Source organism: Dasypus novemcinctus, chromosome X, assembly GCF_030445035.2.
Source record: "Dasypus novemcinctus isolate mDasNov1 chromosome X, mDasNov1.1.hap2, whole genome shotgun sequence".
NCBI lineage: Eukaryota > Metazoa > Chordata > Mammalia > Cingulata > Dasypodidae > Dasypus > Dasypus novemcinctus.
The window spans coordinates 186,520,049-186,652,976 of NC_080704.1; the positions used below are offsets into that span (position 1 = coordinate 186,520,049).

A 132,928-nucleotide genomic window follows, 5' to 3' on the forward strand; every position below is an offset into this window, starting at 1 on the left:
ACATAAAGCAAACTAGGCTAAAACTAATAAAGTCAAAAAAAGGCTAAATTTAATAAAAATAAAGGTTTAACCATGAAACAAAGACAAAAACAACAATGAATGGAAGCAAAATGGACACAATAAAGCAGAGGGAACAAATAAAATGTATTTTTCTATCTTTCCCATTTAGATACACCTGGAATTGATGTTTGTACATGTCAGGAGGGAAAGGTCAAAGTTTATTTTTGCTCATGTGGCTAACCAGTAACCTGGCACCCTTTATGGAAAAGGCCCCTGGATTAGTCAGCCAAAAGGGTGCTGATGCCAAATACCAAAAGCCTACTGGTTTTTAATAAAGGGTATTTATCTGTGGTGGGAGCTTACAGATACCAGGCCATAAAGCTTAAGTTACTTCCCTCACCAAAGTCTATTTTCACATGTTGGAGCAAGATGGCTGCCAACATCTGCCAGGGTTCAGGTTTCCTGGGTTCCTCTCTCCCCAGGTCTCACTTCTCTCTGGGCTCAGCTCCTGTTTTCTCCACAAGGTCAGCTGTATAGTATCAGGTGAACGGCTCTGTCTCTCTCCCTGGGGTTTCTGCCATGTCTAAGGAACCACCTCTCTTCCTCTGTGTTCTTCTCCTGTCTCAGGTCCTCTCTTCCCGGGGCTGGCTTCTCTTTCCTGTGTGCTGACTTCCTGGGGCTCCAGCTCAAGACTCCAGCATCAAATTCCAAATCACAACTCCAACATCAAAATCCCTCCAACTCTGTCCCTTGCCATGCCTTTTATCTCTGAGTCCCCACCCCTTGCCCTGTTGATGTGGCCCAATCAAAGCCCTAATCATAACTTAACCACACCCAAGTACAGACCAGTTTACAAACATAATCCAGTATCTATTTTTGGAATTTATAAACCATATCAAATTGCTATAGCCCTCATGACCCTACCCATGGCTCTCCAATGCCACCTCTGTCAAAAACTAAGTGCCTGTGTATGGGACGGTCTGCATCTGAGCTCTGCTTTCTATATCACTGGGTCACTCGTCCAGCTTGCACTATAATGAAAAAAAAAACATATAAAAACAAATGGAGCTATTAAAACAAGGAAATGAAAAAATAAATACAATTTAATGATCAAGGAAAACAAAATAGCAGCAGGAAGCTCAACACTTAGGAAGGTATTTGGTAAGATAAAGGGACCAGAGAGAAAGTGGTCTGGAGTTAGAGGACCCTGCAGTTTACTATGTTTCTTGGTCCCCGGTTCTCAGGTCAGCCCTGTAGATAAATCCTGGTGCTCTCTGGGTGGGTGGCTTGATGTGGGGTGTATGTATCAGAAAAAAAGAGAGCTCATAGTTGGCCTCATACTTCCCCAGGGGTAAGGAATTGAATGTGGCTTCTCCTTTCTCTCAGCCCCAGCACCCTCTTTGGCCCATTCCCCCCAAACCCAAGCCCTCACTACTTTGGTTGTCCACACCTTGCGCATGGCCTGGAGACGCCACTGCCCCAGCATCCAGGCAGCTGGGAGCCTCAGTCATGGAGAAAAAGGGAGGTGGCAGCTGAAGAAACCCCTGCTGGGGAAGAGGCAGGCCCAGGGCTTGTGACGTTTAATGCAAGTCATGAGGAAGGCCACATTGGTGTCGGGGAGAGAGTTTTTTACTGCCAGTTACACAGGCCAGAGCCTAATGAAGAGAAGAGGAGCATGTCAAAATGTGGGATGGCTGAGCAAAAGCTCCATCACAACCACCTGCTCAAGAGTGTGCAGCACAATAACTCACATGTAGGTCATTCCGCAGGAGCAAGGTTAAGTTCGTTGTGTGTTGTGTTGGGTAACAGCGGTGAACTCTATTTTCATATACTCAGCTTTCAAAATCTGTTCCTTATTTCTATTGGCTATCATAGCTTAGAACCAATAAAAGGGAACATAAGTCATTATTCCTCTTTATAAAACTTTTATTAATGCCAAAATGCAAACAGTCTATACAAAATGGATTTTTCAAATCAGGGTGATTGTGGGTGCAGAGATGATATAAATTTCGGCCTGGGAGGTCTTTAAGAGGAGAAAGCCAAGCCTAAGGAGAGCCCCTGGTTTCCCCGTCGTTGTGAAAGACCATGGTTTCACGGACCTTTGCTTCACTGTGCAGGGGCTCCCATTGGATCACTTGGTGCTGCTGTCGCTCCTGCGAGGCTGTGAGCTGGACCTTGGGGCTCCTCCCTCCCCAAGGAACACTGAACTCCCAACATAACTCCCAAAAGGCCTTCCCGTCCTACAAGCTTGAGAACCTTCACTCCCTCCTCCTGCACTGCACAATCCCTGATCTGGGAGAATTCCTAGCAAAACGAAACGAAATGAAACCAAGTGAAAGAAAAATGAACTACAGAAAACAATATGCCAATCATTACTACATGGTCCTGTTAGGCTGATTTCCACATTTTTAAGGAAAGTGTAGACCATACAGTGTAAAGACTTCTTCTTTGTGCTTGACTTGAAACGGTATCGGAAGTTATTTCTCTAGAAACATTAGGCTTTCGGTTGGAGACATAGCCCCTATTACATAACAACTGTTCCTGCCAGAAGACGAGAGTTGCCTTGTGGTGCTTTTCCCAGGAACACAGGCTGTTTTAAGCTCAAAAACTACCTACTTGTTATTTCCCTGAAGTGTTGCCCTTTTGCATAGCTATCCATTAGTAGTTTTATCAAAGCAGGACATAATTACATACACCCTAGAAATGACAGGGAAGCCACCTTTGTTTTTAATCCTTACACCTGTAAGCCTAGACTGTCCCTGTTCACAGCAGTCCTGTTCTTAATTAGTTACTTCTAAACAGGTCACACTATTCAAGGGTATTGTTTCACGCAGTAAAAACGTCCCTGGGAGGGGGGAGGATCAGTCAAATGCCATTTCACTACTGACATTATTTCCGTTGTTTTTCTGAGCTAGCTTCACTCCAGTGTGGTTCTTGATACTTGGGCACACAATTTTTCTGCACCAGCCTTTGTCGGGTAATTAATGATCTATAAACAAGTGCCCACACATGGGGGAGCTAGGATTTATGGGAACTCGCAGTCTGGAGCCCTGGATTACTTTCCTGAGACCCTGTGACTCTTTGCCAGTCACTTGCAGAAAGATGCAGCCTGTGTGTCCCGACGTGCAGCTGACTATGGGTGTCTGGGTTCACCAAGGCTTCTAAACTCGTCTAACGCACTTAGCAAGTTTTCTGTCCTCTGCTCGAGGAAGACAATGGTGTCACCAGCACCTGCTACTTTGAAAATCAAAATTCCTTTTTTTCTGGCCTGATAAAACAAACCTTTGGCATCAAGTTCCCTTTGTGGCAGCTGGAAACCGTGGCGCCTTGCAGCTCAGCCGACAACTCTACCAGCTGCCCTGACAGCCAAGGGCCCGCCTGCCTATTCAATCCATCCTCGTGTGTGAGACTCAGGCACACCAGCATCTGCTTAACTCCTGGCTGTTCAGATAAGTCTTCTGCTTGCAGGTGCTAAAAAAGACCTGTCGGGCATTAAATAAAACCCCATGTCCAACTGAGACCACAAGGGTATAAAGGAAGGAGCAACGTGATGCCATCGTCCAAAGCCGGCGGACTCGTATTCTTAGGACTTGGTGAGCAGTGGAGCAGTGACCTATGCACAGAAGAGAGGACAGAATTTTAGCTTGCGGAGTAAAATGGCCTTCTGTTCAAACTGGTAGTGGTGTGACTCTCATCTCTGAATGCCCCATTCGAGAGCTTTTTTTAAAACCAAACTCCAGGAAAACCAGTTCTCTCAGATCTTGTTTCTGTTGTTTCTCCCCTGCCTGAATGAATGGAGTTTTCTACATCCTAGTCCCTGGCTGTGGAATCCTCAATCTCTCCCTCTTTCCTGTGACTGTGGAGTTAACTCCAAGCATCCTTGAGGCTCTGCGCATGGGCAGTGGGGCTGGAGAAGGAAACAGCAGCCACAGGCTCAGGCCAGGGAGCGGGACCCTCACAGACTATTGTCTGCCAGGAGGCTTGATAGAAACAGTTACTCTTTCCTAAAGGTTCTCTTCTGGTTTTGACCCGCATTGACCATCAGTGTAGTTCTAGTGCAAATGCTCAAACTAAGCCCCCAATTTCCCCATCTCACATATGCCCCAAGTCCACATCTCTCATACTTTTGATAGCCTCTCATCAGTCCACTCCTGCTTCGTGCTCTGGAGAGCTTGTGTCTTCTGTTCATCCACTTGGACATAGTCTACTCTCTGATCTTCTGAAAGAAAAAGTTTCTGCAGGGGGAGAACAAGAAGGTTTTCATTATATTAATAAAAAGTTCAAGAAAAGGTCTGCCTTTCTGTAGTAGATTACATTCTTGTTAAATGTTTTCTGCCCCTTCCTAGTGGGTCTACCCATATGGAAGAATTCTACTTTGTGTGTTTGTGTATAAATATCTATCCTACTCTACTCCTGTCAACTTTGCGATAGGCATTTGACTGGCTCTAGCCAATACAATGTGAGTGGAAATGACACGTGCCAATCCTAAAGAGGAAAAAGGCATCATGCAGTTCTGCAATCCCTCTTTTCCCTCTGCCATGAGACCCGATGTGCCTTGGATGGGGACTGCTACTTCTTCCTGGGTCCTGGACAAAAAAAAGACATGTAGCAGAACTGTCCCAGCCTGCAGTGGAGTGTAACATGAGCAAAAACTGAAAACACTTTAGTTGTAAGCCACTGAGATTTGGGGTTTTTTTTGACTGCATGGTCTAGCAAAACTGACTAACGCACCATTTATACTCGCTCATCTCACCCTCCTGACCAGGTTTTCTGGAGTTGCATTACAGATTTTTGGAATGAAATGAAAGCTGAAAATAGCAGGAGTTAATTCAGCAAAAGGGGAAGATTTTTTTTTTAATGTAACCATACTGTCCATTCTGTGATTTTTTTTACCAAACAATTTTGATTATGACCATCCCCAGCTCCAAAATATTTATTTATTGCACACTGCTTTACCATTCATCCACCCAATGGCTTACACTGTGCAATGGACGACACCAGATAACAGTTATAATTGGTGTCATGTATTAACTCATTTAATCCCCATGGCAACCATCTGGAGGAGAAACTGCCCAGCCTGGCATTGGAGGCCCTTTACTAAGTGGTCCTAACTCCAAGCATAGAGTGCCTTTCACCATTCCCTTAACTCTAACCAAACTAGGCTAAGGTCCCTCGTTCCCTCAACAGGCTCTTCCTCCAACAGAGGGCCCTTTAGCCCATCCTATCTGGGCCTGAGAAATTTTCCCATTAATGTTATGGTCCAAATCTTGAAGTAAATAGATATAACATATATTTATAGGCACACAAAGAAAATACCCTAGGAAGAAATACACCAGAATTTCATTCTCTCTGGGTGGCAAGATGATGGCTGGTTTCAATGTTCTTCATCATTTGTGTCTGTAATTTAAGGACTTTCTAAAGCAAACACGTGTGACTTTAATAATCAGAAGAACCTAAACAGAAATATAATCGCCCGGGAATTCTCAGACACAAAAGTCATACCTTCTGTACTGGGGCTGGCGATGGTAAGTTATTAAAGTCCAGGGCTAAATAATCCAGGCTGAACTTCTTTGTCCAAGGAAAAGCACCACTGCTCAAGGAGCTGGCTTGTCTGCGCTCCTGCTAGGAACCAACAGCACAAGAGAAGGAGAATTAAGTGACTGTCTCCATTTGCGCAGCTGCCCTCAGATCCCAACTGAGGGTCTGATGCTAGCTGAGTAGGTCAGACTGCATATCTGAGTGAGAGCAGAATTTATAATACAATATCGCCAGTTTGGCCTTCGTTGTGAAATTAGACCATTAGTCACCATGGAAACAGTTTGCCAAAATTGCCTCAAAAGAGTATTACATTGTCAGATCAGACAGACCCAGTAATATTTTTGAGATTAAATCTAGAAAATATCAACTATACTTATTAAAATTCTAGTAAAGGCATCCCAAATGCATCTGAAGATATTTCAAACACACAAAGACTTACAAGTGCAGCACACACCCATGTATGTACCATCCCACCCAGCTATATGTATGTACTTACACAGGTGCAGATATTGACCTTGGAATTGAATTGCTGGCTTATATGATGTGTGCAACTTCAATTTACTAAATAATACCGATCTATTTTCCAAAGCAGTCGTACTGATTTAGACACATATCAAGAGTGTATAAGACCTCTTATTGCCCCACACCCTGGCCAACACTTGATATTGTCAGACATTTTAATGCAAACCTGATAGGCTTAATTTTTAAAAATATTTTAGATTTTTATTAAAAATCTGATGTCAAACATTTTATAATTCAAATGTTGAGGAGTGATAGAGCAGTGCTTGGGAAACGGTTCATAAGGTAAATTCAGAGTCAGCTGGAATTTCAGAAATGAACTTATAAAGTTTTGTTCACTTGATCACTAGTTGAACATATCAGATAATTGTGAAGTAACTTAATGTTTTCAATCTTTAGTTGCCACAAATAAGCATACAAATTACTCTTGAAAGCTTGATTTGATTTTTGTTTTAAATGTGTGCTGTAAGCTTTGTACAAAATAATAGATTAATGGAATATATGAAATGTTTTTTTCTTTTCTTTTTTAAAAGATGGATTACACAAATATTATCACACAAAAAATAAAGGGAATTCCCTTATGCCCTGCTCCCCACACCTCCCACTTTTCTCCACATTAACAACATCCTTCATTAGTGAGGTACATTCATTGCAATTGATGAATACATTTTGGAGCATTGCCACTAAGCACGGATTATAGTTTACAATGTAGTTTACACTCTCCCACCCAATTCTGTAGGTTATGGCAGGATATATAATGGCCTGTCTGTCACTGTAATGTCATTCGGGACAATTCCAAAGTCCTGAAAATGCCCCTGTATTGCACCTGTTTTTCCCTCTCCCTGCCCTCAGAACCTCCAGTGGCCACTGCCTCCACATCAATGACATAATTTCTTCCAATGCTAGAATCACAATAAGTCTATAGTAGAATACCAGGAAGTCCACTCTAGTCCATAGTTCATTCCCCAGTCCTGAGGATTCTGGGACGGTGATGCCCACTCCACCTCTAATTGAGAGGGGGCTTAGATCCCACAGGGCAGATGGATGGGACTCTCTTGCCTGCAGTTGTAGACTCTCTCGGTTCCTTGGGATGGTGGTTGTCAATCTTCACCTCCTTGTTAGTTGTCCTGGGTGAGACCACTGATAGGTTTAAAATTATATCTTGTTGTACTTTTATTTTCCATTTTCCTGATTATTAATTAGCATCACTTCATTGATTAAAGGGCCATTTACTTTTTCTCTACTATATTTGTTCATTATTTTTGGCAACTTTTTTTTAATCACATCATTTGTATGTTTCTTATTTATGCTTAGCAGTTCTTCACATATGTTGGATCATTTCTTGGTTATGTGCATTGCAAATAGCCCATCCCAGTCTGTGGCTTGTCCTTTCATTCCCTGAACAGTATTTCTCTCAAGGAAGAGAAGTTCTTTATTTTTTCTTTATTAGAGAAGTTGTGGGTTTACAGATCAATCATGCATAAAATACAGGATTCGGATACACCACCCCACCACCAACACTTTGCATTGGTGTGTGGAACATTTGTTACAATTGATGACAGCACATTTAAAAATATATACTATTAATTAAAGTCTGTGGTTTAACTTAGGGTTCACTGTGTAGTGTATTTCCAGGGATTTTTAAAAAATTATTCTGTTATCATATATACAATCTAACATTTTCCCTTTTAATAACATTTGGACATATATTCTAGTGCTGTTAATCACATTCACAATGTTATGCTACCAGCACCACTATCCCTTGTCAAAACATTTTCATCATTCCAAATAGGAACCCTGTACATCTGAAGCCTTAACTTCCCATTCCTTATCTCCATCCTATCCCCTCATAACCTATATTCTAGATTTTAACTCTGTGAGTTTACGTGTTCTAATTGATTCAAAGCAGTGAGATCATATAATATTTGGCCTTTAGTGTCTGGTTTATTTCACTCAATGTGTCTTCAAAGTTCATCCATGTTGTTGCATGTATCAGGACTTCATTCCTTTCTATGGCTGAATAACATTCCATTGTGTGTATCTACCACATTTTATTTATCCCTTCATCAATTGATGGACACTTGGTCGCTTCCATCTTTTTGCAATTGTGAATAATTCCACTATGGACTTCAGTATGAAAATATCTTTTCATGTCCCTGCTTTCAGTTTTTCTTGGTATATACCTAGAAGTGGGATTGCCAGGTCATACGGCAATTCTATACTTCACTTTCTGAAGAACAGCCATACAGTCTTCCACAGCAGCTGCACCATTTTACAGTGCCGCCAGCAATGAAGCAGTGTTCCTATTTCTCTGCATCCTGTCCAACACTTGTAATTTTCCATTTTTTAAAATAGCAGCCATTCTAATGGGCATGAAACGGCATCTTATTGTGGTTTTGACTTGTGTTGCCCTGAGGCTAATGGTGTTGAGCTTCTTTTCATGTGCTTCCTGGCCGTTTGTATATCTTCTTTGAGAGATGTCTGTTCAGATCTTTTGCCCATTTATAAACTGAGTTGTCTTTTTGTTGTTAGGTTGAAGGATTTCTTTATATATACTGGGTATTTTTTATGGGATATGTGATTTCCAAGTATTTTCTCCCATTGTATAGGTTGTCTTTTTACTTTCATGATAAAGATTTGAAGGCTTTCTTCTTTTTTTTTAATATAATAAACTTCATTTTAAAAGAGGTTTTAAATTACAGAAAAGTTACATCGAAACTATGAGGGATTCCTGTGTACCCCCCTCCCTCTCCCATATCATCCCGTACTTTTTAAAAATGTAGTAGTACACTTTATCATGATGTATCTATAAAATCTGCTCATTAAAACAATGCACGTTTAAAAAAATTACTCACTTGTGGTAAGGACTATTCTACCTACAGTGATAATCTAAAAAATAAAACCATCATTATGACATTTATCAGTACTTCACATATCTAATAAATACTGAAGGAGGCGACTGCCATTGTTATAACTTCTTTAAAGCCAAAAACTTAAGCACAAATCAGAATTAAGAGACACTTCAGAATGTTCACATTTGCATGCATTTTTGGCTGAAGTTTCAAAGATTCCACATATAACAAAACCACAATTTTGAATCAAAACGAATATTAAAACTTTTAAGCCTTGTGCAAACTTACTGTACAGAAGCAAGGAAAACAGAGTGAATTGTAACAGCAGTATATTTTCTAGGAGAGAAAGCAATCACTTATTTTCTTTATCATAAAACAAAAGCCAATGAGTCAACATTTTAATAACACTGACCAAGTTATTTTCTATTCAAGAATTTGCTTTTCAAGTTGTATCTTTAAAATGTATCCATCTATTTGGATTAAACTTACGCATCAAAAACATGCTCAGAATTCTAATCTTAAGTATAAACCATAACTTATCAAAGCATATTCCAAATACTATACAATAATGCTATCACTTAGATTTATAAGCTTTATCTGAAAGACTTACCTTACAAACAGGAGTTATGTACTGTTTCTCTAGAATAAATGTCCTTGTGTCTAAAATTTAAATAATAAAAAAAGACAGATGCAAATAACTCATGGTATGCATTTTCCTTCATCAGGCTTTGATAAACTCTTCTCCAAATCTCTCACCCTTGTTTTTCCTTTCAGGCTGCAGCACCCCCTTAGTATCTCTTGCAAAGCTGGTGTTTTGGTAACATATTCTATCAGTTTTTGTTTGTCTGTGAAGACTTTGAACTCACCCTCATTTTTGGAGGACAACTTTGTAGATACAGAATTCTTAGCTGGCAGTTTTTCTTCCAGAATCTTAAATACATCATACCACTTTCTTCTCTCCTCCATGGTTTCTGATGAGAACTTGGCACTTAATCTTATCGTGTTTCCCTTGTATGTGATGCTTTCTTTTCTCTTGCTGCTTTCAGAACCCTCTCTTTATCTCTGATATTTGTCATTCTGAATACTAGGTGTCTCAGGGTAGGTCTATTCAGATTTATTCTGTTTGGGATGCACTGTGCTGCTTGGATATTGATATTTATGTCCTTCATAAGGGTTGGGAAGTTTTCAGTCATTATTTCCTCAAATATTCTTTCTGTCCCTTTTCCATTCTCTTCTCTTTCTGGAACACCAATAAAGCAAATGTTCGTGCGTTTTGCATTGTCATGCAATTCCCTGAAACTCTGTTCCATTTTTTCCATTCTCTTGTCTTTTCCAGTTCAGATGTTCTATCTTCAAAATCACTAATTCTGTCTTCAAGCAATTCAAATCTGCTCTTATGTGCCTCTCATCTATCGTGTCTTTCCTTCCCGTAAGTTCTGTTACTTTCTTTGCAAGCTTTCAAATAGTTCTTTATGCTCTCCCAGGGTCTTCTTAATATCTTTAGTTCTTTAGTCATATTTTCTTTAAATTCTTTGAAGTGATTTAGGGGAGTTGTGTGATTACCACTGATTCATTTTATTAAATCCTGCATCTCTTTAGGATATTTGGTTTGTTCTTCTGGCTGGGCCATCTCTCTCTATCTCCTAGTATGACTTGTAATTTTCTGCTGATGTCTAGGCATCTGAATATGTCAGTGAATTTACTCTGATGGCTAATTACTCTTTCTTGCCTATTGTTCCTTTTTTCCCATAGCTGTTCTTTGATATTTGGTTCAACTTATTCTGCCTTCAAAATTGCCCAGCTTAAATTTTCAAAATCAGGTCAGGGACTCACTATGGGGTGCAGGTTTTCTCCCAGGGGTTGGATACTGATAGTGTGAGCAGTTTTGTCCATGCAGTTTCCAGACCAGCCAGCAGATGGGGCCAGTCAACTCACCTTTCCCGTGTTCCTGTGTTGAATCTCCAGAGCAGAGATTCCAAGTGAGCTCTGCTGGCTGAATTCATTGAAAAAAAGCACCCTGACCTCCCCTCCCTTTTCCCTTGAAACAGCTGACAGGGAAGAAGTCTGTTCCCCTCTCAGTTGGCTGCAGTGAGCCAGGGCGTTTACCCCTGTTTCTTGAGGGTGGGGGAGGGCAGCCCTTTCCAGCCACCAGGGGGCTTGGGAACTCAAGTTTGTCTTTTTGGCTTCTTTCTCTCTCTGTCCCTTGTCTTCTGGGGAGTTGTGTAGCACTGTCCTAATCTGCTGACCCCCAAAGCAGGTTCCCTTGGACAGCTTTGGTTCTTCGTTGTTTTTGTGAGAGCATTCCACTGAGTGTGTTAGTCTGTCGCCATCTTCCCACAATCTTCCTTTCTCGTCCCTCCTTTTTTTTTTAAAGATTTATTTTTATTTATTTCTCTCCCCTTACCCCCACCCCAGTTGTCTGCTCTGTGTCCATTTCGCTGTGTGTTCTTCTGTGACTGCTTCTATCCTTACTGTGGCACTGGGAATCTGTGTTTCTTTTTGTTGCGTCATCTTGCTGTGTCAGCTCTCCGTGTGTGCGGCGCCATTCCTGGGCAGGCTGCACTTTCTTTTGCACTGGGCGGCTCTCCTTAAGGGGCGCACTCCCTATGCGGGGGACACCCCAGCATGGCATGGCACTCCTTGTGCGCATCAGCACTGCGCATGGGCCAGCTCCATACGGGTCAAGGAGGTCCAGGGTTTGAACCACGGACTTTTCATGTGGTAGGCAGATGCCCTATCCATTGGGCCAAGTATGCTTCCCTCCCTCCTTTTTTAATGTAAGCATTTAGAGCTATAAATTTCCCTCTCAGCACTGCCTCTGCTGCATCCCGTAAGTGTCGGTATGTTGTATTTTCATTTTCATTCATCTGAATATATTTCCTAATTTCACTTCTGATTTCCTCTTTAAACCATCAGTTAAGAGTATGTTGTTTGCTAGCAATGCAACTGGGGAAAAAAAAACCTTGACCAAAAGGGGTAAATGGTAAAGACAAATGAGTTTATATGGCTAAGAGACTTCAAAGTGAGTTGGGAGGTCATTCTAGAGGTTCTGCTTATGCACATCTCAGCAGGATCTCATTAACTGCCAAAGTAAATATTGCCTCAAATCGTGGGGGTCCTAGGTCTCTGGAGACATCCAGACACTAAAGGTAGGGCTGACAGTTTGGGAGTTTGGCGTCCTGACAGTGGGCCCTACTTTGGAATTTATGCTCCCCAGTGTGACATAGTTGGACTCAGGTGTGATTTCCCTACACATGGCCCTTCTGCTCTTCTATTTTAAACTATAGTTAGTACTATACTAGATAAGTGTATGTCCAAGAGACTTAAATCTTTGAGCTTTCCATGAGCCAGTTGGACTCTGAATCTCAACAGAGTTGCAACACTTACTCTCCAGTTCATTGGACTCATCCAGGACAACCAACATAAAGATGATGATGGACAATGATCATCCCAAGGAACAGGGAGAGTCTGCATCTGCAAGCAAGATAGTCCCACCCATCTGCCCCATGGGATCTAAGCCCCCTCTCAATTAGAGGCAGAGTGGGCATCACCATCCCAGAATCCTCAGGATTGGGGATTAAACGCTGAACTAGAGCAGACTTATTGGTATTCTTGTTTAGAATTATTGTGATTCTAGCAATGGAAGAATTTATATCACTGATGTGGAGGCAGTGGCCACTGGAGATGCTGAGGTCAGAGAGAGGGAAAAAGAGGTGCACTATGGAGGCATTTTCAGGACTTGGAATTGTCCGGAATGACACTGCAATGACAGATACAGGACATTATATCTCTTGCCATAACTTACAAAAGTGTGCGGGAGGGAGTGTAAACTATAATCTACGCTTAGTGGCAATGTTCCAAAATGTGTTTAACAATTGTAATACATGTACCATACACTACTGAAGGATGTTGTTAATGTGGGAAAATGTAGGAGTGGTAGGGAGGAGGGCATATGGGAATCCCCTACATTTTTATGTTAACATTTATGTAATCTAAGGATCTTCTTTAAAAAATTAAAAAGTATATTAAAAAAAGTATGTTGTTTAATTTCTACATATTTGTGAATTTTCCTTTCTCCTTCTGTTTCGATTTCTAGTTTCATTCTGTTGTGATTGGAAAATAAACATGGTATGACGTCAATAATTTATTTGGCTATTATGAAAAATGCTGCTATGAATACTCTCATGGAAGTATTTGGTGGACATATTCTTCTTTAGGAATTTTTATTCTGAATTCATGAGTGAGACTGACCTACACTTTTCTTACTTATACTATCACTATTTGTTTTGGTATCAAGCTATGTTAGCCTCATGATATAAACTGAGGAAGAATCACTCTTCATTCCCTGGAGGCATTTATATAAGATTGTAATCATCTGTTCCTGTCTAAAGTTTTCTAGGTGAGTGATTCTTTATAGTAAAATTTTCTGTACTGGTTTAATTTCTTTAATTTGGTTAAATAATCACTCATGTTTTCTATCTCTTCGTATCAGTTTTTGAAAATATTTTTCTGAGAATTTATTCATTCTCACCAAAGTTTTCAAATTCATTGGTATGAAGTTATTCATAATATTCTATGTAATTAATCTCTGATGTATCTGCAATCCTTTTCAATGACCTTCTTTTCATTCTTAATATTGTTTATTTATACTTTGTTACTTTTTCTTGACTGGTTTTGTTCAATTGTATTTTTTAAAGAGCCAGTTATGGCTATATTGATCACTCTAATTTTATCATCTTGTTAATTTCTGTTCTTGCTTTTTTTTTTCATTTTATTTTCTAGGGTTTTTTTCCCAACTTATTATTATGAAAATTTTCAAACAGCCAAATTGAAGAAAACATACGGCAAACACCCATATTCCCACCTCATCTATAGTCTACCAGTGACATTTTACTCTACTTGCATTATCACATATCTATCCATCGCTCCACAGGTACTTTAATCTAATTTTTTGATGCACTTTAAATTATTTATACACTTGCACTTAACTATTTCAGCATGCATACTCTTAACTAAAGGTCACTATATTTTATGTTTTATGTAAAATTTACTTACAATTAAAGGTACAAATCATATGCGTACCCTCACAAAGTTTTGACAAGTACATATAACTATATAATCCACACCTTTATCGAGATTTAAAACATTAACATTACTTTAGGAAATTCTTTTCAGAATGACTCATATTTTCCTGGTCCTTTGTATGTTAAGAAATTTTGGATTTTATTCTAGATATATTGTAAATGTTATGCTGTCGAGACTCTGGATTCTATCATGTTCTTTTGAAGAATTTTTCATTTGTTTAATTTTAGCAGGCAATTAACTTGGTTGTAATCAAACTACAAACTGTCTCTTACATTGCAGATCAAATTTCAGCTGAACTCTTTATTCTTAACTGGATTCTGTCCTGTACCTGCATGGTTCAGAGGTCAGAGATTTGGGCAGAATTTATACACAAAATTTGTTCCCTTTCTCTGGCTTATCTTTCCAGAATTATCCCCTCAGTTTCCAGCAACTGTGATTGCCCAAACTTTCTCTGCTGGTTGTTTAGGCCAGAAAGAGAATGGATTTTCAATCAGAGTTTTAGCCACCCCATGCTCTGGCCTGCTCTCAGGTTCAAAACTGAAAGGAAAAAAGAAAGCACACACATAGAGAGGACAATTTATGCTAGGCCATTCCTTTCTTCTAAGTATCAACAGTCCTCTATAATCCCCCTGCTTTTTGTTCACTCTCCAACGCCTTATGGCCTCTTTATTAATTTTTGTATTTATTTAGTCCAGATTTATAGCTGTTATCTGTGGGAGGGTCATATCCAGTAGGAGCTTACTCAGCCATGTTGGAAGCAGAATTCCTTGGACAGTCTCTTGGGGCTTCTTTTTTTGTTCTTTTTATAACATAAGCTGAATATTTAGATCATAATTTTAAGCTTTTCTTGTGTTCTAATATAAGCATTTAAGCATATAATGTTCTCTGAGCACCACTTTAGCTGAAGCCTCCATGCATCAATAAAAACTATTTTTTATTATCATGAACTTCTAAGTATTTTCTAATTTTCAGAATTTCTTTTTTGACTGATAAGTTAAAAAAGAATTCCCCAATATACAGGAGATTAGGAGTTCATCCTTTTGTTATTTATTTCTAATTTAATTATACTATTGTTAGTGAATGTTATCTACATGATACTAACAATTTAAAATTTAAGACTTAGTTTATGACCCAATACATGGTTAATTTTTACACATTTGGTATGCCCTTAGAAAGAATGCAAATTTTCCAATTGTTGGATGCAACGTTCTATACAGATCAATTAGACCAAGCTTGCTATTTTTTTGTACAAACTATTCTATTACTGATTTTTTGTCTACTTGATGAATCACTTACTGAGCAAGGTGCATTAAAATCTCCTACTATAATAGTTGATTGGTCAGTTTCTCTTGGTTTCATGTCAATTTTTTGTCTCATGCAATTTGAAGCTATGTTATTACGGTTTGTTTTTTTAAAATATCTCCCAGGTGAATGAAAAATTTTATCAATAAGAAGAACTATCTTATCTCTAAGAATGCTTTTTTTCCCACATAAAGATCAACAATTGGTGAATTTTGGCCCCTAGGGGGATATTTGGTGAAGTTTAAAGACATTTTTGACTGGTACAACTTAGGGAGGGGTGCTACTGGCATTTAGCTATATGGTGCCAAACATCCTACAGTGGAAAGGACAGCCTCCACACAGTGAAAGAATTACGTGTCCTCAAATGTCAATCCTGTTGAGGTGGAGAAACTGTCTTAAAGTCTATTATATCTAAAACCAATAAAGCTAATAAACCAACTTTCTTTTATGAGTATTTGCCTGATATATATTTTCTGTTTAGTTTCAAATTTCTGTGCCCTTATGTTTTGCGCATGTCTCCTGTAAAAATCATAGAGGTGGATTGTTTCAAAAATCATTTTACAGATCTTTCTCTTTTTTTTTTTTTTTAAAGATTTATTTATTTATTTAATTTCCCCCCCTCCCCTGGTTGTCTGTTCTTGGTGTCTATTTGCTGCGTCTTGTTTCTTTGTCCGCTTCTGTTGTCATCAGCGGCACGGGAAGTGTGGGCGGCGCCATTCCTGGGCAGGCTGCACTTTCTTTTCACGCTGGGCGGCTTTCCTCACGGGCGCACTCCTTGCGCGTGGGGCTCCCCCACGCGGGGGACACCCCTGCGTGGCACGGCACTCCTTGCGCGCATCAGCACTGCGCATGGCCAGCTCCACACGGGTCAAGGAGGCCCGGGGTTTGAACTGCGGACCTCCCATATGGTAGACGGACGCCCTAACCACTGGGCCAAAGTCCGTTTCCCTAGATCTTTCTCTTTTAACTGGAGAGTTTAGCCCTCTGACTTTACTAATTATTACTGATAATAATTTGGCCCCAGAGATTTCTCTTCTTTTCTTGTCAGCTAAGCTTTGAATTTTAAAAATATACTTTAGAAATATTTTCCTCACAATTTTAAGATGTTTTACATGAGGAGTATTTCTTTAGGCTGTTTTGACTACTAATGCATGTGCCCTCATCAATTTTTTAAAAAAATAAATACATATGACTCCACTTTGAATAATGGCAGATTAAGTAATTTTTACCAACCTTCCTGCTAAGTAAAATAGCTCTTTCCCCCTTTCTTTGGTAGAAATTAACAAGTTGTTTCTAAAATTTTTATGGAAATTAGAAAGGACTAAGAATGGCCAAAGAAACCTTGAGAAAGATAAACAAAGTAGAAGGGCTTACTTTTCTAGATACTGAGATGTAGAAAGCTATAGTAACTAAGGTAGACAACTAAAAGTCGTGTTGTCCAAGGATAGACATGTAAAGCAATGGAACAGAACTGAGAGTCCATAAAAGACCCATGCACATGTGGATACTTCATTTATGGCAAAGATGACATTGCACAATAGTTGATAAATTATATTCTTTCTAAAATTTTTTCTTTTCTATTTATTTTATTTTTAAAAAATAAATGGTGTCAGATCAATTAGATAAACATATGGGAAAAATGAAACTTGAGCCCTACCTCACATCATACCCCAAAATCAATTCCAGGTGTCATGTAGATCTGATTGTGAAAGGCAAAACTATAAAGCTTTTAGAAAATAGGGAAACGGACTTTGGCCCAGTGGTTAAGGGCGTCCGTCTACCACACGGGAGGTCCGCGGTTCAAACCCCGGGCCTCCTTGACCCGTGTGGAGCTGGCCCATGTGAAGTGCTGATGCGCGCAAGGAGTGCCACCCCACTGCAGGGGTGTCCCCCGCGTAGGGGAGCCCCACACGCAAGGAGTGCGCCCTGTAAGGAGAGCCGCCCAGCGCGAAAGAAAGTGCAGCCTGCCCAGGAATGGCGCCACCCACACTTCCCACGCCGCTGACAACAACAGAAGCGGACAAAGAAACAAGACGCAGCAAATAGACACAGAGAACAGACAACTGGGGGGGGGGGATTTAAATAAATAAATCTTTAAAAAAAATAATAATAATATGACAATATCTTTGACTTTGGGTAGGCAAAGATTTCTTAAATAGTAATAATGATAAAGAAAAAAGGATAAATTAGACTACATTAAATTAACAACTTCTGTTCATCAAAAACACCACAAAGAGGGTGAATAGACAAACCAGAGAAGATATTTTCAGTGCATGTAGCTAACAAAGGACTCATATTCAGAATACATAATGGAAACATATAAATCAAGAACAAAAAATTGACAAGAGAAAAATGGACAAGAGAAATAGACACTTCAAAAAACAGGACATCCAAATAGCCAATAAACGTTACATATATACATTCAACAGCTTAGATGAAATGGAATAAAAAATCAAAACAAGATGAAATAGTCTTCAAAAATCACATCAAACCAAAATTAATCCAAAATGAAATGGATGTGATTTTTCCTAAAACTATTAAAGAAATTGAATTCACCCAAGATGGTTTCACTGATGAATTACACCAAACAATTTTAAAAAATAGCACTAATTCTATATAATCTGTTCCAGAAAATAGAAGAGGAGAGACCAGCATCACTTTGTATTGTAGTTTGAAGCTATATGTGCCCCCAGAAAAACATGTTCTTAAATTTAATACATTCCTGCAGGTATGAACCATTTTAAGTAGGATTTTTTATGGGGTTATTTCAGTTAGGATGTGTATGGCCCAGCTCAATAATAATGGGCCTTAATCCTATTAGGGGAGTCCTTTATAAGTGGAATGAATTCAAATACGAGACAGAGAGAGAGAGAGAGAGAGGAAACAAGAGGCTGGATATCAACAGAGGCTGGAAGAGAAAGGAGAGACCAGGCGATGCCACCATGTACCTTGTCATGTGACATATGACAGAGAAGCCAAGGATCGTTGGCTGCCAGCCCTAGTTATTGGGGAGAAAGCATTGCCTTGATGATGCTTTGATTTGGACTTTCTTTAAGCCTCAAAACCATAAGCTAATAAATTCCCATTGTTTAAGTCAACCTATTTCTTAGTATTTGCTTGAGCATTCTGGAAAGCTAAAACAGCTTGATAAGAAAACCAGACAAAAAAACTACCAAAAAAGAAAATTACAGATCAACATCCCATCATGAGCACAGATATAAGTCCTCAACAGAATATTAGCCAATCATATCTAGCAATATATTAAAAAATACACAAAGACCAAATGTGGTTTATTCAGTGAATGAAAGAATGATATAATATTCAAAAATAAATCAATGTAATTCACCAAATTAACAGTCTAAAGAAGTAAACTAAATGATCATATTAATGCAGAAAAAACATTTGACAAAATTCAACATCTATTCATGATTAAAAAAAAACTCTCAGCAAAGTAGGAATAGAAGGAAACTTCCTCAACCTGAAAAAGAACATCTATAAAATACTGACAGCTAACATCAAACTCGACAGTGAAAGACTGAATGCTTTCCCCCTAAGATGGGAACAGGTCAGGGATATTCACTCTCAACACATTTATTGAACATTGTATTGTAAGTCTTACCTGTGTAATAAAGAAGAAAAATAAAGAAAAAGAAATGGCATATAGATTCGAAAGGAAGAAATAAATCACTATATTCACAGATGACATGATTATGTAAACAGAAAATCACAAGGAATCTAAAGGAAAAAGGAACCCTATAATTAATAATTTAATTTAAGTAAGGTTGTAGGATATAAGGTCAACACACAAAAATCAATCATATTTTTCTATGCTACCATGGCCAACTGGAAACCAAGCTTACAAAAACAATACCATTTATAAATAGCTCTAACAAATGAGATACTTAGATATAAATATAATAAAACATGCCTAAGATCTGTATGTTTAAACTCCCAAATTCTAAGAAAAGAAATCAAAGAAGATCTGAATGAATAGAGAGATACACTGTGTTCATGAATTGGAAGACTCGACATAGTGAACATGTCAATTCTCCCCCAAATTTATAGACTTAATGCAATTTTAAACAAAATCTCAACAGGATATTTTTGTAGATAAAGAAAAGCTTGGTGGCAAACTTGGCCCAGTGGATAGGGTGTCCATCTACCACACGTGAGGTCCCCGGTTCAAACCCTGGGCCTCCTTGACCCGTGTGGCCCATGTGCAGTGCTGATGCACGCAAGGAATGCCATGCCATGCAGGGGTGTCCCTGCATAGGGGAGCCCCATGTGCAAGGAGTGCACCCCATAAGGAGAGCTGCCCAGCACGAAAGAAAATGCAGCCTCCCTAAGAATGGCGCCACACACACGGAGAGCTGACACAACAAGATGACTCAACAAAAAGAAACACAGATTCCCGTGCCACTGATAACAACAGAAGCGGACAAAGAAGACACAGCAAATAGACACAGAGAACAGACAACCGGGGTGGGGGGGGGAGGAGAGAGAAATAAATAAACAAATAAATAAATATGTAAATAAGTAAATAAATATTAAAAACAAAAGAAAAGCTGATTCTGAAATTTACATATAGCAAAAATGATATTGAAAAAGTAGAATGAAGTTGAAGAAAATACACTATCTGAATTTAAGACTTACTGTAAAGATATAACAATCAAGATTGTATGGTAGAGAAAAAGGGATAGACAGAGAAATTAATGGAACAGAACAGTCTGCACAAAAAATGCCCAACTGATTTTTTACAAAGGTACAAAGGTCATTTGATGGAGAAAGGATTGTCTTTTCAGAATATTTGGACATCCATATGGAAAATTCAATGTCAACTATACTTTATAACTTTTAGAAAAATTAATTCAAAATGGATCACTGACCTAAATGTAAAACATAAAACCATAATACTCTTAGAAGAAAATACAGGAGAAAATCCTCATGATCTGGGGTTAGGTGAAGATTTCTTAGACATGATAATAATCCATGTAAGAAAAAAATTAGTTAACTGACCTTTAGTAAAATTAAATTTTGCACTTCTAAAGAAAGAAGAGAATGAAAATACAAGCTGCAGATGCAAAGAAAATATTTGCAAATGACACAGCTATCAAAGAACTTGTATATAGTATATAGAAAGGACTGTCAGGCAAGTGGATGTGGCTCAACGGATAGAGCGTCCACCTACCGCATGGGAGGTCCAGGATTCAAACCCAGGGCTTCCTGACCTGTGTGGTAGCTGGCCCACGCACAGTGCTGACATATGCAAGGAGTGCTGTGCCATGCTGGGATGTCCCCTGCATAGGGGAACCCCACGCACAAGGAGTGTGCCCCGCAAGGAGAGCTGCCCAGCGCAAAAAAAGTGCAGCCTGCCCAGGAGTGGTGCTGCACACATGGAGAGCTGACACAGCAAGATCACACAACGAAAAGAGACACAGATTCCCAGTGCCACTGACAAGAATGCAAGTGGACACAGAAGAACATACAGTGAATGGATACAGAGAGCAGACAACTGAGGGGGGGGAAGGGGAGAGAAATAAATAAAATAAATCTTGAAAAAAAAAAGGACTCTCAAATCTCAACAGGAAGAAAACAACTTGATCAAAAATTGGGCAAAAGACTTGAACAGATACTCCACTAAAGAGGATATAAGGATGGTAAATAAGCATGTGAAAATATATTTAACATCATTAATCATTAGGGAAACACAAAGCAAAACCTCAAAGAGATGTTACTATACCCTTATTAGAATGTCTACAATTTTTTAAAACTGACGATGCCAAGCCTTTTGGTAAGGACGTGGAGCAACTAGAACTCTCATACATTGCTGTTCAAAATGGTACTGCCACTGTGAAAACGGTTTGTCAGTTACTTGCAAAGTTAAACTATACTTATCGTATGTACCAGCAACCTTGCTTCCAGGTTACTCTACAGCAGGGTTTTTTAACAGCAGGACTATTTACATTTGGGTCCAGATAATTGTCCTGAGTATTGGAGAACGTTTAGCAGTAATCCTGGCCTCTGCCCACCAGATACCCCAGGTTGTAATGACAAAAAATGTCTCTGGACATTGCCAAATGTCTCTTGGAAGGCTAAATCACCCTCACCGGGAACTACTGCCCTAGCAAAATGAAAACGTATGTCCAGAGAAACCTGTAAAGGAATGTTTATGAGAGTTCTAGTCATAATTTCCAAACACTTGAGACAAATTTCCTTCAGTGGGTGAGTGGATAAACCAACTGTGGTACATCCACATACCTGAATATTACTTAGCAATAAAACAGAACTGGCTACAGATACATGTAAGAACTAGGATGGATCTGAAAGATATTATGTTGAGCAAAAGGAGCAGTTCAAAAAGTTATATACCTTATGATTCTATTTACAAGAAATTCTTGAAAAGTCAAAACTATAGTGCTGAAGAAGAGATCAGTGGTTACCACTGAAATTAAAGGTTTTGCAAAACACAGAGAAGAAATCAACATAAATTAATGTGATATCCATTTGTTAAAATTTACTATAATTTCACAAATATTTTAAGTAACTAAAGAAGGATACATAAATTAAACAAAACTTGTATTGCAGCTCCTGGTCTAAATTTTTTGTTAGTTCATTATCAGAACTTGTCTTCAAAGAGAAAAAAATTAACACATATGATTATGTACAAAATCAAAAAGTATATTTTTTCTGTCTATGTATAGGTTGTTGTGTGGAACAAGTAAAATAGTGTAATTCAAAATAAGTTGAAAAGATAATATTGGCAAATTTTTTTTTTAAATGAATAAAATACGGAAGCAGCTGTGGCTCAATCAGTTGGGCTCCTGTCTACTATATGGGAGGCCCTGGGTTCATGTCCTGGGGCCTCCTTGTGAAGGCAGGCTCACCTGCATGCTGCAGAGAGCCGCCTGGCCCGCAAGCACCACAGAGAGCTGACTTAGCAAGGTGCCACAACAAAAAAGGGAGACAAGCAAAAACACAGGAGAGCGCACAGCAAATGGACACAGAGAGCAGACAGCAAGCAAGTCACAAGGGGGAGAGGGGAAATAAAAAATAAATAAATACAGGGAAGCGGACGTGACTCAACTGACAGAGCGTCCATCTACCATATGAAGGGTCCAGGGTTTGATTCCCCAGGGCCTCCTGACCTGTGTGATAAGCTGGCCCATGTGCAGTGCTGCTGTGCACAAGGAGTGCCGTGCCACACTGGGGCGCCCCTTGTAGGGGTGCCCCATGCGCAAGGAGTGCGCCCCACAAGGAGAGCCGCCCTGCGTGAGAAAAGTGCAGCCTGTCCAGGAGTGGTGCGACACACACAGAGAGCTGATGCAACAAGACTGACACAACAAAAAAGAGATGCAGTTTCCCAGTGCCACCGGGTAATGCAAGCGGACGCAGAAGAACACACAGTGAATGGACTCAGAGAGCAGATGGGGATGGGGGGAAGGGGAGAGAAATAAATTTAAAAAAATAAATCTTAAAATAAATAAATACAGACAGACAGACAGACACAGAAGAATGCATAGCGAATGGATGCAGAGAGCAGACAGCATGCAAAAACCACGGGGGGAAGGGGGATTAAAAAATGAATAAAATACGAGGGCTTTTAAACAGACAGATATGATAGTTCCCCTACAGGTTCCTTCCTTCAGCCAGCACTCTGGGCTCTTGATCTACTGTGTCATATTGCCTAGTAATGCACAGAGATGGTCATTGGCCAATGATTATAAATTTGGGCAAGTAATCAATCTTTAACCATGTAGTTGTTAACAAAAGATCAGAAATGAATTCCCAGTGCCTGGAAGGACTCTGTACTCACTTCCATTAGGCTTTAGATTCACTTCCCATTTCTTTTCTCTGGAGACAGAGCACAGCTGTTCAGCAACCCTTAGAAGAGTGTTCTCTTCTAGAAGCTTCCCAAGGGTCATGACTAAGTGTGAGAAACATTGAGAAGGCCACAGAAGATTTGTATATGAGTCACTTCCCATCTGCATATGGTTAAATGCACTTACAGAATAATTTTTAGCGAATAAAAGGCAAATGATAAGTAAAGGGCAAAATGAAGCATTTAATTATTGCTTTGCTGGAGAGTACTGTCTTGGGATGAATTTTCAATTGCCTAGTATCTGTTTGTGTGAGAGGGTTGATTTCTCTTCTCAACAGTCTATAGTCACAGTGCCTTGAATGCTGGCTTTCTAAAATCTCTTCAAAATTTCATAATTCCGGTGCAAGCTCTCTAGAGTTCCCTACATTTCTAAATGGGCAAAATTCTAACTAAAGTGCCTGATAATTGACAAAGGTGGATAAAATCCTCTCTCCCTCCTCAAAATCCCATGCTGTCAATATAATCCAAGGTGAAGAGAATAGAAGGGACAACAGAAGGCAGAAAGGAAAAATTAGGGTTCTTGCACTGTACATGGCTAATGAAAGGAGAGAGATATTAGGTCACTATCCATTCAGGTTTACAGAAGAGCCTATAACAGGAGTCTCCAGGGCCGAAGACACATCCACACACCTGCAGCCTGGGAAGATTCAGAGGCAGGGCCACTAGGAGTAAGTGTGGAAGTGAGGCATTTAGTGTGTGAGTTCTCACAGAGTAGATGTCCAAGAAACTGCAAACCTTTTGGGGTCAAACAGGATATCACAGCCCCTGATGAAAAAAAATTACTGGCATTTCCATTTTCCCATTATACATGTCTCCACTCTAGGTTCTCTTGAAATACTGTGGCCTCAAAATTGTATAAGCTACTGAACTGCAGGAAAGGAAACTAGCTTCAAATCAAATTTGTTCCCAGACTAGAAAAAACTTGTGGCCTGGTTTTAGTCAAGTAATTGTTTTAAAATTGCACAGGTCTTCTGAAGGATAGGTTTCCCCCAAAACGAAGTCATAAGGGTATAGACTGGTATGAAGAATAAAAACAGTATGCAAAATATAGGGTTACCATTTGGGTGTAGCTTTCTTCCTCTTCTCTGGAAACAGGACTGGCAAAAATTCTTGCAGAATTAATAATACCATTTCTTTCTGGAGAGAGAAAGCTGGTTCGATTGCTAAGAACAAAAATATAGATGAGGTCAAAGCAATGTCTTACAGCTGCTCTGAAAGCCAGCCAGGAACTGACATGGCTCCCATGGGGTTTCAGCCCTCCTCTTTCAGACACAGCTTCCTTCCGGTTAAAGCAATTCCTGAAGCAACAGAGACTGCCCAGAAGCATCTGTCCCATGCTAGGGCAAATGGCTGCCACTCCTCAAAGGTTGCTCTTGTCCAGGAAATATGAACTGGGACCGAAAAAGCCCGTCTCTGTTAGTGCTGGAATCGTAGCATGTAAATAAGCTCAGGAGCTAGGATATGGCTATCTTTGGCCATGAGGATTGTGGAACAGAGAAAAGAGTTCTGCAAACAGAGAAATGAGCAGATGTGAAGAGAGAAGCAGACAAGAGAGAGAGGAGGAGGGAGAAGTGTGTGTGAAGAGAGAAGCAGATGTGAGAGAGAGTGAGGTGGGGGGGGTAGGCAGAGAGGATTCCTTGAGCTCCCAGTAACACTCTAGTTCCACGTTCCAGTATCCCAGGAGACCCAGCTACATTTCTCCCGTTGTGATCTATAAAATACCTCTGGCTCTTGATAATAAATCCCGCCCCTCCTTTGACTTACGGTAGATCAAGTGGGCTTTAACTACACTTAAGCAAAGAAGCCTAAGACTGGGGTGTCCATGCTGGATGAGTGAACAAAGACTTACCAAGGCACAGTGTGGGTCCTGGTTAGAGAGGTATGCTCCCGAATAGTGGAAAGGTTTCTCAGGTCCAGGGGGGGTGGCCGTGCTGCAAGATAACACATCATATCCAGTGTTGTGCATCTAAGGAACGCAAGGCCAGAATCTAAAGACAGGAAAACTCTGACATTCCACTCTCCGAGCACACCAACTCCACATTTAATATCAAGTAGCTCCGATTACGAGGGTGAATTGCACTATCCTACTCTTCCCTTCCTTACTGCGAGCAGAGCAGACAACTACCCAACAGACACATTATGTGCTGGAAGTACAAGTGAGGAGATAAATTCATTCAACACATACTTACTGAGAACTCACTGTACATCAGGAACTGTTCCAGGTCTTGGAGGCACAGTATGAACAAACAGACCAAAACCCCCATACTTTGGAGGCGAGTCCTAATGCCTCGCTTACACTCAACATGTCCAAAATTTTACCCTTCTTATCATAGGCAGAGGTATCACCTGGGTTCTAGCCCATTCTCCACCTGCCACTCGTTCTGCCCCAAACAGTCTTCCCTTTCTCTTTGCCCACTTGCTCATTCGATCTCAGCTCAAAGTCCTCAGCTTAGGCAGGCCTTCTTGGATCTCCAGATGAGGTCAGGCCTACATCAGGGGCTCTCGTGAGTTCCTGTACTGACCCTTCACCACACTGCTCCCAGTCTAGGATGGCACATTCATCTGTACTTACTTGACTCAGCTCTATGAGGACAGGGGTTTTCTGGTTTGTTCACTGCAGTAGCCTCAGCAGGTAGGGAAGAACCTGGCACACAGTAGGTGCTCTCACCTTTATTCCACCTCAGCAGTCCACCCTGCTGGGGTCATCAAAGATGTACTCCTCGATCACTGCCTTCACCAAGCTGTATCTCTCCCCTCCACTACACTATGTAGTACAGACTGTCTACTTTCCCGCCATATCACTGGAGCCTAGTAGAGTGACTGGCCTACAGCAGGTTTGTTGAACCAAACTACAGTCATGGACAGCTGCTCAGACCTTCTTGGAGGAGGCTATCCTAGTCAAAACACAGCATGAACTGTATTTAAATCCAATGGATTGAGGTTGTTTTAACGTACTACTAAGACTCAGTTCAAGCCCCCTTGACTAAGAAAATGCATTACAATGGCTTACAATGACCATTTTCTCTGTTCTTCAGAAATCTGGGTAGATGGATATGTATTGATTACAGTAAGATAAATGCAATAAGTATGTGGGGATCTACTCAGATATCCTGCAGAACTGGTCTGTGAATGAATGGCTGAAACGGCTTGGAAAGACTCATGTGCCTTGACAGGGTACTGGGATTTTAGGACTGACTGAAGCCCTAGTCAGCACAATGGCACCCACCCATACAGGAAGAGCGCGATCTGCATCTAGGTGAGAGGGGGCGTCCAAGGAGTGAGCAGCGTCCAAGGAGAGAGAGAGAGACAGAGAGAGACAGAGAGAGAGACAGAGAGAGACAGAGAGACAGAGAGAGAGAGAGACAGAGAGAGAGAGAGAGAGAGACAGAGAGAGAAGTGGAGGATCAGTCCAGGGCACCCTAGAGTCCCCATCGCCACGGAACAGGGCTATGGCACAGGGTCACACCAGTGGCGTTCAGAAGGCCCGTTGAGGTGAATGGAATGAACCTGGACTCAACCCCACCTCCCTTACCTCTGAGACCAAGCACCGTTCCTACTGCCCAATTGGCTTCCCAGGTGACCTCTCCCTGGGGTGAGATCTCTCCTGGAGATGTGATTCCCTGGCATCTGGTTCATCCACTGGGCCCATCCTGGCTTCACCACCTGCCTGGACCCCAAGGTCCATCCCTGCAGCCACATTTACAGAACCTGCACCTACTGTCCCCAGCAGACGTATCCCAACACTGAGTCCCTCCAACCACTGTCCTTTCTCCTCTATCCCCAGGTTGTATAGTAGCCACGTGGCTACACAAAAATATAATCAAAATGAAATAAAATTTAAAAGTCACTACTTCAGACTCACTAGCCACATTTCAGGTGCTGAAAAGCCACATTTCCATGACTGCAGAAAGATCTGTTGGACTGAGCAAAATAGTATCCTCCTTAAAGCTACAGGCCACTGCGAAATTGTTTCTGCCCAGGATGAATAGTTATTTCCTCTGAACCTCATAAGAAAGACAGGGTCTATTGATTTGCTATTTATTTACTACTGACTTCAGTAATCCTTCTTCTGGGTGGTGTTTACATATCTCCTTCCCCCTCAGACTGAAGAACCCTCCTTGCTTCCTCTCTTTACATCCCACCCAGGGCCTACCACAGAGCTACATGCATAGCACCTCTGCTTTGACTCAACCTGAAGGGGGTGTGACTGGGAATGGACCAGGCATGAGTAGGGGGCTTAGTTGTCCACTTTGGGTGCAGCCAGATGAGTGCCAGAGATCACAACCATGGCACCAGTTGTTTTTTTTTGAAATCACACAACCCAAGTGGGCAGGTGCCAATGGTCAAGAATGAAGTCAGCAATTTGCTTTCACTTGCTTTTCCCCTTTTCTTCTTCTCATATCTCCCTGTCTGTCCATGCTGCTGAGCAGACCACAGACAGCGACTGGGGAGTAATGCAGAAGCTGCAAGGAGCTCTGTGCACGTAGGAGCCAGACTGCTCATTGTCAAAGTCCCCTCCCATCCCCAAATACCTCTGCTGACAGGCACAAACAGAGCAGTGGTGCTAAATTGCACGTGACCAGGTCAGCACATTCAGGAGTAAATGTCAAAGGTTGCCTTATGGAAGGCCAGCACTGGCACCATATTCAAGTGCTTGATTCCTTCTGCTCCATTATCACCTTTTCCTCAGCCTGTATTAGGAAGCAGTCAAAGATGGGCCCTCCAGAATGAACTTGGCTTTGTAGGCTATATTTCAGGGCCATAGTGCCTGTAAGTCCCCAGGTCCTGGGACAGAAGAGAAGACCCTGCCTCCTGACTCATGACAATCTAGGGCAGCAAGTTTCCATCCAGTCCTTCCAATTCTACCCCAGTCACTTCTCTCTCACCCTTATACTTTCCAGCCCTCTGACCTTGTTTCTCTAGTGCTTCCTTCCCAGGGAAGGCCACAAAGGAGGCCTTGTCTATGCAGCTGCCAGGGATTCTCCCCACAGAGCAGGCCTGCCCAAGTGGCTTACATTTCCTCTGAGGCTTGAGATCTCTATTCACTGGAGGAGGCGCCAGGTCCACAGGTAGCTCGGACAGTGGCCTCGAGATGCTCCCTGAGCTCATTGGGATGTACTCATCAGTGCTATGGTGGGGCCCAAGGCCAGAGGCAATGGCATGGGGGCCCATGGGCACGTAGCTGTCTTCGGAACTGGCTGAAGCAGTAGAGCACATCGGGGAGAACCTGGATGGCTACAAGAGAACAAGCACAGGTTGGGGACCACAGACTAGTCAAGGAAACTGCTACTAGTGGACAGCCAAGGTTATACATATGGTTCCAGCTCCAGATTATCCAAGAAAAACTCTCAATTTCCTTAGGAAAGGTAGGCAAGTGAACTTCAGTTCTGACTATGGACTTATTATGTGAGCATTGCTGAAGACAGAGGGGTATACATTTAAGCAAATATTTTAAGTATAATATGATGCCTAAAGTAGCTATCCCAAATTGGGCAAGTGTCTGAACCATTAGAATTGGCAGGGCTCTTATAGAACACCAAGTGCAGTGATTCCTGTCTCAGTTTGCCAGGGCTGCTATAATAAATACCACAGGCTGCTTGGCTTAAACAACAGGAATTTACTGTCTCATAGTTTTGGAGGCTAGAAGTCCAAAATCAAGGTGTCGCCAGGACCATGCTTTCTCTGAAGTCTGTAGCATCCCTGAGGTAGCTTGCTGGCAATCCATAACTCAGTCTCTATCTCCATCACATGCTACCTGTTTCCTTCTGCCTCTTCCTCCTGATGTCCAAATTTCCTCTGCTTAAAAAGACTTCAGTCACATTGGATTAAGGGCCCACCCTGATTCAGTTTGGCTCAATCTTTGTGGGGAACATGATTCAATCCATAACAGTTCCCAAATATCTTCTAAGCAAGTTTGAATTTTAAGGGGAGACTGGAAGAGTCCTTATAGATTCAAAGTGCTGAGTCTCAAAAGACTTCAAGAGAACATGTATAAATTAGGCTATTTTGGGTAAAATTAAGAATTAAAGGAATCCGAGCACCAAACTTACCAAATTTAAACTAAGCCGCTTGTCTCGGTGTCTTAAGGATTGACCTTCTACATCAGCTGCAAGAAACAAGCCAGGGTCGTGAGAAATGCAGGACAACATTAATCAAAAAGTAGGGCCCAAGTCCCTCTGCAGACCAGGGCCCTGTGATCAGCTCTGGAGAGGCAAAGAAGCAGAACACACAGTTTTCTAAAAGGCTTGCTCTTAAGTATAGCTGGGTAGTCAGAACACGTTCTCCAACAGACGGAAAATCGAAACAGATTTTGAAGATGTTTCTGTCTGACGGTTTCACTCCTCTCTGTGAAGCAGGAGGGCATATCAACAAAGGCTTGTTGATTTATTAAATTAATCTTCTGAAATTAGAGATGGTAGAGGCAAAGGTTTGAGGAGAGGGGGGAAGTTGGAAACAGCCCTGGTGATGAGTGGGAGAATGGGGTGAAGAGAAAAACAATCATATTGCTGGCATCATTGAAGGCCCGCTGAGATCTCTGACTATGAATTGGTGAGTGTGATTTTTTGCAGCAATAGTTGGCTATTCTGGAATACTCACAGAGAGAATACAGTTGTATTAATCTGGGATTGGAAACTTGTCAAATGAGTGTTATAAATAAACAGAGTGGCTATAAATTTTAGAATAATTGTTGAACTTAAAGAGGAGATGTTCAGAAGGCAGCAGAATACATGGGTTGGGACTAGGGAGATATGGTTTAGGGAATTGGCATCCTAGAGATAACAGCAAAAACTACAAGAGTAGATGAGATTACCTAGGTTGAAAGGGTTGAGAGTTCAAGTCCAAAACCCTACAAAATACCAAGATACAAAGAGCAGGAAGATGATCTAGTGAAGGATCTTGAAAACGAGCAACCATTGGGTTCTGAGGAAAGTCAGGAGGGCATGGTGCCATGAAAGCCTAATGAAGGCGAGAATGGCCAATGGCATTGAGTGCTGCTGAGAAGTTCAAGTTCTCTCAGAATGTGGGGCGAGAGCAAAGCATTCCCCAAGAACCTGGAAATGTGGAAGTGATATTGCCTCAAAAATAAGCTGGAGTCAGCATAATCTTAAAATAAGAGAATAATTCCTAGCTTGAAAGATGTAACAGAGATGAACAGAATTAAGAGTATGTATTGTATATACATATACATGTATTTTTATATGTATACATCTGTATTTATATATTTTGAAAACAGCATAGGTAAAGGTTTAAAGCTGCTCTGCAGTCACAATATCTAGGTTTTTTTTTGTTTTTCTGTCGTTATTTTTTTAATATTACATTAAAAAAATATGAGGTCCCCATATACCCCCCATCCCCCTCACCCTACTCCTCCCCCCATAGCAACAATCACCTCCATCATCACAAGACATTCATTGCATTTGGTGAATACATCTCTGAGCACCGCTGCACCTCATGGTCAATGGTCCACATCATAGCCCACACTCTCCCACATTCCACCCAGTGGGCCATGGGAGGACATACAATGTCCAGTAACTGTCCCTGCAGCACCACCCAGGACAACTACAACCCCTGAAAATGCCCCCACATCTCATCTCTTCCTCCCACTCCCTACCCCCAGCAGCCACCATGGCCACTTTCTCCACACCAATGCCACATTTTCTTCAATTACTAACCACAATAGTTCATAAATAGAATATCAGTAAGTCCACTCTAATCCATATTCTATTCCTCCATCCTGTGGACCTTGGAATGGTTGTGTCCACTCCACATCTATATCAAGAGGGGGCTTAGATTCCACATGGATGCTGGATGTAATCCTCCTGGCTTTCAGTTGTAGGCACTCTTGGCTCCCTGGTGTGGTGGTTGACCTTCTTCAACTCCATGTTAGCTGAGTGGGGTAAGTCCAATAAACCAGAGTGTAGGGGCTGAAGTCTGTTGAGGCTCAGGGCCTGGCTATCACATGGTCAGTCCAGAGATTCAGGTCCCCTGGGTATATATTAAACCCCAGCACCAACTACAGTTCTGGTAAAAGTAACAGGAGAGGCTTGTGAAAAAGGATCACATCTGAGTCGTCCAGCTCCACCACACAGAAACACAAACTCCAAAGAAAGGCCAACTGACATGGTACTGAACTCCATCTGCCATGACCATAGAACCTCTGGGTCTCTGTAGCCCTCAGAAGAACCAATACCCGGGGTTGTATCCACAATATCTAGTTTTAAACCACTACTCTAGTACTTATTAGCCATGCTACACTGGACAAGTTGCTCATCCCCTCTGTGCCCCAGTTTCCTTGCCTATAAAATGAGAACAACAATAGGTCCTCTGTCATAGGATCCCTGGGAAGGTTAAACGTGTCAATGCATGTACAGCACTTAGAACAGTGCCTGGAACACAGAAAGTACTTAAATCCTAGCAATGATCATGGATGTTGTTACTAAAGAACGTGTGACTTGCTTATGTGAACACAGGTCCCTAATTCCCTCTCCACTACCAGATCCCTACTGAAATCACCAAAGAACATAAATATAGATAAAACCCTGAGTCAGAGATGAGTGTTATTCACATGCTGGATAGTTTAAGGAATTTCTGATAGAGTGTAGATGGGATTAGATTAAAGGACGGTACCAAAACTGGATTCACATCCCCAATCCTGCAAAACAAACACCTGGAAAATGACTGTTTCTGCCAGAATCTCACTCTGCTGGATTTCCTCCGACCTCACTGCTCACTTTTTTCCCAATGTTTTTCACTGGCTCTTCCTTTTCTCCATAATCCAGGCTCAGTCCTTAGTCTTTTCCTCTTCTCTATATTCACTCTCCTGGTGATCTCATCTAGCCCCTTGGATTTACAGGCACGTGCTCACACCCCAGGAGCCTCACCAGGGAGAGGTCTATCACTTCTTGACCTCCCCCCATCTTTCAACTTGTTCCCCTTGTTTCTTTCCCATCTCAGTTTCTCAGGGCAAAAACCATGAAGTCATCCTTGACTCCATTCTTTTTCTTACACCCTACATCCAATCTGCGAGGTTCTACATCAAGATCTATCAAGAATACAACTATTTTTCACAATTTCCAAAGCTACCACGCTGGTCTCAGCCCCCATAAGCTTGCCTGGATTATTCTACTTGTCATCTAACTGGCCTTCCTATCTCCATTTTTGCCTACATTCAGTCTAGTCTCAACATAGCAGTCAAACTGATCCTATGAAAACGTAACTCATATAATGTCTCACCCTTGCACAATACCCTCCAATGACTCCATCACATTCAGAGTCAAAGCCCAAGCCTTGACAGTGGTCGACAAAGATCATGTGACCTACCCTTGCCTTGCCTTGCCTTGCCTCTTCGATCTCATCTCCTACTACTTATTCTCCCCGATCCTAACACATTGGCCTCAATTTGCTGTTCTTAGAACACACCAAGCATCTCCCACTTAAAGGCTTTTGCTCTAGTTTTATCCTCTTTACCCCAAATATCATCATGGTTTGCTCTCTCACTTTATTCAATTACTTCCTCAAATCTCCCCTCTCAATGAAAACTACCCTAACAACCCTTTTTATATTATAACCCTGCCATTTTCTAGCTCTCCTGATCTCCTTTACCTTACTTTTCTTTTTCCAAAGTGCCTATCACCTTTTAACATACTATATACTTATTTTTATTTATTTCATATAGAAAACTACCCTTAATGGTCCAAATTTCAAAAGCAGCTAAAGGGCATATAGTGAAGAGTCTTTTCCTGACCTCATTCACACATGGATCCACTCTCATCTTGGGAGGCAAAAAAAAAATGTTACCAGTTGCTTATGCATTTTTTCAAAAAGTTAATTATATGGCTACATAGGTATATCTATATTTACTCATTTTCAAGACAAATGGTAGCATATCATACTCACTTTTATGCAACTTGCTTTCTCCACTTAACCATATCTGGGAGATCAGTCCAGAGAAACACACACACAAAAAAGAGTTTCTTGGCGGTGGACTTGGCCCAGTGGTTAGGGTATCCGTCTACCACATGGGAGGTCCGCGGTTCAAACCCCGGGCCTCCTTGACCCGTGTGGAGCTGGCCCATGCGCAGTGCTGATGTGCTCAAGGAGTGCTGCCCCACACAGGGTGTCCCCCACGTAGGGGAGCCCCACGCGCAAGGAGTCCACCCTGTAAGGAGAGCCACCCAGCATGAAAGAAAGTGCAGCCTGCCCAGGAATGGTGCCGCACACACGGAGAGCTGACAGAACAAGATGATGCAACAAAAAGAAACACAGATTCCCATGCCGCTGACAACAACAGAAGCGGACAAAGAAGAAGACAGCAGCAAATAGACACAGAGAACAGACAACTGGGGTGGGGGGAAAGGGGAGAGAAATAAATAAATCTTAAAAAAAAAGTTTCTTAATTCTTTTATTTACTGGTATTGTATTCTATTGTACAAATGAACCATAACTTACTGGATTATTCCACTAATATTATATATCATATTTAGTTCCAATCTTTTGTTATTGAAATAAAGGTCAGAAATGGACAAAAAAACAACAACAACAACAGGAAGAAATGAAATAAGAGTTGATTGGTTGCACTCAGGAAAGAAACTGAAGAAAAAGGCAAAACGATCTCAGAAATAAAGGCTAAATTACAAGATGCCAAGGGAATATTAGATCTGACTGAAAATGTAATAAGTGGCAATGAAGAAAGGCCAAAAAACAAGTAAGAGAATAAAAGAGATGTGAAGAAATAAAAAGTATCACAGGAAAAGTGGATGAAAGAGAGGACAGGCAAAGGAGATTCAACACACATATAATTAGATTCCTCTATTCCTCTAAGAAGAAAAAGAAAAAAATGGTAAAAGTACTAATATTCAAAATTAGAAACCAAGAAAGGTCCACAAATAAAATAATATTTGAATCTACATATTGAAAGGTCTCATAAATTACCTGGAAAAATTGGCCCAGAATGATTAATTTTACCCCAGAAAGGTAAATATTATTAAAATGTCTATATAAATAAATATGACAGAATGAAAATAAATTAATTAAATATCCAATTAAAAGCCAGAAAAGGGAAAGTACAAAACGGAATGATAAAAATGAAAACAGCTTTCTGAATAGCTGGCAAGATGGTGGAAGGGGAGCCAAAAAAGCAGGGCACCTTCCGCAAGTTCACCTACCGTGGTGTGGACCTCGCCCAGCTGCTGGACACGTCCTATGAGCAGCTGATGCAGCTGTACAGCTGCCAGGAGAGTACTAGTAGACCAAGATGACACAGTAAAACACTCCAGGAGTCTACTCCCCCACAAAATCTTTGAACAACTAGCAAAAGCAGACAGAGCGATCTTCCTCAAAGCTCCATAAACCAGTTAAAGGGTAGCAGTGAGTGGACAAGGGCCAAACAAAGAAAACACAAATTAAACCTGGTAGAAGCTTGTGGCACCCTTGCTGACCCCTCTCCCAACCCTTTCCTGATGAAGTGTGGAGCCAGCCTGCACTCCCATTGTAGGTCTCTGGCCCTGGTCCAGAGGGAACAGAGTGACCCCTATAAACACACTGGGGTGCCTGTATGTCACTGCTAGCCACAGGTGGCAGGTTCAAAGAATGAGCCAGGACAACAGCTTCTGGATTGCCCTCCAGAACTTTCTCTATAGGCAGAAGCAGCTTGCAGACAGTTAAAGCAGTGTAAGAAACAATTAAAACAGGTGGCAGGGGTGTGGGTGTGGGTGGGTCAATCTACTTCATAGGGAGGTGAAAGGTATTTGGATTCCTATAAATAAAAGTATTCCTAAGGCCAGGAGAAAAGCCCAGGACAAAAGGCAGGCTCAGAAAAGATAGAGAAAGCCCTGCACTTTTGGCTCATGCTAATTGTCTTGATAGAAAGGCTCAACTCTAAAGGAGAGCACCAGCCAAGGCAAAGCCGATTTTTTAAATCTGTCTTTTGTTTTTTCTTTTTCATATATTTTTTAAAGGTTAATTTTTGTTCTTTCAAGGACTGTTGATTTCATCTAGTTTTCTATTTTACTGAACTTTATTGTGGAAAATTTCAGATTCGTACAAGGGAGAATCATCTTATTATTTCTCTATAGACATTTTCCTAAGGGGAGAGAACAGCTCTCATTATTCACTTTCTCCAGGCTCTGCCAGGACCTAAGCAAATTCAAGGAATATGTTTCCAAAGAATTAACTAATGGCATGAGGCATTCTCTGATGCCGCCAGAGAGTCAAGCAGAAACCAGAAAACAATAAGTGCTGGAGAGGATGTGGAGAAATGGGAACACTCCTTCACTGATGATGGGATTGTAAAATGGTGAAGTCTCTCTGGAAGAAAGTTTGGTGGATCCTCAAGAAGCTAAATATAGAGCTGCCATATGATCCAGCAATCCCTCTATAGGAATATATCCAGAAGAACTGAAAACAGTGACAGGAATAGATATCTGCACACAAATGTTCATAGAGGAGTTATTCACAATTGCCAAAAGATGGAAACGACCCAAGTATCCATCAATCAATGAATGGATAAACGAAATGTGGTATATACATATGGTGAAATAATATGCTGCAGTAAGAATAAATGAAATTGGGACACCTATAATAATATGGATGAATCTTGAAGACATTATGCTAAATGAAGTAAGACAGACACAAAAGAACGAATATTGCATGGTCTCATTACTATGAACTAAATATGAAGAATAAATATAAAGAGATAAAACCTAGAGGCTAGGTTATTAGGATATAAAAGGAGGGTTGAGAAGAACTACTGATGCTTAATGTATGCAGAAGTTTTAATCAACTTTACTGTAAAAGTGTGGAAATGGACAGAGTTGATGGATAGAGTAACAGCTCATTTATAAAGGCATATGTAGCATTTAAAAAAAAATAAAGAAGGAAAAGGAAAAAAAAAGTCAGTTGAAAGAAAGCTAGAGAATAATCTAGGGTCTGAATAACACAGTGAACCCAGAGGTGGATGAGAGTTGTGGTTGATGGTAAAGATGCAAGAGTGTCCTTCTGTGAGCTAGAGTGGATGTACATCACTATTGCAGGGTGGTGGGACTGTGGAGAAGCATGGGAAAAACAAAATTGGTTTGACCTATGGACTGTGGTTTACAGCAATACTATAATATTCTTGCACCAATGCCAAAGATGTACTATGTTGGTAATGGGGGGGGGGGTATGGAAAAGTATGCCAAATATAAGCTATGGACCATGGTTGGTGATAATTGTCTGATATTACCTCATAATCTGTAACAAATATTCCACCATGGTATGGTGTGTTGAAGGGGTGTCATAAGGGAATTCTACACATGGGCATGGTTGTTTGTAATTTCACAACCTCTGTAAATAATATATATATATTAAAAAACAGGATGGGTTAGGGGAAAAATACACCAAATGTAAGATAAGGACTATAGTTAGTAGTAATATTTTGACAATGCTTTTGCATAGTTTGGAGCAAATGTTTCAAAACAATGCAAGGTATTGGTGGAAGGGTGATATATTGGACCCCTGTATGATGTTATGCATGTTTATTTTGTAAGTTCACAACTTTTACTATACATTTATTGTTTATGTATGTTAATCTATGAATGGTATACTTCAATAAAAATATATTTTAAAATATTGAAATCATAAAATGCATCTTCTAAAGACACAACGGAATGAAGCTAGAAATCAATAACAGAGAGAGATCTAGAAAATTCACAAATACACTGAAATTAACACACACATAAAACAACCTTTGGATCAGAGAAGCAATCGCAAGGGAAATTAGGATATCTTCAGGTAAATGAAAACAAAAACAAAACACACCAAAAGTAATGGGATGTTTGCAAGGGCAGCACTGACAGCGAAATTTATACCTCTAAATGTTTGTGTTTAAAAAGAAGACCTTAACTCAGAGACGTGAACTCAAAGCTGGAACATCAAGAAAAGGAATTGCAAGCTAATTCTAAAAGGAGGAGAAGGAAATAACAAGACTAATTTGGAGACAAATGATACAGAGAAATTAAAAAAAAAATAGAGAGGGAGCAGTTGTGGCTCGAGTGGTTGAGCACCTGCTTCCCACATGGGAAGTCCCAGGTTTGGTCCCCAGTGCCTCCTAAAAATAAGACAAATGCCAACAAACAAACAAATGATAAAACCAACTCAGGGGAACTGATGTGGCTTAAAGGTTGATCACTGCCTTCCCAAATAGGAGGTCCTGGGGTTCAATCTCAAGCTCTGTTACTCAAAAAGAAAAATAATAGAATCAATGAAATCAAAAGTTTTTTTGGACCTTGAATAAAAGGGGGAAATGGTAAAGACATATGAGTTTATATGGCTAAGAGATTCAAAATGAGTAGGGAGGTCATCAGAGGGGTAGCGCTTATGCACATCTCAGCAGGATCTCAGAGACAGCCAAGGCAGATACAACCCCAGGTAGTGGTGCTCCTGAGGGCTATGGAGACACCCAGGTCCAATGGTCATGGCAGATGGCTCTGGAGTTCACTGCCATGTCAGTGGGCCCTACCTGGGAATTTGTTTCCCTGTGATGGAGTTGTACTCAGATGTGACTTCTCACACATGCCTCTTCTATCACTTCTACTGAACCTGTGGTTGGTGATGGGATTGGTGTGTGCTCAGGAGACTTGAATCTCTGGACTGGCCATTTGCCAGCTGGGCCCTGAGCCTCAGCAGAGCTGCAACTCCTACTCTCCGGTTTGTTGGATGTACCCAGGTCAGCTGACAGGGAGGTGAGAATGGTCAACCACCACACCAGGGAACCAAGAGTGTCTACAACTGCAGCAGGAGAATCACATCCATCAGGCATGTGGGATCTAAGCCCCCTCTCGATTAGAGGTGGAGTGGGCATTGCCATCCCAGGGTCCTCAGGATGGAGGAATAAAATGTGGATTAGAGTGGATTTACTGGTATTCTACTATAAAACAGTTGTGACTGTAGCAACGGAAGAAACTGTATCATTGATGTAGAGACAGTGGCCATGGGAGTTGCGGATGGCAGGAAGAGGGAGGAAGAGGTGTGATATGGGGCATTTGTGGGACTTGGAGTTGTCCTGAATGATATTGCAGGGACAGATGTAGGTATTGTTTATCTTGCTATAACCCACTGGATGGACTGGGGGAAGAGTGTGAAGTACCATGTAAACTATGGCCCATGCGGTGTGGCAGGGCTCCAGGGTGTATTCACCAAACGCAATGAATGTGTCTCACTGATGAAAGGGGATGTTGATGTGGGGGGAGTGGGGGGGGGGAAGGGAAGAGAGGTGGGAAGTGGGGTATATGGGTGCCTCATGTTTTTTAATGTAACTTTTTGTGTGTTCTATTTATCTTTTTTAAAAAGACAATTAAATTCTTTTAAAATTTTAAAAAATCAAATTAGTACAGCTAGGCTGAATACCACACAACTGTTTTTTTTTTGGAAAAGATCAACAGAATTGATCTTTAGCTGGACTAAAGGAGGAAAAAAGCAGATGGATATATATATTAAAAAATAGAAATGAAAGGGGGAGCATTATTACCAACCCAACAGAAAAGAATAACTTTAATAGGTGTGGTACTCTGAATGTACATGTACCCCAGAAAAACATGCTCTTAAATCTAATCCATTCCTATGGGTACGAACCCACTGTAAATAAGACTTTTGATGAGGTTACTTCAGTTAAGGCGTGACTCAACCTAATCAGGATGGTCTTAATCCTATTGCCAGAGTCCTTTATAAGTGGAATGAAATCCGGACATAGGGAGAGAAAGGCACAAGAAGCAAGAAACTGAACATCAGTGGAAACCAGCAGAGAAGGAAGAAATTAGGTGATGCTGCCATGTGCCTTGCCATGTGTCAACCTAACCAGAGATTCCCAGCAGCAAGCCCCGGAACACCAGAGCCTTTGGGAAGAAAGCATCACATTGATGACACTTTTATTGGGACTTTTTCCCAGACTCAAACCATGAGCAAATAAATCTCCTTTGTATAATCTGAACCGTTTCATGTTTTTTTCTTGAGCAACCTACAAAACTAAAACAGATTTTGGTACCAGGAAAGTGGGCTGCTGCTATTGCAAATACCAAAAATGTGGAAATGGCTTTGGAATTGAGTAATGGGTACAGGCTGGAAGAATTGTGAGGTACTTGATAGAAAACTCCTTGATTGCTTTGAAGAGACTGGGTAGAAATATGGATGCTAAAGGTATTTCCTATGAGGCCTTGGAAGAGAATGACGAAGGTATTCTTAGAAACTGGAAAAAACGTGATCCTTTTTCAACATAAGAAAATCAAGTAATATAATACACCACACTAACAGAAGGAAGGAAAAAAAAGACATTATATCTAATTGATAGAGAAAAGGCATTTGACAAAAGCCAGCACCTCTTCTTGATAAAAGCATTCAGATAAATAGGAATAGAGGGAAACTTCCTCAACATGTTAAAGAGCATGTAAGAAAAACTGAGCAATAACATCATAATCAATGGTGAAGCCTTCCCTCTAAGATATGGGACAAGATAAGGAGGCACTGTAATTCAACATGGTAAGGGAAGGTCTAGCCAGAGTAATAATTAGGAAAGAAAAAGAAATAAAAGGCATTCAAGTTGGGAAGGAAGAAGTAAAACTTTTCATAATTGCAGATGACAAGACCCTACGCATAGAAAATCGAGAAAAATCTATGATAGACTCTTAGCCATAAAAACTCATTTGTCTTTACCATTTCCCCCTTTTATTCAAGGTCTTTTTCTACTTGCATCACCAGCTGGTACTCAGCAGTAACCCCTTGGTGCCAGGGAGTCTCATCCCCGGTAAACATGTCCCACACTGGGGGGAAGGTAATGCATATGCACACTGAGTTTGGCTTAAAAAGTGTCCACATTTGAGCAACATGGAGGTTCTCAGGAGGTAACTCTTGGGTACCCTGCAGCTCTAGGCCTAGTTGAAATTTCAAGCACACAGGCTCATAAGCATAGTCATCAGTAGCAAGGGCCCATCATTGGACCATCCTTCTTCACTAGTCTTTGTCCTTGCACTTGGGGGATTGTTGCTGCTCCACTGGGGGGTGTGACAGAGCTCCCAGAATGGGAACTCAGCACTCCCTCAGTTGTCGTGTGAAACTCTACCCACTAGGTCAATAACCAATGAACATGTGAACATATCTATATCCCCTATATGCATGCCCTGGAGAACTCCCTCCCACCCATGCATCCCCCATCAATAACAATGCACATTAGTCCACCTCCCCTGTCATAGTTGAACGCCTCTGTGATCCAAAACTTCTTCAAAAATGAAGTCTAAGATATAGCCGAATTCAATTAATAGGAAAATGAAAGAGTAATGACAGTTTAAAAGATTAGAAATAGAATACATGATAATTTAGAAAGACTAAAATAAAGTGAAAAATAAATTGGGGGTATTGAAAAGATAAAAAACATCATAAAATTTGTTTTGACGTTTTGCCTTTCAGCAACGTAATGGATGTTGCCCTGTATGTACAGTGGCATGGCAATCTCTTCCATTTCTTTCTCAGTGTCTACTTCCTTTTTTTTTTTCAATTGTGTCTTCAAAAAAGTTTCAGGACACAGTAAAATTACATGGAGAACATACGGGGGACGCGGCTGTGACTCCACTGATTGGGCTCCCGTCTACCATATGGGAGGCCCTGGGTTCGTGTCCCAGAGTCTCCTTGTGAAGGCAAGCTGGCCCATGCCCACGGAGAGCTGAGAGCCCACACCCACGGACAGCTGGCGCAGCAAGATGATGCAACAAAGGGAAACAAGCAGAAGAACGCAGAGCAAACAGACAGAGAGAGAGCCGACAGCAAACAAGCCACGAGGAGGAGGGATAAATTTTTTTTAAAAAGGGCCCAGCTTGTCTAAAAAAAAAAGAATAGAGGGAGACACGCAGTTGTGGCTCAACTGCGAGAGCATCTGCCTACCATATAGGAGGCCCAGGGTTCAAATCTAGGGCCTCCTGACCTGTGTGGTAAGCTGGCCCACACACAGCGCTGCTGCATGCAAGGAGTACCATGCCACACAGGGATGTCCCCCACATAGGAGTGCCCCATGTTCAAGGAGTGCGCCCCGCAAGGAGAGCCACCCTGTGCAAAAAATATGCAGCCCACCCAGGAGGGGCACCGCACGCACAAGAGAGCTGACACAGCAAGATGATGCAACAAAAAAAGCGACAGTTTCCCAGTGCTGCATGACAAGAATGCAAGCGGACACAGAGGAACACACAGCAAATGGACACAGAGCACAAACAACGGGGGGGGGGGGGAGGGGAGGGAAGGGAAGGGGAGAGAAATAAATAAAATAAATCTTTAAAAAAAAAAGAATATAGGGGACTCCCATACACCCAACATCAAACCCTTTACCCCTTCCCCAGCAATGATCTTTTTACATGTGGATACATTTTTTGCAACTGATGTAAAGATATTGAAACATAGCTAATAACCATGGTTCCATTATGGTTTACATTATGGTTTACATTTTAGACTGTACACTTTTATAATTTTTGGTTCCATTATGGCTTACATTATGGTTTACATTTTAGACTATACACTTTTATACATTTTTGGCTAAGAGACTTCAAAATGAGTCAGGAGGCCATTACATGGGTCATGCTTATGCACGTCTCAGCAGGATCTCAGAGACAGCGAAAGTAGGTACAACCCAAGGTACTGGTGCTCCTGAGGGCTATGGAGACACCCAGGTCCTATGGTCATGACAGATGGCTCTGGAGTTCAGTGCCATGTTCAGTGGGCCCTACTTTGGAATTTGTGCTCCTGAGTGTGATGGAGTTGGATTCAGGTATGACCTTTCTACACATGCCTCTCACTTTTATCGAACCTGTGGATGGCACTGGGGTTGGTATATGTTCAGGAGACTTGAATCTCTGGACTGTCCATGTGCCAGCTGGGCCCTGAGCCTCAGCAGACTTGCAACACCTACTCTCTGGTTCGTTGAACTTACCCAGGTCAGCTCACAGGGAGGTGAGGATGGTCAACCATACCAGGGAACTGAGAGTGCCTACGACTGCAAGCAAGAGAATCTCATCCATAAGCCATGTGGGATCTAAATCTCCTTTCGATTTAGAGGTGGAGGGGACATCGCCATCCCAGGGTCCTCAGGATGGAGGAATATAATATGGATTAGAGTGAACTTACTGGTATTCTACTATAGAATTATTGTGACTCTAGCAATGGAAGAAACTATATCATTGATATGGAGACAGTGGCCATGGGAGTTGCTGAGGGCAGGGAGAGGAAAAGAGAGGTATGATATGGGGATATTTTCAGGACTTGGAGTTGTCCTGAATGATACTACAGGGACAGAGGCAGGACATTATATATCCTGCCATAACACAATGAATGGACTGGGGAAGAGTGTACACCACAATGTAAACTATAATCCATGCAGTGCAGCAGTGCTCCAAAATGTATTCACCAAATGCAATGACTATGCCACAATGATGAAAGAGGTTGTTGATGTGGAAGGACTGGGGGTGGGGTGGGGAGTAGGGATATATGGGGACCTCTTCTATTTTTTAATGTAACATTTTGTGAGATCTATGTATCTTTAAAAAAAGATAAAAGTATATATATAATTATGTGCAAAAAATTTATGATAAACTTACTAGAGCCAACAAATTCAGCAAAGTGGCAGGGTGCAAGATCACCATGCAGAAATAAGTAGAATGTTTATACACTAGTAATTAACAATATGAAGAGGAAATCAACAAAAAATCCATTTACAATGGCAATGAAAAGAATTCGATATCTGGTGGCGGACTTGGCCCAGTGGTTAGGGCGTCCATCTACCACATGGGAGGTCAGCAGTTCAAACCCCGGGCCTCCTTGACCCGTGTGGAGCTGGCCCATGCACAGTGCTGATGCAAGCAAGGAGTGCCATGCCATGCAGGGGTGCCCCCCCCCCCCGCGTAGGGGAGTCCCACGCGCAAGGAGTGCGCCCCGGAAGGAGAGCCGCCCAGCACGAAAGAAAGTGCAGCCTGCCCAGGAATGGCGCCGCACACAGGGAGAGCTGATGCAACAAGATGACACAACAAAAAGAGACACAGATTCCCATGATGCTGACAACAACAGAATCAGACAAAGAAGACACAGCAAATAGACACAGAGAACAGACAATCGGGGTGGGGGGGAAGGGAGAGAAATAAATAAACAAATCTTTAAAAAAAATAATTTGATATCTGGGAATAAATCTAACCAAGCGTCTTAGTTTGCCACAGGGCTGCTGATGTAAAGTACCAGAAATGGGTTGGCTTTTGTAATGGGAATTGTATTATGGGAAAATCTTACAGTTCTGAAGCCAAGAAATGTCCAAATCAAAGCACCATTAGAGATGTTTTCTCACCAAAGTCAGCTATTGGTGATCCTGCTGTCCTGCCCGGGTTCCTGTCTTCCCCTCCAGAATCTATAGTCTCCCAGAGCTCAGGCATATGGCTTGTCTCTTCAGCCTTGAGCTGCTTCGTGGGCCCAGCCTCTTCCGGGCCTCTTTCTGTGCCTCTGTGCTCTACTGATTCAAGACTCAAGGTCCTCTCTCAGTCTCCCAGGGTTTCTTTACCTTTTTGTAGCTGTAGGTGACCTGGAATCCTCTCTCGACCTTCTCCTGTTTCTCACATGGCAACTTCCTCTCTGTCTCTCTTTCTCCGTTTATATCAGATCCAGCAAGAGGGCGGAGACCTAACCTGGTTCATGGCTCACTGATGTAGTCCAATCAAAAGCCCTAAAGCAATCTTATCAAGTAATCAAAGTCCTCGAAATGAATTTAATGCAATCAAAAGGCGCCACACCCACAGGAATGGATTAGTTTAAGAACATAATCTTTTTCTGGGATTCACAAATTCAAATTGTCACACCAAGAATGTAAAACACATTTAAATGGAAAACCACAAAACGGTGCTAAAAGAAATCAAAGAAGACCTAAATAAATGGAAGGCTATTCCATGTTCATGACTTAGAAGATGAAATCTTGTTAGGATATCAATTCTACCAAAAGCAACTTACAGATTAAGGCATTCCCAAATTAAATTCCAACTGCTTTCTTAAAAGAAATTGAAAACTCAATCATCAAATTTATATGTAAGGGTAAAGGGCCCCAAACAGTCAAATCCATCTTGGAAAAGAGGAACAAAATTGGAGGACTCACTTTCTGATTTTAACTTATTACAATGCCGCAGTAATCAAACCAGGATGGTACTGCACAAGGACAGATATATAGACCAATGGAATTGAATTGAGAGTTCAGAAATAAATCCTCATATCTATGGCCAACTGATTTTTTGACAAGGGTGCCAAGTGCAGTCAATTAGGAAAGAATATATCTCTTAACAAATGGTGCTGGAAAAAATGAGATATCCCTCTACAAAAGAATGACAGGACCCCTTCTTCACACCATATACAAAAATTAACACAAAACTGACCGAAGACCTAAATATGATAACCAAAACTATAAAACTCCTAGAACAAAACATAGGTAAACATCTTTAGGACCTTGTGTTCAGCAATGGTTTCTAAGACTTAACACACAAAGTACAAGCAACAACAAAAAGATAAATGGGACCTCATCAAAATTAAAAACTGTTGTGCATTAAAGGGCTTTGACATGAAAGGAAAAAGACAACCTACAAAATGGGATAAAATTATTTGGAAACCACATATCCAATAAGGGTTTAATATCCAGATTACATGAAGAAATTCTACCACTCAATAAGAAAATGACAAACAACCCAATTAGAAAGCGGGCAGTAAGTCAATATGTCTCAATAAAATTGCTTTGAAAAAAGAAACTGTCCAAAAAAGTGGGCAAAAGTTTTAACTTTTATTCTAACAACATAACACAACCTAAAATTTCCCCCTTTTAACCATATTCAAATGCATAATACAGTGCTGTACATTTCACAGTGGTAAAAGGGGAAATTTTTACCAGAATAATTTTTTTTAAATCACAGAAATGTACACTACAAATAGTGAACCCTAATGTAAACTATTTACTACAATTAATTGCATAATTGTAATAATATTGTTTCAATTTTAATGAAAGTACCACACATTAATGTAAACTGTTAATAACAGGGAAAACCGTGTGTACGTGTAAGGGAGGATATATGCGAACTCTTCTTCCGGCTTGATTTTTCCATAAACTTACAACTTCTCTAATAAAAACACTGACTCAAGTAGAAACATAAATTTTACACATATTGATTTCCACAGGGGAAAGAAAGAAAAAAAAGTTACTATGACAATTTGAAATTCTTGTATGAATCCCAAAAAGAGAAAGAGTATGTTTTTGAACCAATCCATTCCTGTGGGTATGAGACCTTTTTGATTGGACTACATCAGGAGTGAAGTGTGACTCAGGTTCAGTCTACACCCTCTTTCTGGGTCTGATATAAACAGAGACACAAAGAGGAAAAGGAAGCTCCCATATTGATTCTGCCATGTGCAAGAGAGGACTGCAGACAGTTACCAAGGATCTATCCCTTAAAACTATCAAGACCAGATGACTTCAAAGGAGAATTCCACCATACCATCAAATGCCAGACCATCCCAATGCCATATAAATTATTCCTGAGCAAAGAAAATCAAGGAACACTTCCAATTATTTTTATGAAGCAAGTATCATGCTGTTAGCTAAACCTGAAAAAGATACAATAAATTAGAAAATTACAGACCAATATCATTTAGGATTATTAATCCAAATATCCTAAATAAAATAGCAGAGAGGGGTAGGAGTACTGGAATGGCTCAATGAGGAGCTCAGCAATAGCATTCCCTGAAAAGCAATGGTAATATTGGACAAAATTTTCAAAAATAGTCATTTCAGAAGTCTGGAAATTTACTAAAAGTATACAGCTGGAGAAATACTTATTCAAGAAGAACTGTTGGGGCGGCAGACTTGGCTCAATGGATAGGGCGTCTATCTACCACATGGGAGGTCTGCAGTTCAAACCCCGGGCCTCCTTGACCCATGTGGAGCTGGCCCATGCGCAGTGCTGATGCGCGCAAGGAGTGCCCTGCCACGCAGGGGTGTCCCCGCGTAGGGGAGCCCCACGCGCAAGGAGTGCGTCCTGTAAGGGAAGCCGCCCAGTGCGAAAGAAAGTGCAGCCTGCCCAGGAATGGCGCTGCCTATACGGAGAACTGACACAACAAGATGACGCAACAACAACAAAAAAAGAAACACAGATTCCCGTGCCGCTAACAGAAGTGGACAAAGAAGATGCATCAAATAGACACAGAGAACAGACAACCGGGGTGGGGGGGGGGGGCGGGGAGAGAAATAAATAAATAAATAAATCTTTTCTTTTTTTTTTAAAGAAGAACTATTGAACATTAGGTGGGAACAGTAGTCCATTGTATTTTATCATGGGCACTCCCACACCCTCCATTAGGTCAATTAGCAGTAGTTCTACCAGGGCTGGACAAGCCATGAAGACCAGAAGATCTGCTGCTGAAGGGGACTAGCTTGATTTTAAGTAGAGCACATAAAAATAGTCATCTCAATGGCAAACAATTAGGGTATCCTAATATCACAGCTAGCCTGATATCTTGTTACTGGTTATGGCAAACAGCAGACCAGTAGATCAGCCAGAAATCTAACAGGGAGAGTTCCGAAAGAGCCAGTGTGCCTTAGTACACTCTGACATATCCTGGAGGTCTGGAAGACAGTGTGCACAAGGCATGCTCACCTAAAAGAGGTCACAGAGGGCCCCAGTTCTATCCGTGTCTTAAAGAACATGAAGCTGTAACCATATAGATGCATCTGGAAAAAGACCTTCACCAAAAGGAGTAAATGGTAAATACAAATGAGTTTTTATGGCTAAGAGATTTCAAAGTGAGTCGGGAAATCATCCAGAGATTACACTTACGCAGATCTCAGCAGGATCTCATTGACTGCCCTAGTAAACAGTGCCTCAAATAGTGGGACTCCTGAGGATCTAGAGACATCTGGACATACAGGCAGGGCAGACTATCTCAGGAATTTGGCACCCTGTCAGTGGGCCTTACTTTGGAATTTATGCCCCCCAGTGTAACAGTTAGACTCATTTATAATTTTCCTACACATGGCTCTTCTACCCCTTTTAATCTGAACATATAATTAGCCCTATACTTGTTAAATATATGTCCCAGAGACTTAAATCTTTGGTCTGTTCATATGTCAGTTGAGCCCTGAATCTCAGCAGAGTTCTAACACCTGCTCTCTGGTTCATTGGACTTGCCCAGTACAACTAACAAAATGATGATGATGGACAATGCCCATCCCAAAAAACCGAGAGCATCTATAACCGCAAGTAAGACAGTTCCATCCATCTGCCCCATAGGATCTAAGCCCCCTCTCAATCAGAAACAGAATGGGCATTACCATTTCAAAATCCTCAAGACTGAGGAAGGAACAAACATAAGGGGGGAATGCAACTATGGAAGAACTTGTGTCATTAATATAAAGGCAGTGGCCACCAGAGGTTCTGAGAGGAGGGAGAGGGAAGAATAAGTATAACAAAGGGCATTTTGGAGACATTGGAATTGTCCTGCATGACACTGCAATGATGGATACAGGCCATTATACATTTTGTCAAAACCTATTAAAATTATGCAGGACAAAGTATAAACCATAATGAAAACTATAGAGCATGGTTAGTAGTAATGATTCAGTATGTGCTCATCAGTTGTTAATGGAGGAAAGTATGGGAAGGGGAGGGGACTGGGTATATCAGATTAAGAAAAGCCATCGGAGAATTAAAAAAGAGGAAAAAAATTCGAGGTGTGTGTGTGTGTGTATGAGAGAGAGAGAGGGGGGTCAGCATAACCTTGATACTAAAATCTGACAAAGATATTATCAGAAAATAAAATTAACAGAGCAATCTCTCTCATGAACATAGATTAAAAAATTCAAAACAAAAATAGGAGCAAAATCAGTCTAGAAAGTTATAAAAAGGATACCCTTCATGATGAAGTTGGATTTATTCCAGGAATGCAAGGTTGGTTTAGCATTTGAAAATCAACCAATAAACTTCACATTAAAAGGATAAAGGAGAAAAATGATAAGATCATAAAATGTTTTATAAACTCAATGTCCATTCATGATTTTTTAAAAATTACACTTATCTACAAATATCTATGGCAAACCACATGTAATGGTGAAACAATGGAAGCTTTCTATCTGAAATCAAGAATGAGCAAGGATTCTTGTTATCACCACTACTATTCACAATGTCCTGGATGTTCTAGCTCGTTCAATGACATAAGTAAAAGTAAATAGAAGATATAAAAGTTAGAAAAGAAGAATTAAAGCTATTGTTATTTGCATGTGATATGACTGTATACAAAGGAAATGTGAAGAATCTATAGTTAAGAAAAGTTGAACGCAAAATTTAAAACTCAATTTAACTTTCATATACCAGCAAAATAGTTATTAAAATAAAATACCATTAACATAAACAATAAAAACACATGGGAATATATCCAATGAGAGATATGCAAGATTTCTACTCTAAAAACTATAAATTGTATTATATTCCCTGTTCATGGACTGCAGAACTCAGCATTGTAAAGATGTCAAATCTTCACAAACTGATATATAGATACAATGCAGTCCTTCCCAAATCCCAAATTTAAGTGTGTATGTGTGCCAGGAACATGACTGCTGACTCTAAAATTGGCCTAGAAGAGCCATGGCACTCTTAAAGAAGAACAAAATGGTGGCGGTAGGGGGGACTTCCTCCATTGGATATCAAGATATAAAGGTACAGTAATTAAGAGAATGCAGTACTGGGCAAGCTGGACTAGTAACCCAATGGAAAGGAAAGCAGAGCTCAGATATAGACCCTCACATACAAGGACACTTAGTTTTTGACAGAGGTGGCACTGGAGAGCCATGGGAAGTCATGATGGCCTTTTCCATAAAGGGTGCCAGGTCGCTGGCTAGCCACATGGGCAAAAATGAACCTCAACTTTTCCCTCCCGCCTTGTACAAACATTGATTCCAGGTGGATCTAAACGGGAAATGCAGAACAATACATTTTATTTGTTCCCTCTGCTTTATCGTGTTCGTTTTGCTTCCATTCCTTGTTGTTTTTGCCTTTGTTTCATGGTTAAAACCTTTATTTTTATTAATTTTAGGCTTTGTTTGACATTATTAAAAGGTACACACACAACCTAAATGTTTTGTGTTAAAATTTTATATTATTTCAGTTCTGCTTTATGATTTTTAAAAGTAATTTTCTATTGTCATTCTGGTTTTACTCATTTTGTTTTCTAAAATCTGTTTACTTACTCTTGTAGTTTTCCGTTTTTGTCTGCTGCCACATATACTAGCACATTAGGCCCTTTGTGTAATAGTGCATACCAAATTTATTGGGTTTTTTTCCAGAAGGAATCACCGTGTATAACGGTCACATCACTAGGGACATTGAGGAAGGGCTTTGCCAGTGTCTTAGTTCTTCAGTCAGAATGAGAGATTTATACAATTTAACAATGGGTTCACATTCTTTAAACTTCCATAATTTCTTTAAAACATGGCCTTGTATAGTCTGGGAAAGTAAATGTCAATAGAAAGAAAGCTAAAGAATAATCTAGGGACTGAATAACACAGTGAACCCAGAGGCGGTTGAGCATTGTGGTTAAGGGTACAAATACAAGAGAGTCCTTCTGTGAGCTAGAGCAGATGAACGTCACTATTGCAGGGTGGTGGGAATATGGAGGAGCACGGAAAACTAAAATTTGTGTGACCTATAAACTGTGGTTAAGAGCAATACTATAATAGTCTTGCATCAATGCCAAAGCTGTACTGTGTTGAAAATGGAGGTATATTGAAAAAGTGTGCCAAATGTATGCTATGGACCATGATTGCTGGTAATAGTCTGATGATATTGTCTCATAATCTGTAACAAATGTTCCACCAGGGTGTGGAGTTGTATGGGAAATCTACACATCTGCATGATTGATTTGCAAGTTCACAATATCTGTAATAAAAATATATTTTTAAAAAATAGTATGGGTTGGGGGAAAAATACACTGAATGTAAGATAAGGAATATAGTTGGTAGTAATATTTTGATGATGCTTTTATATAGTTTGTAACAAATGTTTCACACCAATGCAAAGAGCTGGTGGAGAAGTGATGTATGAGACCCCTGTGTGATGTTATGTATGTTTATTTTGTAAGTTCACAATCTTTACTATACACTTATGGTTTATGTGTGTTCATGTATGAATGATATACTTCAATAAAAAAATAAAAAAACTTAAAAACAAAAAAACATGGCCTTGTAGGTAGCAGTGTGTGGAAAGAGGTGGGGGGGAGAGAGAGAATGACATAAGAGAGAAGGAAAATGCTTGGGTTGGCTGGCTCATGGCAGAAAGTTGAGGAGGTCTAGGTAAGCAGTAAAGAAGACTGAGGGCAATTGGGCGGACCTGCACCAGTCAGCCTCTGAAGGCCAGAGAGACCCAAGTGGGATGAAAAGGGTGACAGAAGACGGGGCTGCAAAATTAGAAGTCAACAAATGAGGATAAACGGCTTCAAAGAAAAGGACAGAGGTTCTCTAGGAGGGCAAGTCAATTGACTGAGTTGAAGGAGCTGGGTTAGCCTTACTTTGATGGAGATAGCTTGGTAAAAAGCCACATCACTAGTGTGCAGCCACTTAGAATTTGGAAAGAAGATGCCACTTTAGATGAAAAAATGAGGCTTATGGGATTGTTGAAAAATAGAAGGAGCCATGAACTAGAGTCTCAGGGTTGACAATGCATGTGAGAGGGAAAGAATGCAATGAGGGGAAGTGGATTTGGCCCAACTGATAGAGTACCTGCCTACCACATGGGAGGTCCTGGGTTTAAACCCAGGGCCTCCTGACCCGTGTGGTGAGCTGGCCCATGCTCAGGGCCGATGCACACAAGGAGTGCCGTGCCACGTAGGGATGTCCTCCACGTAGGGGAGCCCCACATGCAAGGAGTACACCCCGTAAGGAGAGCCATCCCATGTGAAAAAAGTGCAGCCTGCCCAGGAGTGGCACCACACACACAGAGAGCTGACATCACAAGATGATGCAACAAAAAGAGACACAGATTCCCATGCTGCTGACAAGAATGCAAGTGGACACCGAAGAACATGCAGTGAATGGACAACGGGGGGAGGGGAGAAGTGGAGAGAAATAAATAATAAAAAAATAATAATTAAATTAAAATTAAAAAAAAGAATGCAATGGGGCCATGCTGAAGCCAATGATACCACCTTTTGGATCAAGGGGGTCTCAGAGTAACTCCCAACAAACACTAGGAGCTCAGTCTTGGGGTAAGCTCATCCCACAGACAGGGGCTAAGGGACCAGAGGTCCAACTTCTTTCAGCATCACAGGGAAGCAAGTGTCTCTCCTGATGGCCAGACTCATGGAGGGACATGAAGATTCCAATCATTCAGGCTATGTGCTCCCACCCAGGGCCTGGCACCTAGGCCCACTTGAGCAAGGGTCACCGGGTAAAGTCCTTGTGTGGAAAAAGGAGAAAAAAGAAACCAGGCCAGGCAGTCCTTGCCTAGGTTTCTGAATCTTAGCATCTAACACTTACCTTTCCAGGGTCTCATGTTATCTAAACCAGAGAGAGAGATTCTTCTTGGAACCATTGTGCATTCTGGGTTCTTGATGCTGCTGGGCCCACTCCACAGGAGCTGGTGCTGCTCTGGGCGTCGTTCAGAGAGATGGCTTGGCTTAGGGGGACGAGGAGGTGGAGTGTTGGACATAAGGTCTGCCTCTTTTACCGCAGACAGCAAGGAACCTTGGTTTTTATCTACCTGAATGGTGGAATTTAAGTAAGTTTCCAGCAATGGTGAAGATGACAAGTGGTCCCTAGATGGCCCGTTGATTTCTCTACTCCTCATCAGGGTGGCCTGAAGCCTTGTGGAAGGTGCCTCCTGAGATCCATCCCCATGGCGTGAGGGGTACACCAAGTTACTGGAGGGGAGCGATGGCAGGCAGTCAACAAACACATCATCGAATGAAGTCTGTTCCAATGAGCGGTCTGAGTTTGACCAGCTATCACATCTGCTGGGGAGACTGAGAGAAGAAAAGCAAGTACGTTTTACTGAAATTTAGCAAATCCTTGCCAGCTGCAGTTGGTACCACAGCTGATACTACTGACATGGACCCCCCTTTTCAGAAGTCTGATGGCCTCATCCGTATTCCTCCAATGCCACCCTTGGTTCTACTTGTACGGCTACAACCCTCAGTTAGGTAAGCCCTCTGGGGCAGGAAAAAAAGGCTTGGTTGATTTCTTTTCATCCTCTAAGCATCAAATACATATGAAAATGCAGGGTTAGAAATGAAAGCCACAAAGCTATAATGCATGACTCATCTTGTTTAGTATAGCGCATGGGGCATCGTTCACAGCTGCTGATAGGAATCTGTCTCTCCGTGGCAGGAAGAGAGGTGAGAACAGACCCACCCACTAGAAGGTGCACTAGCGAAACAGGCAAATTAGATCAGGCTGGCACACTGAGCACATCCCAGCAACAGACTCCACAAGAAGAGACTCTGGGAAGAAAAGAGAGTGAGGTAGGAGGCCCGGCTCAGAGAGAATCCTGGGCATAAGCATACCTGGCATGATGCAGTCTTCCAGTCTCACAGTTGGACAAAATCAGATAATCAGGAAGGAAGAGAAGCTCTGACTCACTTCTGGTTTCCTCTGTGGCTAAGGTATTAGCACTTGGGTCATCTCTGGGCAAGGAGGACCCAGCGGCTTGGACTGTGGGAAAGGAGCTGGCAGGGGAAGGCTGGAAGGAGGAAGGCGTGCAAGAGAAGCTCTCCACAGAGTCTGCTGGAGAAAGAAGGTCCCAGGTTCACATGTTAAGAATGACTATAACACTCACTCACAAGCTTTCAAACAGCATCTAAGAAGCCAAATAGAAGATGCAAATCACAGCTGGTGTTTGTACTGATGGAGAAGACTATTTCCCCAAGCTATAAACAATGTCTGGAAAAGAAGGCCAATGTTCCAAGAGTGAAGTGTTGAATCAATTAAAATAAAAAACAAGCACTCTTGGCCTAAAAGTCTGTAGATCAACAGTCTACACACAGCTCCTTTATGGCCCTCACCAGTAGCCCCACCCCATTGTCTTATTTACTGAACAAATGTATAGGTGTATATGTATAGTATATATATGTGTGTGTGCACATGCAAACACACGAGACAAACCTATTTTATGTACATATGTATCTTTACACACACATATGTGTATGTATACATATGTATATATAGACAAATATGGCTCTATATGTCTATATGGAATACCTACTACTGCACCTACTACGTGCCTGGAACTGTTCTAGTGCTGACAATACAGCTGAGACAAGGACCCTGCCCTTATTGGTGTTTACATTCTCATAGCAGAGACAGACGAATAACATAAATAAACAATACTGTTGTTGTCATATGTAAAATAAAGGAAGGAAACAGGATGTAATAATAGTTAGAAAACCGGGCATTTCTCAAGGAGCATAACATTCTCCCCGTTGCCTCAGAAAATGGTCCTCAAGATGAATCTGGATCAAGAAGCAATGAGAAGTCCAGTTCAGAAACTCCAAATGAAAAGCCTGCTTTTAGTCCCCCCTTGAACCGAGATGGCAGGAGTTCAGGATTCCTGAGTCACAGTGGCCTAGAGCTGCCCAGTCACGTCCAGTGTGTACTCCTTAACCATTGTGACCTTGGCAAGTTACCCACCTTCTCCAAGTTTCCTTCTCTATAAAAATGGAGATGATAATAGTTCATGTCATAGAATCAGTATGGGGATGAGTTAATGTGTGTAATGAATTTAACACTTAACGGTGTTAAACTCATTATGTTAGGTGAGTGCATAATGTTGTGCAAATACATAAATGTAGTGCATTTAACAGAGCTCCTGGCACCACGTGTGAACTACTTTATGGTTGCTGGCGACAGAACCAAACACTGTATGAGAAAAGCCACAGGAAGCCCTTTGGGGGTGGCTCTCAGATGAAGAAGACTTTGCCCTCACATCTACCTAAAAGCTAAGGGGGGGCTTCAGGGAACAAACGGGTCATCTAGAGGTCTTTTGGCTTCCTCCAACCTCATACCAGGGTATGTGTTTTCTGCCTGCCTCCTCACTTATTTCTTTTCTTCCTGGGTTGTTAAGAAATATATCCTGTGCATTTGTACTGCAATGAGTTCTAGGCGAGGAAATAAAGAGAGGATATACAAATATGTATTTAGTTTGGGTGGAAGATAAGGAATAGGGTGGGACAAGCCAGTGGCAAGGCTGGAGAAGTTGGTGAAGGAGTCCCTGTCTGACCTGCATAATGTCAGACTCTATCCAGGATAGACTTACTGCAACTTTGTGAGTAAGCATCGTCTGTTGAACCAAGAATAAAGAACTTGCCATTGCCTCCTTTCCTTTTATTTGAGTTCTCTCAAAGATCAGCAATGGCACTCAATAGCCTCACTTGATAACTTCCATGAGTCATGAAAAGAAAAGGACTACCCTCAGGAAGCATTCTATCCTGTGCAGGTCCTAGAGGGAAACGCAACTTTAACCCTCCATTGCCATCTAGTGTTGTAATGCAGATAATGCAGGAGCAGATAATGAAAAGAATACATTTACTGTTGAAAAGTTGAAGTTCGTAAAGTACTGGATTTAGGTGAAGGTTTTTCTACTAAACTAAGAGGCTGAAAGAAACCAGATCCAAATCCCATAGTCTGATGATCAGGGAATGGTACACTGATGTCAGGGACTCAAAAGCAAAATCTATGAAGGGGACTGAATTGTAACCCTGGTATATGACATAGGAAGGGGTGTGTGTGTGTGTGTGTGTGTGTGTGTGTGTGTGTGTGTGTGTGTGTGTGTGTGTGTGTGTGTGTGTGTGTGTGTGTGTGTGGTGTGTGTGGTGTGTGTGCATGTGAGAGAGAGAGAGAGAGAGGAGGGAGGAAGGGAGGAAATGGGTATACATTTACATACTGTCCTTACACATATACTTAGAATTTGAGCAAGCATTAGAAATCATGAGCCATCATCTGAACAATCTTTTTGCCTGTTGCTTTCCAAACAAACCATCTCACACTCCCCACCTGAACACCACTGGTTCTAAAAGCATCTTATATAAACCTCTCCCCTCATGGGTAAACTGCTCTCACTGCCCAAAAATGGCCCAGAGCAAATTATAGCTAATTTCTACTGCAGTTGAGAAAATATGAGATAAGAAGAATTCTTTCTATAGAGAGATTAAGAGGGGAAGAATTTTCTTGTTTGTCTGGTTTTTATTACTAAAATAATGAAAATGCTATAATAACGACTAAAGTGATAAATGCACAACTATGTGATTATACCAAATATCACTGATTGTACACTCTGGATGAATTGTATGCTTTATTAATATGTATCAATAAAATCAATTTGTTTAAAAAAAAAAGAGCAATCCTTTCTTGCCTATGATAAATAGTAAAGTTCCGTCTTTCTACCAACTACTGCTGAATAACCTGGCAGGAACTCCACATACATTTTTGAAAGATTTTGATATTTGATAAATTTTTAAAAAGCATCAGCATTGTCATCATGGCCACATCAGAGCCCTGTAGGATGTCCTCATCCACATTTTGTTCTACTGCAGGTCTTACCCTGTGGCTAAATAAGAAGTCACCGTGGGGTCACCTGCAATGCTCGTTTGTGGATGGATCCTTCCCTCCCCCATTTGAACCTGAATCTTAGAACCAGATAAAAGAGTGCAATTTCCAGGAATTGTAAAGGGCTATACTTCGTGGGAAACATGGTAATGGCTATGATATAAATTTGCCTGCCAGAAAATTCTCGAAAAGGCAGTTTTCCTGCAGTAGCTACCCAGTTTGGGGGCAGCATTCCAAACCACCTCTTAGCACACACAGCCCTGGCTCTGCCCTCACCTGTGCTGTCCTCCAAATGCCCAAAGTTGCAGATCTGACTGATGCTGTGCACCCAGACCTGCATTTCTTCCTCAGTCTTGGCCACCAGATAGAACGTACGGGAAGTGGTCTTGACAATGAACACGAAATTATTCTGAAATTCTTTCCGAACGAAGCCTGGGCCCGCATGCTTCCACACTGCACACTCACTGAGGTCTATCACGCGAATGGGCTTGCTGGAGTGCTTGTTCCTGTAGTATTCCAAGACGTCGGGGTTGCCACTCATGCGGCCCCGCCGAAGGACAAACCAGCGCTTGCGCCAGGCCTGCAAAGGGATTAATCAACAAGGCATTATTGAACCAATTGCCAAGAACCTTTTTCATAACAAGGACAGCAGAAAAGAGGCAAATCAGTCATTCTCATGATGAAATCCAAAGCCCACTGTAGCAGTTTGATACGGTTATGAATTCCAAAAATATATACTAGATTATGTTTGTAAACTGGTCTGTAACTGGGCATGATTAAATTATGATCAGGGCTTTGATTGGGCCACGTCAGTAGGGCATTGAGTCCCCGCCCCTTGGTGGGTGGAGAATCACAGATAAAAGACTTGGCCAAGGACAGAGTTGGAGGATTTTGATGCTGGACTCTTAAGCTGCAGCCCAGGGAAGTAAGCACACAGAGGAGCTCGGTGATACGGAAAGAGAGAAGGCCCTGGGAAGAGAAGCAAGCCATTCACCTAATAGTCTACAGCTAGCCTTGTGGAAGAGGCAAAGCCTAGAGAGCCTCATTATCTACAGTTGACCTTGTGGAGAAACAGAGGAGCTGAGCCTGGAGATAAATGAACCCCAGGAAGAGAGGAACCCAGGAAGCCTGAACCCTCACAGACGTCAGCAGCCATCTTGCCCCAACACATGAAAACAGACTTTGGTGAGGGAAGTAACTTATGCTTATGGCCCTGGTAACTGTAAACTTCTACCCCAAATAAATATCCTTTATATAAAACAACTGATTTCTGGTATTTTGCATCAGCACCCCTTTGGCTGACTAATACATCCACCCAACTTTGTATCAAAAGCCTACTGCTTGGAATCACATGGAGTCAAGCAAGATGGCAGTTGCAAAGATTGCTCTGAGAGATGCCTTGATGATGGCACAGATCCTGAACGATATGGACATCACAGAGTACAAATCAACGGTTATATATTAAACATTGGAATTTGCTTTCCAATATGTGACTATGATTCTGGATGATGCAAACATTTATTCAAGCCATGCTAAGAAACCTAATATTGATGCAATGATGCGAGACTGGCAATCCAGTGTCATGCCAACCAATATTTTACCTCTCCTCCTCCAAGAGAATTGCAAGGCAGAAAAATCAACCCCTTTACCACTGAGTAAGCCACAGCTAAACTGCCACCGGACAGATAATGCTCAATAGCTCCAAACAATAGACTGAGTCCTTGATTCAGAAGAGACCTGACCATGGAAGACTAGTTCCACAGTTAAGTGCTGGTGCTGTCAGCAGCAGACCTACCACTCCTACTATAGCAGCCCACAACCAGTATCTGGCCCAATAAAATTCCAACTCCAATGTCAGTGACAAGCCAACGATTCACAGTGCAGGTTCCACTTTCTCTGTCCACACCTACCAAACCAGTTCCTGCAACAGCTGTAGTTCAAAATGTTCTAAGTAATCCATGAATGATTGGGCCCCAAAATATTATTAACACCAACACGGTTTCATACAGAATGCGGCCAATGAATCAAATCCATTGAAGAGAAAACATGAAGATGATGATGCTCTATAAGGAATGTAGTTTAGCCTAGAGGCATTTCAAAAGTGTAGTTGGTTTTGAGCCCAGTATAATAAACTGGAGCATTCTAGGTCTTCTCAAATTGTATCTTGGAAAATTTAGATGTAGCTGCAATATTTTTCACCCTAGTTAAAACTGTTAGATTTCACTTAGTAAGAGTAGCACTGTTTTTTAAATTAGGCTTTAAAGTACAAAAGGTTACGTAATTGCTTCTTAAGGGTTTCATTAATGTCAAGTCTTACTAGAGCAAATTCTATTTTTGGAAGCCATTTTCGGCCATGTATCACTGACAGCAGCACTTAAGTTTCCATTTCTACAGTAGGTCAGTGACTAATCTTTAACAGCATATTTTCTAATCTACATTAAAATACTACTTTCTTTGTAACCTTTATTGTCACTACATCCTTTGACCAAATCTCTCAATTTAGGAAACATTTCTGAGAGAGATGCATTTAGAGGAATTGTAAATCCATTTTGAATATATTTGTTTTTTTATCCTTCCTTACTTCCCACCTCCTGTCAACACCCTTTTCAGATCCCATTTGTTTTCTGCACCCCCTATAGGCTTTCCTATTGTAATTCTCCCCATTCTTCTTAAATTAAAAAAGTCAAAACGAATTTTTTAAGTATAATTCCTAATAATACAGTCGAATATCATTTTCGTAGCTTTAATGCATGCTCTAATTTGCACACTGATGTTCACAGCAGCATTATTCACAATTGCTAAAAGATGGAAACAACCTAAGTGTCCATCAACTGATGAATGGATAAACAAAATGTGATATATACATACGATGGAATACTATTTAGCTATAAGAAGAAATGAAGTTGTGATGCATATGACAGCATGCATGAACCTGGAAGATACTATGTTGAGTGAAATAAGCTAGACACAAAAGGACAAATATTGTATGATCTCACAAATAATATGTACTATAAATAGGATGAGAAAACTCACGGACTTCAAATCTAGTGTATAGGCTACTAGGAGACAGAATGTGGGTTGAAAAGGGGAATCTGATGCTAAATGTATGTAGAATGTTTAATAAGGTTGATTGCAAAGGTGTGGAAATGAGTAGAATTGATGGTAACACATTATATTGACTATAACTAACATTGCTGATGTATACATGTGATTGTGGCAGAAAAGTGTAGTCTAAGGATGTAAATGTCAACTGAAAGAAAGTTAGAGGATAAACTAGGGACTGTGTAACATAGTGAACCTGGTGGAGGATGAGGATTGTGGTTAATAGTACATATATAAGAATGTTCTTCTATGAACTAGAACAAGTGTGCATCACTATTACAACGTGGTAAGAATATAGTGATACATGGGAAAAATATAACTAATGTAACTTATGGACTAGAGTAAACAATAATAGTGCAATATTCTGGCATCAATGGCAAAAAAGGTACTGTAGCAATGTTAAGGGTCAACAATAGGTGGGTATGGGGGTTACTGGATTTTTCCTTTTGGAATAATGAAAACTTTCTAAAACCAACTAAGGTGATGAAAGAACTGTATGATGAAACTGAGAACCACTGAGTGTACGCTTTAGATGGATTATACAAGGCTTGAAACTGTATAACACAGTGAACCCCATGGTGAATGAGGGGCTGTGGTTAAGAGCACAAATATGAGAGCATTCTCTCAGGAACTATAACAAATGGACAATACTAATATATGGTGTTAATAATAGGATGTTTATGGGAAAAATACACCAAATGAAGCTCTGGAGTATAGTTAGCCGTAATATTTTTTTCTTTTTCTTTTCTTTTCTTTCTTTCTTTCTTTTTTTTTAGGAGGTACCAGGGATTGAACCTGGGACCTGGTACATGCAAAGCAGGTGCTCAACCACTTGAGCTATACCTGCTCTGCAGCAGTACTATTTTTTTTCTTCTTTATTTTCTTTTAAATGTTACATTAAAAAAATATGAGGTCCCCATATACCCCCCACCCCCCCACCCCACTCCTCCCACATCAACAACCTCTGCCATCATCACAGCACATTCACTGCACCTGGTGAATACATTTTGGAGCACTGCTGCACCACATGGACAGTGGTCTACATTGTAGTCTACACTCTCCCCCAGTCCACCCAGTGGGCCATGGCAGGACACACAAAGTCCAGCATCTGTCCCTGCAGTACCACCCAGGACAACTCCAAATCCTGAAAATGCCCCCACACCGTATCTCTTCTTCCATCTCCCTACCATTAGCAGCTACTATGGCTACTTTCTCCACATCAATGCTACAATTTCTTCCCCTACTAATCACAATAGTTCCCCAGCAGAATACCAGTAAGTCCACTCTAATCCATACTCTATTCCTCCAGCCTGTGAACCTGGGATGGTTATATCCAGTCCCCCACCACATCAAGAGGGGGCTTAGATTCCACATGGATGATGGATGCAATTCTGCTTACAGCTGTAGGTACTCTTGGAGCAGTACTATTTTGATGCTGTTATTTCACAATTTGTGACAAATGTATCACAACAATGCAAGGTGCTTGTGGTGGGGTGAGGTATGGAAGTCCTGCATGTTATACATGATTGCTTTGTAAGCGCACAACTTTTCTAATAAATAAATTAATTTAAAAAACATGCTCTACATGCCTGATATTGTTTCACTTTAAACTGAAGGTTATATTTGCTGTTTTTCTCTAGATAACAAGAGCGGTTTGGTTTTTTCCTTGCCTTTTATGCCTGTTGATCTTTACTCTGTTTTTGACAAGTAGTCAGTTACATTCAGTTCCAAATTGACAACTCCACCCAATTTCAGAGTTCTAAATTTAACAGAGACGATGCAACAGCTCATGAAAATCAGCCTTGATAGGGGAGCAGATGTGGCTCAAGCAGTTGAGGCTTGCTTACCATATGGGAGGTCCAGGGATCGGTTCCCAGTGCCTCCTAAAACAAACAAACAAAAAATAAACAGCAAACAAAGGAAAAAACCAGCTCAGGGATGCCAATGTGGCTCAATGGTTGAACACCGGCTTCCCACATATGAGGTCCAGGGTTCAAATCCCCAACCCTAGTACCTCAAAAAAAATCTGCCTTGATAAGTATATTTACTCTGAACCGAGGCAAATATAACTAGACCTGTTCTGTATTTCTTGAGTTTAAGTAAGTTTGACTTAGGAATACTTTTGCAGAATTTTCTAAATAAATTGTTCATATCGTCATCTAGAATTTATAACCAAGGATCCTCAAAGCTTTAAACAAATTTTATCTTAGGGTGGTGCTTGATAAGTCTGCGAGAAATCATTCCCTAACAGGGTAGAAATATCCATTACACTTTGAGTGTTTTTGGCTATTAGGGAAAGGTGGCATATTAAAAAAAAATCTTTGTGTTCTGTAGATGTTAATGTAATACCCTGATGCATTTCAAAGTGTTTTAAGCATAAAATTTGAAAAGTATTATAAAAAAGACAGATCTCATCATAGGGGAGAAATGTTGATGATAATAAAGCTTAAGACAGCATACCTTCAATGTTCTCAGGGAGGCAGTCTGTCAGAGGGCCTAGGCTCTAGCCCTGGCTCCATCATTTACCAGCTCTGTGACCTAACTTCACCTCTGAGCCTTGTTTTCCTCTCTGGTAATAGGAAAATAACATCTACTCTGCCTACCTCACAGGGATGTTGCAAGGGTTTAACTGGTATATATGAACATTGGTTCAAAATTGTAAAATGCTATTCAACTAGAAGGATTTATGATTAATGTATTTGTTCCAAGGATATTAATAAAAACCTGAGCATTAAAAAAGCCTAGGGCTTTATTCAATGACTTTAAAGATGGGTAAATATTGGGAAATCTAGTAGTACAATTCACGCCTGCAGGTCAAAGGACCAAAATTATATAATCATCCCAACCACTGCAGAAAAGGTATGTAATAATGTATACTTATGATAAAACAGGCCTTAGTAATGAAGAACAAGCAGGAAAATTTCTTACCACCATCTCTCTCAATTCAAAAGCCAATATTATATATTAAAATCAGATGCAAATAATGAGTGTCACCACTGCCAGTATCATCTAAGAGAATTAAGTAGAATAGCTGGTTACAGTTCCTATGTGTCAGACCATGTTTTAAGTGCTTTACTGGGAAGCGGACTTGGCCCAGTGGATAGGGCCGTTCATACCCCAGGCCTCCTTGACCCGTGTGCAGCTGGCGCATGCGCAGTGCTGATGCGTGCAAGGAGTGCCGTGCCACGCAGGGGTGTCCCCCGCGTAGGGGAGCCCCACACGCAAGGAGTGCACCCCGTAAGGAGAGCAGCCCAGCACGAAAGAAAGTGCAGCCTGCCCAGGAATGGTGCCGCACATACGGAGAGCTGACACAGCAAGATAACACAACAAAAAGAAACACAGATGCCCATGCCGCTGACAACAACAGAAGCGAACAAAGAAAAACACGCAGCAAATAGACACAGAGAACAGACAATTGGGGCGGGGGCCGGGGGAAGGGGAGAGAAATTAAAAATAATAATAATAATAATAAATAAGTGCTTTACTATATAACCCATTTCATCACTAAAACTATCCTATGGGAAAGGTAACTTATTGTCTCCATTTTACATGTGATAAACAGGTTCAGAGAGGTTAAGTAATGTGTCCACAGTCACACAACTAAGCAGCTGTAGAAATGGATTTAGAGCCAGGTGGGAGGAGAAGACTCAGTAATGAACATGACGTTAAAAAGTAGATGAGTTTATATGGCTAAGAGCCTTCCAAAAAGAGTCGGGAGGTCATCAGGGGGGTCACACTTACACACACCTCAGCAGGACCTCAGAGAGAGCCAAAGTAGATACAACCCTAAGTGCTGGTTCTCCTGAAGGCTACAGAGATCCACAGGGTATTGGTCATGGCAGATGAATTTGGAGTTCTGTGCCACGTCAGAGGGCCCTACTTTAGAATTTATGCTCCTGAGTGTGATGGAGCTGGACTCAGATGTGACCTGTCTACACATGCCTCTTCCATCGCTTCTGCTGAACCTGTGGTTGGCACGGGAATGGTGCCTACTCAGGGGACTTGAATCTCTGGACTGCCCATGTGCCAGCTGGGCCCTGAGCCTCAGCAGAGTTGAAACACCTACGCTCTGGTTTATTGGACTTACCCAGGTCAGCTAACAGGGAGGTGAAGAAGGTCAACCACCACACCAGGGGGCCAAGAGTGCCTACAACTGCAAGCAGAGGAATTGCATCCATCCATCATCCATGTGGAATCTAAGCCCCTTCTTGATCTAGAGGTGGAGAGGACATCATCATCCCAGGGTCCACAGAATGGAGGAATAAAATATGGATTAGAGTGAACTTACTGATATTCTACTATAAAACTATAGTGACGAGTAATAGAAGAAATTGTAGCACTGAGGTGAAGAAAGTGGCTACAGTAGTTGCTGAGGGCAGGCAGAGGGAAGAAGAGATGTGATTTGGGGGCATTTTTGGGACTTTGAGTTGTCCTAAATAGTATTGTAGGGTCAGATGTTGGACATTATATATCCTGCCATAACCCACTGAATAGACTGGGGGCGAGTGTGAACTACAGGGTAAACTATTATCCATGCGGTGCAGCAGTGCTCCAAAATGTGTTCACCGAGTGCGATGAGTGTGCCACAATGATGGAGGAGGTTGCTGGTGTGGGAGGAGGGGGCTGGGGGGGGTGGGGGGTACACGGGAACCTTTTATATTTTTTAATGTAACTTTTTTTGTGTGATGTATATATCTTTAAAAAATACAATTTACGAAAACAGATGGGGTGGTGGGAAGTGGGGTATATGGGAACCTCTTATGTTTTTTATGTTTTTTTAATGTTTTTTTATTGTAACGTTCTTTGTGATCTATTAACTTTAATTTAAAAAGTATAAAAAAAAGTAGAGAGGGTAAGTGAAATCAATTCTTTAGTGATGTCTGGATAAAAGGGGAGGAGAGCGCTGGGTCAAGGGATTTTGTTGTTGTTTGGGATTTCTTTTATTAGAACATTTATAAGTTTATGTAAAAATCATGAAGAAAGTACACACACACGGTTTTTCTTAAGGGATTCGTTTAAAAGATGGGAGACACCTGTTCGTACACATACTCAATCACAGTGGTTCTCAACTGGCAATGGTATTATACCCCTGGGAAACATCTAAAACTATGTGTTTTGCTTGTCACAAAGGCTGAGGGTGGCATGTAGAAGGCAGGAATTTTCTGGCCTAAATCTATCAATGCCCCTGTTGAGAAACATTTCATGCAATAAGAATCCTGGAAAGAGCCAAGCCTTGAGTAAGCTGTCCAGGAAAAGCTTAGCAGAACAGGCATAGCTTAGAAGAGAAAATGAGATTCCCTGAGATATGGCGGGCTGCTTTGCATGCCCACTAAGAGCCCCTGAGAAGGACCTAGGGCCCCTCCACTCACCACTTACCACCTGTCCTAAAACATTTTGCTACAGACAGTTCCATCTTGGCTCTGTATAAAGAAGGGGTGCAGCTACCAACAGATAAATGGTTCTGCTACCTCCTTGGGTAGGAAGTCTAAGGAAAGAAGTATTTGCAATTGACCAGAGCCCAACATTTCTAACAAGCCCTCCGAATGTAGAAACTCACCTCCTGGGGCCAGGGAGGAGGACGTGAGGCCCCCTTCACACTGCCTATCTTCTCACGTTTAGGCACTCTCTGCTCACTGCAAGCTACCTGGCCAGCCTGAGAGGATAGCACATCCTTACTTTCTGCTGTTGGGACCTGTAGCACTAGCCCCATTTGGAAGTGGAACACAAAGAAGGGGGACAGGCTGGCAGCAGGGCTCTTTTTTCCATTGGAGACGGTGAGTGCTTCAGTTGGCAAATGTAAGTAGAGAGATTTATAACTCTTGTGGTTTGGTCTTCTGTGCAGTGGCGTGTGTGACAGCAGGAAATGCTGGGTTCTGGTAGTAGCATGTTGACCACTGGGACAGGAAATCTTTTGTATCTCTAGCTTCATTTATGCCTAACACTGCTGTAAGCCCCCCAGCTTTGACCAAGGGCCGGAGAAAGAGGAAAAGCAACCGTTTGGAGTGTCATCAGCTCCCTCCCTGCAAACGGAATATGAGAGCTGAGGCTGCTGAGAAACTGAAGAAGCACAAAAGAGTGGAAGGCCAATCATCACAAATGCCCCACAATTACCCCTTCACAATAAATCACCTCTCTGAGGCTATGGGAAGGTGTAGCCAGCAGAAGGCCAGCCACTGTATCATGTTGGGTTGGGACAGGGAGAGTGAAATAGTGCTGGGTAGGTGAGATCTAATTTGGTTTTGCCCTCATAGATGGAATACAACTCTGAGAAGAGGTTTGGCTATTCAAGAGTGGGACACAACAGTGCAATTAATTGTTTTTTTTAAGAGAGGAGATATAATAGCATGTTCATATGCTCATGGAAGTGATCCAAGAAAGAGAAAAATTAATGATTCGATAAAATCCGGTTGCAAAAACAAAGTATTGGATAGGGATAAATAATTAAGAACAAGGGAGGGAGTAGGGAAGAAGGGCCCACCAAGCAATACGTGCTTGCTAAAGAAAGCTTTCCTTTGGGGAGCACAAGGTACCCCAAACTTTCCAAAAGCCACTTTGGTGGAGAAATATGAAGAGGAACATTGCAGTACTTCCCAAAAATGATTCTAAAAAAGGAAGTCATACTGAGCACAGAAACATGCTTCACATTAACTGATCTTAGTTTCACGGGAACAGCACAATTCTTAACCTTTAATAACAACGTTGGGGAGAAAAACTAATGCCAAGAGTTCATTTATTGAGTGCTTACCCAGTGCCATGTATCCTGCTATAGGGTGGACATAAAGAAGAGCGTTAGAGTAGCTCTCTAAATGAGCCCACTGCCTAGCTGGGTTGGGTGAGGGGCACACTTGAAAAATGGGTAGATTTCAACCCATGGTGATAAGTGTTCTAGAACTGGACCAGAAGTGGTGTAAGTACAAGGGGGAGAAAGACACAAGTTTGGGTTTCATTCATTCATTCGACAAATATCTGTTGACAGCCTGCTAATATGTAGGACACTGTGCATAAATTAGGGAAACTGAGGTGAGCAAGCCACAGGCCCAGCTGCTCACAGTCTAGTGAGTTGGGGGGAGGGGGAGTGCAGACAGATAAACAATTGCCTCAGTGTGGTAAGTGTTCTAATAAAGGAAAACCAAGATGCTACGGGAACACAAAAGAGACATTTCTATCAGAGCAGTGGGTCTGGTGAGGCTTCCAAGAGGAAGTGCTGGCTAAGCTAAGACTGCAGAAGGGCAGAGGAAGCAGCATATGCAAAGGCATCAAAACAAAAAATGTATAAAGCTTCATGTAAGTGGAAGTAGTTCAGCAGGGCTGGAAGGAGAGCAGAAAGGAAAAAGAAGTCATGTCATAACTTGAACAGGATATAGCATAGTCTTGATGCTAAATCATGGAAAGTCACCAGCATGCTCAACTTCAGGTTTTATTATTATTATTATTATTTATTAGAAAAGTTGTGCACTTACACATATACATAACATACAGGACTCCCATACATCACCCCACCACCAGCACCTTGCATTGTTACCGCACATTTGTTACAAATGATGAAAAAACATCATCAAAATATTCCTGCTACCTATAGACGATAGCTTACATTTGGTGTATTTTTCCCTACTTCAGGTTTTTAAATCTACCTAAGAGTTGTGATTACACAAAAGCAGAACTAGCTTGTTATTTGAGCCCTTCGCTAAGAAGGTGAAACCAAAGACCATGTATGATCCTGTTCCAACAGGCTTACCGGCTACTGTAAAGTGGGAGATATGTGGCAAAGCCCTCAAAAGTAGGTCTGTCGGCATCACAGTGAAGCTCTTTACAATAAGAAGTTCCACAAGGAAGCCATCAAACAGGACTTAGGGTCACATCAAAAGGACTCAGGAGCCAAACTGAAGAGGCTCCCGCTGGCTAAAGATGGATTAATTTGAACTTTAATAAATATAATAATCACAGAGAATTAAAATCCATCAAATATATTTAAAGCCATTAGTTCATCTTGATATTACGAAAGAAAAAGAAACAGAAGAAGAAAAAGAATAAAGAGTGAAGGAGCCGGTCATCAAGAGGGCAGTGTAAGACATTCCCATGGCAGCGACTTAAGAGTCCCATGCACAGTCAGGCGGGGACCCAGTGTCACATAGACGCAACGTAGTGCCTACCCATAGAAGTTACCAGAGGCAGAAAACCTGCACTTAAACTGAACTACTGTAAGGTGAGGCAGACCCTGGATTAGATGCTATAGTAAAAAGGTGGCCCTGAGTGTGGTAAAGCAATTGAGTTAAGTCATAGCCATTGGGAGGAAAATTTGCACAAAAACAAAGAAAGCAGTCTAGAACTCCTGGAGAAGGAACAGAGGAAAGGAAATCCTCTCCTTGAGGTAAACAGTTATACATAACAGGGTAATCTTAAAAGTTGCTGCATATGTCCATGGAAAAAGACAGGTAAAGAAACACCTAGGAAAATCTGAACCTTTAGACACAGGCTGCTCTAAAGGTTCAGTATAAGCTGGACCAAGCATTGAAGAGCCTTATTTCTCACAACAATGCAAGGTGTTGGTGGTGGGTTGATGTGTAGGACCCCTCTATGACATTATGCATGTTTGCTTTGTAAGTTTGCAACTTTTACTATACACTTAGTGTTTCTGCATGTTCATGTATAAATGATATAAAAAATAATAATAGGGTGGGTTGGGGAAAAATACTTTGGTTAGTAGTAATATTTTGAGGATGCTCTTTAATCATCAGTTAAAAGTATTTCACAACAATGCAAGGTATTGGTGGTAGGGTGAGGTATGAGAGCCCTGTATGTCGTGTATGTTTGTTTTGTAAGTTCACAACTATTACTGTACACCTATTGTTTAGGTATGTTTATGGATTAGTGATATACTTCAATAAATTTTTAAAAATGTATTCGAAGAAAAAAAAGAGCCTTAACACACAGTCAGTCTACAATAAAACCCTAAACAAGAGGGAAAAACTACTTCTAGAGTTAGTACATCAAAATAACCAAATGCCCAGACAAAAGATCACCAAGCATACCAAAACAAAACAAAACAAAACAAAATAAAAACAGGAAGAAATGGCTCATGCAAGGCAACAAAAAAACTCAGGGGAAACAGAGACATTGTAAGAACTAATCAAGAGTTTCCAACAGATCTCCTAAATAAATTCAAGGAGCTAAAGGAAAATATGGATTTTAATCAACTAAATATGAACATAGAGCTTAAGAAGACAATATGTGAACCACAAACTAATCCCAAAGCAAGCAGAAGGAAAGAAATAATAAAGAGCAGAAATAAATGAAATTTAGAATAAAAACAATAGAATCAATAAAACCAAAATTGGTTCTTCAAGAAGACTGATAAAATTGATAAACCCTTAGCTAGACTGACAAAGAAAAAGAGAAGATGTAAACAAATAAAATCAGAAATAAGATGGGGGATATTATTGCTGACCCCACAGAAATAAAAAAGATCATGAGGATACTATGAACAACTGTATGCCAACAAATTAGACAACTTAAGTGAAATGGATGATTTCCTAGAAACACAGAAAATACCTACACTGACTCTAGAATAGGGGTTTTTTTTTTAAGATTTTTTTTTTCAAAGATTTATTTATTTATTTAATTTCCCCCCCTCCCCTGGTTGTCTGTTCTTGGTGTCTATTTGCTGCGTCTTGTTTCTTTGTCCGCTTCTGCTGTCGTCAGCGGCACGGGAAGTGTGGGCGGCGCCATTCCTGGGCAGGCTGCACTTTCTTTTGCGCTGGGCGGCTCTCCTTACGGGGCGCACTCCTTGCGCGTGGGGCTCCCCCACGCGGGGGACACCCTTGCGTGGCACGGCACTCCTTGCGCGCATCAGCACTGCGCATGGCCAGCTCCACACGGGTCAAGGAGGCCTGGGGTTTGAACCGCGGACCTCCCATGTGGTAGACGGACGCCCTAACCACTGGGCCAAAGTCCGTTTCCCTAAGATTTATTTTTTATTTATTTCTCTCCCCTCCCCCTGCCCCGTTGTCTGCTCTCTGTGCCCATTCCCTGTGTGTTCTTTTGTGTCTGCCTGTATCCTTGTCAGTGGCACCCGGAATCTGTGTCTCTTTTTGTTACATCATCATCTTGCTGCATCAGCTCTCCATGTGTGTGGCGCCACTCGTGGGCAGGCTGCACTTTTTTTGCGCCGGGCGGTTCTCCTTACGGGGTGTACTCCTTGCATGTGGGGCTCCCCTACGTGCGTGGCATGGCACTCCTTGTGCGCATCAGCACTGTGCATGGGCCAGCTCATCACACAGGGCAGCAGGCCCTGAGTTTGAACCTTGGACCTCCCATGTGGTAAGCGGACGCCCTATCCTTTGGGCCAAATCCACTTCCCAGAATAGGGGACCTTAACCTTTTTAGTTCCAAGGATTCCTTTACCAGTCAGGTGAAAACCATGAACCCCTTACTAAGTCCACACTATACTGTGTATTATTTAATAAATCTATTACACCCACACCAACACAACCCCACAAGAATAATGTTTTTTTTTCAATTTCAGTTCAAGCTCATGGACCCTGGTTAAGAACCCCTGCTCTATAAGAAATAGAAGACCTCAACAAACCAATCACAAGTAAAGAGAGTGAATCAGTCATCAAAAACCACCCAACAAAGGAAAGCGTAGGCTAGATGGCTTCACAAGTGAATTTCACCAAACTTCCCAAGAAGAATTAATAACAAGCTGCTCAAACTCTTCCAAAAAAGCTGAAGAGGAGGGAACACTTCTCAACTCCTTCTATGAGGCCAGCATCACCCTAATACCAATGCCAGATAAAGACATCACAAGAAAAGAAGATTACAGACCAACAGTCCTCATTAAATACTGATGCAAAACACTTCAACAAAATGCTAGCAAACCAAATCCAACAGCACATTAAAAGAATTACACATCTTGATCAAGTGGAATTTATCCCAGGAATTCAAGGGTGGTTCAATATAAGAAAATCAAGTAAAACAAAACACCACATTAATAGAATGAAATGGGGGAAACTATATGGTTATCTCAACTGATGCAGAGAAGGATTTGGACAAAATTCAGCACCCCTCCTCATAAAAACACCCAGAAAACTAAAAGTAAATGAAAATATCCTTAACATGATGAAAGGCATATATTAAAAACCCACAACTAACACTATAATCAATTGTGAAAGAGCAAAAGCTTTCCCATTAATATCTGGAACAAGACAAGGAGGCCCATTGTCACCAGTGTTATTTAACAAGGTAATGGCAGTTCTAGCCAGAACAATTAAGAAAAAGAAATTAAAAGCATCCAAATTGGAAATCAATATGCAAAAATCAGCAGTCTTTCTATTCACTAGTAATGAACATCTGAAGAGAAAATCAAGAAATAATTCCATTTAAGTAGCAACTAAAATAATCAAATAACTAGGAATAAATTTAACCAAGGATGTAAAGTATGTATACATGGAATACTATGAAACATTGTTGAAAGAAGTTAAATAAGACCTAAATAAATTGAAGGATATTCCATTTTCCTGGACTGGAAGACTAAATACTGTTAAGATGCCAATTATAACCAAAGTGATATAAAGATTCAACACAATTCCAATTAAAATTGCAATAGCCTTCTTCACAGAAATGAAAAAAACAATCATCAAATTCATATACAAGGGTAAGCAGTTCTGAATAATCAAAGTCATCTTGAAAAAGAAGAGCAAAGTTGGAGACTTAAAACTTATTTATTTTAAAACTTATTACAAAGCTTCAGTAATCAAAACACCATGGTACCACCCTCCTACAGAGGCATGTCTGTGGTTCCCTGTCTTTGGACATGTAAAAATTTGAGGCAAAGAGATGTGGACTTGGAGAAGTCTGGAGCCAGTTAGTTCCCCACAGGCTCAAGATTGCCTTTTCTCACACACACAAAACAAACCGAGAAAAAAAAAACTTTCATTGCACTGGCACAATGACAGATATATAAACCACTGGAATTTAACTGAGAGTTCAGAAATAAAGCCTCACTCCTTTGGCCAAATGATCTTTGAGAAAGGTGCCAGGTCCACTCAATGGGGAAAGAATAGTCTCATCAGCAAATGCTGCTGAAGAACTGGATATACATATGCAAGAGAATGAAGGTGCACCCTGACCTGAAACCATATACAAAAAATAACTCAAAATGGATCAAAGACTAAATATTAGAACTAAAAGTATAAAACTCCTAGAAGAAAACATACGGAAACATCTTTAGAACACTGTGTTAGGCAGTGATTTCTTAGACTTTACACCAAAAGTATAAGCAACAAAAAAGAAAAAATTTGATAAGTCAGACTCCATAAAAATTAAAAACTTTTGCACACCGAAGGATTTTATCAAGAAAGTAAAAAGACAAAGCTTACAGAATGGGTGAAAATATTTTGAAACCATATATCTGATAAGGATTTAATAGCAAGCATATATAAAGAACTTCTACAACTCAACAACAAAGAGACACACAACCCAACTAAAAAATGAGAAAAAGACTTAAATAGACATTTCTCCAAAGAAGGCACACAAATGGGCAATAAGCATATGAAAAGATGCTCAAAGTCATTTATCTATCAGGGAAATGCAAATCAAAACCACAATCAGATACCATCTCACACCCACTAGAATGACTATTTGAAAAAATGAAAAATGCGAAGTGTTGTAGAGGATGTCGAGAAATAGGAACACTCGTCCATTTTTTGTGGAAATGTAAAATGGTGCAGGTACTGCGGAAAACCTTATGGTGAGTCCTCAAAACATTAAGTATAGGATTATCACATGACCTGGTAATCCGACTTGGAGGTATATGCCCCAAAGAATTAAAAGCAGGGACTCGAGAGACATTTCCACGCTGATGTTCATAACGGGCATTACTCACATTTGCCAAAAGATGAAAGCAACCCAAGTGTCCATCAACAAATGAATGGATAAACAAAATGCAGTGTTCACATACAATGGAATATCACGTTGCTGAAGGCAGGCAGAGGGAAAAAGAGGTGTGATACTGGGGCATTTTCAGGACTTGGAGTTGTCCTCAATGATATTGCAGGTACAGATGCAGGACATTATATATCCTGCCATAACCCACTGAATGGACTGGGGGAGAGTGTCAACTATAATCCATGTGGTGTAGCAGTGGCCCAAAATCACTCATCAAATGCAATAAACGTACCACACTAATGAAAGAAGTTGTCAATGTGGGAGGAGTGTGGCGGGAGGTATGTGGGAACCGCTTAGATTTTTTGATGTAACATTTTGTGTGATCTATGTATCTTTTTAAAAAAAAAGATAATAAAAAAATTTTTAAAAAGGAATGAAGTTCTGATGCATGCTACAACATGGATAAACCCTGAAGACATCATGTTGAGTGAACTAAGCCAGACACAAGAGGACAAATATTGTATGATCTCACTGATATTAAATAAGCACAATACACATATTCATAAAGTCAGAAACCAGAATATAGGTTATCAGGAGCTAAGTCAGGGCAGAGAATGAGCAATCAATATTTAATTAGGATGGACGGCAGACTTGGCCCAGTGGTTAGGGCGTCCGTCTACCACATGGGAGGTCCGCGGTTCAAACCCCGGGCCTCCTGACCCGTGTGGAGCTGGCCCATGCACAGTGCTGATGTGCGCAAGGAGTGCCCTGCCACGCGGCTGCGTAGGGGAGCCCCATGCACAAGGAGTGCACCCCGTAAGGAGAGCCGCCCAGCGCGAAAGAAAGTGCAGCCTGCCTAAGAATGGCGCCGCACACACAGAGAGATGACACAGCAAAAGACGACGCAACAAAAAGAAACACAGATTCCCATGCCACTGAGAACAACAGAAGTGAACAAAAGAAGATGCAGCAAAATAGACAACCAGGGTGGGGAGGGGGAGGGGAGAGAAATAAATAAATAAATAAATCTTTTAAAAAAATATTTACTTAGTATGGAGGTTCTGTTTGGTGTGATGAAAATTTTGGCAATGTGTGACAGGAACGGAGGCACAACTTTGTGTGAATAATTAAAACCACTGAATCGTATATTTGAAAATGGACAAAAAGGGAAATTTTAGGTTGTATATAAGTTACCACAGACAGACACCTAAGAACTGTGCAACACAAAGAATGAACCCTAATGTAAAGAATGGGCTAAAGTTGATAGCATAATTAACAAAGGTATCAAACTAAAGCAAAATGTTAAGAATAGGGTAAACTGCGTGTGTGGCTGAGGAGTAGCTGGAAATTCCATACTTTCTGCATGATGGTTCTGTAAACCTACAACTGTCCTGGTAAAAGGAAAAAAAAATTTTAATACTAAAAAATGTATGAGGGAACTACTTCATTATCTTGAAAACTGGTAAGAAAGGGGAAAGAATCAAACATTATCTTGCCATTCTGTATAAGCCACTCTACTGGGTAACCAAATAGTAGAGGAAGGGAAGTGTCTCCTTGTAAATTTATTACAACTAATGAAGGAAAAACAAATGATAGAATTATATCACTGTTTGGCTATCCCAGCTGAAGTAATAGGTATAGGCATTAGGTACCAACAGTTGCTAACTCAGGAAGAGCAACAACTAGACATTCTGTGCCATCTACAGCCTGGCTACGTGGGCTAACCCTGAAGCTGATCAAGCATTTGGATCTGGCTGCATGCGCAAGGAATAGGGAGGATGGAGGGCAAAGCCCAGATTCCGGGAAACTCTGCAAAGGCGCACGTTCTCCAACAGATAGACTGTAAGGAAAAGAAAGGGATAGAGGGGGAAACTATAGATTAAAGGAGACTTAAAAGACTTACCAAAAAATTTTAAATGTGCAATACTAAACTATAGTGCCTAGGGATGCTCATTTGAGTTGTAAAAACAAAAAATTCAAAGAAAAGATTCTATACAAGTAAGAAAGTTACTTATGGGGAGAAGGCAGAGGCTGTGATGGAGAAGGGTTTCTGGGATGGTGGCAAGGTTGTATTTTTCAACTGGCTAGTGGTTACAAGGGGGCTCGCTGTAAAATAATTCATTAAGCCCTACATTTGCTTCATGTGTCAACTTGCTCACGGTATGGTGTCCAGTTGTTTGGTCAAACAAGCATCAGCCTGATTGTTATGTGCGAGTATTTCATAGATGCATTTAAATCAACAGTTAGTTGACTGCATCTACGGCTGGTTACACCTACAATCAACAAAGGAGCTTGCCTTCAGCAATGAGTGGAGTCTCCTCACACAACCAATTGGGGGCCTTAAAAGCAGGGACAGGTGCTGGACATTATATATCCTGCCATAACCCACTGAATGGACTGGGGGAGAGTGTCAACTACAATGTAAACTATAATCCATGCAGTGCAGCAGTGCTCCAAAATGTATTCACCAAATGCACTGAATGTGCCACAAGGATGAAAGAGGTTGTTAATGTTGATGTTAATGTAACATTTTGTGTGATCTATGTATTTTTTTAAAAAGACAATTAAAAAATCAATTTTAAAAAAGATTACTATACTGACCAAAAAAAAGGAGAGCTGAAGATTTCAGCAGGCAGATTCTCTACTTCAGCCAGCCAACTTCTCCTGGGGAATTCAATGTCACCCTCGTCAAGTTTCCAATTTGTGGCCTGCCCTATGGAATTGGAATTTGGACTTGCCAATCCCCACAGTCAAGTGAGCCAATTCCTATAATAAACCTCTTAATATTTACACACACATATGGTTAGTTCTATTTCTCTGAAGAACCCTGACTAATACATGCAGTTTGCTATATTTTTGTGATAAAATAGTTGCTATACTTTAGAATAAAAAAGAAGAAACAATTCCTCTGAACAGAGTGTATTTGTGGATTCATTCAACTAATATTTACTGAATATCCTCTATATGCCAGGCACTGTGCAAAGCATATAAAGACAAAGGGGGCTAGGTGTGCCAGGAAATTGCTAGGCTCACAGGTTGAGGAAAGAAGGCAGAGGTCAGCGCCAGAGGTATAGTATCAAGTACCCGATCTGAGGAGGGGGTATCAGGGTCTAAATAAGAGATGACTCAAAAGGTCTAGAACTCAGAACTTCAGAAATATGTTAGGTAGTAGAGAGCACAAAGGTTTGAGGTGAACAATTGAGGACCTGAGTACTGGGGCCTCTCCTGGTTGGGGAACTGTTTATTTTTGTAAGCGCAGAATTTCTGGCTTGAAGTTGCTGGGAAGAACCACCTTCTCCCCTCAGGCCTTCTCTGCTGGGAAGGTCATGGACAGCTTGGAAAGCCAAGACAGAAAAAGGTGAGGTCAACAGTTCAGGATAGATTATGAAGATGAGCGTGTCCTTAGCCAAAAGGAACTAGAAAGCAGAATCACTAGTGAAGACAGTCTATGCAAACAAGTATCTGCAAGGATAACTCAGAGAAATGGAGTACAAAAAAAAAAAGTGCTGAAAGTCAAGAGACAGGGTATTTGAATTCTGACTCTATTTCTGAATCAGCGTAACCTTGAACAAAGAACTCAACTTCTGCCACCCTCAGTCCTGTCATGGGTAAATGGAGATAAGAAACCTGCCTCCCTGTCTCCCTTATGGAGTTATCAATGAGAAATAGACAGCAAAATATTATCAATTGGAAAGTAACCAATAAAATGACAATGTGACTGTTGGTTCCCAGGTCACATGACACAACTTGTCCTGGGGAAATCCTCTCCCCCTCTGGAGCCCACGTCCCCCACAACACAATGATGGGGTAGGGCCGGTGGGCACTGAGGGCTTTTCCAGCTCTGACAATCAAAAGATCAGTTTCCCATCAGCCTTTCCTGCCACAGCCACAAAGCTGACTCATTACCACCCTACCATCATCTCCAAAAACAAAAAACTGCAACATCCTGTAACCTTGTGGAAAAGTGTTTGTATTCATTTCTAGAATCTGATGGACACTACAAATGAACTCCTCCAGGAAGGTGTGGGTATGTCACAGGCCTGCCAGATACAATGGAATTATTAAAGGAATAATTTAATTCCATCATTCTTAGAGTAAAAGCTATGTGTTGTCTCCTCTTAATTCAATTTTCTGATTTCACAGTTTAAAATCCTATCCTAGTTTGTTCTTAATAGAGAATGATCAACCAGGTTAAACAAAGATGCAAGTACCTTCAAGGCTGAGGTGGATCCTATGCAATGGCAGCTTGGAAAACTGCTGCCACTTTAGTGGTAGAAAGAAAGGACACAAGATCTTGGGAAAGGAGAGAGACTTAAATCATCTGGGTAAATTTCTGCTTCCAAACACCATCAGTATACCTGGAACTGAACTTGTCCTCCGCTCACAAAGCCAACTAGAAAACTGGACCAAATATATGAAACAACTGTTTCAGGGCATTAGATGACAGTCCATGCAGCACTGCGGTCTCTACCAGAAGGGAAACAAAAGAGGTGAGCTCTATGACCTCCTTGGCTTTCTGCCTGTAGGTGCTTTCTGGGCCATGGTACCAGGAGGGAGATCCCAAATAGAGCATGGTAATCTCAGAGTTTCGAAGACAGAGATCATAATTTTGGTTGGCTACAGTGGCTGGAATTTTCAGGAAAAAGTACCAGAAAGGAGGGAGCTATGCAAAGAAAGAGCTCCAGAAACCTACATGGGGTTCCCTTGAGACTTTGGCTGAATACTAAAATGCACCTGTGTAGGGTGAAACCCCATGAGGCAAATTTAAAAAACAATACTGATGAGCCTCAAACTGAATAACTACCAGAGCTCACGAAGGGTTGGGAGATATTTGAGTTCTGACCAGCCAGAGTAGCAAAGCCTGGAACATTCGGTAGAGAGGCCAGAAAGGCCACCCTTTAGTAGTAGGAGTAGGATCCAACTAGCTCTACAGTATAGGTTCCTCTAGACCTGTACTAAGAAACCTAAAAAGGAAGCCTTGGAACAACCAAGCTGATCTTAAAGTTACTGAAATGCCTGCCAAAACAAAGTTCAACACTCTTTAAAGGAGACAACAAAATCCAGACACTCAACAATATAATAACCGTAATTTACAGCATCCAAAAATTACTAAAAATGTAAAGTGAGGGGAGCCAGTGTAGCTCAGTGGCTGAATGCCAACTTCTTCCCACATATGAGGTCCTGGGTTCAATCCTGAGCCCCAAGACCTAAAAAAAATAAAATAAAGTGAATAAGGATTCCAAGAGAGAAGTTAACTGTACTGTGCCCAGTAATAGACAGGATAAAAGAGAAGGCACAGTATATACAAAATCTACCTAAAAGTGAAGAACTTGACAGTATACAAAGCTTCTGGGCAGCACAGTTTGATCTGAAGCCTGAGAGTTGATAAGGATCAAAGGCAGTTTCAAGAAACATCTCTAACCTAGTTGCTTATAACTCAGGGTATATGCATTTTCAAAAGAGTTGGAATACATCTGTCTCTGAACCATAATCTCAAGGTGTACCATACAACAATGAATTCCTAATCTTTTGGGGTTGTAAAACAACTCTTACAGGATGTGGCAGTTTGACTGTATACACCCCAGAAAAGATCCTGCCCTTACAGCTAACCCATTCCTATGGGTGTGAACCTAATATAATGGGACCTTTTGATTAAATTATTTTGGTTAAGGGTCTTTGATTAGATTATTTCAGTAAGGTGTGACCCAGAGTGGGTCTTGATCCTCCTACTGCAGTCCATGATAAACAGGATGAATTTGGAAAGATGGATAGAGGCAAGACCTAGGAGCTCAGAAAGGAACCCACAGAAGCTGAGAGAGAAAGCCACAAGAGCAAGATGCTGAAATTGATGGAACCCAGGAGAGAGAGCACCACACAGCCAGAAGCTGAAAGCAACGGAGCCTGGAGGAGAAGGCAGGGACCAGCAGATGTTGCCATGTGCCTTCCCATGTGACAGGAGTCCAGGATCACCCACAGCCAGTCTTCCGGGGAAAAAGCATCACCTGATTTCTTGATTTGGACATTTTCCTCAGCCTCAGAACTGTAGCTTACATTAATAAATCCCCATTTTAAAAGCCAACCCATTTCTGATATATTGCTTTTGGCAGCTTTTAGCAAAGTAGAACAGAGGACATGATGAAATACATGGATTCTCTCTCAGAAACATACACACTCCTGGACCCCCTTCCCTTAATGAACTTCACACTCTCCCTTAGTAACCTCACCCAGGTTCATTGCTTTAAATACCATCTATTTGACTAGTTAATGATGATTTCCAAAATTACGTTTCTGACCTGGATCTTTCCCATGAACTTCACACCCATATAACCATCTAATTGACATTTCCACTTATATATCTAAGAGGTCTCTCAAACTTACCATACCCCAAAACTAAGCTCTTGACTCCCCCACAGCCAAGCTTCTCCTCTTAAAGCCTTCCGATGTCTCAGTAAATGGTACCTCCATCCATCCATTTCCTAAATTTAAAAACCTTGGTGTGATCCTTGATTCCACTCTCTATACCTAAACCATTAGTAAGTTCCTTCTACTCAGAATACTCTTTCACAAGATCTTAGCATGGCTGTCATTCAGATCTTGGCTTCCTGTCACTGAGACCTCAACTTAAGTGTCACAGCATCAGAGACACCTTTCCTGATCATCCAAATAAAAGTGTCAGTCACCCAGTCATTCCTTATCACCATATCGCCCTATTTTAATTCTCTACATACCACTTGTCATTACCTGGTATTTTTCATTGGAGGTTTACTGTTTGCATCACCCTGCTGAACACACACAGACACCCCACTAGAATATGAGCTCCTGGGCAGCAGAGGCCTTGTCTGTCTTGTTCATTGCTGAATACTCTGGACCTACAATAGCGCCTGGTACAGAAGAGTTGCTCAACAACTACTTGTCGAATGAATTCCACACACGATTTCATGGTATCATAGACCTAGGTTATAAACACTACTCTTGAGAAACATGCCTAGCTTTGTGGGTTTATAACAGACCTAATCATCGGGATTTACTCATCATATATTCATGTGCTGGAACTTAGGCAGTCAGGCAAGGCTTGGTCCTAGATTCAACTCAAAACCAGCAAATGCTCCATCCAGACATTGCGGCAAACAGATAAAAGCCATGTTGTTCAGGATTAAACTGGGGTATGATAGTGATCATTTAATGACTTTCCAGGGCATACCTAAGGTGAGCATTTATCAGGTAATAAAATGGGCTATCCAGGCTGAATGGTCAAGGCTTAGAAGTTTGAGCACTTTATTCCTGTGCTCAATTCTATTTACACAGTAAAATAAATCTGACTGTGTTATGGCAAGTTTCACTTCTTTGGCTCCAGAATTCACTCCAGTAAAGTTGAAGTGGCCTGTCTGGATTGTATCCATTGTGGAAAGACACTGAAATGAACTGAGAAACATCCTGAGAGTCTCTGAGGCTGTAAAAAGACACCTCTAATTTAAACCGCTTTTCTGGCAAGAGTGATTACTGTCCCTTTGTTCCAGCGGAATTGGCCCCCTTCCCCCTCTTCAGTGGTGAAATCCCAGAGCTATGAAATCATTTCCTTAGCATGTGCACAGGATGGGTCAGTAACCTGCCTTCTTAGCCATGCTTTCCAACTCAAGCTGAGGGAGCAAAACTTACATTTATCTGCATTTGGAGCTTTCAGGTTTTGATCCTTCAACATTGATGTCACTTCAGCAATGGCAGTTTTCAAATGAACCTGCCAAAAGGCCCTGTATGGGCCTCTTCCCCTAATGACCCACTGATATGCTCCATATTGTCCTGGCCAAGAGTATCTAGAGCTCCAGGACTTGGTGCTCATGTTCTGATTGCTTACTGGCGTTGGACTCCTTCTGCGAGGCTCTTTCAACGGTCTTGGTCAGGCTTCAGGAGATGCCACAGATGAGAGGATAACAAGGAAAGAAAAATATTGTGAAGAACCTACAAACACCAAGGCCTGGACTAACTGTGAAAAGCATTCAAGTTGAGTGTTAGTTGGCCTGATATAGGATTTCTCACACTTATATATGAAGAATGGTACAAAGTTGGGAGTGGAACTGATTTGGGGAGCATCTGACGTTACAGGCAGAATAAAGGAACCCTAGAAACCAAACCACAGCCAATGAACATCAACTGGTCTCCAATTCTACCCTGAACCTTAGCCTGAGCCCAACTAGACTACATATTCTCAGTGATGGCAGGAGCATTGTCTGTCTTGGTCCCTAAAGTACCCCCAACATCTTTAATGGTTTGGGCATACAGTACATACTCAATGCACTGTAGTTGACTGATCACTGTACCTCTAACACTGCCTGGAAGCTCATCCAATCCCCCAACAAAGCAACTTTAACCAGAGGTCTGTTAAACATGGACTCCTGCAGTCAGATGATCCCGCCTGCCCCTCTGTACCTGGTATGTGCCATTTGCCTTCCAGAGCCCCCTGCTCTGTATCCTTGAATGCCTGAATGAATGGAATGCAACAATCCCTGCACTCCGGCTTGCAGGTGAGTTTAGCCAATGGGTGCACCAGCAGGGAAGAAGGAAAGAGAAACTAGAATATTATTCACCCAAATCTCTTCCTTGAGGCCACCCAGAATGGCTGCAACTCTTAACTGAAAGCCACAGCTCCTGCCAGGAGGCCCTCTCCATACAACTACCTCCTCTGTTCCCATGTTCCAGTAACCACGCCCTCCACTTACCCACCCAAGTACAGGGCTGGCTCCACTTGCGGCTACAAGCCTGGAGTACTGCCCCATCTCTTTGTAAACAGCCTCTCTGTGGTTTCCCTTTGTGGTCTCCCTGCCCACACCTTTGTAAACAGCCTCTTTATTAAACATTCTTCAAATTACCAATTGACCATTTGCTTTCTACCAGGCCCCTGATCACTAACTCCTATTGTCTCCAGCTTCAGCTCTCGAGGATGCGGAGAAACTGGATTATTCATCCATTGCTAGTGAGAATGTAAAATGGTACAGCCACTCTAGAAAACAGTTTGGCAGTTTCTTGAAACACTGAAAATACAACTACCAGATGATCCAGCAATTGCACTCCTGAACATATATCCCAGAGAAATGAACACCGATGTTCATACAAAATGCTGTGCACAAATATTCATAGTAGCTTTATTTGTAATAACCAAAACTTGTAATCAACCCTTATGTCCTTCACTGAATACATGGATTAGCACAAACTCTGGTACCTCCATACCACGGAATACTAATCAGCAATGGAAAGGAGCAAGCTATTGATGAACAACTTGTGCGAATCTCTAGAGAATTATGCTGAATGAAAAAAGTCAATCCCAAAAGGTCACCTACTATATGATTCGATTTTTAAAACATTCTTGAAATGACAGAATTATGGAGACGGAGAACAGATTAGTGGTTGCCAGGTGTTAAAGACAGCAGGGTGGCAGGAGAGGATGGCTGTGGCTCTAAATGGGTAGCACGGGAAGCACTGCGGTGATGAAAATTGTTCTGTATCTTGACCATGGTGTAGTTACAGAAATTTATACATGTGACAGAATTGCACAGAGCTGTACGCACACACAGGAGAGCATGGAAAACTGGTGAAATGTTCTTAAAGGCCAATGTCAGTTTTCCGATAGTGATATTGAACCACAGTTATTCAAGATGTTGATCTTGGGGGAAGCTGGGTGAAGGGAGCACTTCACCTCCTTGAACATTTTTTTTGCAACTTCTTATGAATCTCTAACTATTTCAAAGTAATGCACTTTTAAAAAGAGATTGAAAGTACAGAAAAAGAAATCTAGAAAAAGTGGGGCAAATAAAAAGCACAAAACAAGATGCCTGATATAAAATCAAATGTATCAATAATGAATTAAATGTAAATAGACTAAACACGCCAGTGAAAAGATGTTTATTGAATGCCTACTGTGGACCAAGCCTGGGATGTGTGCAAGGGACACAGAGATGAGTAAGGCACAGGCTCTACTCTTAGGACACAGTGGTTTAGTGGCCCAGGAATTGTGACAGAGTATACCACATGGGTGTGCTCATAACTACCAAGAAAGCTGCAGGGTGAGGGAAGGTTCAAAGGAGATGACCCCAAGCAGGATTTGAAAAATCATGGAACTGGGTCAAGTAAAGAAGTAACAGTTGGTCATTCCAGGAAGAGGGAATAGTATTTGAGAAAGGTAATGTGTTCCAGTAATTGCAAATGATTTGTTATTACTTAAGCTTAAATTGTAGAAGAGAGTAGGAGCGGATGAAGCTAGAGAGGTAGAAGACATATTGGGGATAGAATTGATAGGACTGGGTCACTAATTGCAAGTGTGGCATGAGCCAGGGGAGAGAAGTCATCTGAGGGTGACTAGCGGGCTTCTGGATTGTGACCAGGCAGATATTATCATGTAATATGTTAAGTGTCAGAGTTGCCTGCATGATACAAAAACAAATGGGCTTTTTACTGATGGAATTTCTTTCTCTTACCATTTTATCAACTTATACTCATAATCTTGTAAAGTGGCCAGGGCAGCTATTATCCTGATTTTCCAGAAAAAAAAAAAAAGGTACTCAGAGAGATGATGTGCCTTGCTCGTTGACTCACAGTGAATCTGAACCCAAGTCTCAAGACTCCTTGCACACTCTTCAAGGACGTTGTTTCAAATTAGTTAAAGCTGAAGAAGTGAGAAAACAGCACCACAGTGAGAAGACGGTAGATGCCCACTCAAATTGGTTGGTGATCCATCAAGATATCTTACAACTTTACCAGGCAAGTTTTCAAGTTGGCTCCTTCCGCCACACTCTGTAGTTTACTGGGAGGTACTTTGGAGGCCAACAGAGAAACAGAAAGTCACGTGTTAGAGCACTTTTAGCAAAGACTGTGCTATCACAAGGAATGGTCCCTCAAAGTTGTTTCTCCTGATTTTGGTCTCTATCCAAAGTGGAATATTTCTCTTTCTTCACGTGCAAACATTTTTCTCTTGAGTCCAGAAAACAGAGAAGAAAAATAGGAAAGAGGAATAAGACTTGCTTGTCTGATTTACTGACTTTTCATTTCCTTTTACATCCTTCCTCATCCCTGTTCTTCTGACAGGTTTCCCCCAGTGTGTTTTTCTTATTGTCGTGCTGCTGTTGATGTATATTTAGTAAATGCTTGTTAGTGTTTAGAAAACTCAACAACTCTATCTCTGACTGCCATTTGTAAGGCCCCCAGGAATCTTGGATGTGGTCCCAGAACATAAGATGAAAGAAAGCATTTGGTAAATAAGAGATTTTCAGTAACTTCCCAAGAAGTTACTCCTCTAAGCCTAGTTCCTACTCTCTACCCAGTGGTTTCATTTTGAGAACACTCAGGAAGTGTGGGGTGTATTTACATGTTGCAAAAGGTAAACCCCATTGAAGACACAGAAACCATTAATTTTCTATTTTCTGCTGAGCTCTGCTCAAGAAGGACCTTTCTCTCCCCTGTCTACTTCCTCACCAAGGGGAACGACAAAGGCTTCGGGACCCAAGGGCAGCGGGGTGGGAATTTCCAGGAGCAGGTTATACTGCGCTTCTCTGTCCTGGCTCAAAGCCACTAGCCCTGGGGTTGCTGGTGACCCTTCAGCCTGATGGCCTGTAACCTTCTGCTCCCTGCCAAATAGAGCTGGGACTCGTCCCAGGCTTGGAATAACTTCCTGTGATTGTCCTGGAGATGGCCTGGCTAACAGGATCTGCTTGCATGACTTGTCAACAGAGGTAGAAAAATCCTGTATCTCTGCAATGTGATGGACCTTGGAAGGAGGAATCCTGAGGGGAAATGTTCATCAGAGATAAGTCTGCTAAGATGGTTATGTTCAAGCACAGCCACACCACATGACATGGATTTGACCTTCCTAGTGTACTGTCAAGTCTACATGCCTCTGAACGCCTGAACATTTTTTGTGTGGCAAAATCTTAGAAGTTACTAAGATCAGATGATCAAATTTACAGGTGTTACAAACCTGGGATGGTCTCTGATATACCAGGATCAGGATGCAAAATGGTGGATTGGAATGACTGGGCAAACACTCTGCTAAATTCTTTGATAGATTAAGAGTCTGGGGTGCAACAGAAACACAAAGGAGGTAATCAAATGTGAATATAGAACAGGGAAGGCATAATACAGAAGTGACAACTGAGCTGAGTTCGCCAGATACAAAAGTGGTTGGGGGGGCGGGCCATTCTAAGCAGAGGTACTTGCAAAGGCATGAGCATGAGAACATGCCTTTTCCAACTGCCCTTACACCCATGAAGGCTCTGATACTTTCCGCTGGAGACATTCTCCACCGCCCAAGCTGAGTGCACAGCAGGAAGGGCTCCTCCAGGGGAGTCCATTAGCAGTAAGAAGATATCAGTACTGGAGTAACAGAAAGACCTCAAAATATGCAGCAGTAATAACAATAGCTAACACTTAGGTACCAGAAACTGAGGCAGGGAGAGGTTAAATAACAAAGTCACTGCTGGCTAATCTATGTCACATGACACTACAGCCAGAAACTATAAGGCAAACCAGTGCCATATATGACTTCCTAAAAAGTAGAAATATCTATGCTTGGAACACCTTAAGTACTAAGCACAGAAAAGAATAATAAAAACAACAAAGAAAAAAAACACACAAAGAAAAATTCAAAAATGAAAAAAAAAAGAATAATAAAAACAATAAAGGAAAAAAAAATCCACAAATACTAAGCCTAAGTTTGAGGTGTAGGTGTAGGAGGGTGGAAGGGAAGAAAAGAGAGGGAAGGGAAAGGAATCACAGCAGCCCAGGGTAGTGGGAATTCAAGCAGTCAGCTCGGGATCCAAATGGAGTTTTACCAGTTAGTTGGTTCATCATCTCCACATACTCTTCTGACTGGAAGGAATTGTCAAAACCACTTCACAGCTCCTGGCAAGCATTTAACTACAAATCCACAGAAGCTACTCTGCCCAGGAGACCACAGGGCAACCAGTGGTTTTTTAAGCTCCTGTCTCAGCATGGGAGAAACTAAGCTCCAAGAGGGCACCTACCTGCCGCAGACTTCTCCCCAGATACCTGGAGAGGAATAGAATGTTCTGACTGCCACCTTGGTTTTATGACTTGCTTTGCTCAAAGCACATCTGCTAGAAGGAAGAACCCTTTATTGTTTACGGTTCAAGGCAAACTTCCTTGGCCACCTCATCGCCTCAGCTGACCTAAATGCCCCTCCTTTCCCCTCCACTAGGCCAAGATAACACAGAGCTTTGAATGAACCCATAAGCACCAGCCCAGAGCATATTAACAAGCACACGAAGATGCATCTCCCCCCTCTAATTTCTATGCCTCTTCCCCTTACCCTCTCTCTCTACTAATGACTTCTGAGAGTCTAGCTGCCCTCTCCGTTATTGTATTTAGAAAGGTTTTCCTGCCCTCGAGACCAGATTAAGACTCAACTATATTCTCTTTCAGAAGCTCCATTTCGGGAAGCAATTATAGCTCCCGTTTACCATATGGAGGTCAGGGGTTCGATCCCCAGGACCTCCTGGTAAAAAAAAAAAAAAAAAAAAAAAAGGCATCCCAGGCCTGAGCAGAGAGGTGCACCAAAAAAGAGACGGTGATGCAACCAGATAATAAGATTTTAAAAAAGAAGTCTTATTTCATTTTTTACATGTAAATACAACCCCTTTAGAATGAGTTTCTCACAACTATGTTAAATTATAGTTTTCCTTTCTTTATTGTGATCTTACCTGACTTCGGTATTAGGCTTATACTAGATCATAAAATGATTTGAAGACTTGTATCTTTACTTATGCCTAAACAGTTTATATAGCATGGGAGCTATCTTATCTTTAAAGTTCAAAAGAGCTTAAATATAAAAACTTTGTGAGTTCGGTATCTGCCATGCAAGTAATTATCTAACAACAATTTTCATTTACTTCATATTTACTTGATAATATCAAGCAGGATGACATTTTAGGGGCTAAGGCTTTAAAAGGTATATTTCTTTTGGAGCAGAGCAATATTAGATATCTCTTTGGGTGTGAAAATTTGGGTACAGTTAAATTACTATTTAGGCCTTAATTTAATTTCTAATTACATAGTTCTCCTGGCCAAAGCCCCCAAACCACTGATTTCTTGTCAGCACTGAAAGCCACAACATAACAGACTTACTTCTTGTGAAATAGGAACCAACTCCTGCCAGAATTGGAAGCCTCTAACAGGAAGTCATGACTTGGTGGTAATGAACAGAAATAACTACAGAAAAGGAGCCATGTGAGGAGACAGAAAAGCAGCCATCCACACTCAGGAGGCCAAGGTGTCCTTTGGCTGCTACTACCTTTTAACAAGTAATAGCAAGGCATTCATCTTGGTGTGAGGCAAGGAGAAATTCTTATCTCCAAAGTAGGCAAAATAAGCTGAGCTACTCTGATGTAAGGCCTCCAGTGAAAGGCTTTGCTATGTACTGTGAATACAGATATGACTAAGTCAAACAAATCAGCACAATATAGGATGATAAACATAACAGAGAGAAGTATAGGGACCTAAAGGGAAAATCCACGGATTATGCCCCAGAAACCTTTCAGGTCAGTGGGACAAACTTGTGAGGCTCTACTTGGCAGCTAAGAGAGTGCACTTTCAGGCACCAGGCACCTCCCCTGGGCCCATGCAGAGGGGAGTGCTCCACAGAGGGGAGTGCTCCAGGAGGGAAGGAAACTGACTTTGACCTCACCTACTCCGGACCCTGAGAGGAGGGCCCTGAGCAAGTCAGAAGTGGCCCCTGTGCTCACAGGCTCCCAGTCCAGGGAGGGGGAAGGCAGACAAGTAAACAAAGGGGGAGTGGGGGGTACTCCACAAGGGAAGGAAATCCAACTTCGATCCCTGTTTCCCACTCTCATGTCTGCCCTTACACTACTGAGACAGCCATGTAGAGCCACCCCCAACTAGAGATTCCCAGCATGCTTTGGAGATGGGTTAGACAAGGGCCTCTGGAGACATCTGGCCTGACTGGAGTAGGGAAAACCCTGAGTTTGGAGGTTTTCACAAAATAATTTGCAATTACATTAATGTAATAATTATACATAAAGATGAAAAGGAAATATTAAAAATATTTTCATAATTTTGAAGTGAGGAAGAAATACAAATGAAGCGATTTACAGAACTACTTACTGGGAAAATCAAAAATGTCTATGTGGGACCCTGAAACAAAGTTGAGACAGTCAATACATAGGAAGCTACATTTGCTACACATTTAGTAAACAGAATACATAAATACAAAGATAAACATAACAACCTAATAGGAAAACGTGGGCAAAGGATATTGTATTCGTTAGCCAAAGGGCTGCTGATGCAAAATACCAGAAATTGGTTGGTTTTTGTAAAGGGTATTTATTTGAGGTGGAGCTTACAGATACCAGACCATGAAGCATAAGTTACTTCCCTCACCAAAATCTATTTTTATGTGTTGGAGCATGATGGCTGCTGACATCTGTGAGGGTTCAGACTTCCTGGGTTCCTTTGGGCTCAGCTCCTTTGTTTCCTCCACAAGGTCAGCTGTAGGCTATCAGGCAAACGGCTCTGTCTCTTTCCTCAGAGCTCTGGCTTAAGACTTAAGCTTCAAACTCCAATATCAAAACTCCAACATCAGAAACCCTCGCATCAAAAGTTCCAGCTCTACCCCGAATAGCCAAAGACATACTGAAAAAGAAAAACGAAATTGGAGGAATCACACTACCTGACTTCAAAACATACTACAAAGCTACGGTGGTGAAAACAGCATGGTATTGGCATAAGGAGAGACACACAGACCAATGGAATCGAATTGAAAGCTCTGATATAGAACCTCACATATATAGCCACATAATATTCGATAAAGCCACCAAACCCTCTCAACTGGGAGAGAGTGGCCTATTCAACAAATGGTGTCTGGAGAACTGGATAGCCATATGTAGAAGAATGAAAGAGGATTACCATCTCACACCTTATACAAAGATCAACTCAAGATGGATCAAAGACCTAAATATAAGAGCCAAGACCATAAAAACCTTAGAAAGCAGTGTAGGGAAACATCTACAGGACCTTGTAATAGGTAATGGATTTATGAATATCTCACCAAAAGCACGAGCGGCAAAAGAACTGATAGATAAATGGGACTTCCTCAAAATTAAAGCCTTTTGCACCTCAAAGGAATTTGTCAAGAAAGTAAAAAGGGAGCCCACACAGTGGGAGAAAATATTTGGCAACCATATATCTGATAAGAAACTTATAACTTGCATATATAAAGAACTCCTATATCTTGAAAATAAAAAGATAAACAACCCATTTAAAAAATGGGAAAAAGACTTAAACAGACACTTCTCCAAAGAAGAAATACAAATGGCAAAAAAGCACATGAAAAAATGTTCCAAATCTCTAGCTATCAGGGAAATGCAAATCAAAACCACAATGAGATACTATCTTACACCCATAAGATTGGCAGCTATGAAAAAAACAGAAGAATACAAGTGCTGGAGAGGATGTGAAGAAAGGGGAACACTCATCCACTGCTGGTGGGAATGCAGAAGGATCTAACCATTCTGGAGGACAGTATGGCGGTTTCTCAAAAAACTAGCCAGAGATTTGCCATATGACCCAGCAATACCACTGCTGGGTATATACCCAGCAGAACTGAAAACAAGGACGCAAACCGATATATGTACACCAATGTTCATAGCAGCATTGTTCACTATTGCCAAAAGTTGGAATCAACCCAAATGCCCATCAACAGATGAGTGGATCAATAAAATGTGGTATATAAACACAATGGAATACTACTCGGCTGTAAGAACAAACACACTACAAACACATGTGATAACATGGATGAATCTTGAGAACCTTATGTTGAGTGAAGCAACCCAGACATTAAAGGACAAATACTACATGACCTCAATGATTTGAAATAACCAAGCTGCCCTAGATAGCAAGAGACTGAACGATAGGCTTACAGGAAATCGGAGGGTGGAGGAAGGATGTGAGCCGATGTCTACAGGGTGGAACTTAAGACGAGATGGTGGTAAGTATGAACACAAAGAAGAGATAAAAGGGGGGCAGGGGTTGCCTTTGGTTGGGGCTTTGCGGGTTTGAGGGTGGCTGGGGAGGGACGGATGGGTAACGTTGCCCAAAAGTGGGGGGAGGGAGGGGTAGCATACGAAACAGGAGAGGGTCAGGAGGTGGTGGAGAGTAAAATGCCGAGAAAATCATATCAAAATATAATAAAGAGGGTTACCTGTTTAGAATGCTCGGAGGGGAGGGTCTGATGCAGGACGGGCTCCTGGGGAATGTCTAAATGCTCATTCTGCCAGAGTGGGTGACACCATGGGGTAGAAACCCAAGTAGTGAGAGTGGGGGTGGACCCACATCCTGGGGAGGACTAATGCCATCAAATAGAGGGAACTGTATCCCTCGAGAGAAAGGGTGGCTCCCAGGGCATTGGGGCAGTTGAGCAAGTTAGACCCTGAACACTATTCCATCTATATCTGGAAGTGGCTCCTCGGGAAATGGAGGCTGGCTGTCACTGTGGGCACCAAGGTGGAAGGGAAAATGGACGTTAAATGTGTGGAACCAAGGTAAATGGGGGGTAAGAGAGGAGTTTCGTGAGAGTACACAAGGATGGATATAAAACATGTAATATTACAGCATAACATATAGGAGATGACAGACTGATAATGTAAACCATAATGTAAAACATAGGATAACTAAGAATGTAAAACACTGTGTATCCTAAAGTATGCACCACAATGTAAGCACAAATGTCACCTTGTTTGAAAGCTATTGTCTCAGACTCTGTACATTACGTTAAGTAAATATGATGTGAATAGGTTGTAAGAGTATCGCTGTGGAAGGGAAAGGTTTTGTGGTGGATGTATGGGAGTGCTGTATACTATATATATGCATTGATGTGGTCTAGGGCTCCTGTGAAGAGAAGCTCAATAATTAGGGGGGGGGAAGATAGGATGTAGAATTTTTTCCAAGTCAACACGTATTCTTTATATAACCTTTAAACCCATAGCTATATGCCATTTCCTAGTAAGAGATCCTGACATTATATTGGGCTTCAAATTTCAGGGAGTTCTGGACCACAGAGTGGTTCAACAAAGGCAATGGAGGAATACTGGTATGGGATACTATTGACAGGTGATATATGGCTGACAGGGAGCTGTACAGAACATATGTCCAGGGTGCATGGCAGGTTTGGATATACTCATAGTGGCAACAATTAAAAACCACAGCAGGGGGGGTACTGGGTTCCTGGCCAGTGGTGCTCTGTCGTGGTCCCTAGGGGAGCAGCGACAGTCTCCCTGGTGCAGCGGCGGGGACCAGGAGGGAGTGAGGGTTCAACAGTGAGCCCATAACGCTAATGACTATGCTTGGGAGCTGATAAGCCTAAAATAAGAACAAGGCCTAGAGCAGCATTGTGCCTGGGAATTTCCTCCTGTCAGCCTTCATGTTACTCAAATGTGGCCAGTCTCGAAGCCAAACTCAGCATGTAAATGCAATGCCTTCCCCCCAGCGTGGGACATGACACCCGGGGATGAGCCTCCCTGGCAACGAGGGACCACTATCAACTACCAACTGATGATGCAACTGGAAAATGACCTCATACGGAAGGTTCAACGCGGATCAGCGGAATATCCCTGTCTACATAAAATAACATGACTTTAAAATGCTGTTTGACCTAATGTAAGGGGGAAATGGAAAGGAGAAATTAGTTTATATGGCTACGAGTCTCTAAAAAAGAGTCTGGAGGCTGGCAGAAGGATTGTCCTTATGCACAACTGAGCAGAGTCAGAGAGACAGATAAAGCAGATACAACCCCCAGATATCGGTTCCTTCGAGGGCTAAAGAGACCCATGGGAGTTATGGTCATGGCCGATGGGGTTAACTACCAGGTCAGATGGCCCCTCTTTGGAACTGGTGTTTATGTGTGACGAATCTGGACTCAGATGGGATCTCTCTTCATAAGACTTTCATGCTAATGTGCTGGAGGTGCAGTTAGTGTCGGGGTTTAAGATATATTTAGGGGATTTGAATCTCTGGACTGACAATGTGATAGCCAGGTCCTGAGCCTCAACAGACTCCAGCACCTACAATCTGACTTATTGGGCTCACCACACTCAGCTAAGATGGAGTTGAAGAATGACAACCACCACACCATGGAGCCTAGAGTGATTACAACTGAAAGTGGGAGGATTGTATCCAGCATCCAGGTGGAATCTGAGCCTCCTCTTGACATAGAGGTGCAATGGACACAACCAATCCAATGTCCACATAGAAAAGGTGGCATTGGATTGAGAAAAGTGGACATGATGGCTGATGGGTATGGGGAAAGGCAGGAAGAGATGAGAGGTGGAGGCGTCTTTGGGACATGGAGCTGCCCTGGATGGTGCTTCAGGGGCAATCATCGGACATTGTAAATCCTCACAGGGCCCACTGGATGGAATGGGGGAGAGTGTGGGCCATGGTGTGAACCGTTGACCATGGGGTGCGGGGGTGCCCAGAGATATACTTGCCAAATGCAATGGCTGTGTCATGATGATGGGAGGGAGTGTTGCTGAGGGGGGGGAGAGGTGGGGTGGGGGAGGTAGGGTTCAATGGGACCTCATATATATATATTTTTAATGTAATATTATTACAAAGTAAATAAAATAAAAAAAAATAAAAAATAAAATTAAAAAAAAAAGTTCCAGCTCTGTTCTTCGCCATGCCTTGGTAGGTGGGGACTCAATGCCCTAATGATGTGGCCCAATCAAAGCCCTAATCATAACTGAAATCATGCCCAGGTACAGAGAGATTACAAGTGTAATCCAATATTTCTTTTTGAAATTCATTAATTATATCAAACTGCTACAGGTATGAATAAGCATTTCACAGAAAAAAAGAGAAATGGCCCCAAACCATATGTCCAGAAAACGCTAATTTTAAAAATATGATATCTTTGCCTATCAGAGCAACAAAAAATTTTCAAAGATGTGCACACTAATGTATATATATGGACATTAAGTCGTTATTTATAATGGCTAAAAATCATGAAGACTCTAAATATCCATGAAAAGGTTGACTAAATTACAGTATGAATAAGCAAACCACATACATACCCGCCTCCATCCCAGTGTACTCTCATACCCTGTAAATCTCAGTGCTCTCATTTATTACAATTCTTTGAGTTCCATTTCCCTTATCTTATTTACAAGTCTGAGTGAAATCAAGAGTAAGGTTTATAATTACAAAAAAAAAAAAACAGTGAATTTTCAAAACAAAATTAGCCGAAGCCGTTTTCAAGACATCCTTCTATAATGTAGTCCCCGGGGAAGTGTGGCTCTCCCTAAACCTCTTCCTTCGATGGGCTTCCAATCCCAGTATATGGCAACGCCAGCACCCTGGAGCCATTCTTGACTCCTTTCTTTCTCTTGCTAGGAATAAGCAATCCAACAAAAAATCCTGTTGGCTTTACCGTCAGAATATATCCCCCTCCACCACCCCCTCCCTGGTGGGAGCCATCTTATCTCTCACCTGGATCACTGCAGTACCTCCTACTTAATCACACCGCTTCTGCCCTGGCCTCTATGGTCTAGTCTCAACCGGGCTGCCAGAGTGATCCTGTTAAAATTCAGGTCAAACAATATCACTTCTGTGCTCAAAACTTCCCAATGTCTTCATCACTCAGAGAAAAAGCCAAAGGCCTTAAGACAGCATGCAGTGGCCCTACATGAGTCTCCTCCTCCCACCCATCACCCCTCTGCCTTCATCTACTACATCCCTCACTCCCTTGGTGCCAAACAAGCTGACAGCCTCACTGCTTCTGGAACATTTCTGATGTGATCCTACCTCAGGAGCTCTGCATTTGCTGTCTCTTCCCCTGGTTAAGGAGTAGAGTATGCAAATTTCCAGACATTTCTAGCTCTCTAATGTGCAAGCAAAGAGATCTCCAGTAGGCCAAGGTAAATCCCTCAAACAGGAGCTGGCAGGTGAATGCTGTTGGAAACCAAAGGCCACCTAAGGGGGTGGGGGAAATGGAGCACATCTTTCATTATCTCTGCCCTTCCCAGTAGAAGTACAAGATTAATTGGTAACCTTCATTGAGCATTAAGTTGTCACAATAATTCTATGAGGTAGGACACTGGTCATCCCTGACAAGAACAGTTTTGATGGAATAGTGATTAGAAGAGCCTGACTAGAAGAGAAGGAGAAATAGAATATCACCATTTTTGTAATCCTTAATGCATTAATGGACTTGGGCACTGAGCATCAGTGGCTGCCAAAGTCATAAAAAGAGAGACAACCAGATATCATCTCCCTCCTACAAAGTAGTCTTGCCCGAAATCAAACCTGAATCTGAGCAGACTTCTAGGTTCAATTACCAACAAACAGGAAATATAAAGGGCAGGAGAACACATTAAGTGACACCAGGGCTTTGCAATCTGCAAAATCTAAACTGTGAAAAAAAATCTACAGAGCAAATGACCTTGCTTTTTACAATAAATAAGTTGCAAGAGGAAAAAAAGAGATGGAGGTAGAGTCTGTGGATTAAAGTAGAATGAAGAGACATAAAACAACGACAAAGGAACAGCTAACTTTTCAGATGTGTTGATGGCACTGTGGCTATGTGTAGCTTTCAGAGATACTGCACGGTGTCTAACCGGGGATCTTCTTAGGTCCAGCTGAGCTACCAGGCTCACAGGACAGCTATAGGCCACATGCGGCATCACAGACTCTCAGAAGAAAACGGGACAGGAGTGGTGCCCCGCCAGCAGGGCAGTGCTACGTGCTCCCCTGGGGGGATCTCCGCAGCAGTCCTTATGCCCATGTTCAGCTCAGCTGCGGAGGTAAGATCCATCTTGAGGAGGTGTGGGAGCTGCCCTGACTCCCAAGTTTTACCCCCCAGAGGGAGCCAAAAGCTCTTCTCATGACTCCATTAGCATAGCTTTCAGGTTACCCACAAGGGTCATGCCAGCTCCAAGAGTCACCATACTCAGAAGAAGTCCAAAGCTATGGCTTCCCAACAGGTCTTTACTGTTCTCCCAATCCAGAGGCGATTTACCAGACAAGATTTTTGTAATAACCAATGTTGCCAAGGGCACTAAAGATCTAACGCATAAGGGTAAAGGGTTTTATTACCTCACTGCTCACTGGCACAAGCTGAAATATTTACAGGTGAAATGATCCAATGTCTGGGATTTGCTTCAGAATAATCCAGGGAGGGAGTGGGTGAGGGTGCAGCTGAAACAAGGCTGGCTCTGAGTTGATAATTGTTGTAGATGGTGTTGGATTCATTATATTATTCTTTCAGAAAATAACAACATATTTGAATGGTGGTTGTCAAAATCTAGTATAGAGGGAATTGAATGAGTGGAAGGGATCTAGTTCATAGTTCATCTCCAAATAGAAGAAGGAATGAAGAGGCTATGGGCTCAGACGCAGGTGGGTTCACAGACGTGGTGGGGGCGACCATCGTTCTATTTAAAAAGAATGAGATGCTGTACTTGGAGTTTTTCTTTTTCTGTGGTGCAGATTTTAGGGCTGAAGGTTTCTTAGAAGTCATATATCAGACTCATGACAAAGGCTTTAGCTGCACTGACAAGCCCTTGATCAAGTGCGAGGAAAGGGTGACAGACCCACTTCTGAGTGACTTCCCCTCATTTTAGAGAGCATGCTCCAAAGCAGTGGGCCCACAGATAAACCAATGCACTGCCTTTTCCTCCAGGTTTTGAACCACGTGGGCCCTTACACTCTGAAAAAGAACTGTGGAGAGCCCTTTCCTGTTAAGGCTTCTACCCATTGCACTCTGTCCTCAATCTCACAAATAACTCTGAGCAAAGCATAAACGCATAAAATGCTTCCCTCTCCTTTGCTTTAGATCTGTTCTGTTTACAATGACCATCTCACCTTTCTTCTCTTTCGCTGCCACACTTCTACTTCCCTCTCTAACCCATTTCTTCCTAACCCCCTCATAATGGGAATCAACCTACCAGAAAGCGTAGGAAGCCCCACTCTGGCCTCTGGTCCAAGTGACTTTATCCAATTGAGCTTTTTTCAGTGAAGAAACAGACCTTTTGTACCCATTGGCCAACAGAGCCCTGGGAGGAAGGAGGGGTAACTGGAACTCCCCCTGCCACAGCAGTCCTCTTATTTCCTCTTACCTCTCTCGACATCATTGATTGCTTCTTCTCAGTCTCCAACTGCGTGTATCTCCAAGAATTCTGTCCTAAATTCTCTTCCTTCTGTCTCAGCACACTTTCCCTGAATGATCTCATCTACTTGCATGATTCCAACTACTGCTTATACCCCAGTCATCACCAAAACTCCATCACTGGCCCAGATCCCTCTCCTGAGCTCTGGACAAATTTGCCCAAATGACTGCTGTTACTTCAAACGCAACACAAGCCAAACTTAACAGAGCAGCCTGACGGCTATGGATCAGTCTCGATGACTTGCCCCCAAATGAGGTCCCGTGCTCCCTCTCACAGGAACAGACTGGCATGAAGGACCAATTGCAAAAATGATGAAATTTACCAAGAATAAATGTAAGACCCTGCTCCTCGGCTAAGATAAAATGATACACCAACAATACAAGAACAGAATGGAGAAAAGATAGCTTAGCAAAAGCACAGAGGAAAACTAAGTTTACTTGACAGGAAGCTCAGTGTGAGTCAACAGTGTGGTGTGGCTGCCAGAACAAAGCTAATGGAATCTCCAGCTGCATTCTCAGAAGTAGTGTCCAGATGAGGATAGTCCTGTACTGAACTGCCCTGGACAGTCTAAATCTGGCTGATTTTACTCAGTTCTGGTACCATGTTCAGAGGAGACATATTAGATTGGTGAGGGAATGCAAAACCATGTCCTCTCCTAAGGAAGGACTGAATCATTAGCATCATGTGGCGGGGATATTTGGAGGGCTCTCAAGTTGAAAAAGAATTAAACGTGTTCTGCAGATTCTAAATAGGTAACACCGGGACCAGGTTCTAACACAGTTCTTTGGGAAGAACATTATATAACCAGCTTCCTGTCACTGGAAGTGTCCAGATAAAGAATGGCTGGCCAAAAACACAGTCAGGATTGAGTAAGATTACCATTAATACGCCTTCAAATCACTAAAGTTTATAATGTCACACTGCACCTAAAGTTGCTGTAATTCATCCTAGGTCAATCCCCCTTCTCAATGTCCCCACTCCGGTCAAATTCAAAATCTTCACTACTACTTCTCTCTCACATACTTTATAACAAGCAATCACTAAGTCCCATCGAGCATGTCTTTTTTTTTTTTTAGAGTATTAATGTGTATTTTTATTTTTTGTCTTTATTTTTTTAATGTTACATATACCCCATATACCCCCCCACCCCCCTCCCCCCATTTCTCCCCCCACAACAACAATCTCCTCCATCATCATGAGACATTCATTGCATTTGGTGAATACATCTCTGAGCATCGCTGCACATCATGGCCAATGGTCCCCATCAAAGCCCTCACTCTCCCACAGTCCACCCAGTGGGCCATGGGAGGACATACAATGTCCTGTAACTGTCCCTGCAGCACCACCCAGGACAACTCCAAACCCCGAAAATGCCCCCATATCACATCTCTTCCTCCCATTCCCTACCCCCAGCAGCCACCATGGTCACTTTCTCCACACCAATGCCACATTTTCTTCAATTACTAATCATAATAGTTCATGAATAGAATATCAGTAAGTCTACTCTAATCTATACTCTATTCCTCCATCCTGTAGACCTTGGAATGGTTGTGTCTACTCCACATCTATATCAAGAGGGTGCTTAGATTCCACATGGTTGCTGGATGCAATTCTCCTGCTTTCAGTTGTAGTCATCAAGTGTGTCTTTAAAATCATTTTTGGATTTGTCCTTTCTGCACATTCCCATTAATTCTCTGAACTAAGTCCCCTAGCCAAGGAAAGAGTGGAAAATAGGACACCTTCAAATTCCACTGCAATCACCTTGACTTCCAGACCCTAAGTGGACATAGCTATCTGTAGTAAACGCTGTCATTTGTTTGGGCCACCCAGCATCTGAACCTTTTTCTACATTGGAGGAATTTCCCATCTTATAAACTTTCTGGGAAAGGCAGAGACCAACTCCAATCATAGAAGCAAGAAATGCCAGATACTTTCTCCTCCAGTCTCCCTTACATCTAGGGTACAGGTTCTGACAGTCTTTTCTGACAGTTTAGCCTCAAGATCACTTCTGCAGCCCTCCCAACAGTTCTTTAGCCACCTAATTAAATAACCATCTTGTTACCTGAAATGATGTTCCCACTGAAGAAAACGTGTTTTGTTGCTGTTGCTTTTTTGTGGGGAAGAGGACCTTGGTGTTCACTACCACGGAATAGTAAGGAAGGGCATGAGGCATTTGTGCTGGAGAAAGAATGACCAAGAATTTAAGTCTTTTTGCTGGTCATTCTTTTTACAGCAGTGCTAAAAGGAGCTTGTATATCTTGTAGCTCCAGGGTAAGATAGTCCAAAACAAAACTCAGAGTTTAATATTGCTCGTTGCCAAATTATTTCACCTGGTCTTATATATGAAATTGAGAACATGCTTAGGAAAGCCTGGGACCTTGAGAATTGGAATGGAGGCATTTTCCAACACCAAAACGCACTGGTAGGACCACCAAGGACTCAGATTCCTCAGAAATTAAAATTGTAGGTCACCTCACCAGATAAAGAACCCCACCCAGCTGAGGTACTAGCTGAGCAAAAGAGAAACATGAATCAAGGACTGTGGCAACCATCCACATGTTCTGCCTTGCTATGGTATGTGAGTAATTTTCTTTTTCTTTCCTCTTTCTTATCCCTACTATCTTATCTAAGATGTGTTGGTGGTAGCGAACTTTACAGTTAATTCATAGCTTATAGACTATTGGGTGGGCTCATAACGAAAGACCAGTGGCCATCACTCAGAGTTTCTTGCATCTTGGGACCTGACAGTCATGTACCCACTCCCTTTGACAGAAGAGGGAAGGAACAGGTAGGCAGTAGTGGCAATGGATTTCTCACCAGAGGTAGTTCTGAGTTGTGGTTTGGGGTGTTTTTTCCTGGCTGTTTAACCTCAAAACTCATCCTCCAGCCCTCTCAACATTTCTGTGACCTACCCAATATCATTTTGATAAACTCCTTTTCTGCCTAAATCAGTCAGGGTCAGCTTCAAGTGCTTGTAAATTAAAACCCTGACTGGTACAACATCTATATGGAGTGTGTGGTCTGGCCAAGTTTCTCCATGTCTAAAATACACCAAAGTAGAAGGAGGGAATTGATAAATATAAGGGAGGAAATTAAAGGGTTAGAAAATGTTTAAAGTAGAATTAATGATTAAACAAAAAGCTAGTTCAGTGCCAAAGAAATCAGTGAAACAGAAACACCACCAGCTAACCTAATCAAATGGGAAAAGGGAGATCAAGCACAAATTCAAAATGATAAGGAAGAAATGCCTATGGAAAGAGTGGGCAATTTTTTTTAAATCATAGGAACCATTTTGGAAAAATATATGTAAATGAATATGATAACCAGGATAAAACAGATACTTTTCCAGGAAAGTATAATTTACCTAAACGAAAAAGATAAATTTCAATAAAAGAAACAGAGGAAGCTGACAAAGATCTAAACACACAAAAAAGCATCAGGTACACACAGTTTTACAGGGGAATTATCAAACTTTTAAAGTGCCAGTTAATTCCAACTCCACTTAAACTATTCTAGAATATGGTAAATTTCAAAGTTTTTTACATGAACCAAGTATAACATGAATGCCAAAACTTTCTAAAGGTTATACATATAAAAAAACATAGACCAATCTCAATTATGAACATTGATTCAAAAATCCAATATAAAATATTAACATGCATACCCCAACAACACAATAAAAAATAATATACCCTGACCAAGTGGATATTACAGAAACATAAATAGGGTTCAATATTAGAGAATCTTTTAATAGACTTTATTACTTTAATAGATTCAGTGAAAAAATCATATGACCATCTGTAGAGGTACTGAAAAGCTTCTTAATAAAATTTGACAAGAATTTTTTATCTAAAAGAAAACCTCAGTAATCTAGGAATAAATGGAATACTTCACTACTATAAAAATATATATTCTCTCAGCCAAAGCCAATATCTTTCTTAATAGGAAAACACTGAAGGCATGCCTGTAAAAGTCCAGATAAGACAAGGTTGCCCATTATCGACACCACTGTTTAACATCGGGGTATTAACCAACACATTGGACAAGGTTTTAAAAATTAGGTATGTAAGAATCGAAAGCAAAAGTAGTGAAATTATTTCTATTTCAGATAACATCATTGTATACCTAGAAAACACAAAAGAATTAGCTGAAAACCCACTACAAAAGTAAGAGACTTCAAGGTAACAGGATATAATATTATTATGTGACAATTGTATTGGACCCAATATCTGTGCTTCCCGGGTGAATTTGGTCCCACATACCTTTCAGGCCCTTGGCTGCATACTCAATGGAAAGCCATAGCCACTGGTTTCTTCTGCCACTTCTGAATTCAGAGGAGACACGATGCCATAGAAGAAAGGCTCTGGCTTTCCTAGCGGCTACCCAGAGGGTCTGGGGGACACAACCCAGAATTACGGTAGAGTTAAGAATCTGTGGGACAAACCTTACCTAATGAGAAATGGGAGCCATAAAGGAACTGGCAGATAAATTTCTCTCCCCTATTTACTGCAAAAGACTGTTTCAAGGTGCAGTGATTTTACAGATCCTATCCAAATATATCCCACCTGATCAAAAACTGGCTGTGTTTGCTTGTGAAGCTTTGGCCAACTCAGTAATACACCAATTTGTATTTTCTTTCCTTGCATCCCTTTTTCCATGATTCTCATTGCCTTGGGATTATAACCCCAAGAAAACATTGGAAAATAAGCCTTGGCTCAAGTTCTGTTTTCTTAAGGAACCAAGGAGAAGACAGAAATCAATAGCCTTATATATACAAACAACAACCTGTTAAAAGATATAATCAAGAGAAGGACACTTTCATGATAATAAAAACACTGAAAAAAATACTAGGCATAAGCTTAATAAGAAGTGTGTAGAATCAGCCTGAAGTCAACTTGGAAATACTCCTGTAAGACATAAAAGTAGACTTGAACAATGGGAAGACATAACACACTCTTGGACGGAGAGACTCAAGATCATAAATATGTCAATTGTCCCGAAGTTAGTTTAGAAGTTTAAAATAACTCCCCACACACACAGGTTTTATTTTTAAACTAAGCAAACTGTGACGGTTAGGCTATTGTGTCAACTCGGTCAGGTAACTGTGCCCAGTTGTTTGGTGAAGCAAGCACTGGGCTAACTGTATTACAAGGGCATTGATGGACTTTAATCACCATTGACTTTACTGCAGTGGTAAATCACAGATAGCTGGTTGTAATTACATCAATCAGGGAGAGTGCCATCAGCAATGAGTGACACTTAACCCAATCAGTTGAATGCCTTAAAAGGGGGAGTGATTCCAGCATTGAGTGAGAATTTCCCAGCTCATCTTTGGACAGCCAGCATCTCCCAGAACTCGTCAAGAACCTTCACTGGACTTTCATTGTAGTTCCTGGTTGTGGCCTGCCTGCAGAACCTGGACTTGTGCATCCCCACAGCTGCGTGAGAGACTCTTAAAAAAATTGCATACTATTGACAAATATCTCTTGTTGATTCTGTTTCCCTAGAGAATTCTGACTAATACACAAGCTAATACTAAACTTATGTAGAAAATAAAAAGCAAAACCAAAAAAGAAAACTAAAAATAAATAAATAAAAATAAAAAGGGTCTAGCCATGCCACTATTAAACTACAAAGCCTCTATAATTAAAACTGTTATCTTTTAAAAAATAAAAAAGTGAAAAATAAAACTGTATGACACTGGCTCATTAATAGACAGACCAATGGAAGAGAACAAGAAGCTCAAATATAGAACCAGAAATAAGTATGGGAATTTCCTATGAGTGCAGCAAATCAAATCAATGGGATAAACATAAACATATACATATACAAATAAAAGTAGTAAAAATATCAGATATTAAGAATTTTTCTTATAATATAAAACTGTGAATAAATGGGCACACAGACTAGATTTCAAAATATTAGCAAGTAGAACAGATATAGATCAAATGATTGAGCACCTGCTTCCCAGGTACAAGGTCCCAGGTTCAATCCCTGGTACCTCCTAAAAACAAACAAACAAAGAGAAAACCAACTCTCTTTGGGGAGTGAATATGGCTCAGCAATTGAGTGCCTGCTTCCCATGTACCAGGTCCAGGTTCAATCCCCAGGACCGCCTAAAAAAAATTAGCAGTGGCATAGGAACCTAAAGATGAAATTTTTAATAATAAATAGTGCTGGGACCACTATATAGCCATTAGGAAAAATATAAAATTAGATCTATTCCTGACATCTGTACCAGGATAAACTCCAAGTGGATCAGGGATTTAAATGTAAAAAATAAAACCATACAAGCACTAGAAAAAAGCAGAGGTGAATTCCTTTATAACCATAGGATGGGAAAGACCTTCTTAATATGTCTTAAAATCCAGAATGTGGAAAAGAAAATATTGGGAAACTTTATATAAAACTTTTTTCACACACACACACACACACACACAAACAACATAGGCAGAGTCAAAATACAAATGACAAATTGGGAAAAATCATACACAACTCCTCTCACAAAGGGCTAATCACCTCTCAGAAACTGAAACTAAAAAGACCAACAATGAGGAAAGAGCACACAGAAAAATAAATAAACACAGCCCCTAAATATGTAAAGAAATGCTCAACCTCTCCTAACAAAAGAATTGCAAAGTTAAAGGAGAATAAAGAGAACTAAATGAACTACATGATTCTAGATGGATTCCCTTCTCTATAAAGTAAATCTTAGAGTCTACTGCAAAACTTGAATGGAGTCTAAGGATTCGTTAGTACTAAAATATCAGTGTGAATGGCCTTATTTAGATGATTATGCTGTGTATATTATAGGAGAATGTTCTTATTTGTAGGAAATACTAAAGAATTTGATGGTGATGGGGCAGCATGTCAGCAACTTACGCGTAGTTCAGAAAAAAGAAAAAAAAGCTACAAAATGTACTTACAACTTTTCTGTAAGAGACTGTTTTAAAATTAAATAAAGGAAAGGAAAAAATGAAAAAGGAAAGAGAAAAAGCTACCTAGTAATGCCATTTCCCACTGATGATAAAAATCCCAAAGTTTGAACAACACACTGTGTTGGCAAGGCTGTGGGTTTATATTACTAGTGGGAATGCAAAATGGGGCATTAGTTAATATCTATGAAATTTGTAGATTCTCAGATCCAGCAATCTATAAAGCTCTGTAGTCACATGGAAAGAATTCTAGGACATGTTTCTAAACGAACAGTCAGAAGCTATAGAATGGTATATAGAGTAAGCTACTTTTTGCTTAAGAAGGGGAAGAATAAGACGATATATACATATTTCTTTGTATTTATATGAAGAAATACTGGTACAATGTAAACCACTATCCATGTGGTGCAGCAGTGCTCAAAATGTATTCACCAAATGTAATGAATGTCCCACGATGATGAAAGAGGTTGTTGATGTGAAAGGAGTGGGGTGAGGGGGGTGGGGGCATATGGGGACCTCATAGGTTTTGAATGTAACATTGAAAAAAAAAGAATTACTGGAAGGATGAGGAGATGGTCAAATAAAAATGGTTATTGGAAGGGTAAGCATGATGGTATGGATGAAGATGGAGTTGGGGCAAGATTTCTTAATGTATATTTTAAATATATTTTAGTTTTGAAATATGTAAATGTATCATCTATTCAATAACAATTTTTAAAAACTAAAACAAAGCTATAAGAATTGACAAGCAGATCAACTGAAAAAAATTGCCCCAAAACAGACCCAAGGAAGCATTTATGATTTAATGAAGGTTGCATTTAAGATCATTTTGTAGAAACAGAAATACGAATGGCTTTTATATCTATGAAAAGATGCTCAGCCTCACTTATAAAGAAATTCAATTAAAACAACAAGATATCGTTTATCACCTATCCACTTTGCAAAGATCAAAGCATTTGCTAATATGGTACATTCGAGGAGGTGCAGGGGACAAGTACTTTCATGCACTGTTGCTGCGAGTGAAAACAGATAGATGCATTTTAGCTGGCAATTTGACATTTCCTAGCATTTGACATTCATCTACACTTTGACTCAGCAATTCCACTTCTAAGAACCCTTTTTTTACAAACATAGATGCACCACACCACAAAGACCAATGTACAAAGATATTCACTGCAGCATTATTTATAGTATCAAAAGACTAAAAACTAAAGCCAATCATGGTACCTCCACGCAACAGAATATTGCAGTTGTTAAAAATAATGAGAAAGATCTCTACATGCTGATACGGAACAGTCCCAAAAATATAGTTAAGAAAGGAGGTTTAAAAAATGGTGAGTATAGTATGGTACATTTGTGCAAAAAATAAAGATGTATATACGCTTGCATATGCATGGAATATATCTAGAAGGAAAGTCAAGAAACCGGTAACAGTGCTTGCAGCTGGCAAGAGGAAATGAGTGGCTGGGAGAAAAGGGAAGAAGGGAAACTAGCTTTCTACTGTATATACTGTATAATATGGTTTGATTTCAAAACATATGCATCTATTATTTAAAAATATGCTATACTGGTACAGCCAGAAAAGTCTGGCAGTTCCACAAAAAGTTACATAAACATAGAATTGCCACAGAACCTAGCATTTCCACTGCTAGGCATATACCTCCCACCCCCAAAAAATGAAAACAGGTTCTCAAACAGAATATTCATAGCAGCATTATTCATAATCATCAAAAGGTGAAAATCCTTATGTCCATCAACTGATAAATGGATAAACAAAATGTGGCATATCCATACAATGTCAGCTATAAAAGGGAATGAAGTGCTGGTATGTGCTCCAACATGGATGACCCCAAAACATGATGCTACATGAACAAGGCCAGACACAAAAGGTCACATATTGTATGTAGCAGTTTGATATTATTTATGAATTCCAAAAAGATATTGATTATGTTTATAAACTAGTCTGTTCTTCTGAACTTGATACCCTTTGATTTAAATTCAAAGGTTTTACATTTACTTGATTAAATCAAGATTAGGGCTTTGATCAGACCACATCATTAGGGCATGCAAGGCTGAGTCCCCACCCCCATGGTGAGCCAATAAGACAGACTCTTACACATAAGTAGATACACAGGGAAGATATACAGAGAAAGAGAGAGAGCTCCATAAACACAGCAGAGGCCCCAGGGAAGAGAGATGAGCCATTCACCTGAGAGTCTACAGCTGACCTTGTGAAGAGACCAGAGCAGCTGAGCACTGGAAGAAATGAGCCCAGGACCAACCCACAGCTGAGATCAGAAGAGGCTGGGCCCACAGAGCCTTAAGGGAAAAAGGAAGGCTGAACCCCTGCAGACGTCACCCACCATCTTGCTTCAACACATAGCCACAGTGTTTGGTAAGGAACTAATCTTGAGTTGGACTCTTTAGGACCTTGTAACTGTAAGCTTTTACCCCAAATAAATATCTTTATACAAATCAACAGATTTCTGATACTTTGCACCAGCACTCCTTTGGCTGACGAATACACTGTATGATTCCATTTATATGAAATGTCCAGAGTTGGTAAATCCGTAGACAAAAAGCATATTAGTGATTGTCAGGGGCTGGTAGGAGAGGGCATTGGGGAGTAGCTTCCTAATGAGTACAGGATTTCCTGTTGGGGTGATGAAGAAGTTCTGGAACTTGATAGTGGGATGTTAACAAGTCTGTGGATGTACTAAAAACCACCAAGTTGTAACATTATATGGGTGGATTGTATGGTATATGAATTATATCTCAATAAAGTTGTTTTTAAAAAAGCATTCAGTAAATAAAGTCTAAAAAAAATGCACCATCTCTGGCAACATAAAAAGAAAATATGTATAGAGGAAGGACTACACAACAGTGGTGTTGGGTCAGTTGAATAACTATTTGGAAAATAAAGTTATGGAGTACCAGTTGAACTAGAGAAATAAAGTAAAAAACTGAAACCAGCTGAGGTCATGGTGGCTGTGTAAATCTGAAACTTCCAATATATTCTTTTCTACTTTTGTTGAAAATTGCAAAGAACGTCCCTCCCACCCTGAAAATGAGAAAAAGCTGGATGAAACACAGAATCTTAATTTTTCTCAAGCCCATCAGAGAAATGAGGTCACAAGCACCCACGTAACCTGAATTCCAAAAAGGGCTGAGCCCCTCCCTGGGTAGACAGGACACATGGCCTGGCTCAGCTGTGGCAGAGCAAGGGAGGAGGAAACATAGATCAGCTGCAGTGTCAGGCACAAGGGAACTCGCACTCAGAACAAGCTCTTTCCCATGGACTCTACCAAATGTTCCTGAGAAAGATCAGGGCTCAGGGCAGGGCAGGAATCCAGAGAAAAGACCCCTGGATGATAAATCAAGTAATGGAGACTTCCAGCTGCTGTGGGAGCCCACAACTCAAAGACAAACTACCTGTTTCAGTCAACCCAGGCCCCTTCCTCTCCACTGAAACAAGAAATCAGCTTCTAGAATCAAAACAGGTATTTGTCAACAGGATGCTCATTAAAGTTGAAGAAATTCACTGTTCAATTTAGAACAGGGTTTCTCACCCTCAGCACTACTAACATCTCAGGCTGGTGTGTACATTGTTGGATCTTTACCAGCATCCCTGCCCTCTACCACTAGATGCCCATAGCATCCCCTCCCCAGTGGCGACAAACACAACTGTCTGTAGACATTGCCAAGCGTCCCCTGAGGGTAGGGTTGACATGTTTTATAATCTGAAATTAAAACTTAACTGGGAGGAAGTGGACTTGGCCCAGTGGTTAGGGTGTCCACCTACCACATGGGAGGTCCAGGGTTCAAACCCCAGGCCTCTTGACCCGTGTGGAGCTGGCCCATGAGCAGTGCTGATGCATGCAAGGAGTGCTGTGCCACTCAGGGGTGTCCCCGCGTAGGGGAGCCCCACGCGCAAGGAGTGCGCCCCCTAAGGAGAGCCGCCCAGGGCGAAAGAAAGTGCAGCCTGCCCAGGAATGGCGCCGCCCACATGGAGAGCTGACACAGCAAGATGACGCAACAAAAAGAAACACAGATTCCTGGTGCCGCTGATAAGGATAGAAGTGGTCACAGAAGAACACACAGCAAATGGACACAGAGAGCGGACAACTGGGGGGGAAGGAAGGGGAGAGAAATAAAATAAATAAATAAAAATAAATAAATCTTAAAAAGACTTAACTGGGTACCTTCTATTTTTATTTTTTAAATTTATTTATTGCTAAATCTGGCAATATTACCCGACGGAAACCCCCCCACACCCCACTGAGAGCCACTGCCATTGATCTACACCCTCAAATATAAAGGTGAGCAGATGACTAAGAATCATCAGACATCTGAAGTAAACAAAACCAAATTCAAAATGCTCTTCCTCCTTTGCATTTACTATTCTAAATAACCCAGAGGTCACAGAAGAAATCACAAGGGAAATTAGGAAATATCTTGAACTGAATAAAAATGAGCACACAATATATCAGAATTTATGAAATGCCACTGAAGCAGTACTGAGGGGAAATTTTATAGGACTAAACTCCTATTTAAAAAAAAGGTCTTAATTTAATGGCCTTAGCTTCCACCTTAAGTGAATTTAAGAAAGCACACTACCTGCTGTGTGGTCAATGCTAAGAAAAAAAAATCAGACACAAAAGACCATATATTCCATGATTCCATTCATATGAATTCCATTTTATAAGAAATTTCTAGAAAAGACAGACCTATAGAGCCAGAAAGCAGATCATTTATTGCCTGGGGCTAAGAATGGGCGTGGGTAGTGCCTGCAAATGGGCTGAGAGAACTACAGAAATAGTAGAAATTATGTAAATGATCTAAAACTGTGGTACAACTGTAAAAATTTACTAAAAATAATTTAACTGTATGCTTACAGAGGGTGAATTCTATTTTTTAATATTATATATATATATATTACCCCAATAAAGTTATTTTCAAAATCTATGGAATATGTATGGAATGGGTTGTGAGGTTGTTAGGACAAGGAAACAATATAATATTGGATCAAGCTAAACCTATCAATATGGCTATACTTACCAGAGATTCTAGATTTAATGTGCTAGCTTGAGTACTTAAAGTGGTCTAACAGTTTACTTGACTGACTGACTAAGAAATGGATTGCAGCTGCATTCAATGAAATTAAGATGCTGGAACTTCCTTGTCATTATGTAAAGGGAGAAATACAAAGACACAGAGAGAGAGAAATGATGATGTAGTGAATTTACTAAGTGTGAATCTTCACTCACCCACCTCTACTATATCTCCTAGGGAAGCCAGGTGATAAGTGAAGTTTTGACCTAATTCTATCTCAAAGTGGGCCCCGTAGGTCTGTGGTCATTCTCCCAGTTCTCGACTGTAATTAGAACAGTCATCTCTGACAACTGATCAAATCCCCACATCAGCTTCTGACTGATGGAGTGATGGCTATGATGTAGGAAGGGTGAAAGTCACCAAAACTATCCACACCCATTACTAGAATAGAATTCCTGGGGAAATGCAGAGATTAGACATCATTAAAGACTTGAAAGATGTAGGGGTGTTATTCCTATCATATCCCCATTTAACATGTTTGTCTGGTCTGTGCAGAAGGTGGATGGATCTTGGAGAACGCATTATCATAAACTTAATCCAGCTCCTTAAGATATGGTCTCTGGGACCACTATCAACTACCAACTGATGATGCAACTGGAAAATGACCTTATACAGAAGGTTCAATGCGGATCAGCAGAATATCCATGTCTACATAAAATACCATGACTTTAAAATGCTGTTTGACCTAAAGTAAGGGGGAAATGGAAAGGAGAAATGAGTTTATATGGCTACGAGTTTCTAAAAAAGAGTCTGGAGGCTGGCAGAAGGTTTGCCCTCATGCACAACTGAGCAGAGTCAGAGAGACAGATAAAGCAGATACAACCCCCAGATATTGGTTCCTTTGAGGGCTAAAGAGACCCATGGGAGTTATGGTCATGGCCGATGGGGTTAACTACCAGGGCAGATGGCCCCTCTTTGGAAATGGTGTTTATGTGTGATGAATCTGGACTCAGATGGGATCTCCCTTCATAAGACTTTCATGCTAATGTGCTGGAGGTGCAGTTAATGTTGGGGTTTAAGATATATTTAGGGGATTTGAATCTCTGGACTGACAATGTGATAGCCAGATCCTGAGCCTCAACAGACTCCAGCACCTACAATCTGATTTATTGGACTTACCACACTCAGCTAAGATGGAGTTGAAGAAGGACAACCACCACACCATGGAGCCTAGAGTGATTACAACTGAAAATGGGAGGATTGCATCCAGCATCCAGGTGGAATCTGAGCCTCCTCTTGACATAGAGGTGCAATGGACACAACCAATCCAATGTCCACATAGAAGAGGTGGCATTGGATTGGGAAAAGTGGACATAATGGACAAAGGGTATGGGGAAAGGCAGGAAGAGATGAGAGGTGGAGGCGTCTTCGGGACATGGAGCTGCCCTGGATGGTGCTTCAGAGGTAATCACCGGACATTGTAAATCCTCACAGGGCCCACTTGATGGAATAGAGGAGAGTATGGGCCATGATGTGAACCAATGTATATGAGGTGCAGAGGTGCCCAAAGATGTACTTACCAAATCCAATGGATGTGTCATGATGATGGGAACGAGTGTTGTTGGGGGGGGGGGAGAGGGGGGGTGGGGGGGTGGGGTTGAATGGGACCTCACATATATATTTTTAATGTAATATTATTACAAAGTCAATAAAAAAAAAATTAAAAAAAAAAAAAGATATGGTCTCTGTACTGGATCAAATCAACATCTGGTATGCAGCTATTGATTTGGCAAATGCATTTTTATCTCTATATCAAATTGCAAGGATCAGCCAAATCAATTCATTTTCAGCTAACAGGGACAATAGTACATCTTTATCACCTTGCCTCAGAGTTATGAAAAGTGAAGTTTCTATGGAGCATGCTGGGCTATCCCCTCCAAAGAAGAAGAGAAGTTGCTGCACCTTTCATTGGTAGACAAGGACATTAAAACTTATCAAAACTATATTTGGGAAGTGGCTGTGGTTCAATCGATTGGGCTCCTGTCTACCACATGGGAGGCCCTGGGTTTGTGTCCCAGGGCCTCCTTGTGAAGGCAAGCTGGGCCACACCATTGGAGAACTGATGGCCCACACCCACAGAGAGCTGACAGCCCACACCAATGGAGAGCTGACGGCCCGTGCCCACGGATAGCTGGCGCAGCAAGATGACACAACAAAGGGAGACAAGCAGACACAGAAGAATGCACAGCAAATGGACACAGAGAGCAGATAGCAAGCAAGCCGCAAGGGGGGGGGAATAAATTTTAAAAAAACAACAACAAAAAACTATATTCAGCATGTTCTAGAAGGCAGAGCAAAATATGAGCATATTAAGGAGAGCCATGAAAGATATATTAAAAGACACTGCAGAAGAAAAGATTAGTGAACTTGAAAGATATAGCAACAGACAATCCAAAATGATTCAGAAAAATACAAAAAACTCAGCAACAGTGATCTGTGGAACAACTTTAAGCAACCTATTATAGGTATAATTGGAATTTCCAAAGAAAAGGAAGAAGATGGGGGAGAGAAAAAATATTTAAAGATATAACTGCAACCAACAAATGAATATAGATCCACAGATCCAATACATTCAATGAATCCCAGGTACAAGAAACATGAAGAAAACGACATAAAGGCACATCATAATCAAATGACTTAAAAACAGTGAAAACAGCAGCTACAGAAAAAAAGATACATGATGGGTAAAGGAACAAAGGAGCAATGCATGCCAGATAATATAGAAGCAATATGTTTAAAACACTCAAAGGAAAAAAAAGTGAACCAAAAATTCTTTACCCAGCAAAGATATTTTAAAATGGAGGTGAAATAAAGATTTTTGTCAGACATAGAAAGAATTCACCAGCAGACCTACACAGAAGGAAAATGTTCCAAAAAGAATATGATGTACACAAAGAAATGAAGGGCATTGGAAATGAAAAATATGTGTGTAAAAATAAAATACATCTTTCTTATTGTTAAATCTTTTAAAAAGAAAATAAACTGTTAAAAGCAAAAAAATAATGCAGTGTGGGGTTTATAACATATAGAAGTTAAATGTATGACAACATGCAAGTCTGGGGGAGGGTAAATGGAATTATACTCTTGCAAATTTCTTATATTATATGTGAAATGGTTTAAGGTAGACTACTTTGAGGTAGTAAGCACTACAAAACAAACAAACAAATAAATAAAAACCAAGAGGATTAGATAACAAAGGAGATAGAATAGAATAATTTAAAAACCTCAACTAATCCAAAACAGGTCAGAAAAGAGGAAAAATTAAACAACAAATGAGACAAATAGCAAGACAGTAGTTTTAAAAAACAATGATATTAATAATCACATTAGTTCCAGAGACTTTTTCTGTTCATATGCCGGTTAAGTCCTGAATCTCAGCAGAGTTGCAGCCAACACTTACTCTCCAGTTTATCTGACTCACCAGGACAACTAACAAAAGGATGATGATGGACCAACACCCATTCCAAAAAAACAGAGAGTACCTACAACTGCAGGCAAAACAGTTCCATCCAGACCCCTCTCAATGGGAAGCAGAATGGGCATCACCATTCCAAATCCTCAAGATTGAGGAATGAACAAATATAAGGGGAATGCAAATATGGACTAAAGTAAACTTATTATTACTCTAGTAATGGAAGAACTTTGTAACATTGATATATAAAGACAGTGGTTCCGAGGGGAGGGAGAGGGAAAATAGTGGAACATGGGGCATTTTTGGGACATTAGAATTGTTCTGCATGATATTGCAATGACAGATACAGGCCATTATACATATTGTCAAAACCTATAAAACTGTATGGTGAAAGTATAAACCATAATGTAAACTATAGACATGCTTCGATATATGTTCATCAATTGTAACAAATGTACCACACTAATGAAATTTGCCGTTAATGGGAGAAAGTGTAGAGGGGAAGGGTTGGGGTATATGGAAATCCCCTATATATTCTATGTAACATTTATGTAATCTAAAGCTTCTTTAAAAATAGAGGGGAAAAATCGCATTAAATGTAAATGGTCTAAACACCCCAATTAAAAGTAAAGATTATCAAAAATGATAAAACAGCAATTCTAATTATAGCTACCTACAAGAAACCCTCTTTAAATGAAAGACAAATAAGCTAAAAGTAAAATAATGAAAACATATATACATACTAGCACTAATTTTAAAAAGCTGGAGTGACTATATTAATATCAGACAATGTAGATTTCAATGCAAAGACTACTGAGATCATTTCATAATAAATAAAGGAGTCAACTTACCAAGCAAATATAAAAACCTTAAATGAGCTGAGGCTGCAGGACTTGCTTAACTGTGTCATAGGCCATCAAATGCCAATAAGAATTCAGCTGGAATAGTTGATGAATTAGGGAAGACTGAATGTGGTCTACTGGGAAAATGTGATGATGCCCTTGAGGTCTTATAGATATGGACAGGTTCACACCTTCTTGCAGGCTTTTTGCCCACAAATCCCATCCATTGCTCATCAGGCTAACAAACATCAAGTAAAACTAACCGTGAACTCTACTACCGGTAGAGCTACAAGAAACATACACTCTCTGAGGATCAATACAAAAGGAAGACCTAAAGCTAAAGAAGGTCGAGCAGACATATAAAACTTTTGGTAACCAACTTCTACCCTAAAGCACAAATATTGCTAGAGGAATCTGGAGCCAGAAGACAATGGGGTAGCATCTTTACGGTGCTGAAAGGGGGAGGAAATCAATCTAGATAGAATCTTATGCCCGGTGAAAATATTTTTTAAACCTGAGGGAGAAATAGACATTCTCAGACCAACAAAATCTGAGAGAATTCACTTTCAGCAGACCTTAACTTCATGGAACGTTAAAGGAAGTTCTTCCAGCAGAAGGAATATGATACCAGACAGCACAAAGAAATGAAGAGTGTTAGAAACAGAATAAATAAAAAATAAACTTGTTTTTTTTTTCTTTTTTCTGTATTTTTAATTGAGCTAAAAAAATAACTAATTGTCTAAAGCAAAATTAGTAGCAATATATCATGTGTCATAGAATGTGTAAAAATAAAATTTATGCCAACAATAGGATAAAGAATGTATGGAAGGAATTGGGAATATACTGTTGTAAGGTCCTTACATTAAGTATGAAGTAGCACAGTATTTAAATGAAGATTCTAATTAATAATGTACATTGTACAACTCTAGGGCAACTAATAAAAATTTTCTTAATAAATCAATTTTATTGATAGATATTAATAAAGCATAAATCCATCCAAAGTATACAATCAATAGTATTCAGTGTCATCACATATTTGTGCATTCATCAGTTCAGTCATTCTTAGAGCACTTTTATTATACCAATAATAATAATAAACAAAACTCATCACCTCTCAATCTCTCTATGCTTCCCCTGCTGTACACAGCTGCTATTCTTTTTCTTTCTCTCTAATATATTTATATTTATATTCTGTAAAAAGTCATACATGCAATATCACTAATATTTGTGTTTTACATGTGGTTTTACTACCTTAAAGAGTCACATCTTACAGTTTTTAGCTTTCCTTCTAGTAATATACATGACCTTAGACTTTCCCTTTCAACCACTGTCATACCCATACAATTGCACTGCTAGTTACAAACACCATGATATGCTTAAACCATTTCTATTCACTTCCAAAGATTTACAAACAACCTTTTTTACCAGTTATGCACAGATTAACCATCAGCTTTTCATTCTCTACTCTCCTATTTTCTGGTGATCTATATTCTAATTATTAACTCCATGAGATTACACAATATAATTTATAATAGTGCAATCATACAGCATTTGTCCTTTTGTGTTGGGCTTGTTTCACTCAACATCATGTCCTCCAGGTTCATCCATGTTGTCATATGCTTCATGACTTCATTTCTTCTTACAACTGCCTAATATTCCATTGTGTGTATATACCCAATTTGTTTATCCATTCTTCAGTTAATGGACAACTGGTTTGTTTCCAGCTTTTGGCAATCGTGAATAATGCCACTATGAATATCGGTGTGCAGATGTCTGTTTGTGTCTGCTCTCAGTTCTTCTGGGTATATACCTAGTAATGGTTTGCCAGGTCCCATGGCAAGTCTATATTCAACTTCTTTAGGGACTGCCAAACAGTTCTCCACAGTGGCTGCACCATTCTACATTCTCGCCAACAGTGAATACGCTTTCCTATCTCTCCACATCCTCTCCAACATTTACAGTTTTCTGACTTTTTTTTTAAAGATTTATTTAAGAGAAGCATTAAATAATGAAAGAGAGTTACATTCTCCAAGAAAACATAAAATCTTTAATGAGTACAACGAAAAAAAGAGGAACAATATACATGAAGTAAAACAAAGAAAACTGAAAGAAATGGACAAATCCACAATTAAAGATGGAAACTTCTATACTCCTCACTCAGTAATTGATAGTAAAAGTAAACAGAAGATCGGTAAGGATAGAGAACTGTTTGAACATCACTATCAACCAACCTGACCTGATCAATATTTGTAGAACACGTCACCCAACAAGAGAAGAATACACTTTTTTTTTTCAAGTGCACATGTAACATTCACCAAGAGAAAGTATATTCTGGGCCACAGAATAAACTTAAATTTTAAAGAGTATATTCTTAGTTCATAATGGAAATTAACTAGAAATTAATAGCATAAAGATATCTGAAGGCGAGAGGGTGAGGCTCAGTGGTTGAGCACCTACTTTCCATGTATAAGGTACCAGGTTCAATCCCTGGTACCTCCTAAAAATTTTTTTTAAAAAGACATCTGGAAAATTCCCCAATGTTTGGAAAATAAAGAATTTCTAAACAACCTTTGGGCCAAAGATGAAATCTTATGGAAAATTAAGTAATATTGTGAAATGAATGAAAATCAAAACACAGCATATCAAATTTCATGGGGATGCACCTAAAACAGTGTTTACAGGAAAGTGTACAGCATTATATGCTTATATGTTAGAAAATAAAAGTTCTAAAATCAGTAATTTAAGCTTCTACCTTAAGAATCCAGATAAAGAAGAGATAAAATTAAACCCAAAGTATCAAAAGGAAGGAAATAATAAAGACGAGGTAAAATCAATGAAATCAAAGCCAGAAAAACAGAGAAGATCAATGAAACCGAAGGCTGGTTCTTAGAAACTATCATCAATAAACCTGATAAAACTCTAGAATAGCCCTATATCTATTAAAGAAATTGAATGTCATTAAAAACCTCCCCACAAAGAAATGTCCAGGCCCAGATGGATTCAATGATGAATTCTAGCAAACATTTAAGGACGAAGGGTACCAATTCTATACAATATCTTTCAAAAATTAGAAGAGGAGGGAACACTTTCCAATTCATTTTGAGGTCAGCATTATGTTAGTATGAAAATCAGACAAAGATAGTACAAAAAAAAGAACACTATAGGCTAATATTCCTCATGAACAGAGAAACAAATATCCTCAACACCTCAACAGACTTCAGCTCCTACAATCTGATTTATTGGACTCACCTCACTGAGCTAAGATGGAGTTGAAGAAGGACAACCACCACACCATGGAGCCTAGAGTGCCTACAACTGAAAGCAGGAGGATTGCATCCAGTATCCATGTGGAATCTGAGCCTCCTCTTGACATAGAGGTGCAACGGACACAACCAATCCAAGGTCCACAGAGAAAAGGTGGCATTGGAGTGGGAAAAGTGGACATGGTGGCTGATGGGTATGGGGAATGGCAGGAAGAGATGAGATGTGGAGGCACCTTTGGGACTTGGAGTTGCCCTGGATCACCAGTGCTTCAGGGGCAATCACCGGACATTGTAAATCCTCCCAGGGCCCATTGGATGGAATGTGGGAGAGTATGGGCCATGATGTGGACCACTGACCATGAGGTGCAGAGATGCCCAGAGAGGTACTTACCAAATGCAATGGATGTATCATGATGATGGGAGTGAGTGTTGCTGGGGGGGAGTGGTGGGGTGGGGGTGGTGGGGTTGAATGGGACCTCATATTGTTTTTTTAATGTAATATTTTTACAAAATCAATTAAAAAGAAAAAAAAGTCATTGCTAAACCCAAAAAAAAAACAAAAAACCAAATATCCTCAACAAACCATTAGCAAATAAAATCCAGAATTTATAAAAAGATTAATACATTACAACCAAGTGAAGTTTATCTTAGGAGTTCAAGGCTGGCTCAACATTTGAAAATCAATCCATATAATTCACCACAGCAACAGACAGACAAAGAAAAAAAAACCCATAATTTTAACGGATTCAGGAAAGCATTTAACAAAATCCAGTATCTATTCACAATAAAAAGTCTCAACAAGCTAACAATACAAGGGAACTTTCTCACCTTTATAAAAGGCACCTACAAAAAGCCTACAGCTAACATGCTTAAAGGTGAAAAACTGGATCCTTTCCTCCTTGTGATAAGGAAAAAAGCAACATCTCATTATTTCTATGCATAATTGTTAGTACTGGAAGTTCTAACTACAAATAAGGCTATTGGAACCAATAAGTTAGTTTAACAAGGCTGTAGAATACAAGGCCAATACACAAAAATATACAAAAATCAATTGATAAACTAATTCTAAAATTGATTTAGAAAAACAAAGGACCTAGCATAAGCAAAACAACTCTGAAAACGAGAAAAAAAATTGGAGGGCTGAAAACATCTAATTTCAAGAATTCTTATAATGCTACAGTCATCAAAACAGCATGGTATTGGGAGCAGATGTGCCTCAAGCAGTTGAGTGCCTGCTTCCCACATGGGAGGTCCTGGGTTTGGTCCCAGGTTTGGTCCCCAGTGATTCCTAGAAACAAAAACAAAACAAGCAAACAAATGAAAAAGCTTTTCTCTGAGATTCTGCTGTTAATTGAGACTTACAGCTCAGAGGAGCTGATGTGGCTCGGTGGTTGAGAGTGAGCTTCCCACTTAGATTCTGGGTTAATTCCCTGGCCCTGTACCTCAAAAAACAAACGAACAAACAAAGAACAGCACAGTATTGGCATAAAGAAATAAGCCAATGAAACAGACTAGAAAATCCAGAAATAGACTTTGTGTATATATATATGTATATATACACAGTCAACTGATTTTTTAACAAGGCAATTCAATGGAGTAAAGATGGTCTGTTCAATAACAGGTATTGGAACACTTGACATTTGTATGCAAGAAAATGAGCCACAACATAAACTTCACACCTTTTGTAAAAAACTGACTCAAAATGGATCATAGATCTAAATGTAAAATTTAAACTATAAACCTTCTAGAAAAAAAAGTAGGAGAAAATCTTTAAGATCTAAGGCTAGGCAAAGAGTTCTTAGACTTGAAACAAAATTAACATTTTTTTTTTTTTGAGATACCGGGACCAGGGATTGAACCCAGGACCTCGGATATGGGAGGCCAGCGCTTTTACTTCGAGCCACATCTATAAGTATATCTATATGTACCAACCTGGAAAGATGTCCAGGATTGCTATGAAAAAAAAAGCGCGAACTGCAGGAAAATTTGCTTTGTAGGATCCTGTTTGTGCAAAAAGACAGTATGTATTTTCTAGAATATTTTCTAGAACGGTGCTCATCAAACTGCTAACATTTGTTAGCCCTGGGGAACAGTGTGGAATAGGGATGATTGCACAGAAAGGAAAGAGCGAGGGAAACCTAAAAGGAGGTCTTTCACTTTTTATTCTACTTTTTCCTTTACTATTTGAAATTCTTATGAGAGAGACTATGTTCCTGTATTAGTCGCTAAACAAAAAAAAAAAAAGAAAAAAGTAGTCACCTATCCTTTAAAGATCAATGATAAAAATTAACTTTCTGATTACCCTGGCTCATAGATCCAACTGGATGAAGCATAAACTTGCCTTGGATTTACCTAAAATCAGCCTGAGCATCCATTTATAATTCAAAATATTTACGAGAGAGCAGTTTGTAGGCCTGGCAGTCCAAAGAATTGAATTGTCGCTCTGATTGTTTCACTAACTAGTTTTGTTATGTTACTGCGTTATAAATATTAGAATATTAACTTCTTAAGGACAGATATCAAGTTTTGCTTGTTTTTTTCTCTGTATTCCAGGCCCATATCGCAGGGCCTAGTTCACCCCTATTAACAGGAGGAAGGAATAACTACTGACCCAAGCTAAATTAAAGGCGGTTGTTATTAATAGCTCTGGTTGTGCGCCTGTTAAACTGGCACATGATCGCCATCTACTGGCAATAGATTCCTGCAGTACTTAGAGATAAGCACAAACTGACATCTTTTTGAGACGTGTTCCATGGATGCATTTCAACCAAAAAGAAAGTTAGCTCTAAAAGACTATGACCGTGATCAGAAAAAAGTTCTCAGCCATAGCCTAAAAGGTCAAGGTTTATGTCTTGAAGCATCCATAAAATCACATCTAGGTATTCTTGTGTCTTGTGTCTGCTCTAGTTGATCGCCTGCTATCCAGTGGTTGTTAAAAGGAGGGTGCCAGGCCTCCTCCATTGCCACCCCACCATCACACCCCCTATGCACCCGGAAGCTGTGCAAAGTCCACACTTGCCACACCTCCAGTATACCCAAAAAGAACAAGCCACATATGGTAAGTATACACACCCATGCCTTCCCAAAGTTGATGAAACAGTAAGAAACTTTTTAAGCCACTCTGTTCAGGACAAGATACAAAACAAGACTGGGGAAAAGTCTTCCACAAACTTTGCCTTCCAGGTCCATCATCTTTCTGAATCATTTCCTGGAAAATGAATGCTAGTATGAAAATATCTAAAGGAGCTTTAAAATGTCTCACATCCAAAAGGGTAACCAAAAAACACCTCCAGGCTACTTTGCAAGTACCACTCTCTGACAAAAACCCTTACTTGCCCAATCAGACTATGGGAAGCAGACTTTTCTCTCTTGCCTCCTTTCAGTATCAATGGGTCTTCAAAGCAGCTTCATTGTTCGGAAACTAGCTGGATGATGCACTGTGCTCTGTTTATGGACTCATGGACTCCGAAAGAACGAGGCAGGGACAGACCGGTAGTTAATTAGAGAAACTGCTGTATTTACAGATCTCCAATATCTACATGGTAAGTAGAAAATTGAAATATTTCTCTGAAGTGCTGTTCAGCAAACAGCTAAAAACTCTCCAAAGCATCCTAAGAGGCAGACACTGTAGCCTGGATGGGATCAAGGGGGAAAAGTCCTGAGGGACCCTTTGTTCGGGAAAGGTTCTGTAGCTCACTGTGGAATATTGCTACCTTGTTAAAGCCTTCTTTATAATCCTACTTCCTCAACTTCCTCGCCATATATGCCTCATAAACGCGGGAGCAAAAACCCTGGTAAAATTTGGCAGAAAAGGGAACATCAGTTTGAGAACGTGCTCTGGACAAGGAGCCGAACCACTTGTGGCGTGAACAGCCCTGGGCGGATTTGTTCTTACCACCTTCCTCCGCGCTCGCCGAGAAGTTAGGAGATAAGACAAAGACGGCTCAATCGAGCTATCCCCAGCCCCAAACAAGCAAACATGTAAACAGAAAGCCAGAAATCCTAATATCTATTTATATGCAACTCCCAGGAGACCCAAGTGGTTCTTCCAAAGGGCCGAAGAACACCCAACAGCCATCGGGGCTGTGAGCCGAGCGTTCTCTTAAATCTTATTCCCACCGGTCGGAGGGAGGTGGTGAGCGGTTGGGGCGGGCGGGCGAACACTGAACAAACGGCCACGGAATTTGCAGGAAGATGTGCTCTTCCAAGTCTCCCTTATCTCGTACTAGCCAAAGTCAAGGGTTCCTCCTGTTCCCTGGGAAGCACGTCGGCTCAGGATGCAGAAAAAGCCGAGAAGAGCCCCTGCGACCGGCGCCTTACTTGCCGTAGCTGCCCGCGGTTGGGAGCGTCCGGCAACAGCCACACTCTAGAGCGGAGCTCGCGGTCGCGGCGGGCCCCTTCCCGCGTCCCTCCGCCCGGCCCCGCCGGGAGATGGCACCTCGGGCCGCTCCCCGCCCCAGACGACGGCCGCTGCTCCGGCGCGGTCCCGGCCCCGCGCCGCCTTCCTCCCGTCGGGCGGCGACGGTCCGCGGGCTGCCGGCCCCCGCCCGCCGCCGCCGGGCCCGCAGCGCCCCCGCCCGACGGGCCAGGTCGCTTTCGAGCTGGAGCGCTCGCCCCGCCGCGGCCCGCCCGCGCCCGGCGGCCCCCCGAGCCGCGCCGCGGGCGCCGGGGCGCCCCCACTCACGTAGCGCTGCAGCTTCCTCTCGGGGGGGGACTTGACCAGCCAGCCGGTGCACACCGCGTCGCCCGCGCTCATCGTGGCCGCCGCCGCCGCTTCCTCCAGCTGGGCCGCCCGCGCGCCCGCGCCAGAAGGAAGTCGGCCCCGGCTCGCGGGCAGGGCGGGCCCAGCGCCGCCCGCCCGCCCCCCAGCACCGCCCCAGCGCGGCCCGCGCGACCCCCGCCGGCGCCCCCGCCCCGCCCCCGCCCCCGCCGCGCTCACCTGCCGCGCCGCGCCGCGCCCGCCCCGCCGAAGCCCGCCCCGGCCGGGCCAAGCGCGCCGCCCCCCGCGCCGGGCCAGCCCCCCAGCAGCCCCCCTCCCAGTTCCCGGGTGTCGTGCGGATCCCGCGACCAAATCGTGGGTGGTGACGACTCGGTGAGAGGACGCCAGGAAGGGGCCCGCCGCCCAAGGGGAGCCCAGACGCGAAGGTTTACCTGGCGCCTGCCGCCCCCAAGGCGAGGGGCGGAGATCAGGGCAGCCCGAACCGGCCACCTGCCCTGGCGACGCGTGTGGTTCAGGAAGGAATGCCAGCAGACTTCCCTTCGACTTCTCGGTTCCACCGCATTGTTTTCCGACGAATAGGTTTTGTGTTTGTTTCTTTGATTTTTTTAATGTGCCCCCCACCCACCCCACCTCCAGCATCATTGTTCTCAGTGATAGGCTCTGCTGGTAAAACTGTGCAAATACCGAATGCACCCAAATCAGCCAAAACCAAAAGATTAAAACTCGGAAGGACTGTAGGCAGGCTCTAAGGCTAAGGCTTCAAAAGGTGGAACTAAGCCTGATTTACAATAACCCACCAACTGTACCTCATTGGATCCCCACAAACACTTTATCAAATGGGCCTTCTTAGCTCAGGTGAGTAAATGAAAAACAAAATGATAACTTCCCTTGTCCAAAGCCACACAACTAGAAAATTGTGAGAAAGCAGGCAGGGCTGTCTCAAGAGCCCACTCTTGTTCTTCATGAATATCCATTATAAACTGAAAAGCACCATACCACATTTCAAGTCAGCTCCCGTGATGCTAGCACCATCAATATGTTGTTTAGTGACATCTAGCCTGCTCCATAATCTTGCTGTGATGCCTCTCACAACCAGTATTAAAACACTTGGAATAAAATAAATGCCACATGCCTTCTGTGACTTACAAGACTTTCCACGCAACCTAAATTTTCAGGGAGCGAAAACTGTTTTGTATGGCAGTTTTCATTGGTTATTCTATAACCACTGGGGTCAATGGAGGGAACAAAATACTCTACGTGTTTCAATCACAAAGGAATTGAATTTAGGGAGGCAGGTGCTTACAAAATCATTGGAAGTGCTGGAGCAGCAGGAGCCAGGGGCTATCATTAGATTTTTGCCTTCGAGGTCATACTGCCAAATCTGCACACTGGAGGTTAGGAAACTATTGCTGCCACAAATTGGGCAAACCTAACTCACATCCAGAAATTTACATTCAAGGGAATAAGGTAACCACATTATTTTTTTAGCTTTCCCACCTCTCCAAACAAAAGGACAGGGAAATGGGAGTTGAAGGAAACCATATATCCAGCACAGAACACCCCCTTAGCTACTCAATATCCATAACGCATCTTTGTGCACAAAATAAATTTACCACAGCAACAACTTGTTCTCACCAAAGTAATGCTACTGTCCCTTCCACAAACTAAAAAGCACTCATCCTCTGCCTAAAACAGGAGACCAAAAGTTCCATCAGTCATTGTGGGCTATCTCTAGGGGATATTTATTCTTCTTCCAGTTTTCAGGCAACATGCCACCTCAATACCCTGTAGCCTAAGGAAACAAACTATAAAGTTAACCTCTATCAACCCTTATTTCATGTTTGCAAAATACAGAGAAAAGGAAGATAGGAAAAATTAACACACACACACACATACACACACATAGCTACTATAATCCTCATGTCTGTAACTGGTCACGAGATAATAACTAATATTTAAAACTTCTTTTTTCCACTACCTTTCCTTTCCACTCAACCAGGACCTCAACTGGTCAGAATTCTTTACCTGATGAGTGCCCCTGCTTATGGTGGTTCCCCTGGACATAGCAGTATTAGGAAGTCCCTCAGAGGAGCCCCTGGATTGAAGAACTAGCCCTCGTGGCCCCCATTATTTAACAGCAATCCTATTTCCTCCTGATAAGCAGCATCAATTGCTCAAGCCAGCTCAGTAGCCCCAGTGGTCGCCATTTGATGGAACCAATGTTGTGACCCTGGTGGAAGTACTACTCCCGTGGGAACCAAGACCTCTAAACTGGTAGAACCAAGTGGAGGGAATGGGAAGAAACAAATTGAGAGTGGGTTCTTAGGTGTGATTGTGATAGGCGTCACTGTCCCACTTCCACCTCTTCATTCCTGGACCCATGTATTCTGGCTATGGGAGAAACAATACCATATATTGTTCACCAATTCAAAGTATTTATCTCATCCTGTAAGATGGAACCTCCCTACCTTTCAGCACATTCTTATCCAACTGTGGGGAGCCCTGCAAAGCAGGGTCCCCGGAAGCCTGCAAAGCACACTCCAAGGTTCACAGGAAGAATGTAGATAAAGAAGGAAGTGCCCACTGGGCAAGGTTACATGCTGAACAAAATATGCTGAGTGCGGATAAGAATTCGAAAGAAACTGTGTTATCTGTGGGCTACTGAAAAGAAGAGTAACTTTTGTATTTGTAGTGACCTAGAAACGCAAATTTCCATTGAAAACCATTGAATGTGATGTTTCTACTTATGATATAAAATAGTTCATGATCAAGCCAAGTACCTGAGGTAGCTGCAAGCTCCTCAGGGCCCTGGCCCCTGCTATTTTGTGTCTTTCATTTCTTCAGCCTCGCACCCCTCCCTCCTCAGGAACCTGTTCAGCTGCGCAGGTTGCAGCATCCAACTAGTGCAGTAAATGCATGTTTAATCGACCATCCCAACAACCTGTGGAGGCTACATGCTTCAGGGAGACAGGGTACATGGTGAGATTGGGGGAGTCAACCAGCATGAACACACCGTCACATTTCTTTTGCTTTATAATGATTCCCTTGGTCAAAAACCCTATTGTGTGAAATACTGTCAAAGTGACTAAGGGATCCAGTAAGTTTATGGATGGGCTAAGAGAAATGTGGGTTTAAGAAAAGCAAATCCATAGAGAAAATAAGCATCTATTCAAATGAGGATTAACTAACTGCTTGCTGCACCTTCCAGATAGAAGTGGTCTGATTTAATTGATCTGTCACCAGGTAGTTAGCTGGTACTCCCAAGGAATGGGGGCTCGGTGTTGGTCCCTGCAGTGGCAAGTTAAACACTCAGCGTTAGCTGTAGCCATATTAACTGCTGCTGGTCCTTGGGAGTGTTGCTATGCTTTGCTGACTCCCTTAGCCCTGACTACACCTCTGTTGAAAAATCCCCTTGTTATACTCTCCTTTGTTCAACCCAGTAAGTCTATCATTTGCTTCCTTCTGAGACCTCGACCAATAAACCAAAACACAGGGAATTCCCTATGAGGTTACAGGTATGGGTTGAGTGAAAGGTTGCCATGCAGCTGTGGGGACCACAGAAATGTGAGCCACCTGCTCAAGCAACTTTCCTGTACCTTCCAGAACTGCTTGATTCTGGTCTCAAAGATTCCACTTTCTCCCCAGGCCCTCCCGCCAAAAAAAAAAAAAAAAAAAAAAGAACACTCCCTCTTCCCCCAACCCCCATCTCCTAGTAAACTCTATTCTTCTTTCTATCTCTGCAAATTTTCTATTTCTAGTCATCTTATAAGTGGCAGCACACAATATTTGTCCTTATTTTCCTTACTTATTTCACTGCTTTTTGTTATTGGAGAAGTTGTGAGCTTACAAAACAATCATGCATAATGTGCAGAATTCCCATACATCTCCCCTCGACCAGCACCCCACACTGTTGTGGAACATTTATTACAGATTATGAGAGAACGTCATCAGACCATTACCACTAGCTATGGTCCATAGAGTACATTTTGTACATTTTTCCCATACAGCCCCTTTTATTAACACCATATACCAGTATTGTACATTTGTTAATGTTAACCACAGTCCATCATCCATCGCATGGTTCACTCTGTAACACAGTCCCATTATTTTACTTTTTTTTAAGATCCTTCCATGTTGCAGCATAGCTTATAATGTCTCATAAATATTCCATTTTTAGTGGATGAGGTTACATGGTTCCTTGGTGCCCCATGGTCAGGCATTCAGACTTTACCATGGCTAAGTCGCAATCCAGAGCTGTTTGTCAAAAGGAAAATAGTTATTTTGTGGTAGAGGGCTTGGTTTGCTTCAGAACTCTAGGGGTCTAGTGAATGTTTCTCTATTGGGACTTCCCAGAAGCTCCATATAGCCTCTCAGTGTGTCAAAGACTCCATGCAAGTTGAAAGTGCGTGGTCAAAAGTGTCAATTGACAGACCTATTTGCATTGCAGTCTGGACATTTTGCTTTTCCTTGCGCTGGTCCTGCTGAAAACACACAACCTTAGGGATTACTTGGTGAATGTGTTGGTGCAGTGCAATTAAATTTAGTATATATTGCCTCCAAAATCCAAAGATCCCCAACGAATATTCGGTCTCTTTCCTAATAGTAGGTGGTATGAGACACACAAACCTGTCTTTAATTTTGGAGGGAATAGGCATTTTTAGTCCAGACTGCCTAACTTTGTCACTGAGGTTCAGGTTTTTGAGTTTTCATGGGATTTATCAGCCACCCTCTGGCATACATGTGTCTTAAGAAGGCAGTTAGGGTACTTGCTACCTTTTGATCACCAGGTCCAATAAACTTAATGTCATTATTGTAATGAACCAGCATAATAGTCACCATGATTGCCACAACAATTTCCGAGTGCCTTAGATTATGATAGAAAGCCAGACAGTAAACATAACCCTGTGGTAAGGGGCTGATGGGGGACTTGCCATGTGCTGGGGGCAGCACACTTGCCCCCCATCAGGGCAGGCTTTGGCGGGACTTTTGTCCCTTCCAGATGAAAACAAACTGCTTATGATGGTCTCTGCTGATTGCGATAAGGGAAAAAATGTGTAAACTTAATAGCTGCATACCAGGTGTTAAGGGCTGTATTGACTTGCTCTAGGAAAACAAAATCGTCTGAAATAGCAGCTTCAATTCAAGTCACAACCTGGTTAATTTTACAGATACCCACTATCTATCTCCAGCTTAACCAGATGAGTTAAAGAAGGATGTGATATGCATTTTCCAGTGTGTACTACTTTGACAGCTAAATCTAAATTGCTTCTGCCTGGTTACTCCTTCTAAGTTTTTAGGGAAAGATGATCTCTTTTATTACCATTTTCACTTTCCTCTCACCTAGCCCCAACCTAGCATCTTTGTCCAGCCTGGGGAGAGAAAAGAATTTTAATTAGCAAGTGGTTTTAGCACCTGGATTCCCTTTGCATCTTCCCCATTTATTATTTATTTCAAATAGATTTAGTTTGGCAGGTTCATTAAGTACTGTAAATTTTAGTAACTAGGAGGAATTTTGGAAATAAATGTCCACTGCTAGGGAAGGGTTTCTATTTCGAATATGTCATGATGGGCTAAGTGGCTAGGCAACACCAATTCATGACAAAAATTCTCCAAAAACTAGGAATGCAGGGGGAACTTCCTTACCTTGATAAAGAATATCTACCAAAAAACCCTACAGCTAACATCACACTTAATGGTGAAAGACTGGACATTTTCCCCCTAAGATCAGGAACAAGACAAGGATGTCCACTCTATTCTTTCTTTATTTTTTTGGATAAACTGTATTCTTTATTAATATGTATCAATAAAATTGATTTGTCTAAAAAAATTGTGGTACAGTCAGCACTGATCTTAAACACAACTGGAATCAAGATACATTTGGTAAATGCAGATTCCTGGGGAAAAAAATGTTCTCTTTTAAAGTATCTTACTTTAGTGTAGATGAAATAAACTCATACACTATTGACATTAGCCTGAAAAACTATTATTAATAGTTAATTAAACATATTAAAGCTAAGAAAAACTTATAAAATGCAGGACCTATTTGTTCTTCATACAAAATACTAAATGAACATAGTCAAGTCAAAACATCTTTGTTCTTTTAAGTCATCATAAGAGTTTCTTTCTTTAAAAAATCAAAACTAGATATCTAATTTACTTTTGTTTTTCTTTTTAAAGGAGAATCAAATAATCTTTGCTTCTGGTCCTGATCTTACATCTAACTTCATAAATAGATATAATATAAAAAAGCTGTTAGATAATCCTTAGCCTTCATAAATAGTGTAAGGTACAATTTATGCTAATCTGAAAAACTAGAAGCTTCTGGGAAATACCAAAATTTGTTAAAAACAAAACAAAAAACTCACAGTATGAAAAAAAACATTTGTCTTAGAGGCCCAAAGAAAGAAAGAAAAATTTGTTAAGTCCAAAAACTAAAGATGACTTGGTATAATTATGATTACATGCATAATTTGATAGAAATGAAATCTATTTTAGGTCCAGCCTGAGGTTCTCAGAGCCATTTGGTAGACACAATCAGAGCAACAGTATTCCCCAAAATCATGATGAACCTCCGATTTGCATGAGTTTAATGAACCAGGAAGATAATTGTATCGCTGATATCTGCCTGTAGCCCATTTTCAGTGAGATGAATTTTCTTGCTTATGAGGTCCACGTGGAAAACAGCATGCTCAGAAATGGGCGTCTTTTCAGTGTACTCTTTTCCCAGGATAGGGACACACTGAGGTCCCAAAAGTGGATCATCAAATCTCATCAGTTTTACTTTGGAAAGGTCATTGATTCCTCGGGCCATTTTATAGCACTGGAAGTTCTAGCCAGTGCAATAAGGCAAGCGAAAGAAACAAAAGGCAAATCAGTTTGGAAGGAAGAAATGAAACTGTCTCAATTTGGATATGACACAATTGTCTTTGTAGAAAATCCCAAGTGTGGCAGTGTGAGATTATTTTATGAATCCCCAAAAGAGAAAGATTATATTTGTAAACTAATCCATACCTGTGGTTGTGAGACCCATTTGTCTGGACTACGTCAGTGAAGGGTGATTCAGGTTGAGTCCCTGGCCCTTGCTGGGTTTGATCTAAACAGACTCACAGGGACAGACAGAAGAAAAAGGGAAGTAGTGTATTTTGATTCTGCAATGTAAGAGAGAGGATCACTTAAGTGCAAAGTCCCCAAGAGGCTGGGCACACAGAGCAGCTCAAGAGGAGAGCAGCCTTGCTCTATGCCTGATAGTTTACAGCTGAACTTGGGAGGCGTGAACAGTTGAGGCTGATATAGGAGGCCTGGAAAGAGACAAGCCCTATGCCTGGCTGCTCACAGCTGAGATTCTAGAGGGGCAGGCAGAGACTGCCACAGAGATTGGCGGCCATCTTGCTTCACCTCGTGGCAACACTGCCAAGATGGACAGTAGCTGACTTCGGTAAGAAATTCCTGGCCTTGGAATTGTAAGCTTTTACTCCAAATAAATACCCTTTATAAAAGCCAACACATTTCTAGTACCTTGCATTAGCAGCCCTTGGGTAGACTAAAACACCAAGGAATCTACAAAAAAAATCTCCCATAACCAATAAGTGAGTCCAGCAAGGTTGCAGGATACAAGGTCAACTGACAAGTTTCACTACACAATTTCAAGACTTATTATATAGCTATAGTAATATGGTACTCATGGAGGTTAAGACATAGATAAATGGGTCAAAATAGAAAACCCAGAAATGGCCCCACACAGGTATGGTCAACTGCCTTTTGACAGAGGTGCAAAAGTAATTCAAGGGAGGAAGAATAATCTTTTCAACAAACATTGCTGGAGCAATTAGAATATCCCTGGGCAAAAAAAATGTGAACCTCAACCTAAACCTCAGACCTTTTTTGAAAAAATTAACTCAAAATGTACCTGGACTTAAATGTAAAGCCGTAAAACTTTTAGAAGGTAACACTGGAGAAAATCTTTGGGACATAGGACTTGGTGATGAGTTCTTAGACATGGCACCAAAAGTGTGATCTATAAAGGAAAAAAATATATTAGGCTTCTTGGAAATTTTAAAAATTGCTTTACAAAATGCCTTGTTAATAGTATAAGAAGGCAAGTTATGACTGGAAGAAAATATTTGAAAATCACGTTTCTGACAAAGGACTCATATCAGGAATACAGGGAGCAGAGGTGGCTCGAGCGGTTGGGCACCTGCCTCCCACATGAGAGGGCCCGATTTCAGTTCCTGGTGCCTCCTAAAGAAGACGAGCAGACACAGTGAGCAGACAAAGCAAGCTGACATGATGAGCAAACACAACGAGTAGGGAACAAATGTGGATCAAGTGGTTGGGCACCTGCCTCCCACATGGGAGTTTCCAGGTTTGGTTCCTGGTGCCTCGTAAAGAAGATGAGCAGAAAACAAGCGGGCACAGCTAGCAGACACAGCAAGCAGACAATGAGCAGACAGACAAGGAAGCCATCTAGGGAGAGGGAAAGAGTACATAAGCAACTCTCAAAACTCAACAGTAAAAAAACAAAAAACTGACAATCTGATTAGAAAATGGGTGAAAGATAGAAACATTTCAATGAAGAGGATATGTGAATGACAAATAGATACCTGAAAAGATGTTCAACATCATTAACTGCTAGGAAATAACAATGACTTATTACCACATACCTATCAGAACGGCAAAAATTAAAAGGCAGCCAATTCCCCACATTGATTTCCTGATCCATTCTCCCCTTCCCTACAAAAATGTAAATCGAAAGAAATATCACATAATTAGGGGGAAACTTCAGAAATCAGTTTTGTCATAAAAGACTTGAAAAACACATGGATGGCAATTCATATCGCATCCCCCACTTAATTCACCAGTTTGGCCAGTTCAGCAATTGGTTGGGTCTTCGTGAATGTAGCAGTTTTAAACCAAAATTCTTTGATACTCCCCCAATCAAGAGGTGAGGTCTATGTCCCCTCCCTTTGAATCTGGTCAGGCTTGTGACTGTTTCAACTGCAGATTACAACAGAGATGATGCCATGTGACTTTCAAGGCCAAGTCATAAAAGGTGATGTTTACGCCATCACTTACTTTTGGAGCCCTGAACCACCAAGTGCAATGTCCTATTACTCTGAGGCTGCCATGCTGCAAGGAAGTTCAAGCCCCACAGAGAGGCTGTGTGTAAGTACTCTGGTTAATAATTTAAACTGAACCCAGCCTTCAAGTCATTCTAGTGCAGGAAATAGGCATGTGAGGTAAATAAATTTCCAGAAAATTAGAGCCTCCAGCCATCCAGTCACCCCAGCCCCAGCATCTTCCCAGCTGAGGCTCTAGACACTGTAGAGCAGAAAGAAGCCATTCCCACAGTGCTCTCTTTGAATTCCAAACCCAAAGAATCTGTCAGCAAAATAAAATGGTTATTTAATGCCACTACATTTTGGAATGGCTTATAATCAGCAGTGGAAACCTAAACTGAGAATGACTGTGGATTACTCTAAGCTTAATCAGGTGGTTATTTCAATTGCTGTTGCAGCTCCAGATGTGGTCTTTTTGCTGTAACAATTCCACATCTCTCACAACATTTCGTATGCACCCGTTGATCTGGCCAATGATGAAATGGCCCTTTGAAGATTGCATTATGTTGCCAGTGGGAATGCAACAACTTGTGAGGATGGGGTGCTGTTTGGAACATACTCTGAACCAGAGACTGTTAGATGATGGTCTTTTTCTCATGGCCAGAATATAAAGGGGCCTGGAAAGCAAAGAGTTGAGGTAGGGAATGGCCTTACAGAATTGTTGTTTCTCATACCCATGACTCTGGGCCCTGTCGGCCTGGATTCTAGTATCCAAGCTGAGTTCTGTTTGGCCATTTTGGGTTCCTCATGCCATTACCCAACCCTTTCTCCTCCAGCAGACTTCCAGTTATGACCTATTGGCCACAACTATGTCACAGGGCCACCCAAACTGCAAGAGAGGCCAATAAAGGATCTGACAAAGGGGAAAGGGTTACCATGACTGGCTTAGATCAATTAGGAGTCATCTCCTGATGCTAGGCACAGTGCCAACCTGAACAAAATGGGTACTTATTAGAAAGGGAGAAAGGGAAAGGGATGGCTGTTAGGTCGCCAACTGACAGTGCTTATCCTCTGTGACCAGAGAAACATCGTAAAGAACATCGTAAAGAATAATCATAATCCTATAGGACCTGAGGGTAGGAGAGCAGGTGAGGAACTATAGAGCATCTATATGAAGATCTAATAGGAAAAATCATATTTGGAGCTATTGTTTCAAGTTCCTTTCCTTAAATACTGTACTTTTAAATTTTTTTGTTTTTATCCCCCCAGTCCTTCACTAAAGTCTTATATAACGATTTAACTTTGTGTGATGGTGCTGTGGAAAGAAGTAAGTGATGAGCCATAATCAGGTCTGAGGGCTAACCTTAATGTTCACTCACCCATATGCACTCATTCTCATAGTCTCATTCCCCACCCCCCAAATATACATAAATGGTTAAGAGAGCAAGAGTCAGTTTCTTTTACTTGCAAACGAACCATTTCTAACTGACACAGGATCTGGTACCAGAAGCAAAGTCTGTCACCCTTCTAATAAATTTTCAGAGAAGCATGGGACTTTTGTTTTGGTTGTCTGGCCAGATGTGGTAAAAAAAAAAATTAAAATCCTATTAATAATCTGGGATGGGACTTTAGTAGCCTACAGCACGTTATTAGCAAAACAGCTAATGAAATAATTGTCTGTCATCACCTGGAATCAATTGTCACTGCAGCTAAAGGTCTGGGATAACTTTGGATAACTCCCTTGTAGGCGTCTTGGTCCAGGCATCACCTCCACATGAACCTCCACTACAGCATCCAAACAAATAATTCAGCCTGATCTAGAATTACATTCTTCCCTGGTGGGTAAAACACTTTCCACTTACAATTGCGTAAATATTGCACAGATGTTTATTGATACATATTTGTAAAATCCTACTACTTTTTTGATATACAGGCTTTCTCCTACTGCATTTGACTTTGTAATGTTTCCTTAGGAAATGTAGAGATTAATTCTCTACATTAATTCTGCAGAGGCCTGTAGACATTGGGGTGGGGATGGGGGTTAGAGTAATGAGTGTACAGAAGAGAAACCTTTCTCTAGCCCAGGGATACGGAAGCTTGAATTAAATTTTTTAAACAACAATATTATTCTAGTGGGGATGTGTTGGTGTGGGTGTGATATATTGATTAAATAATACACAGTATAGGATGGACTTAGTAAGAGGGCCGTGGTTTTCACCTGACTTGCAAAAGGGTCCGAGGAACAAAAAGGGTTAAGAACCCCTACTCCAGCCTAATTCTCTCAGGAAGGGAAGTAATCACACCTTCAGTCAAGTGAAGAACTACTTCAGGAAACAAAGAAGACAGGAGTTGTTTATTCTAATGAGGTAGGCTCAGTAGGAGTTTGGGATTCTTGGACCTCCCAATTCTCCTCTTCATTCCCATTCAAAATCTCAGTGTTTGATGCTTCTCTGATCACTGCCCAAACTTTTATTTTGTTTTTGGTTTTAGATGCATTTATTTCGTTCTCCCTACCCCCTCATTTGCACTTGCTATGTCTGTTCAGCTTCCTTATTTCTTTAGGAGGCATCAGGAACTGAACCCAGGACCTCTGATATGGGAGGGAGGAACCTAATGACTTGAGTCACCTCCACTCCCTCCAAACTTTTATTAAGAGACCTGACAAGACTGTGAATTCATTGCGTTTTAATTTGGAAAGGTGATGGATGAAAATATAAAAGTTTGGGCTGTGGTTGTCTTATCCCTGTGGCTGCAAGAGATAAGTGATTCCATGAGCATGGTCATAGAAATTCCCTAGGTCCATGGCCTGAACCAAAAATTCAAGGAATTTGAATTACTTTGTCATTGAAACTATCCAAAACAGTGATATGTGGCCATCCTATCCCACAATCCTTAAAATCTTGTGCATGTAATTTTAGAACATTTTCTTTATCCCCAAAGAAATCCTTCACTCCTTATTCATCACTGTCTATTTCCCCCAACTCTCCCAGCCCCTGGTAATCACTAATCTACTTTCTGTCTTTATGGATTTATCTATTCTGGATGGTGTATATAAATGGAATCATAAAATATGTGACCTTTTGTATCTAGTTTTTTCACTTAACAAAATGTTTCCTGAGGGTTGTTTCAGTTTGCCAAAGGACTGCCAGTGCAAAGTGCCAGAAATCTGTTGGCTTTTGTAATGGGGCTTTATTTGGGGTAAAAACTTATAGTTCCAAGGTCATGAAATGTCTAAATCGAGGCACTATCAGAGATGCTTTCTCACCAAAGTCAGCTACCATGATGAAGCAAGACGGTTGTCAATCTCTGTGGAGGTCTCTGCCTCAATCCTCCTCGCCCCGCCCCACCCCCCACCCCCCCACACACAATCTACCATATCCTAGAGCTCAGCCGTGAGTAACCATACACAGGGCTTCTCTCTTTCTGGGACTGAGCTCTCTGAGCCTCTCAGGGGCTTCTGTTTTCCTGCAGTCCTCCCTCTCACATGTCAGAATCAAACATGGCATCTCCCTTTTCCTGTGTCTGTCGTCTGTGTCTCTCTGTGTATCCATTTAAAAAAATTTTAGATGAAATAGGCTTTATTTATTATCTTTTTTTAAAGTTATATAGATCACACAAAATATTACCTTAAAAAAGATGAGAGGTTCCCATATACCCCACACCCCACACCCCCACTCCTCCCACATCAACAACTTCCCTCATCATTGTGGCACATTCATTGCATTTGGTGAATACATTTTGGAGCACTGCTGCACCACATGAATAATAGTTTCTTTGTAATTTACACTCTCCCCCATTCCATTCAGTGGCTTATGGCAGGATATATAATGTCCTGTATCGGTCCCTGCAGTATCATTCAAGTCAATGCCAAGTCCCAAAAATGCCCCAGTATCAAACCCAGCAAGAGGGCAAAGACTCAACATGAATCACGCCTCACTGATGTAGTCCAATCAAAAGCCCAAAAGCAATCTTACCAAGTAATCTAATCAAAAGCGCCTCAACCTAATTTAATACAATCAAATGGTATCACACCCACAGGAATAGATTAGTTTAAAAACATAATCTTTCTCTTTTGGGGATTTATAAAATAGTCTCAAACTACCACAGGGGTCATCAACATTGTAGTATGTATCAACAATTTATTCCTTTTTATGACTGAATAATATTCCATTGTGTGTACATACTTTATTTTGGTTATACATTCATCTGTTGATGGACACTGTGTTGTTTCCACCTTTTGGCTATTGTGAATAATGTTGCTATGAACATTCGTGTACATGTATCTGTTTGAGTCTCTGTTTTCAATCGTTTGGGGTATATACTTAAGTGTGGAATTGTGGGTCATTTGATAATTCTATGTTTTCTTTTTTTTAAGAACTGCCAAACTGTTTTCCACAGTGACTACACCATTTCATTTGATGATGGATTACTGCCGTGCATGTCCAACTTTATGACTTGGTTGGTCAGACAACCTGCAGTTCATTCTGGGCAGCTTAGATCTTAAGATCACCTGTATTACATGGTCATTCATTCATTCTCATGGCCTAAAGCAAGCCAGGAGCTTTTTTCCAAAAAGTCAATTGAGGTGTGTATGTGTGTATAGGTCTTAGCTTTATTTTTATCTCAAATTCCTGAAGCCTG

The 132,928-nt window shown here is 41.2% G+C and overlaps 1 protein-coding gene, 1 non-coding gene and 1 pseudogene across 8 annotated transcripts; 2 read left to right on the plus strand and 1 right to left on the minus strand.

The window, feature by feature from the left end:
* Window positions 1-1,908: 1,908 nt before the first annotated feature.
* On the minus strand, window positions 1,909-119,854 carry GAB3 (GRB2 associated binding protein 3). Of its 7 annotated transcripts, none has more exons than XM_071213237.1 (11): window positions 119,663-119,854; window positions 56,057-56,360; window positions 52,744-52,963; window positions 51,719-52,203; window positions 29,226-29,281; window positions 28,191-28,410; window positions 25,025-25,106; window positions 24,233-24,338; window positions 5,503-5,619; window positions 4,125-4,235; window positions 1,909-3,613 (listed from the first exon to the last, which is right to left on the minus strand). In XM_071213237.1, exons 2-11 carry the CDS (start codon window positions 56,319-56,321, stop codon window positions 3,584-3,586), a joined length of 1,692 nt encoding a protein of 563 aa, XP_071069338.1. In that variant the 5' UTR covers window positions 56,322-56,360; window positions 119,663-119,854; the 3' UTR covers window positions 1,909-3,583. The 7 variants fall into 7 exon arrangements, with proteins under 7 accessions (XP_071069338.1, XP_058148368.1, XP_058148367.1 ...); XM_058292385.2 differs by lacking the exon at window positions 119,663-119,854 and adding an exon at window positions 119,196-119,393; XM_058292384.2 differs by lacking the exon at window positions 119,663-119,854 and adding an exon at window positions 119,196-119,393 and having other exon boundaries at window positions 5,503-5,622.
* LOC139438148 (transcription initiation factor TFIID subunit 9B pseudogene) lies at window positions 57,132-57,849 on the plus strand (annotated as a pseudogene).
* LOC111761239 (small nucleolar RNA SNORA38) lies at window positions 70,654-70,785 on the plus strand. Its single transcript, XR_002794657.1, has one exon. It is a non-coding gene; the product is annotated as a small nucleolar RNA SNORA38 (small nucleolar RNA).
* Window positions 119,855-132,928: the final 13,074 nt, after the last annotated feature.

Bases quoted from the DNA above. Each gene is read 5' to 3' on its own strand.
- GAB3 (XM_058292384.2), bottom strand. From the start codon at position 119,267: ATGAGCGCGGGCGACGCGGTGTGCACCGGCTGGCTGGTCAAGTCCCCC. The intron at 52,204-52,743 runs GTATGCTTATGC...TTCTTCTCTCAG, and splicing joins GGAAGACTGCATCATGCCAG to TCTCCCCAGCAGATGTGATA. The intron at 28,411-29,225 runs GTAAGTTTGGTG...GTTCTCTTGTAG, and splicing joins AGCGGCTTAGTTTAAATTTG to CCATCCAGGTTCTCCCCGAT.